Here is a 134,496-nt window from a genome sequence, read left to right as displayed (position 1 = left end):
TTATTTGGATAGTGTAGTCTCTGGTCCCTGGTGAAGTTAAATAATTTCACAAATGATCCTTATCTCTTCATCGCTTGTCAAATGCTTTCTTACCCTTCTCCCTTACCTGTTAAAATCCTTAGTGAATCTGTTTTATTTATAACACCTTCTACGATGTGTGTAAAAGTGTCTATAAGTGAAAGTTCACTACTTTTATTTATTTATTTATTTTTATTTCTTTTAAAAGATTTTATTTATTTATTTGACAGAGATAGAGAGAGCACAAGTAGGCAGAGAGGCAGGCAGAGGCAGAGGGAGAAGCAGACTCCCCGCCGAGCAGGGAGCCCGACGCGGGACTCGATCCCGGGACTCCAGGATCATGACCCGAGCCGAATGCAGTCGCTCAACCAACTGAGCCACCCAGACACCCGAAAGTTCACTACTTTTAAATAACATTTTTTCCAGTGCTGAGTCATGTGGATCAGCTGACAGTTTTGTTTTTTTAAAGATTTTATTTATTTATTTATTTATTTATTTATTTATTCATTTATTTGACAGAGAGAGACACAGCGAGCGAGGGAACACAAGCAGGGGGAGTGGGAGAGGGAGAAGCAGGCTTTCCTGCCGAGCAGGGAGCCCAACGCGGGGCTCGATCCCAGGACCCTGGGATCATGACCCGAGCAGAAGGCAGATGCCTAAGGACTGAGCCACCCAGGGCCCCCTCAGCTGACAGATTTAACACATAGTTACTTCCACAAAATGATTTAGTTGAGGTGAAAACATTCCTAACAATAGCCACCCTTTATAGAGCGCTCATCCTATGCCAGGCTCTGTGCTGCACACATCACATGCATTATTTTGTCCTCACACACCGATGAAGAAACAGAGGGTCGGGGAAGTTAAGTGCCCACCCGAAGCCACACGTGGCAAAGCCAGAATGTGAATCCCAGATTTATCTGATGCTAACCCCAATGGTTCAGTCATTTTTAGGATGTTGCATGCCGTTTTTATTCTACATAAATGATGGAAAGCCCTTTAATGTGATAGCTGTCTTGCTCCCTAATGTCCAAGTTTCCTGCGTTAACCACCCCTTTGGGAGGAACAATGGCCCAACCAAGAAGATGGGCAGATTCAGAGCTCCCTCTGGATTCTGAATCCGAGGTGTTCAGGAAGTCATAGCCCCCATCACAGACGCACAAGGGCTGCGACTGGCCGTGCTTAAGATCTGAAATGGGTCACAGAGCCAAGTCTGGACGGCTCCATGGGAGCCAAGGGACACAGCAGGAAGGCTAGTTGGGACCTGGGCCTCTTGGAGCTGAGCACAGGGAGGGACTGGCTCCAGCCACGAGGATGAGTGGAGACCCCAACACGCTGCACTTGAGACGCTGGCCACCCAGTCCCACAGAGAGGCCTCAAGGTGACCCTGAGCTGGGTCTGGGCAAGAGCCACTGAAGTCCAGAAAGCCCGCCTCAGAGATCTCTCTCCGAGGGGGCCCTCCATCAGGCCCCGCCGCAGCCGCCTTGCTCTGTCGGCATCCAGAAGCGCCCCCTGCAGGTCCTTCCCATATCCCCGCCCCAGGGATCAGAACGCAGTGTGATCCTCCTCATCTCCTGCATAACCTGGCTCTCTGGCCCTCCACGTGAGCACGGCTCCCCACGCCTTCCCCGTTGCCCACCTCCGGGCCTGTGCACTTGCTGTTTCTTTCTGTCCGCTAGAAAACCCTTTCTTCTGCTTTACCCCAGCTGAATTACTGTCTTCTTGGAAAAGCCTGTCTGGACCATCCCCTGTCCCTAAATTTGCCGTTCCTGCGAGTTCCCAAGTCCTGTCATTCCTACATCTCTCTGAGGGGTGCTGTAAGGATTACCGGACCCAACACCTCGGTCCTGGCAGAGAAGCTCAATACTTGCTAGAACTTTTTCATTTTAATTGTTATTGTCTTTAAAATTGTTACGGTTGAATTTGTGTCAGAGAGTCTTTTATTTCTCTTTGTTGCTCCTGGAACCTGGCGCACAGTAGAGGCTCAATAAATGTTGAAGGAATGAAGGGGGTAAGCAGGAGGAAGGGCTTTCTAAGGGGAAGCACAGCAATGAGGCGGCCCCAGGCCTGACCTCCAGGCATTTTCTATGGCAGCTCTCCGAGTTCTTACACCGGCAGCTTCGGGCTCCCTGCAGGGTTGTGTGTCCACCTGGGGAAGCTCTCAGTACCCGGTGATGTCAGGTTACCTGAGTGACATTCCTGAGGATGGCCCACAGCTTTGCCAACTGAATTCTACTCTTAACCAGATGGAGTCGTCTTTGGGAAGACTGCCCGTCTGTGGGAACTCCAAATTGGGTTTGGGCCACCCCCTGCACGTGCCTAGTCCCAACTCTGGCCTAATGCAATAACTGTATTTATTTATTTATTTTTTTAAATATATTTTTAAAGGATTTTATTTATTTATTTGAGAGAGAGGGAGAAGAGAGCAGGAGCAGAGGGGAGGGGCAGAGGGAGAAGCAGGCTCCCTGCAGGGAGCCCGATGCCGGACTTGATCCCAGGACCCTGGGATCATAACCTGAGCTGAAGGCAGATGCTTAACAGACTGAGCCACCCAGGTGCCCCAGTATAACTGTGTTTAATCAGTAAATTCAGGAGAAGCCTGTTTTGGTCAGTGAACATTGTAATATTCTCAGAAGAAGATTCCTAGCTTCTTGTCCAGTTTACTCCTGGGGCGGAACATGGCTGCATGCCAGCATCCACCCCATCTATCTTCACTCCTCTTGCATTTTTTTAAGGCCCCCTGAAACACCTCAACATGAGGGAGAGAGCACAGACTTTGGAGCAAGTGCCGTGGAGTGGACCCCTGGTGCCACTGGGCAATGCCAGTCCGTGTTGGGCTCGGCACAGACCTTATCTTATTGAAAACTTACCATAAACGTGGAGTTAATACAGCTGCAAACCCATTTTATAGCTGAGGAAACCAAGGGCTCAGGCGATTCGGCCAAATGTCACAGGATTTGGAGCTAGGCTTCTTCCTTCCATGAAATCTCACTTCCATAAAAACCTTCAGTTTTATCATCTGTACAAAGAGGGTAATTATGCTCATCTCACAAGGTACAAACAAGAATGTGCACGAGTGAACTTAAAAAAAATTTTTTTTAAGGTTAATAAAGTGCACCTTTCAATTATTAACATAAAAGACAAGGAGTTGACACCTGTTCTGTGGCACTTGCTTGTAGATTTGCCCCGGCCCAGCACTGTGCCCCACCCCAGCGTGAAGTCAACCTGAAGGGATGTTTTTGTCATTCCTTGGCCTGGGGAGGAGCCCTGATTCTGAGGCTGCAGAAACAGGATTGGGAGGCTCCAAGATAATGCTAGCAGCCCTTACATGTGTATATTCTTCAGAGTTTACAAAACACAGCCATAGATGGTATCTCCCTTCAATCTCATTTCATCTCCTGACACAGGAAATCTTACCCCCATTTCACAGAGGGGACAAGTAGCTAAGGCTGAGTGGGGATGCAGACCCCAGGCTTGTACTGCCATGTGCCTTTTCTAGATCAAGCAGCCGTTCACCATTGATCCCTAGCTCTGAAAGAGTGCCTTGCATCTGAGCACCTTGGTAAAATGCTGATTCCTTAGCTCCACCAAGTCTGGATGGATGGTCACTAGGTGTGGAGCCAACTCCAAAAATCTGTATTTTTATCCAGTTCATGTGGAGGTTGGGTCGCTGGTGCTCTGTGGATCACACTTTGAGAAGTGGCAGAAGAGGCTGCGAAATTCTTGGAAGTCTCCGGGCAGACACCAGTAAATCGCTGCTGGCAGTAAACATAACTGGGAGTGGATGTGGGAGGGGTGGACATGTGGGCTGGGGGTAGATCAGAGTAGGTGCGCACGTTGAAGTATCTCAAGAATGTTTGGGCCAAGTACCATGCCAGAATGTGTTCATTAATTTCCAAACATTGAAAAAATATATATATTCCACTTACGTGAAGTACCTAAAGTATTCAAACCCACGGAGAGAGAGTAGAGGGGTGGTTGCCCACGGCTGGAGAGGGGATGGGAGGCACAAAGTGAATGTACTTACTGCTACTGAACTATACACTTAAAAATGGGTGCAATAGGGGCGCCTGAGTGGCTCAGTCAGTTAAACATCTGCCTTCAGCTCAGATCATGATCCCAGGGTCCTGGGATCGAGCCCCACACCAGGTTCCTGCTCAGAGGGGAGCCTGCTTCTCCCTCTCCATCTGCCTGCCACGCTCTCTCTCTCTGTCAAATAAATAAATAAAATCTTTAAAAAATGGGTGAAATAGTAAATTTTATGTTATGTGTATATTTTATCACAATACATATACATATGAAAGGGAGCTTCTCTAAGCATGACCTAAAACCTGGGAACTATAAATTAAAAAAAAACAACTAGTGCATTGCCTACATAATAATCAAAATTTCTGCATGGAAAAATTACCATACACAAAATCGAAAGGCAAAGAACAAACTGGGAACATATTTGCAATACAAATGACAAAAGCATCCAAGTCCCTTATCTGCCGAGAAGAAAAAGACCAACAATGCAGGTGGGAAAAAAAAATTTACTTTTTAATTTAATCATTTGCTCTTTTGGCAAATATTTGTTTAACACATATGTGCCTGACACCATTCTAAGTGCCAGGAAGGTAGCAAAAAAAGAAATAAATGAATAAGCATAATATTAAGATGAAGCGAATCAATACCAGTTGGGGGAAGTGACAATAAACTAAACCAGGAAAGTGTATAATATGCTGGAAAGTAATGAGTGATACGGAGAACAGGAGGGCGGGCCTGGAGGGCGAGACAGCTGTGCCGAGGGCCATAGGTTAAGTGGTTCTCCGGAGCAGGGCTCACTGTGAAGGTGATATTTGAGCAAAGCCCCGAGGGGGAGAGAGATCTTCTCACGGTGATGAGTGAGGCCGAATGACCAGGAGAGACCCCAAAGGGTCAGGCCTGGGAGGCCGTGAGTGCAACAGAATGAGGTCGGGGAAGTCACAGCGTGCTGCACAGTTGTCTACAGACAGGTGAGCAGGTACAAAGGCTCTTAGTCTTCTTTACAGGAGATGGGGCCACTGGAAGGGAATGAGCAAAGGGACGACATAACCCAATTTTTAGGGTTGTTTTTTTTTAAAGGTTTTCATTTATTCATTTGAAAGGGTGTGAGTGAGTGAGAGAGAGAATGCGGGGGGGGGGTGTTCAGAGAGAGAGGGAGAAGCAGACTCCCGCTTTCCCACATGGGGCTCGATCCCAGGACCCTGGGATCACAACCTGAGCCGCAGGCAGATGCTTAACTGACTGAACCACCCAGGCGCCCCCCCAATTTTTAGGTTTAAAGAAGGACTTTGGCCACTGGATTACGAAAAGACTGAGAGGGACACAGCAGAGGTGGAGAAGTGGATTAGGGTAATCCAGGCAGGAGGTGCTGGTCACTGGGGCCAGAGCATCTGCCGGGGAGATAGTAAGTGGTTGGCTTTGGGATGCCTTTGAAGGGACAGCCAATGGAATTTATTAACAGATCGGCTGGGGGGCACATGAGAGAAAGAGAGGCATCGAGATGACTCCGTGTTTTGGGCTGGTGCAAAGCGGAAAGGTGAGCTGCTTTTCTTTGAATGGGGAGATGATGATAGTTGAAATGGGTTTTGGGGGAAGATCCGTTTGGATACGGCAGCATTAAGTTAGAAATGCCCCTAGGACATCCAAGTGCAGATTTGCGGAGGTAGCTGGCTACACAGGAGAGGTCAGGACCAGCTGGAGATAGAAACTGGGCAGTTAAGAGCCTATGGGTGGTATTGAAAACCAGGAGACCCGACACCATTGCCAAGGTGTAGAAGTGGTCCAAGGACTGAGGTCTGGGGCCGGTCAAGGTTGAGAAGTCAGGGAGATGGGGAGGAGCTGTGAGGTGGGAGGAAAATCAGGTGGAAACCAGGTGAGGAGGGGTATTAGGGTGGAGGAGTCATCACAGGATCAGTGGGGTCAGCTGCTGCTGTAGGGTCAAGAGGCAAGAGCCCTGAGGATTCCTGCTGGATGCAGCGAGGGTATGGATGACCTGGCAAGGAGCCTTGGGTGGGGGAAGAAGGCTGGCAAGAGAGAATGAGACAGAAGAAAGGAAAGCACTGACTATAGAGAACTGTTGAAAAGCTTTGTGGTAAAGGGCGGTGGTGGGGAGGGGAGCAGAAAAACGGGCAAGGACTTGATAGGTTCACAGAAAAAGAAATACACGTGGCTTCTAAAGATGGGGAAAGATGCTGTGCTTCATAATCAAATAAACCAAATGAAATAAACCGAGATGTCATTTTATACCTATTAGATTAGGAGAAGTTAAAAAGTTTATACTATATTGTTGGAAGGGCAGAGAAGCCAACCATCATCCCTTGTTTTAGGACTTCAAATTAGCACAGCCTTTCTGGTTGGCAAAAATGTACTTACGCTTCCACCCAGTAATTCTACTCCTTGGAATGTCCCAATGCATAAAGTCACACAGATATTCAGTGACCATGTACAGGTATATTCACATTGTTCTTTATAACATTTATAATAAAACCCTGGAAGAAATCCACATATCCATCAATGAGCCCCACTGTGCAGCATTAATGGAACACAAGCAGGTATATGTAGATGCGGCAGGATCGTGCTGGACCAGTAAACAAGGAAAGCAAGGGTATGTGATCTCCCATTTGTGACGAAAGGGGATACCTACATACATGCCTGTGCAAGTCTGAGAGACTTCTAGGAACATACACAAGAAAACAGGGGTGACCCTGGAAGGGTGGACCAGGGTTCAAAGGTGGAGACATATTTTACTTCCTATCCTTTTGCACTGTTTGAAATTTTTTTTTAAAGGGTTTATTTATTTATTTGACAAAGAGAGACACAGCGAGAGAGGGAACACAAGCAGGGGGAGTGGGAGAGAGAGAAGCAGGCTTCCCACAGAGCAGGGAGCCCAATGTGGGGCTCGATCCCAGGACCCTGGGATCATGACCCGAGCCGAAGGCAGACGCTAAATGACTGAGCCACCCAGGCGCCCCTGCACTGTTTGAAATTTTGCCCACGAACATGTACTGTGTTAAGAATTCACTTTAAAATAAGAACTTCTACAGTGGGGTCATATCATGTAGAGCTGGAGGGGACTTTCAGGTGATTTAGCCTGGTGGTTCCTACAGCCCAAGTCCACGGTTGGGCTGCGTTGGAATCACCTGGGGGCTGTGAAGACGCAGAGCTGATGTGCGGAGTCGCATCTCAGGGTCCCGTCTGGTGACGTGGATAATAGCTCCCGAGGCCATTCTGAAACACGGGCAGGAGAATGCGGTGGGCACTGTGCTCACCACAGGGTACAGTTCCCCGGAGACACTGAGGGCCTTACAAGTGTCAAATCCTGCTCTGGGGGCTGGTTATCAGTAAGAAGAGACCGTTGACAAAACAATATAACAGCTTGCATTAGCCATTTTACAGAAGATAACTAAAGCCCTTAACAGCCCTAGGAGGGCCGGCACTATTCCTATCCCCATTTTATAGATGAGAAAACAGAGGCATAGAAAAGTCACACGCTAATGAGTGGCTAAGCCAGCAGTCTAGCTCTTAAGGTTATAAACATGATGAAATGAGAAAAGAAAAGGATTCGGACAGAGTGGAAGAGCACAGCACGTCTGGTATGGTGGTCTGAGCAGACCTCCCTGCAACCCACTAGACAGGAGAAGCTCTGCGGGCTGAGAGACTTGCGGCAAACACGAGGCCATCTGATGAAGATGGCTGGGTGCACTCACGGGACAGGAAGAAGGCCAGTGTGATTGGCTGTACCGATTGACAAGGACAGACTAAGGGAATATCTGATCACCTTAAAGAAACATTTCTTTCCCGGTATGATTACTTTAGGTGGCAGTCCTGTTCTTTAGGAAATTCTTCCTTGGCCTGAGCTTTACTGATTTCCCCCAATAGCCATTTTCTCTTCTGTATTAAGAGAACCTCTATTTAAATTAAAAGAGAGAGAGAGAGAGAGAGAGAGAGAGAGAGAGAGAGAGAACCCCTAAGTTTTTAGTGGGCCAGGGCCACCTAGGCTAAAAACTACATTTCCCAGCTTCCCTTGCATAAAAATGAGGCCATCTAAGTTTCAGCCAAGGGATCAGAAGCAGAAGTGATGTGTGCATTTTCCCCTCCTCCAACCTGTCGCTTAGGCAGATTGTGAGCCAGGCGAGCCCTGTGGGTGGGAAGACAAGAGAAAAGGAGGCTGGATGCCTGAGTGGTACACAGCAGTCATATCAGCTCTGGAATGTCTCATGAGAGAAAAACCACCAGTGGTTCTCAACCCTGACTGAACATTAGACTCACCTGGAGGAGCTTTAAAAATGTATTCACTGGGGCGCCTGGGTGGCTCAGTCGTTAAGCGTCTGCCTTCAGCTCGGGTCATGATCTCAGGGTCCTGGGATCAAGCCCCGCAACGGGCTCCCTGCTCGGCGGGAAGCCTGCTTCTCCCTCTCCCACTCCCCCTGCTTGTGTTCCCTCTCTCGCTGTGTCTCCTTCTCTCAAATAAATAAATAAAATCTTTTTAAAAAAATATTTATTGCCTGTCCCCTCCTCCTCCATTTCTGATTTAATCGGTCTGAGGTATAGCTTGAGCATTAGATATTTTTTAAAAGTTCCCAGCCACGGTTGAGAACCAATGGTTTACGGCACCGTTGATTTGGGTTGGTGTTACACACACTTAAACCTGTATCCTAACTAGTCCTAGCTCGGATGGGTTTTGGCTCTTAAAAAGCTGTGCCCAGGGGACAGTCACATTGCTCTTGCTGGACAGTTCTTCAAATCTGAAGTCAGATGACACTCCTCTTCCTAATGTCATCTTGTTCCGCCCTTCATTGGGCTGAGGGCTGATCAGGAGGAGAGTCAGAAGCTGTAATGCTGAGATCTAATCTAGGAAGCAGGGGCTTTGGAGGAGGGGAGGGTTCCTGTGCACAGAGGGAGGAGAGAAGAGGTGGTAAGCAGAGAAGCTGAGAACTAGGCAGCTTGAGGGAAGGCCAGGGGTCCAGTCATTATTTCCGGGCAGGGTGAGCACAGGGTGGTTATTCAGCGTTAAGACTTGGCTGGTCAGCTGGTGGAGGGCCTTGTACGCCAAGCTCATGAATTGGACTTTTAAACCAAGGATGACCAGGAACCTTCAGAGGAGAGTAAGCAGGGAATAAATCGCATGGCCAGATTTGTGCTGTAAAATATTTTGTTGTTCCATCAGTGTGAAAATCGGAGGTGGGGTGGGCAACTGAGGTGCAGGGAAAGGTGATATATAGATGAATGCAACCTACCTGAGCCTGAAGTTTTACTAGATGCTGCACGTTGTCGATTGACTTTAAGCTTTAATTGTCCTAGAGTTCTGACTGAATGCCCTTGTACTGTTTCTAGGCTGGTCCTCCCCCAACCTGTGCTGGTCCAGATTTTAGGGATCTGGACGAGGATTATAGGTCCCTCTAGAACAGCCCCTTCCCCTCAGGAATTGCCCCGGAGATACTAGCAGAATGACTCATGGCCCTGCTGCCTTTTGTCTTGTTGGTGCCACCCAGAGTTCCAGCATGTTCTCTCAGCAATCTGGCTTGGGCTAGGCTACAGGAGGAAGGTTGAAGTATAGCTAAACCTCACACACACTTCACCGCAAGTATTAGTGTGCATATGGATCACTTGGGGGCTCCTGTTGAAATGTGGATTCTGGCCCAGCAAATCTGGGGTGGAACCTGAGATTCTATATTTCTGCTGATGTTTCCAGTCCAGCAGCCACACAAGGCCCCACACAAAGCCTGCTCTTCTCAGTCTTAACTGCACCTGGGAATCACCTGAGAGCTTTAACAGCTCCCAATACGTGGGCCCCACACCCAGTGGTTATGAGTTATAGGGCTGGAGTGTAGCCTGACTAATGGCATTTCTTTAGAGGACCCAGCTTTTTAAAACTTCTGTCAAGATCGAGAGGAGGTGCTTTAGAATCACCTGGGGTTTTTTTTTAATGTAGGTTCTAAGGTAACCATTAGAGTTTAGTAAGCGCTGCTGGAGATTGCTGCAGGTGAATAATACACTTGGAAGCTTCCCCCTAGGAACATGCCTGAGGGCAGGGATTCTGGAGAAAAGGTTGTGGGGGGAGGGGGCTGATTCTCAGAATTAGCAAGTGCCCATTGGACCCCAGTCTTCTATAGCAGCAGGGCAACAAGCAGTAAATCACTCTTAAAGAAATAATCCCTTTACTTGCCTTTCCCACTAAGGTTAATACATCGGTATGATTATTTCTGTAGAACAGACCCCAGAAGTAAAATTGCTGCATGAAGAAGAATTAGCTTTCAGATTAAGACAGACACCGACCGAAAAAGTCATTGAAATGCATCCCAGGTAAATCTTTTTGCCATCTAGTATTGGAGAAACGGGATCCGTTGTGGCTTTCATTGGTATTTCGCTGATGAGTAGGGAGGTTGAGTTCTTTTCATTCATTCATTCATGTAAACATATTTACGACTCACCTCTGATTTGCCTGATTATACCATGGGGGTAAATCTTTACACTTAGTAACCCACAGTTTCCTCCTCTATAAAATGGGGGCGGGGGGCGCCTGGGTGACTCAGTCGTTAAGCGTCTGCCTTCCGCTCAGGTCATCGAGCCCCACGTCGGGCTCCCTGCTCAGCGGGAAGCTTGCTTCTCCCTCTCCCACTCCCTCTGCTTGTGTTCCCTCTCTCGCTGTGTCTCCCTCTGTCAAATAAATAAAAATAAAATCTTAAAATGAATGAATAAATACATAAATAAAATGGGGGCGGTCACATCTCCCAAGGTCGTTGTGAGGCTTACGTGCGATTTCATGAATGTGCAGTGCGGGCTACAGAACTGGCTATGCAGCAGGCGGCCCAGAGCCCCGGGCGCAGCCGCTCAGCTGGGGGGCGGCGGGCAGCCGTCACCGACCGTCGGAGGACCCGCGGCTCCCGCCACCACCTCCGGCTCCCGCGCAGCCTCTCCCCCAGCGCACGCCTCCCCTCCCCACCGCGCTCGTGCCCAGCCCGCGCTCCCGCAGCGGCCCCACGAAGGGACCCCAAACCCGGAGCCCTCGCGGGGGGGGACGAGGAGCCCCAGCCTTCCCTCGGTGTCTCGTCGCCCCCACGTGGCCAGTGTGAGCACCTCCTCCTCCTCCTCCCCGGGCCGGTTCCGCCCCGACTTTTCCAGGCGCCGCTCCCGGCTGAGCGCGAGCCAGACGCCGGCCCCAGCCCAGAGAATGCCGGGCGCATCCACATAGCTTTGATCTCCAAACCCTCTGGCCACACTGCGCCCGGCTCCCCGCGGAGGCAATCGAGGGTAGACTCGCAGGCTGCCCTGTTGACCGGCAGCTTGGGGTCAAAGTCCTGGAAGAAAGCAGGAATTAGCAAACACTAGCCCCTCGCCAGGCCCCACAGGCAGCCCCAAACTCCTCAGGATAACAAAGGACGCTCCTTGGTTGCTTTAATAATAACCCCACTTTCACATGTGCATCACACGTTATCCCCACGTGATCAAATGCCAGCCTCTCTAGTCCTTGTCACATGCATATTCAGTATCTACATTACTGTGCAATGGTTTATCTTTCCTTCTTCACCTCCTGTTTCCTTCCTTTCTGCTCCTTGAGTACCCAACAGTAATAGCCAGCGGTTCTTTCGGTATGTTTCTCTCGGGGCTTATCATCATAGAATTGCATATATGCACGTATTTGTGTGACTCTAACCCATACTTGTGTCATTTGGTCCTCGCAATAAGTCTTGCCCAAATATGCCCATTTTGCAGTTCAGGAAACTGAGGTCATGATTTCATTTACCTATTTATTGAGTGCTTACTTCTTACCAGGTTGTTTTTTGGTTTGGTTTGTTTGTTTGTTTTTTTAGATTTTATTTATTTATTTGACAGAGAGGGAGAGAGAGAGAGTTAGCGAGAGAGGGAACACAAGCAGGGGGAGGGGGAGAGGGAGAAGCAGGCTTCCCGCGGAGCAGGGACCCCGATGTGAGGTCCAGGACCCGGGATCACTACCCCAGCTGAAGGCAGCTGCTTAACGACTGAGCCACCCAGGCGCCCCTACTTACCAGGTTCTGTGCTAAACATTGTATCTTTTACCTGAATCTTCACCACCTGTTATTTGCAGTTGAGGAAACTGAGCAAGGAAAATTGTAAACAAGTAAATAGTAATGTGGCCAACAGTGATGCCACAGCCGGGTGAGGTCTTGTCACCTGTCACTCCTCCAAATGCCTTCTGGATTGAAGGGAATTCAGCGAGGTGGAATTGTTATGCTAAGAAGGTGGTGGGATGATGAGGGCATTATTACAAGCTCCCTGCGGTGTTATTTTGATAATTGCGTTCCTTCCTCACATGCAAAACAGCAATGAAAAGATCTGAGTTGCGGAGGTCCTAGTAGAATTAAACGAGACCATGTTAAATTCTTCTAGACTATAGAGCGGGATACAAAGATGAGATCAATGAACATACTGTAAATGCTGTTTATTGGCTTCCTTTTTCTTGTCTTGTTAATATTACTAATCCCGAAAGGAGTGCATCCGATGGAAGAAGTCAAACAATACTGGAATGAAGTTAATTGAAGTGAATAATCTCCCCCCTCCCCCTCCCCCAACTCCAGTCTCCTGAAGTTAACCAGTGTGGCATTGGGTAGGGTGTGGATACTTCTACACTTTATGCCTTCAGAAGTACTTCATTTAGACAGATATAGAGGTTGTTGCATTTGGTAGCAGTTGTACTGTTCACACCCCTCTGCCACTTGCAGATTTGTCATTTATCTGCTTAAAAGACAGTTTATAATTCCACTTATGCTGCTAACTTGTCTGCATAATAGCCATAGTATGACTGTATCCTTACTTACGTAGCCATGACCCTGAGTGTTTCTTCAAATGGAGACAGAACATCCTTCCCCTGCATTACTTCTCAGTATCAGACCCTCTCCCTGCCTCTGGGGCAGGTGTGTGACCTTTCTGGAGAGTGAACATTTTCCCAGGGTCCTCCTGGAGGCCCCGAGCTCTGTGCCAGCAAACGACACCGTGTTTTCTCCTCTTTCCACCCACACTGTTGGTGCTGGCAGGACAGGAACTGATCCCAAAGTTGCCGTCACCCTGACAATGTTCTCTGGGTGCTCTTTAGAAGCTCGTGTTATTTCAGACAGAAGCAGATAGGGAGCCATGCACTGAAGCACCCCCTTTGGAGAAATCCTTCAGGACGCAACATCACAGCGCAGTGGCAGAGGGTCCTCCTCTGGGCTGTTGGGCCAGCACCGCGGTAATGGCGTCTTTCAGCTCCCACTGACCTGGCCCCGGGGCCTCTTACTCTTGCTGGATAGAGGCTTCCTGCCTGATGCTCTGTCTCCAGCTAATTCCCCCTCCAGTCAACCCTCTTCCTCACTTGCCGCAGTGATATGGGTGATCTTCGAATAGCCTGATGTCCTTTTTCAGCTCAGCCACTTTCAATGGCTTCCCATTTCCTCCAGGATAAAGCCCCAACTTTCTACCACAGAGTCCTGGGAAACTCGTCATTTTTCAAAGGGCACCTCTGTCCCCAAATCACACCCTCGTTCTTCTGGATTCTATCCAAGTTCTGGCATCCGAAATCGGGGAGCCAGCTTCTCCTTCACCTATGTTCAGTTAATTCTAGGGTCCTGGGCTTTCTGCCTCAAAAATGATCCTCAAATTCATCTATTCTCTCCACTCCCACTACTGAGAGCTCTCTTCCTCATTCCTCCCCTTGCCCACAAGCCTTCCCCTGGGCTGTTCCTGCTGCCTTCCCATCTTTTTAGTGCGCCCCAGCATGCAGAGGACCAGAGCAGGAAGCCACTCGGCTGCTCAGAAGAGGGGGTGCTCAAGGGAGGGCTTAGGGATGCCAAGACTGTTGGGAGCAGTCAGGCACGTACTGCCCCGTGTTTATTGTTTTAAGTCACTGTCCACTTGAATTTATAAGCAACCTATGACAAAAGCATTATGAGACGTAGTGTGGTTGAATTTTATCATATCTGGTATGTTCTTGTCAGTCACATGTGGATACATGCTTTGTTGTTCTCATATGTGTTGTCTGTTTGGAGGAGGGGAATACCTTTACAGGTGAAAGAATGTGTTTTGTTTTTTATCCCAGACCTCAACTATTTCTTGCGGGGGGGGGGGGGGGGGGGGGGGGGGGGGGGGGGGGGGGGGAGGTGAGAACGAGCCCCCTGGTGGCAGCTACTGCAGTTGCATGGGTAGAATCCGGAGAGGGAAGTCTCCTGAAGCAGGGCCTCCTAAATCTAGTTATGGAAAGAGCAAATGTCCCCAGAGGTGGACCAGAAAACATCCAGCATTTCTGCTTAGCCCTTGACTTCTCCAGGAGTAGGACCGAGTCACTACGGCCCGTGGTTAGGTTGGAAACTTGTTCGTCTCCCACTTTCTTGTAGAAATAGAATTGCTTTGGGCGCAAATGCATCCAGAGAAAAGTTATCTGTGAGAAACAATATGGAAAAAAGAAAACCACCCCCAACATCATAAATGTCTGCTTTTCAGTCTACTACTGGGAGGCAGGGGGCAGAGTAGGTAGCTGGTTTTCGAGGTTCTCACTGTCCTCCTGACCTCGGGAACCGGCACTCCCTTCAGTACTGGCGGAGCCCGGAATCTGGAAGATGTGCGTGTGCTTCCTCCTGGCGCCGTGTCAGTAGGTGTGCGTGGCTCTCCCACCGCAATCCGTCCCCTGCAGGCCCGGTTGGAGGTGGTGGATGCCTCGCCCTCCAGGGACAGCTGAGGAAGGAGCTAAAGGGGGCCCCATGGTGCGAAGTGTTCCAGCCTGTTGCTCCTCTCATTTAAATGGAAGCATAAGGTCCCCTTCCTTTAGGAACCTTCTAGGATGTGACACTTTCAGTTTTCGCATTAGGATTGTTCAAGCATCTTTTCCCCATTTTTGCTAAATAATTATTGCTGTCATGGGGACATTTCTTTCCCTTCTGATTTGGCCACCTCCTGAGGGCTGCAGCTGGGCCCAGCCACAGCGTACGTTCTCCGAATTCAACTCCACAGCCTTGTCACCAAGCACCAAGCTTTAGGCTAGATGCTGTTGGGATGACGAGAAGGTGCGCCCCTACCCTCTGGGGCCTTGGCTATTAAGAAGGCTGATCTGCACCAGAGGACTGGCTCATCTGCAGCCTGACAATGCTAAGTGCTGGAGGGAGAGGCAAGTGTGGGGGCAGGGGACTCAGAAAAGTGCCGGAAAAGCAACACCTTGAAGGGAGAGGTAGGGTGTGGCGTCAGGAGAAAGGGTTCTGGGTGAGGATGCAGCAGACTCTGTCCTGGCTATGCTGAGGACTTGCTAGGTCCCGCTGGCCCAGCCCCTGCACTTCCCATGCCTGCTTTCCTGCTGCTAGCCAGCAAAGGCACACGTAGAATTCAAATGAAAGAAGGCCTGGGGTGCCTGGGTGGCTCAGTCGCCCCAGGTTAAGCTTAAGTGGCTGACTCTTGGTTTCAGCTCAGGTGGTGATCTCAGGAGTTGTGGGATCGAGTCCCGCATTGGGGTCCAGGCTCAGTGGGGAGTCTGCTTGAGATTCTCTCTCTCCTTCTCCCTCTGCCCCCCCCACATTCTCTCTAAAATAAAATAAATCTTAAAAAAAAAAGGTCCAATTCTGTCATAAAAGAAATGTGCAAATCCTTAGACAGCTTGGTACAAGGGAGTAGGCAAAACCCTGACTGGAAACTGAAATACCTGCATTTGGGTCCTGGTTTTGCTCTGGCTTTGTGGTCCTGGGCACATCGTAGCATCCTTTCTGGGAGTCGAGTTTCACCAGAAAGAGAAGGGCAATAATGACGCCCGCCATGGCCAGCTCTCGGCGTTGTGAGGGAAAGGGTCTGCAGCTGGGCCTGAGTGGCGTGCTGGGAAGAGATCAATAGGACCCCTTCCCAGGGTGATGAGGAAAGGGGTAAGGGGTCCACGAGGCCGACCAAGAGATGAAGAAGAAAGGGGGAGATGGGCTGGCCACGAGCCAAGCAGAACCCCGGAAGGAAGACCACGTCCGAACTGCACTGTGCGGTAGAGAGCACAAATACCTGTGACGTGCTTTTCCAGCTTACGCACTGCTCATAACTTCGGGGGCATACATTACTTGTGTGTAAAATGTAAGTAATCACGCATTTTCCACCCTGACAGGTTGTGTCGGGTTGTTGAGTGCCTCGTCCGCCCAGCAGGTCCGAACCGCGCCTCCACAGGGTATGTGCCAGACACACTGTGACCAGCACAGCCGGCATTGCCCCAGCCCTGGGCTCTGCAAGGTCTCCTTTCAAGGCGGGGTCCTCCTTCTGTCCCCAGTCCCCGGCACGGAGTAGGCATCGGGCGAACGTCTCCTGGTTATGAGTCCGGTGACTTCTGAAAAAGACTTGGGTTTTGTCACGTCTTTGGGAAAGAACAGAGAAGACACACCTGCTTGGAATAGGTTAGCAAAAGTTTTCTTGAAAGTAGGGTTATGACCCTTCCTAGACCCGTGATCCCATTTTATAAATTTGAAAAACTACCATTTGGGGCTAATTCCCCCAAATAAGAGTCAACTATAAATAATTTCTTGAAGTTTTATTAAATCATTTAGACTTGAAAGAAGTCACAATACTTAACACACTTAAGTGCGTTCTGTACACCACCAACCCAAATGGATTGAGTTCAGAATTTTTATAAATAAAAAATAAACATATTTACAGTGAAAAATAAAAACATGTTAGCAAGTTAGATGATGAAACTGTTATCTAGAATCAGTTTTGCGGAAGTACCAACCTACAGGATTACACATAAAACATTTAAGATTTCATTAGGTTTAAAAAGTCCATAATTGAAGAAGTTAGTTGTAATATATGATTCATGTCTTACTACAGCTTTTTACTTCCCCAAACCAGAACTTTTGGCCAATTTACACAAAAAGCTTCATTTTCCCTTTATTGGAGGTAAAAGTACAAAAAAGCTCTTAAACTCTCCCTAGAACCATCTAAGGAATAAAGCTATTTAATGCTACAAATATCACTATAAAACTAGCTATGGACATAAACCATTATACAATTTGTGCTACTCATCCTCCAAAACGGTATGGATTCTTTCTGCATTTACACACCAGGACAAAAATGGAGTCAGCTGTTTTTGGAAATTAGTTTCAAAATCATCATCTTGTCTCTAGAAGGCATATTTCTAGAATATAGTTACCACATTGTAGGAACTCTCTTCTTTACTATAAAAATATTTCCCTTTTAATTCTCTCTTTATATTTTAGGGATTGTTTCTACCTCCCCAGGCAAAGGTGAGGGCTATCAAGCTTGGCCAGCCAGTTTCAAGAGACCACTGAAGAAAAAGGACCACACGTGATTTACGGATAGCCCTCTCCTGGAGTTTAGCAGTACAGAGTTGGCTCAAATTAGGTTATGCCCCCAAATCCAGTTTAAATATGACTTACAAAAAGTAGTCCCAAATAAAATTGAGCAAAGAACAAAATTTTCAAGTTCACAATTTTGGAGAGCCACATTCCTAAAAGGCTATTCTGTGTCACCTGCTAGGGGTGCAAATGTAAGTGAAGGCTAATTGCTTGGCAAAGGGCTCCGGGAGTTGCTGGAATGTCTTGAATGTTTTGTTCCCGATGAACTCAGGGAGCGAGACCTCTGTCTGAGTACTGTTTTTCCTGGAAGCTCCAAGTCTTCAAATACAGCATTTTCAATGATGGTGGTAGCTTCAGGCCGTTCCATGGCGGATGGAGAGAGCATGTCTTGAACCATCACATACTGAAATATAATAATCATTTTGAAATGAAGGGCCAGGTTTAGACCATGAAACAGTCCACTAAATCAGGAGTCAGAAAAGTTTTTCTGTAAATATATTAAGTTTGCGGGCCAGTTTCTGATGCAACTTCTCAACTTTGCCATTGAAGTACAAAAGCAGCCATAGACAGTAAGTAAATAAATGGGTATGGCTGTGTCCCGATAAAACTTTATTACAAAATTAGACAGCAGGCTGCATTTGGCCTATGGGACATAGTTTGCCAACCCCTGCTCCAAATAAACATAGACCATTTTGTGGTAATTGGTTGTTTTCTAACATATAATAAAGGGTCTTAAAGTCACATCCTTGAAACACAGACATAATCTGACTTTAAAAATGATTCCATTTTATAATTGCATGTGAATGTACAATTATCTCAATAAAAATTTCAATTAAAAATAATCATGCCAGAGATCAGTACCTAACCCCTTTTCTTGATTTTTTTTTTGAGCCCTTCTTAATGTAACATATATTCTTATAAGACACCCTGGAAACTGATTCATCAGTTTTACAAAATATATAACAAAGTAATTTTTAGTAAAACATATTTCATTTTATTTTATTTTATTTTATTTTATTTTATTTTATTTTTTAAGATTTTATTTATTTATTTGACAGAGAGAGACACAGCGAGAGAGGGAACACAAGCAGGGGGAATGGGAAAGGGAGAAGCAGGCCTTCCGCCGAGCAGGGAACCTGACACGGGGCTCGATCCCAGGACCCTGAGATCATGACCTGAGCCAAAGGCAGATGGTTAACGACTGAGCCACCCAGGCGCCCCAAACATATTTCATTTTAGCTTACTGTATCTCTATATTATACTTTAAAAAAAATATTTTCTTTTATTTTAAGTAGGCTCCACACCCAACGTGGGGCTTGAATTCACAACCCTGAGATCGAGAGTCGCACGCTCTATCGACTGAGCCAGCCTATAAAGTTCATTTTTTAATGCAGTCCTTCATTATAACTTATATTACTGACAGGTAAATTTAGATTTTTCCCTATTTGATAATTAAAAGACAGTCTAACTTACTTCAATTTAATTATTTAAGAAAATTCAAGATGTATCCATGTGTAAATTTTAAAATGATGTGTTTGTGGACCAAACATATTATGGAATAAAAATGACAAAAGTAACAAAAACAAACTTCCAAGGCTCATTACACACAATTTTTACCATCAGGACCAGCTTAGTTTTTCCTTCCTACTCTTCTGAGCAATTTTACTGTGTCACTCACTCTGAGTGCTTTAACTCCAATCAATGGAAATCAGTGACACCCCCTCCTTTTTAAAGAAAGAAGCCAGTTTTTAAGATCCCTCCCAAATTCACTAAAATAAAGAAATTAGTGGCAGTCACAGCAGTAGCTCTATTGCCCCGAGTGTGCCAGGAGTTCAGCCTTTCTGAAGGAGAAGGATGCTAGCACGTACAACAGGAAGTCACCCAGTGGGGACCACAGAACACCCGGCCAAAGACCCCACCAAGGACCCCGGGCCGAGTTCCCTTCCACCTGTGATTTTAACAAGTTGTGTGCTCTTGGGATCAGGTTCCTTTCCTCTCTACACCTCTGGCTTCCTCATCTGTAAAATGGGAAATTGGTGAATTAACTGTGAAGGCCCTTTAAGTTCTAAATTTGATTCTCAAGAAAATAAAAGATTAGAATTATACAAACCTCACGAGGATATTTCTGAGTAAATAGTGGTGGAAATTTGAGATTTCTTACGTCAGTTAAGATCTAAAAAGAAAGAAAAGTGTTACTTGCTTTTAAATGTTTTGATATATGGATCCATTTATTTAAATGTACTTTTTTTTTGATACTCTAATGAAGTGACGAAGAAGAAAGGCTGAATATTAAACAGATGGAAAACTTATCAACAGCTTTTCCTGACCTGATAATCTACACTGAAGTGCTTCATGAGCACAGATCTACGTGCCATCAAATTATCAAAATCTAGAAAACAATTCAGATATAATTATGCTTTTATTGTACATATTATACTGACACCTGGATTTTAACTGAGAATGGACTGATTTGTGTAAAAAATAACTCATTCATGAGTATACATTTGTGCCCTTAAGTGGGTAACTTTTTCTATTAGGATCTAGCCTCTTTGTATTTGATATGAAAGAGTATATTCTTTCTTCCTTTCTCTCTCTTTTTTTCATAATCTCTATGCCCAACCTGGGGCTCAAACTCATGATCCCAAGATCAAGAGTCACATGCTCTTCTGACTGAACCAGCCAGGCACCCCTCTTCTTCTTTTTCTTCTTTTTTGAGTGGAAAAAAAAAAAAAACCAACAAAAACAAAACCAAAAAAACCACTCAAGTCAATTGTGCTAATTACTGAGTATTATAACTAAGCTTTTGAAAGTTCATTAGGGAATTTTCATACACATTATCACTCTTTTTTTTATTTTATTTTTTAAAGATTTTATTTATTCATGAGCGACAGAGGGGGTTCGAGAGAGAGAGAGAGAGAGAGAGAGAGAGAGAGAGAAGAGGGAAAAGCAGACTCCCAAGGAGCAGGGAGCCCGATGCGGGACTCGATCCCAGGACCCTGGGATCATGACCTGAGCCGAAGGCAGACACTTAACCATCTGAGCCACCCAGGTCCCCTATTATCACTCTCTTTATGTTCCAGAAGAAAGAGACAATACTTAAGGCATATAAATACACATAACTGAGATTCTCAGAGATAAAATACTGAATCCTAAAAAGAATGAAATGTTATAAAAAGGAACAATCTTGGACATTAAAAACTGGATTGTCAAAATACAAAATTAGGAAATTGGAATAACAAATTAAGGAAATCTTGCAAAAAACAACACACAAAGAGACAAACCGATGGGAAATAGGAGAAAAAACAGGTTAGGCATTTATAGGATTAAGTCAGGAGGTTCAGAAAAAGAAAAGAGAAAAAGTGGAGAAGAATTTATCAAAAATTAACACAAGAAATTTGCTAGAACTGAGAGTCACATCTCCTAACTGAAGGCACCTACCAGTTTAAGTACAAAAAATGGGGGGGGGGGAGGATCAATGAAAGGACTAAATGTCCTAACAGCACTGATAAAGGGAGAGCCCTAGGAGCTTCCAAAAAGGGAAATAAAACAGTTCCAAAGATCTCATGTCAAAGAATGAGGCACCAGCATTTCAGCAGCCTGAGTGGGGGAGGGGCAGAGGGAGAGGGAGCAGACTTCCTGCTAAGCAGGGAGCCCCCCCATGAGAGGCTGGATCGCAGGACCCTCGGACCATGACCTGAGCCAAAAGCAGATGCTTAACCGACTGAGCCACCCAGGCGCCCCTCTATGTTTGGTTTTCTGAGTAACAGTCGAGCTGTTTCCACAGCGGCTGCACCATTGTACATTCCTACCAGCAGTGTACTGGGCTTCCAATTTTCTACATCCTTGCCAACACTTGTTATTTTCTGTTTTCTTTTGTTTATTACGGCTGTCCTAAACGCTATGAAGTCGTATCTCATTGTGGTTTTGATGTGTATTTCCCTAATGAATAATGATGTTGTGCTTACTGGCCATTTGTGTATCTTCTTTGGAGAAATGTCTATTCAAGTCCTTTGCTCATTTTTTAATTGGGTTGTTTGTCTTTTCGTTGAGTCATAATAGTTCTTTGTATGTTCTGGATTACTAGAGCTTTATCAGATATATGGTTCACAAATATTTTCTCCCATTCTGTAGGTTGTGTTTTTACTTTCTCGATAGGGTTCTTTGATATTCTTGTAACTATATAAATTTTGATGCCATATGATTCTGATTCTTTACATATATTGGACCTGTTTCATATCCTTCTAGAAGCTTTTAGAATGTTCTGCTATTTAGTCATTCAGGTTTTTTAATTTTCTTCCTTTTTTCCCATTTATTGTACAGAGTACTTGGTACGTCCTTTTGGTTAGAACAGCTGAGCCTTTTGGTTCTATGTGAGAACTACATCCTCTTCTACTATGGACAGGAGTCAACAGATAAGAAGTAAAATTGATATAGAAATGGTATGATAAGGGCATAAACTTTGAAAATATGGAGGTATGTACCTGGGACAACGGTTAGAAATGTTGAGGGTGACCACCTACGAACAATGGGGAAAAATGTGACTGGCCTCCTTTTAAAAGCCTTTCAGTAGTCTTCCTTAAAAACCATGGTCACGGTTTATTTTGAGAGGAAAAAAAACACTAATTATGCTTACTTGCCAGCTTTTAAGTGTATGAGTGTATGGTCACTTGCCCTCTAGAAAATTCTTTTCTGACCAACTATCCAACCGTGTCACTCCCTCTCCATCCCCATTACCCTGACGTCCCCCTCGCTTTGCACGTATTACAAATTTACTGAGTGCAGGATATTGTTACGATGAATTGACACAACAACAAGGAACAAACAAGAAATTTTTGAAGACTGAGCTTGAGATGGAAGCAAATAGTCTACAAATCCTCCCTGTAATGCTCACGTGAACTTTTCTACTTGCAGTGAACTGCTCTGCTGGCATTAAGGGTAACTTATTCTTCTTTTAAAATGCTTTCTTATGTAAATTTAAAAGTATTTTCTTTTTCCACCTTTTTCGAGTAGGGGGGAACTTACCCTGACTCTCTCCATCTGAGTGCCGAATGGGTACAGCAATTCAAACAGAATGAGGCCTAGAGAAAAGATGTCCACTTTATGAGAGTAGTTGTTTCCATGAATCTGAAATACCGATATAAAGAAGAAATCTTAGAAAAAAATGAACAGAGATCATAAAACTGGTAACCCGGCATTAGTGAATCCCAAAATTAACCTAGTCACTTCCTGGTTTAGAGGTAACTGTCCGAGTAAAAACATTAGCAAAGAGTTAATGATCTCTGCAGCTTCTTTTCTTTAACTCACTACAGCAAGAGTAATTAAACTACTCAGCATTACAGAAGGAAAGCCCAGGTACTGCTCAGAGATATGCATCAGTAAAAAAGGCCCCGCAGAAACCTGGAGCCTTGCAATGCTAAAAAAGTTTGTGGGAGCCAGTCAAAGCAGCTCAACTACCCCCGAGGTGAAGATTTTCAAAGCCAACACTATCTAAAGCAGATCTCTCATTTCTAATCATCTTAGACCTCACCCATTTTTATGAGAAAATCTTCATTACTCCAAACCACTAATCAACTGTGGTTAGCCCTCATTAACGCACTTAATTATGGACTACTTTGCATTCTTAGTTGTATTTTACATGTGTCTATTTCTTATTGTTCACCACTAGATTATAAAGTCCTGGAGGGAAGGAACTGCCTCTTTGGTGTTCCCATCATCCGGCACTGGGCTAAGTACAGAGAAGGCACTCAATAAAAACTTATTTGTTCAAATGAACAGATGAATTGCAGCCCAACTACTCTATTAAACAAAGCCTCATTCAAATTAAAAGTGACCTCCTGGGACTTAGCAGAACCCTTTTATTTGTGAAAATTACCCTAGGCACATATTTGGCAAATGTTAGAGAAGGGCATCACTTTGAAACCGCTCCATAGAGGAATTTCTTTTTTTTTTTCTTTAAGATTTTATTTATTTATTTGACAGAGAGAGACACAGCGAGAGAAGGAACACAAGCAGGGGGAGTGGGAGAGGGAGAAGCAGGTTTCCCGCAGAGCAGGGAGCCCTATGCGGGGCTAGATCCCAGGACCCCGGGATCATGACCTGAGTGGAAGGCAGCAGAAGGCAGACGCTTAACCAACTGAGCCACCCAGGTGTCCCAAAATGTATTTTAAAACAATGTCTTAGTACAGCTTCTGAAGCTCCGGTAAGACAATTCATACAAAGTATTCTGAGAGACTTTTAAAGGGACATTTTATAAAGTGACAATTTCTATATTCTTATATATATATACATATATATATAAGAATGTAGAAAAATACAGAAGAATAACAAGCAAATTATTAAGAGAATTATGGCTGTCCATTTTTAACTACATTTTCACTACTGTGTGCTGTCAAGGGCAAATTTTCCAGCTATCCTTGATTTCCAGTATCTTCAACAACAACATAGCATCACTTATGAACAAACATAGTTATCACTTATCACAGATCTCTCCCTTTTTCAGATAGCAACCCTTTCCTCCAACAAACACACGTGCGTGCACACACGTCAGCCGCAAGCTGTGATACAGTGAACACAGCAATGTGTGGGGTGGCCAAGACCACCTAGTGTTTATGTTTTCAGTGACATTCACATTCACTCATCCACCAAACGTTTCTGCACACCTGCTTTAATTGTAGCACCACTGCAGGTGTTGGGGATAAAGTAAAACAAGAGAAAAGCTAGGTCTCTCCTGATAGCTTATATTTTAGAGGGGAGGAAAAAACAATTTCAGAGAGTTAAAAATGCTGTGAAAAAAAATAAACAGTATAATGGGATCGATCCGGACTGGGAGTGGAGGGAGAGTCCTCTATTTCAAAGGGTGTTTGGGGGCGGGGTGTGGGTGTGGGGGTTGGGGGGAGGGGCTCCCCACCTTCTCTCCTAAGCACCCAGATAGGAGTCCTTTTATTTAGTCATTCCCATTTTGTTTTCATAATACTTAAAAGTGTGAAGGTATACTCCCAGCCTCTTGAATAATTCTGAAAAAAAATGCTAAAAGCATTTTAGTATTAATTATTTTTTATTATTTTTTTATTTTATTTTTTTAGTATTAATTCTGATACATGCCTATGTAGAAAAATTGGAAAATACAAAAAAGTCCAAAATATCTTTCAAAGCCCTCCACACAGAAGCAGTGGCTGCTGACATTTTCTGGCTCTTCCTTCTGACCTTTTTTCCTATGGATATAAGCATGTATTTACAGTATTTTCATATTTCATACAGTTTTAATTTCCCCTTTCACCAAGTGCTGGCCACATCGTTTGACTAGAATGATTGAATTATTCAGGCCAATGGATTTCTTTTCCTCCTTAAGCCAGTTTGGATACCTTTGCTTGTGAATGATCAACTATGTATAATAGTAGTCTCTTATAAATTAAAATCTCTGCTACATGTATCCTAGTTGCTAATTTCTAAAGTTATTTGTGGTTTTTCCCTTTAAGTAGATTTGCTAGAGAGGATATCTTTTTTATTTAAAACTCTAAAAATCTACCATCATGTTGTGACTTTATTGTTCCACTGTTACCAGTTCTGGTATCAGGTCTTATTCGTGTTCAATGTGTAGCTCCTTGGCCTTCCAGGCAGAATGTTGAATCATTTACACAGTAATGTGCTCATATAATGAAGGGCTTTCAAATAAAATAGAAGTTTGATAACTTCCTATGAATTTCCTTATTTTTCATTTCTTTGTTTTCTTAATGCTTTGCATTATTAGGGAGGGTGTTTTAAATTTCCAGCTATCCAAAACACAAGCAAAACAAACAAAAACCCAAAATCAAATCACTATCATCTTTTTTTACTGCATTGTGTTCACAGAAAGACATTTACAATGTCTGTTTTCAAATACACTCATGTTTCCTTGTGGTCTTAGAAATTTGAAATCAAAGTGTATCTCATTTTAATTAGTTCATCAATAAATGTTCAAATGCCAACTATATCTAAGGGCCAATATATATTTCATTTAGCTTCCCCCCCCTTTTTAAAAGATTTTATTTATTTGACAGAGAGAGAGAGAGACAGTGAGAGAGGGAACACAAGCAGGTGGAGTGGGAGAGGGAGAAGCAGGCTTCCTGTGGAGCAGGGAGCCGGCCACGGGGGGCTCGATGCCAGGACCCTGGGATCATGACCTGAGTCCAAGGCAACCCCTTAACGACTGAGCCATCCAGGCGCTCCAGGGCAAATAACTTTTAAGAAACTATCACTTACTGAGTTTTGATGCACTAACAAAGACGAATACCCACAATTACCTGAGGATACTATTTAATATTCTTCCCTTTCCAACTATCTGTGCAAGGTCAGAATTTCTTCATTTACTTTAGCCAAAATAACAGAACAACAGATTAAATGCAAAGGCAGATATGAGAATCTAGCTCTTTTTGTTATTGTTTTAAGTAGGCTCCATGCCCAGCGTGGAGCCCAATGTGGAGCCTGAACTCATGACCCTGAGATCAAGACCTGAGCTCAGAGTCAGATGCTTACCTGACTGAGCCAACCAGGCCCCCAGAGAATCTAGCTCTTTAAAATAAGATATTAAAGAGATTTGCAAAAATGTAAACAAATGTCACTCATCTCACTAATTTGTTTTTATTTTGCAGAATATTTATTTTTCATAAAAATACCTTTAAGATGTGATAGGCTTAATATTGCTATTTTTAATAAATAAAATTTTGGGATGCCTGGGTGGCTCAGTCGTTAAGTGTCTGCCTCAGCTCACGTTATGATCTCAGGGTCCTGGGATCAGGTCATGATCTCAAGGTCCTGGGATCGAGCCCCGGATCGGGATCGGGCTCCCTGCTCCGTGGGAAGCCTGCTTCTCCCTCCCCCACTCCCTCCTGCTTGTGTTCCCTCTCTCGCTGTCTCTCTCTCTGTCAATAAATAAGTAAGATCTTTAAAATAAATAAATAAAATTTTTATAAATTTCTCAATTTTATCCTCTAATACAGCAAATATTGATAGATAAAATCCCATAAGAAAAACTCTTGGGTTCTCAATCATGTTTACAAGTATAAACAGGTATTGAGACCAAAAAGTTTGAGAACCACTGATGTAGAAGCATATACAAGCTTGTGAGTATCATTAGCTGGGCTGGGCATGCTTCTCTGATGCTCCCAGGATGCCCTGTTCCAACCACTCTTCCAGGCTGTCCTGTTCACAGTGCTTTTCCTTTGGAGACCGAGCATCCCCACAAGGCAACATATTCCAGCCCATCTACCTCTCTTTCCTGCCATGGTACATTCTAGAAGTTGCTTGTGAATTACTGGAACGAGCAGCTCAATACAGGACATCTGGCTCTAGCTGGCTCTGAAACAAGTTTTTACAGAGTGTACAAAAGAAGGACTGGAGTTAAATTTGGGAAAGAGGCATCCAAAGTCTTCTTCTAAATTTTTGGTTGCTGTCAGGTTCTGGCTCAGGGGTGAGTGCATGTTTTATGCACTATGTTTTTCTTAATCCATCCCCAATTCAGGTTGTAGAAATTGTACCCTGACTGTGTTGCCTGGGTGCCAGTTTTCGTAATTTTCAGATTTTATCTTATTCTAAGAAGAATGTGGATGGAGATTCATGGGGCATATCTAGCTTGCAGCCATGCTAACTAAAAATCCATTGTTAATTCAGAAGGAAAAGAAAAAAACTTGCCTGCTCGGGGCTCATATACAGCTTGGTCCCCACTTGTCCTGTGTGTCTGGCATATGCTGGCATTGGGGTCAGAACCATCTGCTCTTCCTCATCCTGGTCCATTTCAGTCACCAATCCAAAGTCTCCAACCTTGACCACATCGTCCACTGTAAAGAATATGTTGGAAGGCTGCAAAAAATAAGACAGACAAAAGCATGATAGGTGTGCATGGAAGAGACTTTCTCTCCTCCGGAAGAGAAGTACAGGGAACTAGATATTCTCAGCATTAAACAGACTAATAAGAAAATAAAAGGAATCCTTCAAAGCTAAGCAAGTACTGTTAGAGTAAGGAAAAGGGTAGCAAAGGGAGTGAGCATTTATTGAACATCTATTTAAACTCTTAGAGAATCACAGTCTCGAGGGCCCAGTCCTCAATCTCAGTATTCTATATACTCTCCTTTGGCAAGCTTTTTATGTTTATGACTGAAGCCATGATAATAATAGGAGTAATGACAGGAAATGAATATAGAGCACTGGCAATGCGCCAGGAGTTGTTCTAAGCGGTTTACTACTATTAACTCATGTAATACTTACAACCCTATTAGTTCTCTTAGACCCTCATTTTACAGTTGGGAAAACTGAGGCCCAGAGAAGTTAAGTGCCCAAGGGTATCCACCTAGCAAGTGATAGAGCTGGATTCAAACCCAAGCGGTCTGGCTCCATAAGAAGAACACTTCTGGTTAACGGCCACAGGAGCAGCATTCAGTACAGTCCTTGCCCTAGGGTAGCTCATCGCTTCTCTCTGATGAATGAATGAAATAGACCCGTCTTTCGTTTGTGTCTGAGAGGGGGAAATAGGCTACCAAGGAGAATAAGAGCTCTTCACTACAACCTTGTGCTGCTCTTCTAATACTCGGATGCTCCCATGTACTCCTAGACCTCTGTCCCCAGTTCTAAACTCTCATATGTAACTGTTTATAGGACACATCCAACCAGATTTCTCATGGGCTCCTCAAACTTGCCTGTGTGAAATATATCATCTTTCCTTCAGCACCTACTCTAACTGTGGCTAACATAACCACTATTCGGAGCCCTTAAAATAAGGAAAAAGGAAGCCATTTAGCTCATGAAACTGAATTTCATCAGGTTTCAAATACTGCCAGACATAAAGCATTTTATTCCCGAACTCCAAAATACTATTCTACAATGTTGACTTTGAAGCATTTAAGTTATTGCATATACCAAAGTCTATAGTAATAACCTCCTGCTCTCCCACAGATGACCTTATCTGTGTTGTGAGAGACAACACAGACTGCGATGCCTTAAATTTCACATCTCCTCCTCTCCCCTACCTTCTGGTGTCAGCTGTTATTTACTAAACACCATAATAGACTTTTTGGGGGGCAGGGGGTTCTCCAGCATTTACCCCCTGTGCTTCCATCAGAAATACCTTGACTTGACTCTGGGGACTCCCTTTTCCCCAACTGTGCAGCAACCCCATGGTTCAGGTGGATGTTGTCCTGAGGTTACATCCAGAGGTTGTAGAAGTCTATCAGTACAATTCCATCCCCTGGCCAGGAGACTGATTTAGGGACGGATAGGTGTCCTTGGCTTAGCAATCAGAAGGAAACCCGGGACTCCTTATCAATATTGGGAGAAAGAGATGGTTTTCTCCCATGCTCTTTTCTCCCCATGCCTATCTATCCAACCACCTCTAAAGACTTATAACATGTAGCCCTGAGAATTGCTGTCAGCTATCCTGGGACAGTGAGGGAGAGCATGCCTGAAAATGGAAACAAGAAATGGTGATGGCGCAGGAGGCAGATTCCGGCTACATCACTTGATCCTAGATAAAGCTTTCCCTGAATCTTGGACACTTCAGTTACATGGGCCGATAAATTTCCTTTGGGCTGCAAACAAAAGACTATTCAAAATAAAATGACAGGAGCATATAGAATGTGTCAGGCATTGTGCTAAGGAAATAACAGGTGAACAAAACAGACAGGGAAACCATAGGATAAATAATACAAGTGTGATGAGAATTTAAATGAGAAATAACAGGCTCTGTGAGGACCCGATGTATTTAAGGAACTGCAAAAAGCCCAGTGTGAAGCCCAGCTAGGGGGAAGAGAAGAGACTGGAAGGAAGTCTGGAGAATCAGGGGCTGGAAAGTGCCAATGACAAAAACTGAGCAAGGAATAAAAGTGGGGGGGGGCAGAAGGTTTAATATGGAGCTCAGAGACTTGGATCAGAATGAACAGAATGCAGAGCTGTTTAAACTTGGAATAGAAATCTTGGAGGTAATTTTTCTGGCATCCTAGAAATCTTTTTTTTTTTTAAGATTTTTATTTATTTATTTGAGAGAGAGAGAATGAGAGAGAGAGAAAGCACATGAGATGGGGGGAGGGTCAGAGGGAGAAGCGGACTCCCTGCCGAGCAGGGAGCCCGATGTGGGACTCGATCCAGGGACTCCAGGATCATGACCTGAGCCGAAGGCAGTGGCTTAACCAACTAAGCCACCCAGGCGCCCCATCCTAGAAATCTTTAAGAACAATATATCCTTATAAAGGAATCAAACTTTTTGATTTCTAAAAAACTTAGGGGAAATTAATTTTATTCCTGGAATTTTTTTGGTACATAGACAAATACATAAAAAAAATCCTTAGACAATACTGTAGCATCTAGCAAACATTCACTAATATCTCACTAACATTATAGAATCAGGGGATAGTCATTATTAATGAAAACATAATTACACTGCCTTTCAACTTGGCATTTTGTGTGTATAGTAAGGGCTAAGTACAAAAAGAATGTGTATATCAGTTGTTTCTCACCAAATGATAAATGTTTACTATATTCAAATAGCCAGCATCCTCTCAAGTTAGTATCTGGCTTCCTGGAAGTTAGTTGTCTTCTCCTTTCCAACCAAAAGAAATCATCTCTGAACTTTTCCTTCGGTGCAGAATAATTCCTGATAGTCAGTTCGGGCCCACATCAAAATCACTGAAGCACAGTGATTATATACAAAGTATATCCAAATATATACAAATTATATACAAAGTATATATAACTTTGGATTATATCCAAAGTGACAATTACTTTGGAAAATAGGAACTAATTCTAATTCTTGTCCCCCTTATTCCAAACTCTTACAATATATTCAAGGACTAAAACAAGTACTGCTGATATGAGAAGAAAATAACTTGTCCAAGTAGTTACTTTGGTGCCTGAAACAAAAGGTTTTGGCTACACGAAACAAAACTGAAAATACTTCAAATCAGTAATTTAAGCCGCTTCCGTCAGAAAAGTACTGATATATTCACTATACATTTACTGATGATCACTATGAGCATATGAAATACAGCAGAAATTAGTCAAGTAAGAGTTCCATATACTTATTTCAGAAACACATACGTAGGATATATTGAGTATTTTAGTAAGAATCTTATATAATTTAGCATATCACATTGTCACAGTATTCAATATTGTATATACTGAAAACAGAATCAAAGGCTTTAAAGCTGCAAAAAATAACCTGGCTAACTATTTGCTTTCTTTCTCCATCCAGCTTCTCACGCCCTTCCCCAGAGCCTAAATCGTTCAGGAATCAATTCAGAGCTGGCTAATGAAGGAAACTATGTGTCTCCTTCCACTTGGGTCCCTTTCACCATGCTACTTGGAGCCCTTGAGAACTTATGTCAGGGTTACCCAAAGCCATAGGAAAAACAGGGTATATCTGCTCATGGTGGATTTGTCTTTTTTAGCCAGAGGACCGGGAATACTTTTTATGGTAAAATGAACATAAACACATCACAGAAGTGAAGACTTGCTCTGCCTGAAGTTTTCAAACCACGAGACTTCTTTCTGTAGCAGGTTCCTCGGGCTACTTCCCCAAGCCTCTGCTCCCCTCTCTGACTGATACCTTTCCTCTCCTTTGCTCTTCAGGGCACTTCAGTTAAAATCTGACAAATATCGAAAGTACTGCTGTCAATCACAGCAGGTCAGACCGAAACCCTTGGGTGAGGTTCCACGAATACAGACCTTGAGGTCCCTGTGCATGAGCCCTTTACTGTGCAGAAACTCTACGGCCTCTGCAATCTGCAGGAAGATGTGCAGACACACGCTTCTCTCTCTCTCCTCTATGGTGCATCGGCTGTTCATCCAGTCTTTGAGGTTTTCCTTTCTGCAGAGCTGCATCTGAATGTAAAGATATACCTTTGGGGAACTGGGCTGGAGTTTTTCTGCAGTGTTTTTAGTGAGATCTAAACTTAAAGTGGTCGGTCTTGGAGGAGAAACAGAGAAAGTAGGTTTAGAAGAAGATTTGTTACTGGAATGCTTGAAAGCAGTTAGTTTATTAGCACAATGGTTGCCAATATGCAGTCGCTTCGTTTTGAGCTCTTCTTTACTGGACGTGTTATCACAGCCAGAATCTTCAAATACTATAGAAGAGGATGTTTTCTCCCTTGACCTTTCAAAAAGAGAAGTTCCAGAAGGACAAAGTTCAAAGGAGTTCGCCTTATCATTGCCATCCATAGTACCATCTTCCACATCGCATTCCGTAAGACAACTGTCTTGGAGGTTGCATGCTGCATCCATGGACTCACTGGTATCTCCATGGTCCATTCCTGAAAATTCCAGCGGAGAGAACTGACTCTCAGATGAACTCGTCTGGCCACAGGAAATCCCTACTGAAAAAGACCTCCTTTGTGAAGAAGGAGCTATGATTTCAATATGTTCCTTTGTAGAGAAAGGATCCATTCTACGTATTTTAACCGACGGTGCATCCATTGGACTAGGAGAACTGAGTGGCCAGTCTGTGCTAAAAGTGGGAGAGATACAAAGGGAAGAGAGGGAATACGTGCTGATTAAATGATCTGAAGTACAGTTTTTATTTTAAAAGCTTCATCTATAAAAAAGCCAGTACCGAATGACAAACGACACACAGATGAAACAAAAACATGCTATTTGAGACAAAGAACGTTATATTCCATCCATTTCTTCTAAAAAATTTCAACTGGAAAGCTTAATTTTAGACTTGAAACAGTGACCTGCAATTGTCATGCCAGAGCAGCCAGGGCCTTTATGCAAAACACAAAGCACTGAGGGACCGCCACGGACAAGGCTGCTGAGTGGCCATGGTTCGTAAGCCCTTGTCCGAAATAGGGCAGCAGCTCACAGGGCCCTGCACGGTGGGGCCACCTCACTTGGTCCTTCTGTGGTTTGGCTATTGACTGTGTCTATAAGTGTCATCTTAACAGGTTACTTCACGTGGATCTAGGGCTGTGTTTGGTACTTTTAGGTAGGAATTTTACTGGTAAATGGTCTATATGCAGCCTGCTTCCTCTTTGTTCTCATTTACGCATTTTTAAAAGAGCCTTCCTTCCTATAGCAGAGCATACTTAATATGGGAATTATCTTCAGGTTGCCCAAGCTTAAGTATTTTTAACTGCAAATAGCTTTAAACTAGTTTAATAGTTTTAAAGGAATTGTAAACTGTTAACTACCAAGAAACTGAAAATCTAAAATAAAAAAGTGATGAACGCAGATAAAACCTCTTAAAAAGAAAAGCCACTGTGAATCCCTTAGCAATTTACAATTCATACAGCCCTATCTACAAATAATTTTTAAAATTCATATTCTAAAAAATAAACTTTTCTTTCTTTTTTTAAATAAACTTTTCAATAAGTGGCTAGAGAACATTCCAAAACATGATGACAGAGAACAGCATTTTTTTCCTAAAACAAACAAGCAAAACTCATCTCTAGTTATAGAAATGATATTTTATTCACATAAACAAAAAAACAGCCTAAAAGTACTAGATTTTAAGTCTATGTCTAACCAAGTTACCTTTCATCTTTCAGCCAAATTTCATCCATTTTTTCTTGCCACTTCTCTGGTGGTGCTTCCAACCAAGCATTGAAATATCTAACAATCCCTGGATGGTCAAGCTTGGCTAAGGCTTTAACTTCTCTCATTACCTTTTCCCGAGCCAACTCCCTAAAATACAGAGAAAAAGACAACACTGAAGGTTGCTTTTACCTGAAAAAGTAATCATATCTCTAGTAAGAAATAAAATAAAATTCTCTCTCGAATCCTAAATTAGAAACAGATGAGTTAGCCCTAGTGGCACAATTCTAAAAAGCCACATAGTAGGTTTTGTAGTTTAAAAAATACATGTATTTAGGGTTTTTTTTCCTTCTAAATATAAGTGCTATGAACACATTGCCTCATTCAAACAAAGCTTTCTTAGACGTCTAAAAATGAATGACTACAGATCGTTAAAGTTATAAAGACTGCTTAATGTTAAATCAATAGGAGGATGAATAGGTGTAAGTGACGTATTCGGAAAACAGCTCAGGATGGCAGCTCAGAAGGATGGAGAACGACCCTACTGGTACATATGTAATTGGCACATATTACCATCCAAAAAACCTGTATTAGCATGTTGGTTTGGTTAAAGCAAGCCTCAAATACCAACTATCACAGGCAATGAAGTTTAATTAGAAAAGCATCTGGATTTGATTTTCTGCTTTGGCAGCTTTTCTGGTGGATCTAATCTCACATTTCTAGGGATCCCACTAACTATTCTCTATACCACCTCCAAGTGCTTTTCCTTGAGCCTTTGTCAGGCCATTTTGTGTAGCTGGCCATCCCTCCCCTACACATATGTCTACTGAGTGACAGGCTACTCTTGAATACCCAGCACAAATGTCACCACCTCCAAAAAGCTTGCCTTCCTTGATTTCAGTTACATCTGCACTTTTTCATGAAAAGCTATTTAAATCTAAGCCACCAGGTCACAACCTTCCTTCCATTGTAGTTATCTGAGTATATACGCAAAAGCCGCAAAGAGTTATTGGTTCTTGGGAGCAGAAGCTTTGCTTAATTTTATAACCTATGTGGTGCCTTGCACATATATTTAAACTACTCAAATATTATATACCAAGGAAAAGAATTAGTCCCAAGGAAAAGAATTAGTACACAAATCCATCCCAATCTTGTGTCCCTAACTGTTGGACAGAATGTTTAACTACCAGTTACAAGGACAACAGAGCAATTGTACACATTTAATCAAGACTCAATAGGAGCTTACAGGCACCTCGGTGGCTCAGTCAGTTAAGCGTCTACCTAAGGCTCAGGTCACGATCAGGGTCCTGAGATCGAGTCCCGCATTGGGCTCCCTGTTTAGTGAGAAGTCTGCTTCTCTCTCTCTCCCTCTGCCCCTCCCCCCTGCTCCTGCGCTCTCTCTCTCTCTCTCACTCTTTCTCAAATAAATAAATAAAAAATCTTAAAAATAAAAGAATCAATAGGAGCTTGAGTCATGATCCCAGGGTCCTGGGATTGAGTCCCACATCGGGCTCCTTGCTCAGTGGGGAGCCTGCTTCTCCTTCTGCCTGCCACTCCCCCTGCATGTGCTTTCTCTCTCTCTGACAAGTAAATAAATAAAATATTAAAAAAAAATAAAATAGATGGAAAAGAAGGCATTACTCAAAGCCCATCATCTTAAGCATGACACTGTTCTGAGTTAGAAATGCTACTTCTAGGAATCTATCCTATGGAAACAGATGTGGTCAAAAATTTATATCAAAGATGGACACTGCAAAGTTGTTTTTAACTGCAACAAATATGAAACCCAAATGTTTAACAATAAGAAACAGTTAAACAAAATATTTCACATGTATCAACTGGACTAATATCCAGCCATAAAATACTTTGTTTATTTTGGCATTTATACTCTTAATAACATGGAAAATGCCAAGGATACAATAAAGGAAGCAACAGATTAAACTGTCTGTATTGCTAACTATGATACTAACTAGGTACATTTATGATCAGAAAAAAAGTCAAAGGAAATACCCAAAAATGGTAATAGTGAGCATTACTGGGAAGAGAAGACACAGATGATTTTTGTTTTACTACTTTTCCCTGTTTTCCACAATACATAGATTATTTTTAAAGGGTGATATCCACTGTGGAAAAGTCCTGAGTGTTTAAGAATCAAAAACAGGGGAAGATTTTTTTAAGTTGAGGCAAAGCAATCTAAATAGATCACCCCTTTTTGACAGCTGGTTATCTGGTGGCACTTGGAGGCTAAGATTCAGAAAGTCAGAAACTTTTCTATAGGATGGAGTATACCAAAAAGGACATATTGCTTATGAGATGAGCAATATGGCGCTAGTTGCAAGCCCACTAACAATGCCCTCCCTTACCTGTTGGGGAGGCGAATTCTCTTGATAGCATAATTGCAGTCATCTACTTTGTTTCTGGCTTCAAAGACGACTCCAAACCCACCACGACCCATGCACTGAACTGGTTCAAAATCTGTTAGATAGCTTAAAAAAAAAAAAAAAAAGGAAATTTAATAAGGCAATAGTTCAATCTTACTTTATGATGTATAAAAAGTACATAAACTCAGTAAGTCTCGGAGAACTTTATTAATAGAGATTATAGTTTAAATTTGACTACTAGCATTCTTTGTTCTTCTGTTTATATAAATGAAGCAAGCCCATTCTAATTTTTTCCTAGGAAATTTATAAAAAATAAAAAAGTTTCTGTTCAATTGGGAATTGCTTCCTTTTTTTTTTAAAAAGATTTTATTTATTTATTCATGAGAGACAAAGGGAGAGAGAGAGAGAGAGGAAGAGAGAGAGAGAGAGCAGAGGGAGAAGTAGGCTCCCAAAGCAGGGAGCCCGATGCGGGACTTGATCCCAGGACCCTGGGATCATGACCTGAGCCGAAGGCAGACGCTTAACCATCTGAGCCGCCCAGGTGCCCTGGGAATCGCTTCTTAATCACTTGTTCTTACAGTAACTGTACTACTGATCTAACCCGTCCAAAACTTTCCATCACCTACCAAAATATTCTATCCTTCGTTCTCTAAACTTTTGCCTCCTATGGCATTCTGCACTCAGAAAAACATAGCTTAGGGGCATCTGGGTGGCTCAGGCAGTTAAGCATCCTGCTCTTGGCTTTGGCTCAGGTCCTGATCTCAGGGTCCTGGGATCAAGCCCAAGTCAGGCTCCGCATTCAGTGGAGAGTCTGCTTGAGGATTCTCTCTCTCCTTCTCCCTCTGCCCATTCCCCCCACCCCCCCCCCCCTTCCACTCTTTCTCTTTCTCAAATAAATAAATCTTAAAAAAAGAAAAGAAAAAAAACCATAACTTAATCTTACGTCAGTGCCTATAAATTTTATGGAAAAAAATGTAATCAATCCTATTATTTATTTTTTTTTAGCCAGAAATCTTTCTAGGAGCCAAAGTTGTGTGAAATTGGCTGGGTTGCCTCATGAGTCAGTATGCTCATCACCAGAGAAATTCAGACAGAAGCTAACCCCGCATCTGTGACTTACAGGCTGACCTGCACATTGTAGCCTCATCTCCCTTATGCACCTGACTTCTTTGCTCTGCACTCTAGATTTCAGCTGACTTGCACCAGGCTCTCTCGCAACTTTGGGGCTTTTGCTTCTGCTATTTGCTCTACTGAGATGGCCTAATTATTTGTACTTAATGAAACTCTATTTTCCCTTCATTCTGCTCATCTCGCTACCACTGTGGAGCCTTCCTAGACCCCTGTCTTAAGTTCTCATAGCACTTTGCACATAGCTTTTTAAACTATTTAAACATAATCTCAATATTTTGCAGGTATCTGTATGCAGCTCACTCTCCCTACTGCCACTGCATTGTGGGGGCCTTGAATGCAGGAAAGCATTCTTGCTTCTTTTTGTATCTCCAGAGCTTGCGCTTACCTGGCAAATAGAAGGTCTAACAAATCTCCGTCAAATAATATATGAAAAAATAAATGAATGCATGCATGCTATGGAAGTTGTTCTTTCAGCCATATGGGGAAGAGATGAATTCGATTATCTTTACTGTCTCTCATAAGGCTAAGTTTATTACTTTATGATTTGCACACTCATATTAATTTAGTAGTTGGCTTAGCTGGTTAGAGCAGCATTGGAGTTGAGGAGAGGCAATCGATCCCAATCCTCCATGGGCCAATTACCTTCACAGAGAATGAAGAACAATAATCTGCAGCCCTAAAAATAGCCAGTCAAGGCGCTTTGGTACAGATCCATCTCCCCAACTACAAAGCTCATGAAATTCACATCCTATTCCTGCAGGGCCAATTGCCTTATTGTCCTGTATTAAAGAAAATGAATATGTCGTCTGAAAAGAGGGATAACATATATATGATTATAGACTCTGTAAAATTTAAGTATCATCTTGCCTAAGGTCCCAAATGACAAATGACAAAGTTGAGACTTGAATGCATGACTGAACCCAGGGCTCAGGTTCTTCACAATGCCTACAATATAGTAGGCATTCAGTAAGCATTAGGTATTATTATAGAGCCTCCCAGATTTGAAAAACAATCAGCTGTACTTGCCATACTGAATAAAGTGAAAGGAAAATTAAATCTAATTCAGTTTCAGAGTATTTTATTCCAGTTCTCTTCACAACAGCCTTAGAGATGTATGTTTATTCATTCCACCCTACTCTTCCCTGTCTTTACCTAACTCTTTCTTACTCACAATTTAAGGTTCAATGAAAATGTGACCTCATTTATGATGCCCTCTTGAATAATCACAACCAGTGACTGAGTCACTTATAGTTCATGGCTTTTTCCTTAGCTGTTTGTTTTGCCCAGTATTATCTTCCCTCATAGACGTTAAGCCCCTCCAGGATAGGCCTAGTCTTTTTATTTCTCCCAAAGCCAGAAATACTGTCCTGTGCTCGGTTGTTCAGAGTAAATGTTGAATGAACCATGAATGGCTTCGGTGGTGGATTACCTCCTGAGATTTGTCAGGTCTCTAGTTCTCTCCCTCTCTCTGCTAGCTCCCATATTAGTCAGCATCTTTATCAGAAGGGTACTAAAGCCTTTGCCATTTCTTAGTCACCTAGTAAATTCTGCTTTGGGAAACTTGTAGCTAAAACAAACTGATTACAGTCAATTCTCAATCTGTGATAATACAGTATGAATGCAGCTTAGATAAATTAGGTCTACACATTATCCATATATCACATATTTTTGCAGTAATTTTCAATCTTTTCTGTCATAAAACCATTACCCTAGATATTAAGCAGTAAGGTTCTGTATCTCTTCCTTGTTCCCATATCAACAAGTGTTAACTATGATATCAAAACAAATGGAAAATGTAGCAATAAATCATGTAATATGAAAAATGAACCACAGCACCACTTCCTGTACCACAGAGCATAAAAACCTGTATGCCTGACAGATGTTAACAGATTCTCTACTTTTATTTTACCTTCAAATTATTTGAATTGCCTACTTTTTAGGTGACTCACTTCCCTCTTCTACTTTTAAAATTACCTACTGGTATATTTCCCCTCATTTTTCTACTTCTTGTTCCAGACAGAATAAAGATGAAATAAATAATTGAAGATTAAGTTAACATATAGAGATTAATGTCATACTCTAACAACACAATAATAATTCGGTACTGGTAATGCCAAGCCCAGTACACAGCAGACCCTCGATAACAAAGTTGTCTGAATAAGAACTTTTTTTTTAAAGATTTTATTTATTTTTTTGACAGAGAGAGACACAGGGAGAGAGGGAACACAGGTAAAGGAAGTGGAAGAGGGAGAAGCAGGCTTCCTGCTGAGCAGGAAGCCCGATGCGGACTCGATCCCAGGACCCTGGGATTGACTGAGCCACCCAGGCGCCCCTGAATAAGAACTTAATTTTGAACTTCTGTAACACTATTTTTATCCTTCTTAGGGCACATACCACTTTGAATAAATTTAAGTTACTTGAGGGTTAAGTCTATATTTTATTTCCCTGGATATTGACACATTAAAGAAAAAGTTAAACAAGATCTTAGTTTAGAGGTCATTTCTTCCTTGATTCAAACAGTTGCCACCAGAAGCTGCAGCACACACATATATACTTTATATATGAAAAGACTCTTACCGTGATACATATCCAGAATTTTTAATGTCATTCCAGCTACTGTCCTTAGCTTCTCCACTGACAGAGTCATATTTACTTTCAGTTTGACACTGAGTTTCAGATTCCTTCCTTTGCTGATAAGGTGGGGGAAAAAAAATCACTGTCAAAGCTGAATTGAAGTTAGCTAACAATCTTAAGCTATAAAATAACATTTAAAAAGTAAGTAATATGGATAAAAAGAAAAGTATTCTAAGAACACAGAATACAGCATTTCCCTTGTCCATGGGAAGTGAGATGGGATGGGTGAAGGCCAGATGGGAACAAGTTGAGGAGTGAAGGGCTGGTAAGTCAGGAGAGACGAGAGGATGGGCGACAATGACTTCATGGTGAAACTTAAGTAAATGTCCCCTCAGCCCCCACCACATACACACTTTCTCCCAACACTCTGAAATACATTAAATTCTAAAAAATGTCTTACTCTGTGAGGATGGGGATGGAAAAGTCTACGCACAATAAAAGTTGTTGCTATGATACAAAACAGAATAGTTCCAACTATTTCTTTCCACCAGTGTAAGAGGAGAACAGGATCCTTTTTGCGAATGTTCTTGTTGTAACTTGGGTTCTCGAGAAATCGGACTGAGATCTGTGTGCTCCGTTTGCTCCTCTCCCTCTTGTAGTAAGGTAGATAATAACCATTATCTTCAAAAACAGACATTAAAAGATTTTTTTTTTAAAGATAAACCAATACAGGTCCACTTTTAATTGTTAAAAATTATCTATTTTCCTATCACTTCTATTACTAATTCCTTTTATTAAAGTTTCATCTCTAACACTTTTCTTTTTTTTTTTTTTAAGATTTTATTTATTTATTTGACAGAGAGAGACATAGCGAGAGAGGGAACACAAGCAGGGGGAGTGGGAGAGGGAGAAGCAGGCCTCCTGCAGAGCAGGGAGCCCGCGGGGCTCGATCCCAGGATCCTGGGGTCATGACCTGAGCCGAATGCAGACGCATAAGGACTGAGCCACCCAGGCGCCCCTTCTTTAACACTTTTCAATAGCCTCATTATCCTATTTTTTTCTTTTTTCCTACACAAACATATTTTCCTTTATTCCATAAGCATCACAGATTTTCTTTTTACTGAATAATAAGACTAGAAAAAAACCTTAAGGTTTTTTTAAGGTTTTAAGGTAATAAATAGGGCCACCCTATTTATTACCTCTTTATTTTTTTTAAAGATTTTATTTATTTATTTGACAGAAAGAGACACAGCGAGAGCAGGAACACAAGCAGCCAGAGTGGGAGAGGGAGAAGCAGGCTTCCCGTGGAGCAGGGAGCCCGATGTGGGGCTCGATCCCAGGACCCTGGGATCATGACCTGAGCCGAAGGCAGACGCTTAATGACTAAGCCACCCAGGCACCCCTTATTACCTCTTTAATAATCCAATTCTTTAAATGCAAGAAAGAATTAGACAGTACTCAATCTTCCTTCAAGGTTTTTAAGCTTTACTCTCATTTGGCATAAATAAAATACAAATTTTACCATAAATTATTCTTGGCAAACTCAGAAGAAAACATCTCCAACAGTCTCCTTGGTTCATTTCAAGCTGTCAAAATGAGGTTGTCCTGAAAGCAGCCTGCCTGTTTGGCTTCTATTTTGTACCATGTGGACCGACTATACAATTCTCTCTTACCTTGTATTTTGATTGGAATCAGATAAAGACTGTTGCTTCTAGGTCAGAGCCCTCTGTTTTTTTCAATTTAAATTTTACAATAACTTCCCAGTGCTAGCATCTAGGGTGAATGGTGAGGAGTCTGTTTTTGTCTAATGCAGATTTGACAATTTTTTTTATATCTAACTATTCAAAGTCCTTTCATATCTGAATACATCCTAACTTTAAATACCCAGGAATGGGGCGCCTGGGTGGCTCAGTTGGTTAGGCGACTGCCTTCAGCTCAAGTCATGATCCTAGAGTCCCGGGATCGAGTCCCGCATCGGGCTCCCTGCTCGGCGGGGAGTCTGTTTCTCCCTCTGACCCTCCCCTCTCTCATGTGCTCTCTCTCTCTCAAGTAAATAAATAAAATCTTTAAAAATAAATAAATAAATACATACATACCCAGGAATGTATTTCCTGTCAAATTTTACCTACTCTTGACTTTTGCACTAATTTCCCTTGTTGGAGGACAAAATTAAAATCCCCTCATTCTATAGCATTTTCATAACCTATTTTCTTCATTATACAGGCTGATATTATACAGATTATATTAAATAGGCTGATAACTAAATGAAAGCTAATTACAAGAATTAATGCTTACTGAACACTTACTATTTGCCAGACACAGTGCTAGTTAACACTATATGTGCATTATCTCATTTAGACCTCATAACAACCCAATAAATAAATATCAGGATTACTATCCTTGCTTTACAGATGAAGGAACCAAGATGCAGTGAAATTAGGTGTGCCCAACCTAGTATGTGGCAAAACTGAGATTTGAACTCTGGCAATCTAACTTTGGAACTTGCACCTTTGGCCACCATTCATACTATTCCTCCGAAGATATTTTCTACCTTCCAAAAACTACCTTTCATTTGAATTCTACTAATTAATTTCAAATTAATAAATAAACTAAAAGGAAAAATAAAACAGCATTTTCAATACAAGCTTCATCACACTTACCATATGGGTATTGCAAGATGGAAAGGGCGCCATTACTGTACTCTTCATGAGAAAATTTATCGTTACTAAGACATTTGTCAAATTCATCAGACCCTACCAAGACAGGAGTTCTGGAAGGAGAATCTAAAAGCAAATGGTAAAATCTTAACTGTTGAGACTTCAGTGACAATGCATGTACCTCATTAATTCAAAAAATAGATATTCAACCACAGTTCTGTTTAAATATGTTAAGTAAATGGCTTACGGTTCTTCCCCCTTGAAAAGCAGTCTTGTAAAGAAGATGAGTCGTTTAAACAAGTAATTAAAATAGGATGTGACATATGTGATAAAAAACACATACAAGCCATGGAAAGATAACTGAAGGAAGTAGGTGGCCTACTATTTGAATTCAACTCATTTAAATGTCTCAAAGAATATGATGTAATAACCAGATGTTTCATAAATATTCTTAAGAAATGTTTTTTATTAGAGAATAATAAAGGGAGAGAGAGAGAGAGAGAGCACATGAGCAAGCACAGGGGGATGGGCAGAGGGAGAGGGAGAGAGAGAATCTCAGGCAGGCTCCATGTCCAGCAAAGAGCCCAACGTGGGGCTTGATCCCACGACCCTGAGATCATGACCCAAGCCGAAATCAAGAGTTGGCCTTTCAATCAACTGAGCCACACAGGTGCCCCTGTTTCATAAATATTCTTAATATGTTAAGAGTTAAATGATACTTAGGTACAGTCAGTGAATGGTAAAGAGTGTATCTATGCTGTCTAGAGAAATATTTTATTAACACTGATTTCTTTAGGAGCAGCTGCTGTTTCAATGAAATCATGCTGTAAAAGATAATTATATTTTTCCTCAATAATATTACACCTCAATAATATTACAAAAGTTCATGATTCACTTACGAATTAAGGGTTTCCATTTGATTGTTGGCAAAGGCATAATTGCATACTCATTATTGACAGATTCCAAGGCCTTGGGACTTGTAGGAAACTTTTCTGAAATTCTGACTGATGACTGCAGATATAGCTGACCTCTGTACATTCCTGAGTCAAGGAGGACACTGTCAATTAGGTTTAGAATCAAGTACCAATGATTTTTTTCAAAAAGGTTCATTTTGATTTAATACAATTAGATTAATTTGTTATTTCTTCACGTGCTATGTAACTCTTTCCAAAGAAGAATCAAGCCTGAAGTGCTTGAATGCAACCTAAAGGTTATTTCACAAGAAATGGAAAGGAAAGTTATACATGAGTTATGCTGTTTCTCACTGAACAATAATTGTCAGTAATTACTGGAACACTTCCAGTAGGAAAGTTCAAAGAAAAAAAATCACTGCACACTTATAAAACTGACAGTTTAGATGAAGTAACTTCCTTTTTAAGGAAAACAAAACGCCTGTAATTCCACAGATACTGCTAACACGCCAGTTAAATACTATCATAATACATGTGTGACATGTTATTCTTCCAAATTCTTGCATTTCATTGAGATTGAGGGGTGGGTGGCACATTGATAGAGCTTAAAGAATTTTGAGTATTTGACCACCAACACTAGTGCAAATAATGAGACTCAAAAGTCTGCAAATTTTATTTTGTAAAGGCCTCCAATTGCCCAGAAGCACACAAGAATTTGGTTACTATTTTTCAGATAAGTTGTAAAGATACATAGAAAAAAATAAACATAACTTTAAGAGGCGGGCAAATTGACATAGATGCAAATACAAATGTAGAAAGTTTTAGAATCTGAGGATAATTTACAGAATGCTGTATGATGGCAACATTTCTAAGCCTTTCTAATAGGGTCTCAGAGGAAAAGAATATGCCGTAGTAATTGAAAGTTTCAGAATTGGATAAATGGAAAAAAACAGCAGGAATGGAAACCAAAGTATAAATCTTAAGGGCAATCTAAGCCAGGGAATGTTTTGAGGAATTAAAACTGCTATAGGCATACCGGAGGTAGAAAGGAACAACGTAGGAATAAAACTTAAATGTCAATATGCCCTATCGCTAGATACGAGACATCTACTCACCCAGGTAAACGCTGTTTTCTGTGGCTCCTCGAGCAGCTTCTACAATGTCTTCTTCATCTTCTAACACTTCATTGTTAGATGCATAACTTGTATCATCAAAAAGACTGATGGGAATGACTTTTCCATCCTTAACCAACCAAGCAGATGCAATGGGGGTACAAAACTAAACAAAAATAGAAAAGAAATTTTACATAATTTCAAGCAGTATTTATGTAAATCAACTCCTAAAATGACATTTAAAAATCACAAAAAAATTTTTCCAGCTTTACAAGTATAATTGACAAATAAAAATGTATATATTTACAGTATACAATGCCATATTTTGACACATATATACATTATGAAATGATTAGCACAATCAAGCACCTGGGTGGCTCAGTCAGTTAGGCGTCTGCCTTTGGCTCGGGTCATGATCCCAGGGTGCTGGGATCGAGCCCCGCATCAGGCTCCCTGCTCAGTGGGAGCCCTCCCCCTGCTTGTGCTCCCTTGCTCTCTCTCTCTCTGTCGACTAAATAAATAAAATCTTAAAAAAAAAGATCTACCCTCCTCATTTCACAATGTTTTACAAATAAAAATTATCATGTTGTACACCTCAAATATATATAGTTTTTGTTTACCAATTATACCTCAACAGACAAGAAAAAAATTTTTTTTTTAAAGATCTACCCTTGGGGCACCTAGGTGGCTCAGTTGGTTAAGCATCCATCTGACTCTTGATCTCAGCTTAGGTCTTGATCTCAGGGTTGTGAGTTCAAGCCCTGCATTGAGATCTACTCTCATCAAATTTCAAGTATACAATATAGTATTCTTAACTATAGTCACCACACTGTATATTACATCTCCAGAACTTATTCACCCTGCATAACTGAAATCTTGTACCCTTTGACCAACATTTCTCCATTTCTCCTATCCCCCAGCCCCTAGCAACAACCATTCCACTCTCTGTTCTGTGAGTTCAACTTTTTTAAAATTCCACATGTAAGTAAGACCATACACTTTTTCTTTCTGTGCCTGGTTTATTTCATTTAGCATAATGTCCTCTAGGTTCATCCATGTTTTAGCAAATGACAGCATTTCCCTCATTAAGGCTGGATAATATTCCACTGCGTACATATACACACCCCATTTTCTTTATCCATTCATTTACTGATGGACACTTAGGCTCCTTCTATATCTTGACTACTGTGAATAATGATGCACTGAACATGGCAGTGCAGATATCTCCTTGAGATACTGATTTCACTTCCTTTGACTATCTTCCCAGAAACAGGATGGCTGGATCATAGGGTAGTTCTCTTTTTAATTTTTGAAAGCACCTCCATACTGTTTTCCACAGTGGCTGCACCACTTCATATCCCCACCAGCAGGGCACAAAGATAACAAACATCCTCACCAGCACTTGTTTTCTGTGGTCTTTTTCAGAAGAGCCACTCTAGCAGGTGTGGAGCTACACATATCTTAAAACATAGAGAACAGGCTGAGAATCCAAAATGACAGTTATTTCCCTCAACCCAGTAAGTCTGGTCAAACTAGGAAAGGAAAAAATGTATTTATAAATGCTCAGTGGTTTCAGGTACCTGGTATTCCCATTCCAGATGTCCTCCCTTCTTGCTAAACGCCATAACCTTCCAGTCAGCAACTGAGACCTTTATCACTGTGTCCATCATGGTGGCTTCCTGTTCTTCCACATCTGAAATAATTTTAGAACCTTCTTTGCTCCCACTGGGCTTTAAGGTGCTTTCAATAAATCCGGCTCTAGTTTCCATGTCTGGAATATACCGAAGTTCAAAGTGGCCAACACTGAAATTCCACCTTAAATTTACAAAGGTTTGTTTTAGAAATTTACACTTAAGTAAAGGGACCAAATAATAAAGAACCATTCTAGATTCAAGAAGCAAACACTAAAATTTTGTGATGAGAAAAAGAACTCAACATAATTTTCTGGAAGTGCTCTGCTGGTTTATGCCACAAGAGGGCATCACTTTGTTCTGGGCCTTTAGAAACAATGGTTCTACGTTGTAAAACAACAATGGCTATGGGACAGATTTTCCCTCAAAAATTAACAAATGTTCACATTTCCAAATCAGAACGATTTTCTCCAGACACATCAAAGTTACCTTAAAATGAGGGTAGCAGCAGTCTGCTTTATTAAAGTCTGGGCACATTTCATTCAAGTGCAGAGAAATTAATACATCCCAGTAAATCAATGGTACACAGCAAGTTGAATGCATCAATTTTATATTTATATGAAAACATAGCCCTGAAAGGCAATGTGACCCAGCGTACCAAGGCTGAAGGTCATACCACCTCAGTTCCAATCTGAGATCTCTCCTGAGATCTGGCAAGTCATTGAACCTTTCCTGAGTTTCAGTGTCCTCACCCATAAAGTGGCAATAATAATGTTTCCTCTATAATCAATATATAGAAAAATCACTTAGCTATTGACAGTATAATGACTTGTTACTTAGATATAAAATGGCTTAATAATTCTGATGTCTATTAAAAAAATATACTTAAGGAACATGGATCTTAGACCCCAGACTCTTCCTATTCTGGTAACTCAAAATTCTGTTAAGTTGGACATCTGTTCCTATTGGTGGCTGGACACCCAGCAGGCACCCAAATACTTGAGACAAAATCCCATCAGGATAAAGAAGGTCAGGTTGCCAGCAGATGCAAAGCCCTATTCATAGTTCGGTGAACACAGAAATATTTTCTTAACTGAGTTTGAGAAAACAGGAAGGAAACTGAATGATATTGCATCAGATTAGACAAAATCTGAAAGTCTGGTTCATTTTTAAAAGATAAAGATGAGATCTCCAATGATTTTTACTACAGACAAGTTAAAATTTAAAAAAGGTTTTAAAAAAAAATCAAGCATGTGATTTAGGATCAGCACATGTCATCTAATCATCTTACTTTTTAATCACATATTTAAATGTGAAAATTACATAATTCTTTATTTGAAAAGGGAAACAAGGCGTTCGACCAAATAAATTATACTTTAACACTTTAAGAAAATAGACTAATTAAAACATATTTTAAAATTGGGGTTGTCAAACACACTGTGAAATTACTTACTAGAGAGAACTACAGAGTCAGAGATGCAAGTTGAATTAAAGCACATTAACTTTGTCTTAAGAGTGCTCTGCATTCAAAGAAATTTGATCAGTGAGGTTTGCTATAGTCACTGTATGGGCCTTCTCCCGGTTACCAACTCCAGAGCTTATGGTGGGAGTTTTCAATTTGGACTTTTTTGATAATCATGAGACCATTTTTAATTTAGGGCCTAAGTTTCTCTTAAAAGAGTTGTATGTTTTTAGGACAAGAAAATAGTTCAGGAAATCTCCATAAAGAAAAATCTGATAAATTGGGGTTTTGCTGAACTTGTAATTATCAACAGCAGCATTCTCTGAATACATACTTCTCATTGCCACTGCGAGGTCCGACAGCTCTAACCGTTTTCTGGGAGCGTTGCAAAAGCAGGATGTCTTCTTGTTCCATATCATCATTATCCCATTGGCGACAACCCAAAGCTGAACAGATGTACCTCACCTGAAAAGACAGACAGAAATTTTGTGAAGAATACAAGTTATAGGAGATCAGAGACATTAAAAGAATCAATATAATTTATACAAAATTGAGATTTCTAAGTATTAAGAAGCATCGGTTAAACTATCAACTCCTAAAATGAGTTACTTAGAACCATAAAGAAAACAATAAGTATTTCGTTCAGGGAATGAATTTAAGGATTTAGAAAATTTTAGTTTTATTTGGGGGGTTTCCATGGAATACATGAAAAGAAACAGATAACCAGTTGTGATCTCCTAGCAATAATATCATTAATAAAATTCCAGGTGAATTAAAAAAAATTAGCCTCAGAGTTTCCATTTGATGGAAGTATTAGGTTTTTAAAGACTTAAACTTTTCCTAATAGCTATAGTATTTAAAAGTGCCTCCTTCAAAGAGCCAAGATGTTCATCAACAGATGAATGGATAAAGAAGATGTGGTATATATATACAATGGAATATTATGCAGCCATCAAAAATGAAATCTTGCCACTTGCAGCAACATGGATGGCACTAGAGGGTATCATGCTGAGCGAAATAAGTCAACCAGAGAAAGACATGTATCATATGATCTCACTGATATGAGGAATTCTTAATCTCAGGAAACAAACTGAGGGTTGCTGGAGTGGTGGGGGGGTGGGAGGGATGGGGTGGCTGGGTGATAGACATTGGGGAGGGTATGTGCCATGGTGAGCGCTGTGAATTGTGTAAGACTGATGAATCACAGACCTGTACCTCTGAAACAAATAATACATTATATGTTAAAAAAAAAAGGAAGATAGTAGGAAGGAAAAATGAAGGGGGGGAAATCAGAGGGGGAGACAAACCATGAGAGACTATGGACTCTGAGAAACAAACTGAGGATTCTAGAGGGGAGGGGGTTGGGGGGATGGGTTAGCCCAGTGATGGGTATTAAGGAGGGCACATACTGAATGGAGCACTGGGTGTTATACCCAAACAATGAATCATGGAACACTACATCAAAAACTAATGATGTAATGTATGGTGACTAACATAACATAATAAAATAAAATTAAAAAAAAAGTGCCTCCTTCAAATCTTCATTAGAAAGAAAAAGGAGGACTCTTAGCATGGTCTGAACTAAAATCCTCACAGAGAGTAGCGCACCTGCTAGAATACCAGAATTTTGTAGCAGCACATCAAATCAGAGAACCGGACGATTGGGTTCAATCTCACTGTTTTACAGATGAGAATACTGAAGGCAACGGAGGATCTCCCTGCCTCCTCAGTACAATGTGGATGCGGGCGGTGGGGAAGGCAGAGAAGCACCCGCAAGAGCAAGAGGGGGCTATTGGCCTAACATTCAGATAAGGAATCATTAACATTTGAAAAACCCAAGAGTCAAAAGATCATTTTTCTACTCTTCCTTGTTTTATTCTTAACTCTCTATATAAAATATTCACATATAAAGGTTAAGGGATTAAAATAAAAGATTTTAAAAAAAATTTTATTTTATTTTATTGCCCTCTTTAATACCCATCACCAGGCTAACCCATCCCCCCACCCACCTCCCCTCAGCTCTACCTCAGTTTGTTTCTCAGAGTCCATAGTCTCTCATGGTTTGTCTCCCTCTCTGATTTCCCCCCCTTCATTTTTCCCTTCCTACTATCTTCTTTTTTTTTTTTTTTAACATATAATGTATTATTTGTTTTAGAGGTACAGGTCTGTGATTCAACAGTCTTACACAATTCACAGCGCTCACCATAGCACATACTCTCCCCAACGTCCATCACCCAGCCACCCCATCCCTCCCACCCCCCACCACTCCAGCAACCCTCAGTTTGTTTCCTGAGATTAAGAATTCCTCATATCGGGGCACCTGGGGGGCTCAGTCACGAAGTGTCTGCCTTCGGCTCAGGTCATGATCCCAGGGTCCTGGGATCAAGCCCCGCATCGGGCTCCCTGCTCAGCGGGAAGCCTGCTTCTCTCTCTCCCACACCCTCTGCTTGTGTTCCCTCTCTCACTCTGTCTCTCTCTGTCAAATAAATAAATAAAATCTTTAAAAAAAAAAAGAATTCCTCATATCAGGGGCATCTGGGTGGCTCAGTCATTAAGCATCTGCCTTCAGCTCAGGTCATGGTCCCAGGGTCCTGGGATTGAGACCCGCATTGGGCTCCCTGCTCGGCAGGAAGCCTGCTTCTCCCTCTCCCACTCCCCCCACTTGTGTTCCTGCTGTCGCTATCTCTCTCTCTGTCAAATAAGTAAATAAAATCTTAAAAAAAAAAAAGAATTCCTCATATCAGTGAGATCATATGATACATGTTTTCCTCATTTCACTTAGCATAATACCCTCTAGTTGCAAATGACAAGATTCGTCTTTTTTGATGGCTATAAAGAACTTATCAAACTCAACACCCAAAGAACAAATAATCCAATCAAGAGATGGGCAGAAGACATGAACAAACATTTTTCCAAAGAAGACATTCAAATGGCCAACAGACACACAAAAAAGTGCTCGACATTGCTTGGCAGGGAAATCCAAATCAAAACCTCAAAGAGATACCACCTCACACCCGTCAAAATGGCTAAAATTAACAAGTCAGGGAACGACAGATGTTGGCGGGGATGTGGAGAAAGGGGAACCCTCCTACACTGTTGGTGGGAATGCAGCTGGTGCAACCACTCTGGAAAACTGTATGAAGGTTCCTCAAAAAGCTGAAAATAGAGCTACCATACCAACCCAGCAATTACTGGGTATTGCACTACTGGGTATTTACCCCAAAGATACAAATGTAGTGATCCAAAGGGGTATGTGCACCCCAACGTTTATAGCAGCAATGTCCACAATAGCCAAACTATGGAAAGAGCCACTATGTCCATCACCAGATGAATGGATAAAATAAAAGATTTTTACCTTTCTACAAAGGATGTTTTTAATTAATTATTCCTAATAAGAGATTTATAGTATAAGACCCAATCTTAGGAGCCCATTATAGTTATATCCTAAAAACTAACATTACAGAAAATCTAGGTCTTAATAGTATAACTTTACCATCAGACAGACCTAAGTCAAATCTAACCTCAGACGTTTCTGAACTTTTTTAGAGTCTCAGTTTTCTCATCTGTAAAATGAGTACAACTTTCCTCTTGGATTACAGGATCAAACTAGATAAATAAATTAGTAGCAAGTATTCTTATCGGGATTATTATTAATATTTGGAGGAGTCCTCATCTGTCCGAATGGAAACAAAAATGTGTGATCTTTAGGAATACTGTGACAATTTCAAAATAATGTATGTAAAATGCAACTGACACACACTAGACCTTATTTATTAATTCTCTTCCTCCTGCTATTCCTGGCTCTGCTGTTCCTTCTGTTGTCTTGGATACATTTAGTTTTCTTAATAATATTTTGCCCTTTCTACTTCATAATTCTTTTATTAAAACAAATGATATCCTTGAGGGACAAATAATAATAAACCTCAACCAGTAATAGTATAACTTAATAAATTATTTCTTCCATCCCTATTTATTCTGACTTCTCCCCAAATAATTCAACATTTTCACTCACCTTTCCACTGTATGCACTGAGTCCATATGTCGTGAGAGACTTTCCTCCAACCAAAACAACATCATCTCCAAATTTATAAGAAGATTCAAGAAGTGATTCAACTGTAAAAGGAACTGTTTCCATGCTCTCACGGTCCCGGTCCCACTGGAAGAGGTCTCCATCCAGAGAAGGGATGATCATCTTATTCCCAAATACCTAAAACAAAAGCTAACTTTTAAAGGGATAATCACTTTAGTATCTAAGAGCTGGAGTCTTGAGCCTGACATTCTCCAGCCTCCTTCTGAACAGGATGTGAAATGGTGTAGTTCATCAACCAAAAAACAATTTAAAACAACTGACAGTCTCTTCTGGGGCCTACATATAATATTCTAGTATGGTTTTTCTGAAACACTGTTTGCTATGGGTGTCCCATAATGATAAGTGAGCTGCCAAAAGAAAGTTTTGTGATCAAGTGAGTTCAAGAAGAGGTTATTACAGGAGTTCTTATAGCAATTACTATGCTAATGTACAGGGGCACGTGGGTGGCTCAGTTGGTTAAGTGTCTGACTCTTGATTTCAGCTCAGGTCATGATCTCATGATCATGATCTCAGGTCATCTCACAAGATGAAGCCTCACATTAGGCTCTGCTCTGGGCATGGATTCCGCTGAAGATTCTCTCCCTCCCTCTCCTTCTGCCCCTCCCCTCCCAACCTCCCCCGTGCTCTATTAAAAAAAAATGCTAATGTGCAATATGATTTTCTAGTAAAGGGATAGTATACGCAGTATCTCCCAGACCTATTTTATCCAGGGCAATTACTGTCACAGGCTCAGATCCATGGAAGACAGGTTGATTCAAGCGGTATCCCATCCTTTACTTACTTTCTCAAATCTGCTATGCGCCACAAGCCTGGGAACAAAGTTTACTGATTTTAGGCTCAAAGTTGTCCTTCCTTCTTTTATCAATGTGTATTGAGGGCCTACTACGTGTGGGCATGAGTATGCTGCTTGGGAGAGACCAGAGAGCAGAGCAAAACCAAACCAAACCAAACCAAAATAACTGCCCTGTGGAGTTCAAACTCTGGTGTCGGGAGACAAACAACATAATGAATAATCACAGAATATGTGAAGTGATAAATTACCACAGGGAAAAAAGGAACACAATAAAGTGGGACTAGAAAACGTGTGTATGGGAGGGGAGGGGACTGCCAACAGGGAGCTCAGGGTAGGCCCTACTGAGAAAGTAACATCTGAGCAAAACCTGAACTTGGGGGAGTTAACCATGCTGATATCTGGGGAACAGCCTTTGCAAAGACCTTAAGGTGCAAGAATGCCCTTCACGTTGGAGGAAGCACAAGGAACACGAACAAGATATAAGAGGCAAGGGTGGAGGCATTCTCCATGCAAGAGATGATGATGGCTCCAATTAGGTTACAGCACTGGAAGTGTTGTAGGCAATCAGATTTGGGATATAACAGGAAGGCAAAGCCAACAGGATTTCATGGAGGACTCCCTGTATAGTATAAGCAAAAGAAAAGAGTTCAGGGTAACTCTAAAGTTTTTGGCCACGAACATCTTGTTTCTTGAGGAAGAGTTATTAGTGCATAGCTTTGTGACATTGACCTTTTGGTATTTAAAAATATATACATCTCGACTTACTTCAGCTAATGACACAACTGTTTTCCTGACCAGGCTCAAAACTTTGGAAAAAGGTAATATAAAGAAGTATGAGTTTAATAAACAACAAAAAAAAGGGGTGCCTGGGTGGCTCAGTCAAACGTCCGACTCTTGATTTTGGCTCAGGTCATGATCTCAGAGTTGTGAGATTGAGCCCCATGTCTGGCTCTGGCTCCGGGCTCAGCAGGGAGTCTGCTTGAGATTCTCTCCCTCACCCTCTGCCCCCTTCCCACCCCTATCAAAATAAATAAATAAATCTTAAAAAAAAAAGTCCAAACAAATGATCTTAACTTTTTTTTTTTTTAAAGATTTTATTTATTTATTTGACAGAGAGAGACACAGCGAGAGGGGGAACACAAGCAGGGGGAGCGGGAGAGGGAGAAGCTGGCTTCCCATGGAGCAGGGAGCCAGATGTGGGGCTCAATCCCAGGACCTTGGGGTCATGACCTGAACCAAAGGCAGATGCTTAATGACTGAGCCACCCACGCGGCCCGATCTTAACTTTTTTTATAGCAAAATTTCTCTATGTACTTCTTTGTTCCTCAAGTAGAATCCTATCTTTAAAGGGATATTTACCTGAAAACGCCCATATAGTCACTACAAGTGCTCACACAATCCTCCCTTCCCTCTAGCTTGGCCCCATACCTTGGAATTCTCAAGGGCTGGTAGAAAACCATTCTTCTCATCCACTTCTTTCATGTTCTAGTTCAAATCCCTATATCTCCTGCCTGAACTATCATAACAGCCTCTTTATAGTTCTAAACTGGCAATTTCCTCAATCTAAACTCTACGTATCTTCTAGATTAATCTCTGAGTCAGAGTTAAGCTTGTTATGACATTATTCAAAAATCTTCAACAGTTCTCGATTATCTTCTTATTAAAGACCCCAAATCCTAAATCTGACATTCAAAGTCCTCTAAACGTGACCTCAAACAACCTTTTCTTCTTTGTCTTCCACTTTTGGGTAGAAATCGGGCATCACCACTTACGCGTTACTATTATTGTTCAGTGATGTCATTGTCAATGTCACTTCTTCTCCCTGAAACATCCTCCAGTACCAACACTGCCCACTGAAATCCCATCTGGCCTTCAAGTTGGCCTCACTTATGCTTTTGCTTTGAAGTCCAAGAAAAAAATTTTTTTTTTTTAAAGATTTTATTTATTTGAGAGAGAGAATGAGATAGAGAGAGAGAGCATGAGACAGGGGAGGGTCAGAGGGAGAAGCAGAATCCCTGCTGAGCAGGGAGGCCAATGCGGGACTCGATCCCGGGACTCCAGGATCATGACCTGAGCCGAAGGCAGTCGCTTAACCAACTGAGCCACCCAGGCGCCCCGAAGTCCAAGAAAATTTTAGCAGTATAAGATTGCTGACAAAGATCTTCCCGTTCCTCAACACTGTACTTTACCTTTTGCTGTAACTATAAACTGAGATAGCATTACATTCTCAAAAACTGTTTACTGTACCTGTAAGAAATATTTACCACATACACTAATGTTTCTACATTTCTGTTTCTACAATGTTTATACAGTGGCTGTAAAAGCAATGCACCCAAACCTAGTGCCCAGCTTTTGTTTTCCAATTCTACTGCCCACTGAAGGAATCAAGGCTTCTCAGAGAAATGTCTAATTCCAGAGCTGGAGCAGGGGAGGGACAGGATGAGACTTTAACATCTTATTATTCTAGAGAGTAAGGATGTGCACAGAAAAGATAGAAGTACACCACTGAGCAAATCTGGAACAACTTAAGTACCAAAATAATTAAGTACTGAAGGGGGAAAAAATAATTCATGAGTCCATACTGATAATAAATAGATAAATAATACATGGGGGAGAAGGGAAGGCTCTTATTGCAATAAAATGCCAAGTGTCTACTAGTAAATACGAAGGGAGGGGTGAGGTTGGAAAAATTAAAATTTTGCAACCATCATAGTAAAGACTGTATCAAGCAAAAATCAGCAATGGTGTTAAATCGAGGAAGGTGGAAATTTTGACAAGGAATAGGGTATTTGCACGGTCTTAAAGGGTCTACCCATGGACTGCTTATTAGTTACAAGAAACTAAAAACAGAAACAAACAAAAAAACCCAGTAATTACATAGTGGAGAATTTAGATAATACCTTGACCAGATGATCAAAATTAACATCACCAGTGAGGGACAGATGTGACACCCTGAGAGAGGGCACTTCGCCTGTGCAGGATTCTAAGCCAAGAATGAACAACCTAGATCTAATCACCAGGAAACACTAGACAAGCGCACAGTGTAACTTCTTTTTTCTTTTTCTTTTTTTTGAGAGAGAGCAGGTGCACACGGGAATGTGTGCGCACACGTGGGGGGTGGGGAGGGGAATGGGCAGAGGGAGAGGGAGAGAGAGAATCTTAAGCAGACTCCACACCCAGCACTGAGCTTGTTGCAGGACTCAAACTCACGACCCTGATATCACGACCTGAACTGAAAGCAAGAGTTGGACACTTATCCCACTGAGTCACCCAGGTTCCCTGAAATGAAGAAATTTCTATTTTCTTAAATAAAAGGGCAGAGACCATATTCTTCAGAATGTCGATATCATAAAAGACATAGTCTGTGGGAAAATCTAGATTAAAAGAGTCTAACAAGACAAATAAATGTACTACCTGACCCTAAACCAGAGGGTGTACTGGAGGTAAAGGACACTATAAAAGATATCACGGCATCCTTTGCGGATATTGTGGGTTTGGTTCCAGACCACCTCAATAAAACAAGGCAAATGAATTTTTGGTTTCTCAGTGCCTGTAAAAGTTACGTTTGTGCTATCTTGTAGTCTGTCAAATGTGCACTAGCACTTGTCTACATTCTATTTGTATTTGTAGCATTCTGTCTACAAAATAATGTACATACCTGAATTAAAAAATATTTTATTGCTAAAAAAATGCTAACCATCATCTGAACTTTCAGCTAGTCACAATCACTGATCACAGATCACCTTAACAAATACAATGAAAAAGTATGAAATATTGTGAGAATTACCAGTGGTGACACAGAGACGTGAAATGAGCAAATGCTGTTGGAAAAATGGTGCCAACAGACTTGCTCGATGCAGGGTTGCCACAAACCCTCAATTTCTAAAAAAATGCAGTATCTGCAAAACCTGGTAAAATGAGGTATGCCTGTACGAGATCAACTGATAAAACTGCAATATGGATGGCAGATTAAAGTATCAATATAAATTTATAAAGTTGATAACTATGTAGTGATTATGTAAGAGACTATCTCTATTAGGAATACACACTGAAGCATCTGGAGTACAGGGCCATGATGGATGGATAGCTGATTTATCTCCAAGTGTTTTAGGAAAAAAAAAATGTGTAGGAGAGGTTGGGGGAAAGAAAAAGGAAGAGAGACAACTCAAATGATAAAGCAAACAAGGTTTGGGGTAGGTTAATCTTGGTATATAAAGATTGGTCTTTTTTTGGGGGGGGTGTATCATTTCTATTTGTGCAACTTTTTGTAGTTTGAAATTATTTCCAAGTAAGAGGTTGAAAAGAAAAGAAAAAGGCCTTACAGGAGCTCTGTAATTAAACTCAGAAGGCCATAGCACTAAAACAAAAGTTTGTCATAATTCTGGGAATTTATTTATTTATTTGTTTATTATGTTATGTTAGTCACCACACAGTACATCATTAGTTTTTGATATAGTGTTCCATGATTCATTGTTTGTGTATTAACACCCAGTGCTCCATGCAGTACGTGCCCTCCTTAATACCCATCACCAGGCTAACCCATCCCCTCACCCCCCTCCCCTCTAAAACCCTCTGTTTCCCGGAGTCCATAGTCTCTCATGGTTCATCTCCCCCTCCGATGTCCCCCCCTTCATTTTCCCCTCCCTTCCCCTGTGGTCCTCCATGCTGTTCCTTATGTTCCACAGATAAGTGAAACCATATGATAATTGACTTTTTCTAATTCTGGCTATTTAAAGATCACTATTATTCTTTATTGAAAAAACATTTGGGGGTTTTTAATAAACTCTCAAATGGCATCAGTATACCGCCTCTTATTTACCTTAGAGTTTTCACATCACTATCTTATTCTTTGCTTTCTTATTTTATTTTTTTAAATTAAAACTTTTCTTTTTATCTTTTGTAGAATGTCCAACTTGAAGCTGTCATTAAGAACAGAGTTAGGTCATTGGTAAACATACCCTACGAAAACAGTATGTAGCCAATATGATCTCCCATATTGAGTTACATATCAGTTAGAAAATCAAGTATTTACTGCTTTCTACCTTTCATATTATGTTAGGTATTCTTTATTTTATTCACTAAAACTGTAAATTCAAATTATGATAGAGTTAAAAAAACACGTATTTCAGCCGTCTGGTCATATCAACAGTAGTACTAGTTAAGTACAAACAAGGAAAGCAGGTGTGCCTCACTAAAAGAAAGAGGAAGAGGGGTCAGAAGGTCTGTAGTAAACAGACAACATTTATTTTGACTTGTTTCCTCTTCCATTAACCACCTCTTTTCTCCTAAAGTAGTAACAGGTCCTTAAGAAACACAATGACTCCTAAGTGCTGCAAAAACTCCCCAAAACTAAAAAACAAAATACTGTCAAACTAATATGGACTAAAATTCATCTCTGCTTTAAGATTAATCTATCTGCCTCCAAATGTAAAAGAAAACAAACTTTTCTACAATAAAAATAAGCTTTAGTGCTCGCTTCAGCAGCACAAATACTAAAAAAAAAAAAATTATACACGTACATACATACATATATGTGGTTTAAACAACCAAGAAGATTTGACATGATGGACTATATTGAGAAAAGCTGCCTTGTTTTAAAAATGAAATCTTCAACAGCATGAACTCAGTGAGAAAAGTGCAAAACCCAAAACAACAAAAAAGCATTATGATTCAATACTTAATCATCACGTTGTATTTCTACATTCTCATTTTAAAAGCTCACTTTGAAATAGCTGCTCTTCGCTAATTGGCTGCTTATGAGTCATCCCCACGACTGCTAACCTTGCACCAATCTTTGTGAAGTCTTTCAGGCAGCGTATGTGAAAGCAGATGGTGCTTTTCCTTGAGAACCACAAGAAATGCTATATGCATGCAGTTCAGGTAGTGAGATGACATCAGCCCTCACCAGAGCATTACCTCACCCTCCCAGCACAGGAATGAGTCACTCAGGGAGTCAGCTGCAAATCTCTTGGTAGAAAAAATGTAGGTTACGGTGATGCGATGCACTTCCACATTCCACTGATTCGTCTCTGTGAGCAGCTGTTTGTTCTGATTTGCTGCTCCGACTCTCAGACTGCGTGACTTGCTTCCTCTATCATTTTTTTAAAAATATAAATTGTTGTTATTTTATGCGTTTTTTTCTCCTCCATTTGTTTTTTCCTGTTCATAATTTTAAAATAAAAGGTTTTCACATTGGTTGGCAAACTCAGGGCCAAAGAGCCAATCAAGATCTTTATCCATGCAATCACAAAGCAGTCTGGTAAAATAATTCAATTTCTATTTCTGAACGAAACCTAAATGGCATAATGAATACCAGTGGCACATGTAATCAGGGAGGGCTATTTGAAATTAGAATGTGAAAATAAGAATTCTATTGCCAAGTGACAGAAGGAACTTCAACTGAGAAAATGAAGGATGTGCTACTACTAAAATGAATATAACCAGCAATAAAAACAAAAATTCTTCTAACTGTATAAGATACATTTTTTAAATTTGGTTCTTCCTTCTTTTTCTACGTACCCCCACCCCCACCATTGACACGTATACTTTTTGGGGTACATTCAACTTTATTTTAACTTATTCTGAACATTTTGAAACATATAATGTATAAAGAGACTAAGAAAACCCCATGAATCTATCATTCAGTTTCAACAATTATTAAATTTTGCCAATTGTTTCATCTGTCCTCCATCCACCCACGACATATATTTCTTTACTAGAATGTTTTAAAGTAAATCCCAGACACCATGCCATTTCACCTATAAATACTTCAGTATTCGTTGCCGAAAAGTAACTACCATGCTAATATCATCTAACAAAATTGAGAGTAATTCCTTAAAATCATCTAATATTTAAACCTCCCTGGGGCGCCTGGGTGGCTCAGTTGGTTAAGCGACTGCCTTCAGCTCAGGTCATGATCCCTGGGTCCTGGGATGGAGCCCCGCATCAGGCTCCCTGCTCGGCCAGAAGCCTGCTTCTCCCTCTCCCACTCCCCCTGCTTGTGTTCCCTCTCATGCTGTCTCTCTCTCTCTCTCTCTCTCTCTCTGTCAATTAAATAAATAAATAAAATCTTTAAAAAAAATAAAATAAACTTCCCTGATTGTCTCAAAGATATACAATTGGTTTGTTCCAACAAGGAATTCAAACTCCACATATTACATTTGATTCTTTTTTCCCCCATAGGAGCCCCTTTTTCATGCCCTGATTTGCTTGAGAAACCAGATTATTATTTATCCTATAGAATGTCCCACAGTCTGGCTTTTGCATGTCATTTAACTTGTTCCTTCATCCCCTGTGTTTTCTGAAAAGTGTGTGATTAAACCTGGAGCTTTGATCTGATGCAGGTTTGGTTTTCTTTTAAGACTACTTCATAGGTGGCGCTACATACGTCCTTTTACATTGAAGGCCAGTAAGCTACAGTTTACAAGCCAAACCTGACCCACTGCCTGTTTTTTTTTTTTTTTTTTTTTCGAGACTGTTGAATCGCAGACCTGTACCCATTGCCTGTTTTTACACGTAAAGCCTTCTAGGGCCACAGTCACACCCACTTATTTATGTATTGTCTATGACTGCTTTTCCCCACAACTACATAGACCATCTGGCCCACAAAGCCCAAGATATTTACTGTCTAGCCCTTTACAGAAAAAGTTTGCCAACCCCTGTGTTATGTCATATTTGTTACTATTAATTAGTAGATTTGGGGGAGTCAGCCTGATCTTTCCATTTTAAAGTGTTCCATCAATTTTTCACAACTGATGACCTATTATTTCAATAAAGGGAATAAAACAATGACTCTAATTCTATATTCTTCCTGCATTTATTAGTGAGAGTTTTTCTATAAACAAGAACTTTCCCTCCTGTAGCTTTGGAAGCTAGATTTGCATACACTGTTATTTTCTCAAGTAGTGACTTAAGACATTAAACCCTTTCAAATCCAAAGAGTTGCATCCAGTGTTTTCCCTAACCAAGAAAGAGGGAGAAAGAACACGCTGGCCCTGAGAGCTACAAAAGCCAAGTCCCAAGTACAAGCTAAGAAGCAATAAAGTTAAAAGGAGGGCAGGGAAGGGAGTTATAAAAAGCGTGTGGTAAGACTCAGACTTGTCAAGAGTACAGATAAGGAAAAATGAACACAGACTGTAAAGGAAAGGACAGAAAAAGCTATTCTAGAATATTCACTAAAGGGGCACACAATCTCTGTCTCACCTCAAGAACTCCAAGCATTTCTAGAATAACACAATAGTTGATGCTTCCAACGATGACCTCAAGGAATAAAAAGATAAAATTCACGAAGCCTGGGAAGATGTAAAATACAAGAAAAACATTCCATTGGAAGTGTTGGCTTTTTTATTATGTGGAAATCCCCTTTTCCCTGAACAATTACTTTCCTGGCCATGCTAGCTGTTTTGCTAACATGGGGACACAGCAGGCATCCAATGTATGAAATGGAGCCGTGTGCACAGGGAGATGAGCGCACCTCATCCTGTCTCATTCCTGGGTCCCTGACTCTGCATGCCACTTGCTATGTGACCTTGGACAAAAACTAACATTACAGCGTTTTACAAAACTCCCCACATTAACTTACTGTACTTGATCCTCAAATTGAGTCTCCATGGCTATTTTTTTTTAAAGATTTTATTTATTTATTTGAGAGAGACGGAAAGAGAGCTGGCACAAGTGGAGAGAAGGAGCAGAGGGAGAGGGAGAAGCAGACTCCCCGCTGAGTCTGGAGCCCAACACGGGGCTCAATCCCAGGACCGGGAGATCAGGACCTGAGCCAAAGTCAGACACCTAACTGACTGAGCCACCCAGGTGTCCTTCCACGGCTATTTTAAAAGATGTGTCTTTTGGTTCCCAGACTACTGATGTTTCTACCACTCTGGGGATCCATAGGCCTCCTGCTTTTCTCCACTCCTATACCTATTGCCCCAACTCCTCCACAGTCAAAACAGAAAGGGATTTTGACATTCTCTGGAATTAAATTAAGACCAAAGGAGGATTTAGGAGTGACTTAGGAACAGGTACAGAAAGGAAGAACAGGAGTGTGTTTACATATGATGAGTTCCGAGGGACTGGGAGCTCTCCAGGCAGAGATGTTAAGGAGGCATTTGCCTGTACAGGTCTGCTGCTCAGAGGAGAGGTCTGGGCTGAAGAGAAAAATTAGAATTGCTGCTGTCATAGGAACAGAGACACAATCCCCTTGAAAGAGAATAGGGTGAGAAGGCGACCTACACCCAAACTTCTAGAACTCTAACATTTAAAAATTCCAGGAGAGTTGATAAGTCAGAGAAAAAAGTGCTTCAACAGATTGTTTTTAGTAGAATTTTAGGAATTTTCCTATTTTCTTCCGGGTTTCCCCAACTGCTAGTTGGTGTTTATATATATAAGTACTTCCACAGTTAGCGATAACTGGCTTGTAATACAAATGCCTCACTGAGACAACCATTTGCTTTATCAGAGTCTCATGGAAAGTCTCAAAGCAAAAAAGAATGTCAAGAAATCCTTTCCATTTTGACTGTGGAGGAATCGCTCCCACTTAAAAATCCTTCATTGGTTTCCAATGGCTCAGGATAAAATCCAAAATGCTCAACACAGCTTACTAGGCCCTGTATCAGCTGGCCCCAGCCTCCCTCAGTAGGCTCGTCTCTCTTGCTCTCTCCCAGCCCTCACTCTTAGTGCCATCCTCTGATAGTTCCCACTGCAAGGCCTCCACAAAGACCACCGCCTCTCCCACAGCAGCCTTTCCCTGCCACTCTGCCCATCTCTTGCCTGGGCAGCTCCTTCTCCTCATGGGATCTCAGTTGTAAACATCGTCTCTTCTGAGAAGGCTTCTCTGGCCTCCTATCTAGGTAGGTCAGACCTCCTTGCTAAATCTCTTAGTTCAACCCTTCCATGTGGCCGTTTCCACAGCTCAACTATATTATTTACACTGTAATTATTCTCTATCTGTGTCCCCAGCTGGCTCCACATGATGCCACATGAGTTCCACCAGGGCAAGGATCTCATGTGTCTCGGGCACTGCTGTACCCCAGTGCACAGTCCTGCCGGACTCCCACCCCACTAAAGAGGAGTTCCGTTTGGGATGTGTTAAGTTCAGATACCTCTGACTCTCCCACTAGGGATGTTTAAGAGGCATTAAATGCTCACAATATGCTGAGCAGCAAGCTAAGTCTGCTCTATACATGTCTTTCAGCAATTATTCTGGATAAAGCACATTAAGAATTATAATTATTATTATAGAAAACACAAATACATGGGTAAGTACTGACGTATTTCAAAAAGCATGAAGCATTGTTGTTTAAGATAATGAAGTGAAGCCACTCTGGCCAGAACACAGGAGAGAGGAGGAGAGAGGATGAGGGACACGCCCAGAGCTCAAAGCCTGGCTAGCTCTTGTAGGATCCAGCAGGGAATGGTAAGCAAGTTGAACCTTATTTTATACGTAATAGGGAACCATTGGGGGGCTTTAGGCAGAGGAGGAACAGGTTGATGTATTCTTTTAACATCACTCAGATGGCAGCATGGACAGTGATGACCGCAGACAACAGAGGAAACAGGGGAGCAATCGGGAGGCCTGTGCAGTGGTCCAAGGGAGGTGGTAGGGGCTTGCATCACGAGGAGCAATGGTGCTGGAGAGAGTAAATGGATCCAAAGGGACTTGTTAATGGAGCAGCCTGGAAGACAAGGATATGAAAGGAACTCAAGGATGACTTGTAGGTTTCAGCTAAGCCACAGGGAAGACTGAGGTTGAGGTGGCAGATACTAATTTGATGTGACTTTTAGACCTTCCTCTATGTATAGATGTGAAGCCAGCCTTCAGCTCTACCAGCACAGACGTATATTTGGGGTGTCAACAGTGCACAGGTTCGGTTTAAATCCAAGAGCCCAGAGATCATAATTTATTAACCAGCATCCTTTTTAGGAACATAAAGGTTGTTTCTAAATTTTAAAATTATGAATAACACTATGATGCACATCTTTTGTATTTCAGATTCTTTCTTTACAAAAGACTGTCGGAAAAGGAACTCTTGGGAATTTTCCCCCAATGTATGGATTTTTTTAAAATTGTAATTCGAAATAATTTTAGGCTGACCGAAAAGTTGCAAAAATAGTGCAAATAGTTTCTATAAACATTTCATCTAGCTTCCCCTAATGTTACCATCTTGAAATTTAGAAATTGGAAGAATGCCATTAACTAAATTATAGACTGTATTCAAATTTCACAAGTATTCTCATTAATGTCCTTTTTCTGGTCCAGGATCCAGTCTAGGGTTACATATTGTATTATCCAATTTTTCTGTTTCCTTCAATCTGTGACAGTTCCTCAGTCTTGCTTTGTTGTTCAAAGCCTTAGACCTTAAGGCTTTTGAAGAGCACTAGTCAGGTATTTTGTAGAATGTCCCTAAATGTGATTTTGCCCAGTGGTTTTTCGTGATTAGATTGAGGTTATACATTTTTGGCAAGAAAACCACAGGAATGATGATGTGCTCTTCTCAGTGCATTATATCTGATAAGTCTTATTTTTGTTAATGTTAACCTTGATCACTTGGTTAAGGAGATGTCTGGGGTCTGCCAAGTTTCCCCACTGTACAATAACTATTTTTCCCTTGTAATGAATAAATATTTAGATGATGGGAGTTTTTTAAGACTATGCAAAAACAAAACAACAACAAAAAAAGCATGAAGCATCAGAAAGAGGGCAAGGGCTGAGTCCAAAGATCTAGGGTTGAGTCTTGGCTTTATTACATCAGACAGATCTCTGACACATTTTGAGCCCCAATTTTGTCATCTGAAAAACAGGGGCTAATAAGAATATTTAGTTTACGGGGCACCTGGGTGGCTCAGTAGGTTAAGTGTCTGACTCTTGATTTCGGCTCAGGTCAGGATTTCAGAGTCTTGGATCAAGCCTTGAGTTGGGCTCCATGCTGGGAGTGGAACTTGCTTAGGATCCCCACCCCCCCATTCATGTGCACTCTCTCTCTAAAACAAACAAAAAACATTAAAACATTTAAAAAGAATATTTTACAAGGTTATGTAAGGATTAAATAAGAATGGGTTTGGTATCACTTTACACACTCTAAAGTACTAATCAAACAAACGTTGTTCTGTATATGTAATGCTACTTTGAACCTCTAATGTAATTCATGTGTGTATGAATATATATGCTTATTAAAGAAAAATGTTTAAAAGAAAAATATAAACTCTTCATCTGAGTAGTTATAAATTCATTATGAACCTTCCTTTAATCTCTATAAGGTAACTTCAGAAAGTAACTATGGTTCATGAACACCAAATTTCAAAAATTGCAAAAAAGCTTTTAGAATTTAAATAGCTTCTCCAAAAGTAAATTCAAGGAGAAAGCAGAAAGCTGAACTATGCCATATCAATGATTTCTTTCCCAACCTGGATTTATAACACCCATTTAAAAACAAAGCCTCAAAGCCAAATAAAGATGAATTCAATGTAAGAATTAAATACATCAAACTGTTACCAGTCTTGATTTACCAGAAATCTCTACCAACCCTAAAATTCTCCTTTATCATGTAGAAGTTCTGTACTTTATTGATCACAAAGATGAACAATATTAAAGTTAACAGGCATAGTTTTGTATATTTTATTTCTTTAAAAATGATACACTGTGTATGGGACATAAAATGGTAACTTAAACAAAAACCAGTGACTAGATGATAAGATGCCAGAATTGACTATTAGTGATGTTAAGAGAAAAAAAATGTTCCAGCACTGTGCTAAGGAAAAACTTTTTTTATTTCCCTGAAAACCTTGAAATTACCATGATGGGGAGAATAAAGAAAGCTTTTTGCTGAAAATAAAGTGTTCCTGGGAATCATACCTCACAGACTAAGGAAGGGGGCCTGGTTAACAACTCCTTAGATGATCTAACATGAGGGATTATGAGATCTTTCAGTAGATCTGGGTATTAGAGAAGGCATCCCATGTGACCTGCTTAACAGGAAATGTAGACTTTTTTTAGTTTCTAATTTTTTATAAAGGAAATGCTGAAGAAAAAACAAATCCTGAAGCAATTTGGTTATTTACTGTCATCAAAGATTGTGATTTAACACCCGAGAGCAGTGAGATGCTAAGGAGATAATAACTATTTCATTCTTTCTTTCCTCAACCTATAATCAACCTATAGAACAAAATACCTCAAGGAAAACTATCAGACTAACTTTTAAGCGCACTTTTCACATTCATGATGAAAACATAGATTTTAGTAACTATTTCTCCCTTCATTTAGATCATTATACATTCATGAAGTAGATAATATGCATGCAAAGTCAATTTCCTAAAAAATAAGGTCAAATCAATTTCTCACTTGGCAACATGAATGCTAGAGTAAACCGTTTTAGTTCACAGCAACGCTTTCAGCCATGCTAAGGGATTAATAAAACAAAATTAAATCAAAGCACTGTTTCATTTCTTATAATTAAAAGAAAAGCAATTAACCTAAGCAATTATTTACATATTGCCTTGCTACGTGACTCAAATGACAGTGACTTTTCCAAATAAATCGCAATATTCAATGACAGATCCAGGCTCAAAATGTGCTGGTTTATGTACAAATGAAAAAATGCAAAATGACCAGACATCTTTCAGTGTAAATTACAGAATCTTTAAGAGAGATTATGGATCTTCTCTTAATAAAAGCACTACTCTGAGGGTCTACTGATGAACTCTTTGTAAACAAATCATGTTAACCATTAAGAGTATACCCTTTTCAAAGGATCCCCCCACCTATGAAGGCCCTTCTTAATGAATGGAGTCTGATGAGGGGTGAGGAGGAGGCTGGAAAGCTCTAGCATCATAGTTGTCTGTTTCTGCACCTGTCTGAAACAGAAAGGCGGTGTCCCTTGGGGAGAAACATGCCGAAAATAAAACAAAACCCCAAACTCTAACTATAGTCTTACAATAGAGTTGTTTGTTCTTTTTAAGAGGGGGGAGAAAAAGGCATTTTAACAGAAAACTGAAACAAAAAACAAATATGGTATCTCTAAATAAAGAAAAGGTACAGGTATTATCTAAGGACAACCTAGTTATATGTATACAATTATAACATGCATTCTAAATAAAGATAAGGAAGGTCTCTGTGTGTTTATAAATGTGCTCCAAAACACAAAAAGGTAGATAGTTCAAGGATATTATATCTACTTAGATTTGAAGGGATCCAAATGTCACCCAGAGACCCCAAAGAAAAACAATGCTAATATGTTACAAAACAAAATTTTAAGACAACCAATGAGAGATGCCTGGGTGGCTCATTCGGTTAAACGTCTGCCTTTGGCTCAGGTCATGATTCTGGGGTCCTCGTGAGCCCAAAGTCAGGCTCCTTGCTCAGTGGGGAGTCTGCTTTTCCCTCTGCCCCTCCTCCTGTTGGTGCGTGCACTCTAGCTCTCTCTCTCAAATAAATAAATAAAATCTTTAAAAAAAGAATAAGACAACCAATGAAGAATCACAGCCAAATCTCCTCAGCGCTTTTCCAAGATTTAATCTGCATATAAATTACCAGAGGAAAGCAAATCAGATTTCACCTCAGGTGGTCTTTTTGAAAATTAAAAACAAAATTCTTAGCTACTACTATGTAAGTATTAGGCTTAGAACCTAGGGCACATCTGTAACAGCTAATGGGGTGAACTTACACACACACACACACACACACACACACACACGGTTTTAGCTTGGTTTATCACTATTCTTTTGAGGAAGTTTGTAACTACCTAGTCAAGAGGAAAGAGTGGCAAATCAGATCTGTGTCCCAAGACACCTCAACCTTCCTACAGCATACCAGTGTAAATGTAATGTAAAACGCTTGTTTAATGGAACCATTAATCTCTCTTATCCTCTAGGAGTTTATTTTTTCATTGACATAATCAAAACACCACTAAAGCAACATAATATACTATTTTATATGCCTTTTGGTCAGAGACGGTTAAGGACAATATCAGAGCAGGCCAGGAGGCAATAACATATGCACCTAATAGTAATTTCTAATGAATTTGTGCTTTATTTTTTAAAGAATCTTTAAATGTAATTTTAAAAAATGGGGGGGAATTGCAAACTCCCTCTAGATAATTCATTTATATTTTTCATGTGTCTGACGGTACCTGATTCCTGAAGTTACAACAATCTTTAAGATTTAGTGCAATCCCATAATTTTACAGAGAAGGAAATTAAAGCTCTACTGAACTGAAGAATTTAGCCAGGCCATCTAGTCAGTTAATAGAAGAATCCTGACTAGAACTCAAGTCCCTGAATCCCAGCCCCTCCTCCACAATCCCACACATTGTAAGAAGTTCCTGTGTGGCTTTACTTTATTATTCCAGCAAAAGTACATGTGATTCGTCACCAATTGCTCTACCATTAATAACTTAAAATTTTTTTTTAAGATTTTATTTATTTGAGAGAGAAAGAGAGAGATAGCAAGAGCGCACAAGCAGGGGCGGGGGAGAGGGAGAGGGAGAAGCAGGCTCCCTGCTGAACCCGGGACTGGATCCCAGGACCCAGAGATCATGACCTGAGCCAAAGGCAGACGCCCGGTCGACTGAGCCACCCAGGCGTTCCAGTAACTTAAAAAATTTTATACAGTCAGGGTGCCTGGCTGGATCAGTCGGTAGAGGACGCAACTCTGGATCTCCAGGTCATGAGTTCAAGCCCCATTGGGGGGTAGAGATTACTTAATAAATAAAGGTTTAAAAAAATTATTACACAGTCTATCAAAGCCTCTTCATTAGATTAATAAGTAGCTTTACTAATTGCTCCACAGGAAATACATCTTCCCTAGCCTTCTAGGTTTTATCTGTTTCATCCTCATACCACTCCTGATGAAAGTGTGGAGAAAGCAACGTTCTAATACAGGATCCCCACAGAGACCCATGGATCTACCTACCGTCACTGGGTGGCTTCGGCTTTACTCCGTACCAAACGCTGGGCTTCAGGCAGAGAAAATTAACTATTTCTCACAAAAAGTTAGGTACCTTCATAAAATACTGTATCAGATGCATTTAAAAAGGTATTATAAGTCTATGCATCATATTCAGGGCATTTCAAATAGCAGTTTTTGATCCTCTTTCTGTGTTTTTTTTTTTTTTAAGATTTTATTTATTTATTTGAGAGAGAATGAGCAGGGAGGAGGCACAGAGGGAGAGAGAGAAGCAGACTCCCTGCTGAGCAGGGACCCCCAATGCAGGGCTCGATCCTAGCACCCTGGGATCATGACCTGAGCCAAAGGCAGACACTCAACCAACTGAGCCACCCACGTGTCCTTTCTGTGGCATTTTGTCCAACTTCTGAACACAATTTATAGATGTTGAGCAATGCACACCTTGCGGAGGAACAGATGACTCAAGTTCACAATACATTCCTTTTTATCTTACAAATATTCTTATCTTTCTATCACATACTAGCTCAGCAATTCTCAAACTGTGGTCTGTAGATGCTTTCAGAGGTGCAGAGAGTCAAAAAGTTTTGCTACTAAGGTGTTATTTGCTTTCTTACTGTGGTGATATTTGCAGAGGGTATAAAAGCAATGGTGACTAGGGGCGCCTGGGTGGCTCAGGTGGTTAAGCATCTGACTCCTGACTTCAGCTCAGTTCTTGATCTCAGGTCTTGAGTTCAAGCCCGGGAACTGGGCTCCACACTCTACTTAAAAAAAAAAGAAAAGAAAAGAAAAGAAAAAGCAATGGTGACTAAAACTGCTAGTGCCTTAGCACAAAAATTAAGAGAATCAAGCACCAAACTAGCAGTCATTGTATTCTTCACTGGCACACACTCGCAGCAAGAAGAAAAAGAAAAAAAGAAAAGAATAAGAGGAAAAGAGAAAAGTTCCACTCAAGAATGTTCTGACGAAGCAATAGAAAGCATTAATTTCATTCTTTTTGGGACCTGAGTACACATCTTTTTACTCTTCTAGCATAACTGCGGAGGAAGTATGCACCAGCACCTCTGCCACATACTGAATGAAACACAGCTTGAGGAAAAGCACTTGTGATCGAGTTGTGAACTGTCTGTTCATAGAGCTCTGTTTCTACTTAAAAAACTGAGGGGAAAAAGATGCTTATGAGACTTGGGTATCTGTCAGACATTTTCTCAAAAATACACAAAGTGAATCTCTCACCTCAAAGAAAACAACTAATCATATTTGTGGTAAAATTCAAGTTTTCAAGTGAAAATCAGATTTTGGAAAATCTCTCTCTACCAATGTGTGCTCAACAGTTTCCCAATACTTAAAGACTTTTCTGATGAGATCAGTGGCGATAATAGCAAATTTGTTTAAAATATTCTATCAAGAAACAGGTCAACATCTGGAAGATCTGTATAACTCATTGAATCAACATTTGTCAAATGATGTGAGAACATCATGCATGAGTAAAAGGCAAGACAGACAATATGGATGTTGACATAACAGAGTACAAAATGTTCACTGATATAGTTTCAGATTCTACAGTGCAACTAACCTTTAAGAACCTTCCACTTGTTTTGGTATAGTATCAAAAAAGAATGACCCAATCATCTGAAAAGACTTCTAAAATACATCTCCCTTTTCTAACTACATATATGTATGTGTCTGGATTTTCTTCTTCATATAGCTCAACCAAAACAACAATGCAACTCATCGAATGCAGAAGCAGATATGAAAACTGTTTTCTTCTATTAAACCAGAAATTAAAGAGATTTATAAAAATACAAAACAATGCCACCACTCTTCTCACTAAAATATTTTTAAACTAGAAAATATTCTTCATAAAAATATGTTTTTATGCTATCATCAATGGGTTCATTTTTTAAATGATCTAATAACAAGTCTTTAAAATTTCCTTTTTAATTTCTAACAGGGTTTAAGTCTAGATAGACACAACCCATGGAAAAAGTTCTTTGGAACTCTCCACAATTTTTAAGAATATAAAGGGTCATGGGACAATACAGTTTGAGACCTGCTATAGTAGATGAGCAGTCTGAGTTTGTAATGGGGAGGTGCACCCACGATGGGGAGATGGCCCCAGAGCAGGCAGAATGGAGTACAGTCAGACAAGCCTGGGTTCAATCCCAGCTTTATCATCTAGCTGGTCTATAATTTCAAGCAGATAACTTCTCAGAGCTTCAGTTTTCTCTTCTATAAAATGACACCAACACATCAACCTCGGGAAGATCTCTATGAGGCTTACACTGTGTGTAAAGTACATAAGGTGTGTATTACAACCCCGGAAACAGTGTTGTTTCAAGAAATGGTCTCAAGAACCTGGGGCAGCAGTAAAGTCTAGGAAATCTGTCATGTTATCTCAGATGGTCAGTATCTTTACATTTTCTATTTTTTTCCATAAAATAGAAAATGAAAATCTAGATAATGCAAAGAGGCCTCAGATTCTTCTCCTGCAATGGAAGGTGGCCAGTGAGCTTGTCATTTATTGTGTAAGGGTGACACAATGAAACTTTGCGAATATACTTGAGATTCAACATTTCACAAGTATTCTATCCAAAGGATCTAGAGTTTGCAGTGGGTTCAAGTATCAGCAAACTGTACCCTTTGATAAATAGTATGCACTCTGAAAGCTTAGTCAGGGCTTAGCCCACACAAATGTGGAGACTGGACAGTGCTGTTTCCCTAAGCACCGGCCTGGGTGCTTCAGGAAAGCATCCAGGCTGGGTTTACAGAAGAGCAGATAGGGCGCTGGTTGCATTATCCCCATCAGAAAATTCCATCACCACAAATCAGGTCATTCTTAAGCCCCTCATGTTAGGTTTTGTTTTTTTCAAATTTGATACCAGTTGGAAAGCTTTTTGTTTTGTTTTGTTTTTAAGTAGGCTCTACACCTAGCGTGGGGCTTGAACTCATGACCCTGCGATTAAGATCTGAGCTGAGATCAAGAGTTGGGACACTTGACTGATTGAGCCACCCAGGCGCCCCTAGAAAGCTTTCTGAAAGGGAACAATTGATGATGAGCAAAAAAAAAAAAAAAAAAAAAAAGAGCACCCGGAGGGATTGTCCCAGAGGAACAGACTGGTTAGATAGAAGGTTGAGGGTATTCTGGAAAACAGAGGTGACAGCTTCCATGTCAGCAGTCAAACTCAAAAGAGGGCCTTACTTTAAATGACTTAAACTAGAGAATAAAGCTCTAGAATAGGACAGAAACTTCATCTATCAGGGTCAAGACAAAAGGCGAGAAAAATGAACTTCTCTCATTTCACCTGCCCCCAACCTCAGCAAAGTAGGCAGTGTCCTTACTTATTGATAAGGACACTAAAGCTCTGAGGAGCTAAGTTGCTGCCCAAGTCTTGGAGTCATGTGTCACAGGAGTTTTTAGAAGTACCATCTCTCTTTTTGTTTTTGCAAATTATCAAATTTGTCTAAAATTACACACTAAGAAAATCTCATGCTTACAATTAGGATGTATGCTTGAGGGAAAATGCAGGGAATAATTTATGGGATTTTGCAGTATATATTTCAAACTATTAAGTTACTTATGTTTGTTTTTTTATTCCTAGGCACCTTGTGATAATAATAAGGGGGAAGAAATGATGATCATATTATAGCTCAGATAATGAGCTATATTGCATTGATACAGCAGATAGTATTCTCAGTTACTCATGTATATGATGAACTCATTTAATGTTCAAAACAATCCTAAGAAGTAGGTGACATTAGCCACCTTTTTTAAAGGAGGGGAACTGAGGAACAGAAAAGTTAAGCAGTTGCTGGAAGGGGACATAGTTCGTAAAAGGCAGACAGGCCGGGCGCCTGGGTGGCTCAGATGGTGAAGCATCTGCCTTCGGCTCAGGTCATGATCCCAGGGTCCTGGGATCGAGTCCCGCATCGGGCTCCCTGCTAGGTGGGGAGCCTGCTTCTCCCTCTGCCTCTGCCTCTCTCTCTCTGACTCTCATGAATAAATAAATAAAACATTAAAAAATAAAAAAGGCAGACAGGCCTCACACCTAGGCCATTGGGCCCTGAGCCCCCGCACTATAAGCAAACACATACTACTAGTATCAGCAATTGCTCATTATAGCTGTTTCCAATCAACATTTAATAGAAAATTCTTACCTCTGGTTTGCTGAGGCTGGATGAAACCAAGGAACCGGATCCCACGTCCAAATCCCACTGTTTTTTACCATGATTCTCAGGATCCAAGGCAGCAATTCGCCCATCTAAAGTGCTGATAATCACTAATGATCTATAAATTTAAAAATTAATAAGACAAAGTTAAAGAAGTATTTACGATATCGGGCACTTACTGCATACAATGGAAAGAAAACCAGGCCATCCCCAGACCTCTGTCTGCTGGGGGAGGGGGGCCCACCTCCTCAGAAGACTTGCAGTCTTGCTATCTCTGTCTAAAGCCCACCAAGACCATTGCAATTTGCCTTTTATCTGTTTACGTCACTTACGAAAAGGCCCAGACTCCTAGGTCACCCCCCATTCTCACACTGTAATCCCCACGTGGAATTCAACATTCCCAGTGCCGTCCCCTTCTTCCCTTCCCAAATCCCTGAAAGCCCTAACCCTGGAACAGTTTTCCCTGAATGTCTACTTGCCTTCTTGCTTGAGTAGAAACCTGGCTCTTCCTGAGACCATCTCTTCTGAAGCAAAGAGAATTCTTTGCTCCAAAACCCTTAACCACTGGGCCCCGTAACAGGGTGGGGGTGCTCCTTGCACCTCATTGCCGTTTCCCCGACTACTTTCCTTCTCTCCTCTTTAAAAATCCTCAGGATCAGACTGCTCCGCCCACTACCCCTCCTAGTAATTGTCTACTGACCCTGGGGTCACTAGCCTCACTGCTTGAGGATTTCAGCTCCTGGTTTAACTGTCACTATTAACACATTCTCTGGGTGTTCATTATCTGTTTACCCTGCCTCATCCACTGCCATGGTGAGACCCTAGCCCTTGGCATTACCAATCACCACAACTCCCCCGCCCCACTGAAATTTCAAGCATTCGAGCCCCTGCCACCAACCCCTTTCCGGCTCATTTCCTCTCCTTCCCTCACTCCCACTAATCTATGACCCCACCTGCGCATATAAGCCATTGATCCTGTCACTTTTACCCTAAGCTTCACCAACATTAGGCCCTCACTTTTTTCTTACTGAGTTTAAATCCCATAATCCTTCATTTTGAGTACTCCCTGGCCCCTCACACGTCACACGTGCCTAGCAGAACTCCAACCCTGGTTAAATCCAATGCTCTGCATTTTCTCACTCTCGCTTCTGTGCCGTTGAATGTGGCCAAAGAAAAACATAATCATGCTGACTGGACTCACTTTAATCATGATCACCAATGTGAAAAGGGCTATTAATGATGCTCCACCATCACGGCATACTTCCCTGGTCTATCTACTCACTCACTGGTCTAGGTTAAACTATGTTATTTCTTCTTTCTCCTCAACTTCCAGCACAAGCTCCTCCAAGCTCATTCATCTTGGGGATAATCAAAAGAAATCCCACCATCACGTCTCTCTTTATCACCACCTGGACCTGTGAATTCTACCTTCCTTCCTATTACTGCAGGTGAATTGTTCATGGTCCCATGCACTACCAACACTTCTGCTTAGACAACAGATCCCTCTCTGCCAGTCCTCACATTTCTCCTCTTGCTCTCACATCAATTACTCCCCCTCTACCAGAGCATTCCTCTCACCGTTCACACCTGCTATTATTTCCCCCAACCTAAAAACCAAACCAGTGACACAAAATGAGCCATTCTCCCCCCTCTAAGCTTCCAATCCACTCTGTGCCTGCCTCTGGAACAAAACTCCTTGAAAGAGTTCTTATACATTCTGTCTCCAAATCCTTTCCCCTTCTTCTGTCTTGAACTATTTCTAATCAAGATGTTGCCTCTGCCACTTCACTTGAAAGGTTCTTGTTGGGGTCATCGATGACCTTCATATTGAAATATCCTATGGTCAGGTCCCAGTTCACTTGATCTTCTAGCAGCACCTGACCAGTGACATCTCCTGCCCTTCATGAGACACACTCTTCATGTGGCTTCCAGGACACTGTACTATCCTGATTTTTTTTTTCCTTAGTTGTAGGCTACTGTTTCTCAGTTTCATTTTCTGGTTCTTCCTCATCTCTTCTATCTCTCAAAGTGTTCTCTATCTACATATACTTTTTTTTGATGGTCTCATCCAGTCTCATAGCTTAAAATACCATCTATATGCTGGCAACTCTCAAATTTGTATCTCTCCCTGAACCCTGGACTTATATACCTAACTGCCTACTAGACTTATATGGCAGAATGATTTCTCCAATTCCTCAAACACATCATGATTTTCCCTCAGGGCTTTTGCAACTACTGTTCCTTCTGCCTGGAACATATCCTCCCAAATATGTAACAGGCCCTCAATAAATATTTCTTGAATGAAAGAATGTGTTATACAGTTGTTCTGTGAATTTGTTAGGTATATTTGTCTGCTTCAAAGACCATGCAAATTCCAAGTACACATATTTATGTTCCACTTTGAGATTATAAAATACAACTTTTATCTTTTCAATTTCATTTGAAGTACAAGGCAATTTCACTTTGAAGTACACTTCAAAGTGAAGCTGTAAGTTGACCAAGACAAAGCAGTTCAATAAACTCATTTGAAACCTTTCAAAGAACTTAATTGTTTATCAAATGAATAAATTTATCAAGTGAATAAATACAATTGTTAATTTAGTTCCCGAACTATACACTAATTCTGATTTTGAATTTTTCAAATGGTAACTCTTAGTCTAATTTGTGAAAATAAAGATTTTTGACACATAACAAACTCTAGTAATTTTAGATAACTAACCAAAAGGAAAGGCACAACTCAACTCCCCTCCCCACACATTACCCTGCTTTCTAAAGAGATGTATCAGGAATTAGGGGAGAAGACAGATACTGTGAGGAAGAAAGTTATTTTATAATGAAGGGTATAAAAAATTCATACCTTAAATGTGCCAATTTACAAATAAAAGCAACAGAATCTAATTAAGTTAATGATTGAAGGTTCAGAGCCAAGTTAACTCTTTCCTAGTACCATTCTAGAAATGTCTAATTATTCTGTTCGGTAATCATTAACCACAAATAAATGGCTAAATGAAAATTACTCTAATTGGAACAAAACTCAGTATAAGCAAGCAGTGTTAACCCATGAAAAATCAAGTAGACCCCTGCAACACTTGAGATACTATTTTCTGTTTTTAATTCAGAATGAACGTTGTTTTTCACCCTAGATGTTCCACTTATAAAAAAAAACAACCTGTAATTTTTTGAGTATGTAGGTATTTGGGCTAGAGGTATGCAGAGAATGGTAAAACTCTAGGTCTCATCTTCAAAACAAAGAAAAACCCAACAATAAAACATGCATATTTGTCTTATGTGTATATAAAAACACATTTTAATAAGTCACTTGGAGTTTAATGTTTAACTATTCTTTCACTGACAATTTATCATATAGGGTGCATTTAACTGAGTCAAGGATTCCATTTTTTTAAACACGATAGTTTCAGATTTTGTACGATATCTAGCGAATAAGTGTAAATTTGAGTAATAATTAAAAGAAATACAAACATGTGGGCAGGGACAATTAAGTATATTATTCTCTTAACTGCTTTTGATACTTAATGTAATCTGGTTCTTAGATTTGAATGGGGTACCCTTAATTATTTTAACCCTCTTAATGGGAATAACAGTAAATCCCCTACAACTCTGTCAGGCATTTAAAAAAACAAAACAAAACAAAACAAAACAACCCTTCACTTTCTCATCTGCTACAAGCTAGCCATAATATTCACTGTGGGCTCCTTCCCAAGCATGTTTCTGAAAGGAAGTACCCCTTCTGCTGTGGCTGAAATTGAGCAGCACTACAGGGCATAAAAGAGATGTTACAATTTAGACTATTATGTCTAATCACATTCTAAGAGAGAGATGCTCATGGACATACTATTGATTGAGAAAAGCATCAAGCAGATAGATAATGCTAAATGCAGGGATAAACAGAGGACAGCAATAAGTGTTTAGAACAAACACCAATCAGAGATGAAAAATGAATCCCCCCTCCCCAAATAGGGAGAATATAAGGCCATTTTATCTCCCCACAATCCATTCGCTCTATTTTCAGGTTTCTATGAACAAGATGAAAAGCCCTTTACTTATTCAAGAATTGAAGGGACTGCAGAGGCAGCATTTCCAGTGGAAAGAACTGGAGCATTTTTTTTTTTTCTTTTTAAGAACTGGAGCTCTGAAGTCAGATCTATGTTCACATCCCCATGACTCTGCACTTGTTCTGCTCACAGCTTCATTCCACTTGCTTTCTCACAGGTAAGACATGACTACTTCCCTGGGTCAGCATAACTCAAACTTGTCTGATCATAAAAATTATCTGGGGTGCTTGTTAAAAGCCAGTAAACATTCATGGGTCCCATCCCCAGACGGGGCTTGGGAGCTAGAGCTTGACAATACCCCAGTTGAGTCTTGCAATAAGACCAGCTTGGGAAATACTGACTTAGTTCAAAGGGCTGTTTCCTTAGAGTAAAAAAATAATCCATTACCTGGACGAAGAAGGCCTATTGGCCAACTCGGCCAATAAATTCTTTGGAAACTTCTATCTCTCACTTACACCTTGCTCTAGTTTACAAAGGCATTTGTTTGGATGATTCAACAGCAAGCACTGTTCTCTTACCCATGACCCAATTCTTCGAAGCTATTCTCAAGAAGGTTTTCAACAATCTCCTCCTGCCAGATCTATTGTCATCAAGTCTGTCCTGCAGCAGCGCTGAAAAAGTGGCCGGCTCCTTATTCTGGACCTTCTCCTTTCCCCAGGCTCTACAGGGCCATTTCCCTTCACCCCATAATTCCTCGTGCTCTCAATCTCCAGGAAGCAGGCCATGGAGTTCTGGCTTCAGCCAATGCCCACAGCTTTGACTTTACCTGTAACATGACAGCTCCCAAACCTAATCGGTGTTTACAGTCCACTGTCTCTCTCCTCGCTCTAGTTCTACATTTTCAGCAGGGCACACTTGTTACCCCCACAGTGTGTTAAGATAAATCTCCTCTCCCACATCCTTTTCCATCTACCCTGTCACTTAACATTTGCATCAGACAAGTCTATCTTCTCCTTCACGCTCTACATTTAGACAACAGTCAGCTACTACTGATTCTATTTCCGAAGATTTGAATCTTTTCCTTCTTCTTCATTACCACTGCCCTTGTCCTAGAACCAATTCTCACTTCTCATCAGAACACCTTCAAAAGCCTTTCTGACATATTTTCCTGCCTCAGGTCTCTGTCCCCTCTGCAGTTCCAACAGTTTTGTTTCTATAATAGAGATGTGATAAACTTCTGAAGCTTCCTGTGCTCACAGAATAAAGGCTACACTGCTTCGTATAGCACACAGAGCCTTTCATAATCAGGCATAATCCCCCACCCCACTGCCACACAAACACACATACACACACACACGTTTCTTAACTTTTCAACAAAGTTCCATTTAATTTATTCTTTATCTCACATCTTAAATTATTTCATTTGCCCCATAAACATTATTTCTAATGAACTCCCCCATTTTTAGAGGAAATATTTCATACCAATCAAAATACTGAAGATTTCTGAAAAGACATAGCTAAGATTACTATATTAAGTTTGATACAATTCTAGTTCAAAGTCAGGAAACTTGACTGTTTAATTAGCCTTCTCCTCACTGGATATCCGATTCCATTCAGTTCTTTAAAAATACTGACAATCTCATGGATCCCCATTTTTACCTTTGCAGATCCATAGATGTCCAGGAGCCCTGGCTTGGGAATCACTGCTCTGGGCTCTGCAGCCTAGACCCGCCTTGACACTTGACATTCAAGGACTCACTCACTTGATACTTCCATTGTCTTTACTCTCAAACTACTCCTATGTCACTCACTATCCATTCTAGTGTAGTTAATTCTTTAACACAATGATCTCCCTGTCAGACTTGGGGCTCAAGGGCTAGCTCAGCTGCCCATTTATCTACTCGTGAAATGCAATAAATGTTTGTTGAATGAAACACCTTAGTAGGGCAGACACTATGGTACATATAAAACAAAAACAAGACAGAAGCTGAGAAAGATGTGAAAATATGTGACTTGCCTCAGTCATGCACTAAGTAAGAGGTTTTGGACAGAAGCATGAATTCAGGTTTTTAAACTCAATCATTCTGTTAACGGTACGTTTTCATTAAGTAGCAACTACTATATTACTACAATATGCAGCTTTTATTCATTCCAGAAATCTCATCAAGATGCCATTTATCCTGTTACTGCTCTGATTTGCCCTCAACTGAGCAGAAATAACCTTATGCCAATGAAGATCCTATTTTAAAAAACTGTTTGCTCTCACTTAAGTCACCCAGAATACCTGCCTATTTACAATTAAGTTTATCAGAGTCTGAGAAGTAGATGCTGAATTCTTTCATACAATAATTCTTTTTTTTATTTTACAAGAGTTTTATTGATATCTAATTGATATTTAATAAACTGCACATATTTAGAGTGCACAATTTGATACGTTTTGACATATATATGTATGCCAATGAAACCATCACCACAATCAGTATACCCATCACCACAAAAATTTCCCTATACCCCTTTGTAATCACTCCCACCTACCCTGGCCCTCCTGCCCCTAGCAACCACTGCTATGCCTTCTGTCACTATAGATTAGCTTGAACTTTTTCTCTTTTTAAGTAAATTAATAAACTTTATTTTTAGAGCAGTTTTATACACAAAAATTGTGCAGAAAATTCAGTTTCCATCTACCTCTTCTACTCCACACCCCCATTCTCCCCTATTATTAACATTTCACATTAGTGTAGCACATTTGTTACAATTGATGAACTGATATTGATAACATTATTATTAACTAAAACCCTAGTTTACATTAGGGTTCATTCTTTGTGTTGTGTAGTTCTCTTGGTTTTGACAAATGTGTAACGTCATCCACCATTACAGTATCATACAGAATGGTTTCACTGCCCTAAGAATCCTCTGTTCTCTACCTATTCATCCCTCCCTTCCTCTCCCCAGTGTTTGGCAACTACTGATCTTTTTACTGTTCTCTCTACAGTTTTGCTTTTTTTGTGTTTGTCATAGAGTTGGCATCATACATTCTGTAGACTGGCTTTTTTTACTTGGCAGTGTGAATTTAAGTTACTCCATGACCTTCTGTGGCTTGATTAGCTTTCACTTTCTAGACCTTTATATGAATGCAGTAATGCAGTATGTAGTCTTTTTTCATACAATAATTCTAAAGGAGGCTTACTACTTGTAGAAATTTCCGATGTGAAAGAGAAGCAGGTGACAGGGAACACTGTATCGAGTAAATAGTTTCTACATTAACAACTGCTTATTTTTAAATTGCACATTTTCTTTCTTTGGGGGAAGGGGGGGAGAGGAAAAAACTACACAATTAAAAATGTGATTTGGTTAAATCCGCCTTTTTTTTTTTTAAGATTATTTATTTATTTCTTTGACAGAGAGAGACACAGCGAGAGAGGGAACACAAGCAGGGGGGAGTGGGAGAGGGAGAAGCAGGCTTCCTGCCGAGCAGGGAGCCCGGATGCGGGGCTCGATCCCAGAACCCTGGGATCATGACCTGAGCTGAAGGCAGACGCCTAATGACTGAGCCACCCAGGCGCCCCTTAAATCTGCTTTTTGATGTAGCCAAGAATCCTCCACCTAAACACATGCTCTTATTCAAGAAAGCATATGTTCTTGTTAATAAACAAACTAGTACTAACTGGACTATACTTCTTAGTCCTCACCTACTAAGTAAATCTTCAAATCAAACTTCCTTTATTTAAACACATCACAAGACTAGCCCTGCCCCAAATCAAAACAAACATGTCAAAAATTACCAATTATATTTTATAACTTTGACATATCAGCTACACCTTAAAGAAATACCATTTACGTTTTCAATGTTATAGACATAAGTGACATATATCCTTTATCAGATTAAAACATTTTTGGACACACTTTTTCTACTTTGTTCTAGGAAACATTTTTAATCAAAATGGTCATTTACAAACAGAACAGGGTGAAAAAATAAAAAATAAAATTAATTTCCCCCCTCACATTTAGTTCTGTAACTTACAAGTTCTCCTCTTTGTATTTTAAAATATTTTGTAGTAAAAATGTTCAGGAACTTCTCTTACAAACAGAGGAAAAAATCAGATGGAGTTCTCAGGCAGTATTTAGGAAATGAGGAGGCATGTTGGAGCTACAGCTCACAGCAGCTGATGAAGACCCAGTCCCTTTCTGCAAAATGCCTAGGTGTGTAAAGGCTTCGGAGTTCAAATAAAGAACAGTTTCCTCAATTCTCTCACATAGCATATCTAGAGCCCAGGTGTCAATTAAACTAAAAAAGACAATCGTAGACAGGAAGGATAATTCATTACTTGCTTAAAGTATGTTTATTTTGGCGTACAACTTGCCTTGAAAGTTATGCATAAATTCTTCTTTAAATATGATTTCTAGTTAACTTTAAAAGTCTGGTGTCAGAAAAGTGAGCAGTGTTGGGACCAGATGACTGAGTTCCCTTTCAACACTGTATGTGGAGATTCTATTATTCAATAGGTATATTAACGGGGAAAAAAAAAGCTTAATTATGAATCTGAAAATCTGAGGATGACCAGATTCTGTACCACGATCCACATCCAATCAGTCTGTGAAAGGATAGACAGGAGAGAGAAATAAAAAATGAAATCATCTCACATTTGCAAAATATTTTCATGTTATCTCATTAAATACAAAGAATTCAGTTTACAGATGACAAATTAAAGAAGCACCACAGATTAACATCAAATTTAGTAATACTGTTGTTAGCGGGGAATCAGAGGCAGGAGACGAAGGCAGAAATATGCTACAAATTAGTGTGACAGTTAAGATAAAATTAGTTCTTTACAACTCTTGAGGTCATTAGAGGCTGTCACTATGAAGATGCCCATCCCATCCCCAAAACCCCAAGTAACACTTAGCAATTTGCCCGCTTGCGTTGGGAGTCAGGAGACTGGTAACTCATAACTATGCCAATGTGCACAAAATCTAGCAGTGAGGCGAGATTGCAACTTTCTTCCCAGCTTTCCTCAGCGAGCATCCCATTTAAATTTCAACTAAATGTAATGTTTAACAGAAGCACTAACAAGGCTGCTATCAGAAAAACAAGTTTATTTCAGCTACTTTTTAAAGAAAAAACGTTTATTCACTCATTCACGTGTTTTTGAGATGTAGAGTAAGCAGTTAGGATAAAACCAATGAAAACTCCATCAAGGGAAGAAAAATGAACCAGAGTCTCATATTGCTTCCTGGGCATCAAAAGACAACATGCAAAAATAGCGACCTTAATTTCCCATCTCCCTCTTTTTTAACACAGTTGTGCAAGTACCATAGCTCTTCATAGCTGTTTGTGATAAACGCTTGGTTAATTCAAATCTGTTCCCCTAATCTCCTTTAAACAAACAGGATATTGGTCTGTTATTATGGAACACTGATATTCTCTGGTTTTTCACTTTTTTAAAGAGCACTTAGGAAGAAGTTTTATAAACTTTGCATATTGATCTTCTGTTGACTCAATCAATTTACTTATCCAAGGCTTCTCAAACTTTCCACACTATCTCAAGCTACCAGGCACACCCCTAAACACGGGTCTATCTCTTCCTAGAGAATTCTGTTAGCCAAAGATCACTTACTCTCTGCCAGGCCCAACTCTTCTATTTTCACTCTCCTTGTTTCTGAGAAGGAAGTGGTCCTCCTGTTTGCCAAGGAGATCCTCTCCAACTACCTCCACTCCCTCCTCTATTCCTTTCTTTTTCAACCTGTTTATACAGGCTCCTTCCTCTGAATGTATAAACTTGCCTGCTGTCAGGTGTCAGTCAGGCCAAACAGTGCCCGAAGGAGGGAGTGGGGCTTTAAAAGGATGAATCCTTACCATCTTGCAATCTGAGCACTCTCTGCTGCTTGACTTAAATTCTTTACGTGTGCTCACCAACAAATCCCTCCTCATTGTTCTCAGCCCTCACCCTACACCTCCATCCCAGACAGCTGGATTTCTGTCTCCTATGCTGGCTCATCTTCTCTAAAATATAAGGCATTTGTTGAGGTCTTCTTCTGAGCCTCCTCTTTCTCACACCTTCACCTCTTTATCCTGAACTCACTCCAACTACAATCATTTCTACCTGCCTCCGAAATCTCTCCCTCTGGATGGCCTGGCTGCACCTCCAAGTCACCATGTCCAACAACAAGCCCTTTACCTTTTCTTCCCTGCTCTCCTCAATTTCCCCACTTTCCCATGTGTGTTTCCATCTTCTGACCATCCCATCTCAATCTGTGGACAGGGGTACCAGAGGAGGAGGAATCAGTTCATTTGCCAGGAACCAAGATTCTGCCTCAAAGCTCTCAAATCTCTTCCCTCTGTTCTATACCCACTTAACAACAAACTGTAATCAGACCTGGCATTCAAGATACCCTATACAACACTTCTCAAACAATAACTCTCAAACTGTCACATGCACAGGAATCATCTGGTAATCCTGTCAAAATGCATATACTCTGGGGCGCCTGGGTGGCTCAGTCGTTAAGCGTCTGCCTTTGGCTCAGGTCATGATCCCAGGGTCCTGGGATCGAGCCCCACATCGGGCGCCCTGCTCCGCGGGAAGCCTGCTTCTCCCTCTCACACTCCCCCTGCTTGTGTTCCTGCTCTTGCTCTCTGTCAAATAAATAAATAAATAAAGTCTTTAAAAAAAAATGCATATACTCCTTCAGTGGATCTGGGTGGTGCCAGATTCTGATTTCTAACATGTCCCAGGTGATGACGATGGTACTAGTGTTAGACTCAACATATACAATCTGGTCCCAACCTATCGTTCTAGCCTCATCTTCCACAACTCCCTGCCCAGCACACGTGTGCATGTCTGCATCTCCCTCATACACACAGACAGACAGACACACACACACAGGTATACAAACAAAAATGTTCCCTAAACATACTTTCCAGCTTCTGTGCCTCTTGCTGTTTTCTCCAGTCCAGTGTCTGCTCATCATGATCCTACTCACATTTCACAAACCAACTCATTCGGCCACAGCCTTCTCTTATCTTTTTACCGACTTCACCCCCATACCCCCAACCACTGAACACCATAAAAACCTTGGGACAGTCAGGACACTTCATGTGCACTGCTTCTCTGTAATGTCATTATGGGTCTCTTCATTCAATCCTCACTGCTAGGCAACACCCTCCTCCTGGAAGACAGGGACTAGCTGCCTAACCTTTGTTAACCCCAGGGCATCCTGTGGGTTGTAAGTGCCAATAAATACCTGCGGTGGTGGATCTGTACTCTAAGAAAAATGAAACATCTCACTTTACTTCAAGTAACACTTTGAGCAGGTGCTTCAGAAACTTAAGATAAGCAAAAACACTCTTCCAGGAAAATTAATCCATCAGCAAAATCTATGAAAATATTGTCAAACATGTGCTAAAGGGAAAAAAATCTATATATAAACATTCATACAGTGCCTAGAAAATTTTAGTACTTATCCAGTTTTAGTAGTCTGCAAGTATATAGATCAAGGTTCTGATATTTAACTGAAAATTAAATCTAACTAGTTAGGATCTAGTAATTGCTACATTATAAGCTTACAATACTTTCTAATCCAGATTCTAGCCCTCTCTGGTTTAATTTGCCTAATGCTCGGGACATTACTTTCTCCCCAGTTGTGCTGAGATCAGCTGCCTGCAAAATACTTTACCACTAAAATACCTTACATTTGTGTCCGGGTTTTGAAAAGTGTTTAAAAACCTGTACCTTGCAGTAACATTTTTAAGGAGGCTAAGCAAATCAACCAAGACAACCCTATTTTAAATGTTTACCTATCTTAAGCCCTCTAAATATCAAAGAACTGCCAAAATGCAAGACCTACCCACAGCTCTTAAACTTTAGTGTGTTCAAGACCTGCCTGGAGTGCTTGTTAAACTTGCAGATTCCAGGTTCTTGCCCCAGGAAAGTCTGATTCAGTACAACTGGGGTAGGGCCTAAAAACTGTACAGTTAACCAGCATCCCCAGGTGATTGTGATGCAGATGTTCTGCAGATCTCAGTTCGAGAAATATTGACCTCACCTCTGGTGCAGGGGCCACTGCAGGGTTGTGTTGAAAGGGAAATGTAGAAATGTCATTGTAAAGTTCTTTTCCCAAACAGCTGTCAACCCAGCAGGGATACGGGATGACTCATGGAAGAAAAAGGGGAGGGAGTCCTTGCAGCGCGAAAAAAGTTCGAAAACAAAAAAAGAGGGAAAGTAACGTTTCTTTCCCACCTTTGCGCTCCATTCTCTGAGCATCCCCCCGACACCTTCGAAGATGCTGCTTTTGCCTGCGAGTAAGGACCGGAGAAAAGGCCGGTCGCTGGCCCGGGGGAGGGGAGCACGGCCCCGCGCTCGCTCCCGGGTCACCAGTTGTCCATCCTCTGAGAGAGACCACAGCCGAGGGGGAACCCCGGACCCCCGATCGTCCGCGGCACACGTGCCGTAAACAAGTGGCCTCCGGGGTCGCCCGCCCCGGCGCTCAGCCTGCGCCCCTCACCTGCCGCGCGGCCGTAGTTCGGCCTCGTCGTCGGGTTCCGGGTCCCGCGGCTCCTGCTCCGTAGCGGCCGCCGGCACAGCTTCGGCGTCCTCCACCGTCACTTCGGCCGTAACCACGGCCCCTGCCGCCGGCACCCGCGCTGCAGAAGTGGGAGCGGCCGCTGCGCCCAGGCCGAACGCCGCCTCCGCCTTCGGCGCGGGGAGGTCCGGGGCGCGCCCCGCGGCCACCGTGCCTGGAGCCAGTCCCAGCAGCAGCAGCAGCAGCGCCCGTGCGAGCCGCCCCGGGCGGGTGGCGCGCTCCATCAGCGTCCTGCCCCGCGTGCGGGCATGGAGGTGTAGACGCCGACGCCTGCCTCTCCCGCTGCTGGAAGCGCCCGACCAGGACGAGGACGCGCTAGGCACCCAGCCGCCGCCCCGACGGTCTGGACAGCCGAGCGGAGCACCACCGGCCACGTCTTAGCCCGGCCTCCGCCACCGCCACCTCAGTGACAGCCTCCCTCAGTCATCGCCCATTGAACAAACTTTCCGCGCGTCTCCCCCCTGATTGGCTGCGCCACCGTCACTCAGGAGACCCAGGCTGGTCCTCTTGGAGAAGGTGGGCTTTCGGATGTCAACATCACGCCTGCCAATCAAATCATAGTGCCCTCTCCCGAGGCCCGGCCCTCTTCCGGACGCGGTTACCAATGAAAATCGCCTCTCCCCGCAATCCTCTCACCTGATTGGTAGGCGCCGCAGTACCGGAATACATTTTCCCGGAGCAGATTGGCCATCGCTGCGATTGCCCTCGCCCCTCAAAAAAAAAATGAGGCGCTAGAGAAGAGTTGGAAGATCATTGGTAGAAGTGGATGCCCCTCCAAAGGTGTGAGGTAACTTCTTCTTGATTGGTTGGAAGCAGCACTTAATACGTGGCCGATTCTGACTGTGGAAGTGGATGGTCCCAAGTGAAAGCAAGAGTGCGAGGCGAGTCCCTGGTGGCGGGGAGGCGGCCGACCTTAAAGGAGCTGCCACTGTGGTTCTTCTAAAGCCTGCTGTCTTTGGAAAGGCAAAAGCGAAGCAGGAAAAATAAGTGACGGTACAGGAGGTGTGGTCCCCCGAAGTGGAAGGGACAGGGCGGGCTCAGGAGAGTATCCTGCTTGTGGCCACGCTGGTGCTGAAATTACAGCCGCTAGAGATGCCGGTGACCTCCAGAGGATCCAGTCTACCTGACACGCCCCCTTCCTCGTTATAAAGGAGAAGGAGCCCAGGCCCAGTGCATTGCCCTCTCTTGTCTAAAGTCACACACCTAGCCCTTACGGCTCCCGGACTTTATCCAAGCCTTCCGAACCCTGGTCTGGCATGCTTTGTACCTCACTATAGGGCTATGATGAAAAAAAGATAAAACTGCAAAAGGCCAAACTGCAGAAAATTTGAATGTTCAACTAAATGAACTTTTCATACAACAGTTAAAGAGACCCTGAAAATTTTTGAGCAGATGAATGAAATGGTAAAATGCGTCCATCGGCAGTGTATTCAAAAGAATAACACCAGAGATGAGGAAGCTAGCTGGGAGGCTATTGCCTCATCAAAACTGAAGACTTTTTTCTAATTTCCCTCCAAAAGCAAAACAAACAAAAAGCCCCACTTCTTCCTCCACCTGCTGACCACATTTTCCTGCTCTTCAGTACAGCAAAACTCTCCAGTGTTCTAAACTCCTTGTCTTCAATTCCTCTTCTCTCCCTCTCAAACACACTACAGTCGGGCTTTCAAGCTCACAGTTCCACCAGAACTGCTCTCACTGAGGCCACTGTTGCTAAAAAGACAATTGTGTCTTCATCTTATCAGCTATATTTAACCCAGTAACTCAGTCTTCCCTGCCAAAACACTTTTCACTGGTTTTCCTGCCCCATAGGCCAGGTCATAACCCTCATTGGGCATCATTTTAACTGAATCACCTTAAAGGCCTTATCTCCAAATACAGTTACATTCAGAGGTACTCAGGGGGTAAGGACTTCATAGGAATTTGGAAATGGGGGAGGGTACACAATTCAGCCCCTAACATCCAGATATCTTCACTTCTTTCAAGGCTCTGTTACCTTCCCAGTGAAGCCTCTCCTGACCCCCTTTTTAAAATTGAAACATCTCCCACAGATCACTTCCTAAACTCCTCCCCTGCTTTATTTCTCTCCTTAGACTTTAAAATACTGTAATACATGTATCTGTTTTGTTTATTGTCTGTCTCCTTCTACTCCTATATAAGTTCTAATGAGGATTTGCTCATTGATATATTCCTAAATAGAGCCTAAAACAAAGCAAGGTGTTTAGTATTTGATAAATATTTGTTGAATGAATGAATGAATTCATTCAACAGGACAGAATGGAAAGAGACAAATGGAAAGGGAGATTGTAGTTGCTGTAGATCCAAGGGGTTGATTAAGGAAGCAAGATCCCAGAGTATCCGGGAAAGCAGAGGCATGCCGTCCATGTTGAAAGTTGAAGTACTCCTAAAGAATAACTTACTTTGAAAGTAAAAATAGGTGAGAGAGTTCAAACTAGCTGATCATGATTTACTCAATAAAACAAAAAATAAGATTTCCTGCCAAAGTGATATTTAGTAGATAATATAAGAAAGGTGTAAAAAAAATTAACAGGAGCTGAAAAATGATTGTTGACTATTTGTAATGGCCCATTTGAAATTAGCTAGTGTGTATAGGTTAGTGAACCTAGTCTTCATGTTTTTTTAACTTTTTCAAAAAATGATCATGGCATGAACTGTAATCTGAGCTAATGAATTAGGAGTCTGCTTGCCACCTGCAATTGATGTGGAAGTTTTGTTTATTCATTTATTCATTACCATTTAGCAAGTACCATGGGAATATGGTTGTGAACAAAACAGGCATCGTCCCTGCCCTTCTGAAGCTTAACATTTCTCTAGTTAAGGAGACCGACACTACTTCATTTATTTTTTTTAAGATTTTTTATTTATTAATTTGAGAGAGAGAGAGAATGAGAGATAGAGAGCACGAGAGGGAAGAGGGTCAGAGGGAGAAGCAGACTCCCTGATGCGGGACTCCATCCGGGGACTCCAGGATCATGACCTGAGCCGAAGGCAGTCGCTTAACCAACTTAGCCACCCAGACGCCCCCAACACTACTTTAATAATCACACATATACTTATATTATGAAAACAAAGTAAATGCCATGAGGAAAAGGCACAGACAGAAGAGCGCAGTGGTGGAAAATGCCAATAAGGACAGTCACGGTATATATTCAGAAAAAAACATGTGAATATTTCCATTTTGGAAAAAGAAGAGTCATAATCATGAGTCAGGGTCAGCTGACTGGGAAAATAACTTGAAGGGGGGAAGAGAGAAACTGCCAGTTTGTGGACAGCATGGAGAGTCATGGTAGCTGCATGGGAACCCTGGACTATGAGTGTGAGTTCCTCAGGGAAGTGTAAGAGTAGCTGGAACCAGGCAGGATAGCTGATCAATGAACCTGAACCAGGAAAAGAAGCTGATGCTTAGGTATCTGAGCCAGGGTTGCCAAGTTTAGAATTCAAATTCTAAAACTGAGCATGGTCTAGAAGGTGAGCAAAAGAGATCAGTGATTTCAAATCATAGGCTCAGTCTATTAGCAGAGAAAGTCTGTACCTGGTGCTGCCTAAATTTGCCCTCTGTCAAGAGCTTTCCTCAAAGCCCCAGTAAGGGACTTCTGCTTACCTTTCACAGGCCAAGAGCATGTCAAATAGTCATCCAGAGCTAAAAAGGAAGCATACTGCCACTCTGAACAAAACTAGGGTTCTGCTGGTGAGGATGAAGGAGAGAATTTGTAATCCACACTATTGCAGTTTAACACGTGTACCTATAGAAAGTGCCTGCTTGGATAAGTTTCAACAGATGTATACACCAGCCAAGGTAACAGGACATTCCCACCATGCCTGAGAGCCTCCTTGTATCTCCTCATAGGTCCTTCTTGCACCCCAGGGCCCGGGTAATCACTGATCTGTCTTCTGTCATGATACATTTTCTAGAATTTTTAATGTAATTGTACGGTATATACTCTTCGTGTCTGGTTTCTTTCACTCATATAATGTTTTAAAATTCATCCATGTTCTTACATGTAGCAACACTTTCTTCATTTTTATTGCTGAGTCAAATTCCATTGCCTGTTGGTATACATTGGAATATTTCCAGTTTGGGGCTACTGAAGATAAACCTGCTATGAACCTGCATATGCAAGTCTCTATGTAGGTGTAGATTTTTATTTCTCTTGTGTAAATCCCTAGAAGTGGAATTATTGGCTCATGTGGTTGATGTATGTTAAATTTATATGAATCTGCCAAACAGTATTTGTGTTCTGCCTAGATCAGTCAGTCCCCATGTGAAGGGTGTGAGAGTATAAATTTCTGTTGTTTTAAGCCATTGCATTTGGGGACGGTTTCTTACATGGCATTACTATGGCAATAGTCAACTGATACAGCACTGTATATTTCACTGTGTGGCAAACTCTGTTGGGTGCCCACCCATATAAATTCTTCCCTTTGTAAATGCTTTGACTTGCAATTTCACTAAAAAAGATGTAAATGTCCAATAAGCCAAACCATGTTCCAAAGTGGTTTCATTTTACACCCCTACCAGTGTTCTGGTAGAACATATGAGAGTTCTAGTTGTTTCATATCCTCAACAACATTTGATATTGTTAGTCTTTTAATTTTTGTTTTTCTAGTGAGTATGCAGTGGTATTTCTTTGTGGTTTTGGTTTGCATTTCATGATGACTAATGATTTTGAGATTCCTTTGATGTGCTTGTGTAACATTTATACATATACGGAACTCATACCCTTCACCTGGGGGGTTGGTCTAGCAAGAACACGTCTTTTTTTTTTTTTTTTTTTGAGAGAGAGAAGAGGGGCAAAGGGAGAGAGAATCTTTTTTTAAGATTTTATTTATTTATTTATTTATTCATTCATTCATTCATTTAGAGAGAGAGCAAGAAGGAGGAGGGGCAGAGAAAGAGGGTGAGAGAGTCTCAAGCAGGCTGTACACTCAGCACAGAGCCTGACGTGGGGCTCAATCCCATGATCCTGAGATCAGGACCTGAGCCAAAAGCAAGAATTGGACACTTAACCAACTGAGCCACCCAGGAACCCACAGAACACATCTTTCTTAAGGCAATGGCAGAAACAGAAGAAAGATAAGTGGAAATTTACAGGGCCTATTAAAACCTGGAGTCAGAACGGCAGTGCTGTCACTTCCAATCATATTCCATTGGCTAAGTGAGCGTATGACCAGGCCCAACATCAACGAAGCAGGAAAATGTGCCTTGCCACTAGTGAGAGAAACTGCTAAGTCACATGACGAAGGACGTGGGCATAGGATTTCAGAGAGCAAAAATCCAATCTAGCACAAGTGCTATGAGAGGAATCAATTATATCTGTGCCTGAGTCTAGCATGAACAATTTGCCTCAAAGCAGTATACACAATGAGATCGCTCCGTGTCTATTAGAACAGCTCTTTGGAAAAAAAAGGAACAAGTGCTATTGAGGATGTGGAGCAGTTGGAACTCTCATACATTGTTGGTCCGAATGCAAAACGGAAAAACTCTTTTGAAAACACTTTGGCCACTTCTTAGACAATTAGACGTACACTCACCATATGACCTCACGATCCCATTCCTAGGGTTTTACCCAAGAGAAATGAAAACTTATGTTTCCACAAAGACCTATATATGAATGTTTATAGCAGCTTTTCTCTTAATTGCCCAAACTGGAAACACTGATGTCTATCAACTAGTGAATGAATAAACAAATGGATGTATAGCCACGTGATGGAATACTGATTAGTGATAAAGAAGAGCACCACACATACATATTTCAAATCCCTGCTTTTATATGTCTGCTAACATCCCTGTGGCCAAAGTATGCCACACAACCAAGTCCAAAGTGAAAGGGCAGGGAAGCGGAGCCATCACAGCAAGAGGCCATGGCTATAGTGGGGATGTGTATTGCTACCACAGGGGAGAGATTTGTGACCAGACTTTAGTCCGCCACACCCATGATGAGTATTTGTTCCCTTATCTGAGTGACTGAGTCTAAAGAAATGCCTTGAGGCTTCACCAGGGTAGTAACTGATAATTATCAACTTCTGAATTTACACAGTTGGGTGTCATCCTGGACAGATATAGATGATCCTTTCTGGTCCCCGTGGAGATCTCTCTAACAGTGAGATCTGCAGGCATGTATGCATAAATGCATGAACAAATCCCTACGTATATACCCACACATGTGCTATGTGTGTGTGTGTGTACGTGTCCAGTTATATGTGGTCTTCCTCCAAAAGAGGTTGAGTCTCAGAGATCTTCAGAGGCTAAACTCTTAAGTAGAAAAAGGATTTTTCCTAACTGCTCTATAAATTGCAAAGAATCCTATTTCATAATGATATCAAGATTTACATTATCAGTGCCTTTTCTTCAATTTTACCTTTTCATGATCAAACCCCTGTGGGCTGCCAAGAACAGGAAAGCAGTGAGCATTCCCTTAAATGCATGAAGACCCTTGCACTGGAAAATTCTTACTCAAGGGCTTCATTGCTTTTATCTTCTATCTGAAGGAAAGGGCGGGGGTAGTTTTATATGTAATTCTTCCAATTTAAGGCAAAATAGAGACTTTTAATCAGCACTAATTTTGGAATGCCAAGTAACTTGCTGTGTGCTCTGGGACAATCTGCTTCTTCCTGAATCTCACAGTGTCTGCTGTGGTCATTTGTCCCAGGCACCCTTCTGTCACTTGCACCAGGGACTTTCTTGGGTCACTTACACCAGGGACTCTCTTTGGTCACTTGGCTCTATTTTTCTATAATGTTATGCCTCTTTTTTCTATAGAGAATATTTATACAAATTTACATATAAAAAAAAATCTAGGGACACCTGGGTAGCTCAGTCGGTTAAATGTCTGCCTTTGGCTCAGGTCACGATCCCAGGATTCTGGGATCAAGCCCCGCGTTGGGCTTCCTGCTGAATGGGGTGCCTGCTTCTACCTCTCCCTCTGCCACTCCCCCTGCTTGTGCTCTCTCTCTGTCTCTCTCTCTCAAATAAATAAAAAAATCTTAAAAAAAATCTAAGCAGTCAGGTAGCAATGAGTAAACACAAATACAAAGTATCACTTTGTATCACTAATCATAGATGAAATCATTTCTCTCCTAGGGCCACCAATATATTCTTTATGGTCAGCAAGTACAGAATAAAATATTTTTAATTTTGTGTTTTTATTTGGATGATAATTTTTTTAAGATTTATTTTATTTCTTTTAGAGGGCGGGAGGGACAGAGGGAGACAGGCAGTCTCACGACCCTGAGATCATGACCTGAGCTGAAACCAAAAGTTGTATGCTTAACCGACCATGCCACCCAGGTGCCCCTGGATGATAATTTCTTTAATAAAAATTAAATATAATTATTGGCTCATCTGGCTAAACCTCTTCGACATTCAGGCTTAAGCTTGCATTTGTGTTTATTGAATTGGCACCAAGTAATACTACTTTGATTTTCATAAGCAACAGAGAAAAAATAAGCTGCATATTTATATATGAAAGATTCATTCCTGTCAAAAAACAAAAGACAGGGGCGCCTGGGTGGCTCAGATGGTTAAGTGTCTGCCTTCGGCTCAGGTCATGATCCCAGGGTCCTGGGATCGAGTCCCACATCGGGCTCCCTGCTTCTTGGGAGCCTGCTTCTCCCTCTGCCTCTCTCTCTCTCTCTGTCTCTCATGAATAAATAAATAAAATCTTAAAAAAAAAACCAAAAGACATGGTGTCCTCTGAGAGCAAGTGTTCTACATGGTTCAAATAAAGAAAAGTGGTGGGAGAATCAAATCCTCACACCACACAAAATTTTATAAGGGGGCCAGACTGAGGACTGTATCTTAGCTGTCAGTATTTGAACAACTGCTTCCAGCTCTGATGTAAGAGCTGGTTTTAGACCAAATCTCTCACTGAGAATGACGGTAAATTAGATTTTTTTTTAAAAAACAAAACTTTGAAGGTATCAGAGAGCAACCAAGGCATCTAGGATTCATAGGGCTAAGAATAAGAAAGAAAGAAAATATAATGAGATCAGGGTAACATTCTGCATCATTCCCTGCCTAAGACATTTGCTGAATTATAAGCAAAAAAGTGCAGGGACTAGAACCCAAGCAGAGAGATGCCTCTCAGGGAGCTTTGAGGAGTCTCAGGGCTACCTGAACAAAATGAGGAGTTCAAGGCTAGAAAGAGAGCCAGGATTGGAAGGGCTCCCATCCCAGAGAAAAGAGAATTATTGAAAAGTGAGCTGATATTCCAACTCCTTTTCCCACCAAGGCATTTGCTGATTCCTTAGCCATGCACCATGCAGGTAAGAGATCAAGCCCAATTAGAAAGAGGCAGATAACAGGCTGATGAGTGAAACAGTCTCATTGGGCTTGAGAGTCAAAAAGTGGAAGTGAAGGCCCAGCAAGGAGCTGGAGCTCTGAAAAACACCTCCAGTTGAGACTCTAGATACACAACAAAGGGAAATAAGGATAAAGTGGAAATAAATTTGCCTTTAAAAAAGTGTCAAAATATTGTATTCCCTAATTGGATTAGGGTGACCTGCCCCTACTCTTTCTGCCAGAAGAAAGTTAAATTATCTCTGGAGAAGGAAAGCATTATATAGAGCTTCTACAATTATTCATACACAGTGTTTAGCATTTAAACAAAAATCTACAAGTTATGTCAACAAATAGAACCAAGTGACAGAAAATCAGAAGAAAAACACAGAAATAGATCAGATCCACAGGAAATTGAGATGTTGAAGATATCAGACACAGGCTATAAAATAATTATGATTAATATCCTAAGTCCATTTGCTTCCTCCATGTCATTTCATGGTTTGATAAATAGTTCATTTCTTTTTTAGCACTGACTAATATTCCATTGTCTGGATGGACCCCAGTTTATTTATCTGTTCACCCACGGCAGGACATCTTGGTAGCTTCCCGGTTTTGGCAATCATGAATACAGCTGCTGTTAACACCCATGTGCAAGTTCTTGTGTGGACATAAGTTTTGAATTCCATTGGGTAAAAGGTAAGAGTTTATTTAGTTTTGTAAGAAACCAGGAAACCATCTTCCTAAGAGGCTATACCATTTCCGTTTCCACAATGATCTAGAGTTTCTGTTGTTCCACATCCTTGCCAGAATTTGATATTGTCAGTGTTTTGGACTTTAGCTGCTGTAATAGATGTGTAGTGGTATCTTGTTTTAATTTGCATTTCCCTAATGACACATAATTTGAGCATGTTTTTATATGCTTATTTGCTCTCTCTATATAGCAAATAGGTGTTTGTTCAGGTCTTTTGCCTATTTTTTTTATTGAGTTGTTCTTTATTTTCATTGTTGAGTTTTAGGAGTCCTTTGTATATTTTGAATAATAGTCCTTTATCAGATACGTCTTTTGCAAATATTTTCTCCCAGTCAGTGGTAAAGTCAACTTTAAGGTAAGAAAGATTACTAGAAATACAGGGGGACATTTTATAATCATAAATGGGTCAGTTGCTCTCTCTCTCTCTCAACATGGCAGCCCCAGCAAAAAAGAAGAATAAGAAGGGGAAGACTATCTCCCTAACAGACTTTCTGGTTGAGAATGGGGTACTGGTGGGGGAAACACCTAAGTCCCTGAACCAGTCATCTGGGCTGATGAAACAGATAACCTGGAAGGAGATGTTTCAGCCACTTAGCACAGTACTGATGACCATGTGTATAGGACTCCTCTAGTTGACCATTCTATCCTGCCACTGCTCCATGGGCTGCTCAAGAACCCAATATTGAGAAGACCTATCTTCCCAAATTGTCACCCTCACTGCTTTTCTAGGGAACGTGCCCTGCGCTGTGACAGAAGACTCTGTTAAGGAATTCTTTGGATGATTAAATATCAGTGCAGTACATTTACCATGTGAACCCAGCAACCCAGAGAGGATGAAAGATTTGGGTTATGCTAAGTTTGAGGACCTGAGTTGGAATTCCTTGCTCAGTGCCCTGAGCCTCAAATGAGGAGTCTCTAGGCAACAGTAGAATCTGAGTGGACCTTGCTGCTCAAACACAGGATAAAAGCAGGAATGATCATTCTTCTGGTGGAGATAAAAATCAGGATTCTGACAAAACAGATGCATACTGGAGGGCCCATCTTGAGACAGAGAGCTTTGATGACTACCTGCCAAGAAGAGGCGATGATAGCTTTGGAGACAAGTGTGAGATTGTTATGATTCTGGCCAATATCATAATGGGCACTGGGATGTGGTACCATGATGGCCCACAACAGGATATGGATTGATACGGGGGCTGGGATCACTGTGATGACTGAAGCAGCAGAGACTATGACAGAGGTTATGATTCTAGGATAGGCAGAGGCAGAAGAGCATTTGGTAGTGGGTACCATCAGGATGATGTCTATAGAGGAGGAAGGGACCACTATGAAGACAGATATGACAGAAGAGATGATTGGTCATGGAGCTCCAGAGATGATTACTCTCAGGATGATTAGAGGCATGATGTTAGAGGTGCCCCCAACAAACCGAGTCTAAAGCCTTGGAGTACTTCCAAGGAGGATGGTTCCTCTGCTAGCACATCACAGCCCATTCGAGGAGCCTGTCTATGGAAAGGCAAAGCCTGATGACACAGGTGCTAGAGAAGGAGAAGTAGAAGAGTAGCTACAGAAGGGACAGGGGAAAGAAGGAACAGAAGAGTGTCAGCGGGATGAAGCAAAACTAGAATGTCAGCCTTGGGAGAGATTCCAAGCTGGCAAAGTTAAGAAACTCAAGAAAGGGAACAGTTGAAGACAGGAAGTGAGTCATCACAGGCTGGGACCTCAGCCCCATTGGGCAGAAGTGCACCAAAGAGAGAGCATGAGAAGTCTCTAGAAAATGAAACACTCAGTTAAGAGGAAGACTGTCACTCTCCAACTTTTAAACCTCCCAAACCTGAACAGCATCTAAAGGTAATGCCAGCCCCTCTACCAAAGCAGAATGCTTGGGTGCAGCGAAGTTCTAGCCCTCCTGTTGGATCTCAGAGCTCAGACACAGAGCAGCATCCCCCTACAAGGGGTGGGGTAGTTCCTGCTCAACCATCTGAGAAAGGACCAGCAGGGAAAGATGAAAATTCAGTGTGGGATGAATGTACAAAAGGTCAAAGTGGGAACTCCAGCTATAGTTCAGGGGATGAGGGAAGAAAGACCACTGGAAGGATTCACATAGAAAGATGATAAAAGAGGTCAAGTCCCCTGATCTGCACCTGAGACCAAGAACCTGAAGAAGACCTGGCCTCCAAGTTCAGTTCCCAGTTCGGTTCTGCAAGTAGGCATGCTGCTGTCTCCACTGATAGTGGAGATGGCACCGAGGGAGAAGATTACATGGAATAGATCTCTACATCCTGTGCTTCCTCCTGGTTTCTCACCACCCTGGAACATTCAAGAGCAAATCAAAACTCTATCCAGAAAAGATAAATTAAAACTCACTGTCTCCTGGGGAGAAAAAAAAAAAAAAGAAAGGGGATCAATCTACTAGGATGATTTACTAGTTCTGGGACTAGGGATTTTCTGGAACTTGTTTTAAAACAGAAAGTCCTATGCACACTGGGATATGCTTGCCACCTTTTATAGTGGCAAAAGACCAGGGAGCTTGGGTGTCAAACTAAGCCGAAGTCTTCCTTGCAGTCTCTGGTTTGCTGCATCTCCTACCCTTCCACCAACACAGCTTCAACTCTGCTCACAGGCACAGGAGGTGCCTGCCTGCCGCTTCCCCTCTGCAGCCACATGGCCAGTACATCTACCATCCCGGTAGTCAGACTCCATCTTTCTCAAGGATTTTGTATTCAGAAGAGGGAGAAAGTACAGCCTTTTACTGCTCAAAAAAACAAAACAAAACAAAACAAAAACCAGAAAGTGTGAAGGAAACAAATATATAGATACATATTTCTATATCTCTGTCTCTATTATCTCTGGAAGAAGAAAACTGGTCACAGGGTTGCCTCTGGGAAAACAAACAGAGTGGCCAAGGCACAAGGGTGAGAGGATAGGAGGGAGAATTTTTCCTTTTTTAGCTTATTTATTTATTTATTCACATACGATTCACCTGTTTGAAGTGTACAATTCAATGGTTTCTAATATATTGACAGATTTGTGCAACCAGGAGTGAGACTTTTAAATATAAAAAAGTCTTTTGTATCTTTTGGATCAGGAACCATGATAGTATATCAATAACTACAATTGAAATTAGTTAATTAATAAAAACAAAAAAGTTGCTATTTCCCTTGTGGTCTGTCATATAATCTGTAAGGAGCACATAAACTGACTTCAGTGTTTTCTCCTTGTTTCATATAGTCATTCAATTTTCTTTTTTTTTTTAAAGATTTTATTTATTTATTTGAGAGAGAGAGAGAGGGAGGGAGGGAGAGAAAGCACCAATAGGGGTGAAGGGAGAGGGAGAAGCAGACTCCCCGCTGAGGAGTGAACCTGATGTGGGACTCCATCCCAGAACCCCAGTTTCATGACCAGAGCCGAAGGCAGACTCTTAACTGACTGAGCCAGCCAGGCACCCCATTCATTCAATTTTCAACACATATTTTAAATTCCTAGGCTGTGGCCAACCCCATAGGCACTGAGATTGCATACTCAGAAAGAATTCTTGTCCTCAGGAGCATATAATGTTCATTTTATATGTTCCTAGCAAAATTGGTATCCCTATGGAGGAGCAGCTGATCTATATCTCCTTTTGCATTCTGCAGCCCTCAGTGGTTGGGGACACACATTTGGTGCTTATGGGATACATGCAATGAAAAATAAAATAGAATGCAAGGCATACCCCAAACAAAAGGACTCCTCAATGTTTTAATGAAAACATTGGTTGGGTAACTTTTGTTGCCAGCAATCAGAGAATGGAGGGAAGCTCCTCTAAAGACTGGGTTCCAGGTTTACCCCTCTTATGTCTCCAGGGATCTGCCTCTTACAGAGCATTGATTTCAGAATAGCACTCAACATTTTCAGGTACTTGTCACCAAGCATGGATAGCACCATGTACAGTGAGTGATCATACATTTGGTCTCATAACTCCCTCCAACTTGGCACAAGTTAGAGCATTTTCAAAAAGGTGTTTATGTTCATCTTCAGTGTTCTTTCTTAACTCACTCTAATTTGCTACTGTGAATCTATGTTACCTGTGGGGTTTCTTGTTGTTGTTTGTTTTTGTTTTTGTTTTTCTAGAGAGAGAGAGGCCAGGTGAGGGGCAGAGGGAAAGGGAGAGAGAGAGAGAGAGAGAGAATCTCAAGTAGCTCCACCCCCAGCACAGAGCCCAATTCAGGGCTTGATCTCACAACCCTGAGATCATGACCTGAGCCGAAATTAAATATCGGACACTTAACCAACTGAGCCACTCAGGCGCCCCTACCTGTATATTTTTTAAGTTAAAAATAAGTTAAAACTTAAGGCCTCTACAAGAACCTTCCTTGACTCCTCCTTCACCTCCCCATGGTAGTTTTGGTTCCTTTAGTTTCCGTGAAACCTATACTCACCTCTAGCACAGCACTTACTATAAGGCATTTCAATCACCTGTTTAATTACCTAGGTCCCCTTTAGACTGTGATTTCCTCAGGGCAGGTGCTGTGCCTTTCATAAGTGGATCTCTAGGGTTTTGCATGGAGACTAGTGCACAGAGGCTTTCATCTTTCTACCTCCCCTAACTGTCCTGCTTTTCACACCCAACTCAGTCAACAACCAACACCACACCTAGTCTCAAAGAGCCCAAAGAAGACTTCTTCTCTTCAATCGGCTGACATGTCTAAGCCCTGAGAACCCATTTGCAATGAATATGAGAAAATGAGGATTCGAGACAGACTTGATGGGCACACCCATCTTAGGAATGCTAGAAGTTAAGGCAGCAACTCAGGCATGTGATTTTGGTGAGAGCTATATTCATTCATATGTTCATACATATGGAATGAAAGGTAAAGAAAGGGAAGGGGATGGTGAGTTACGGACTGGAACTAGATCTTGAGACAAGATATAAATTTGGAGCTGGAAAGGCCAGGAAGGCATGAATCTCTGCTTTAGAAGACAAATTGATGGAGGACAGACAGAGCATCATACAAACACTGAACTTAGACAAAATTCAATTAGGTATACTTGGCAGAAAGGAAGGGAGGAAGAGAGAAGGTACAAAAGGGGGAAGCGTAGAAAAAAAGATACAAGAGAAATAATCATTTAAATAATACAGGTTTTTTTTAAAGGATTTTTTTTTACTTATTTGAGGGGGGGGGGGGGAGTGCCGGGGGAGGGGGGTGGAGTGGGGGCAGGGGGAGAGGGAGAGAAATCCTAAAGCAGATTCCCCACTGAGCCCAGAGACCAACACAAGGCTCCATCCCAGGACCCTGGAGATCATGACCTGAGCCAAAATCAAGAGTCGGACACTTAACCAACTGAGCCACCCAAGTGCCCCAATAATACAGGTTTTTAATTTTTTTAATGTACAGGTGATCCTACACAACATTTCACACAGTGTTGTTCCCGAAGAGTTTGAGAAGGAAGAAGTGACATCTACTTTACCTTTAGTGTACAGGGATTCAGTTTTGACCACTTGGATTATCAGGAGAGCTTAAAAAAAAAAATACAGGTGCCTGGATCCTACCCTCAGAAAAGTCTGATGTAATTAATTGGTCAGAGGTGCAGCCTGGGCTTTAGCTTAAGAGCTCCCAAGTGATTTTTTTTTTCCAATTTTAAGAAAAATTATGGTAAAATACACATAAAATTTACCATCTTAACCATTTTTAAGGCTATAGTTCAGTGGTATTAAATATATTCATAATGTTGCACAATCATCACCACCATCCACCTCCAGAACTCTTTTCATCTGTAAAACTAAAACTCTATACCCATGAAACAACAACTCCCACCCCTCACCCCAGCCCCAGGAAACCATCCTTGTATTTTCTGTCTCTATGATTTTTTTCTAAGTACCTCATATAAGTGGAATCATATAGTAGTTGTCTTTTTTTGTCTGGCTTATTTCAATTAACATAATATCCTCAAGGTTCATCCATGTTGTTAGCATGTGTCAGAATTCCCTTTTTTCTTGAGGCTGAATAATGCTCCATTGTATGTATATAACATATTTTGCTTATCTATTCATCTGTCATTAGACGCTTGGGTTGCTTTCACATTTTAGCTATTGTGAATAATGCTTCTATGAACATGGGTGCACAATTATCTCTTTGAGACCCTGCTTTCAGTTCTTTTGTATATATAGCCAGAAGTGGAATTGCTGGATCATATGGTAATTCTACTTTAATTTTTGGAGGAAGCTCCATACTGTTTTCCATAACGACTGCAGCAATTTACATTTCCCTTAATAGTACATAAGGGTTCTAATTTCTCCCCATCCTTGTCAACACTTGTTATTTTTTGGGTTTTTGGTAGTAGCCATACTAATGGGCATGAGATGATATCCTATTGTAGTTTTGGTTTGCATTTCTCTAATGATAGTCATGTCAAGCATCTTTTGATGTGCTTATTGGGCATTCATATATTGTTTTAGGAAAAATATCTATTTAAGTCCTTTGTTCATTTTTGAATTCAGTTGTTTGTTTTTGGCTGTTGAATCTTAGAAGGTCTCTATATATTCTGGATATTAATCCTATATCAGATAGGGAATTTACCTATATTTTCTCCCATCCTGTGGGTTGTCTTTTTATTCTGTTGATGGTATTTTTTGATGCATACATTTTAAAAAATTATCATGAAGTCCAATTTGTTTATCTTTTCTTTAGTTGCCTGCACCTTTGAGGTCCTATCCAAGAAATCTCATTGCTAAACTGAACATCATGAAGCTTCTGCCGTATGTTTTTTTCTAAGAGTTCTATAGTTTTAGGTCTTACATCTAGGTCTTTGATCCATTGTGAGTTAAATGTTGTAGGTGGTGTTAGGTAAGTGTCCAACTTCATTCTTTTGCATGTGGATATCGTTTTCCCAGCACCATTTGCTGAAAAGGCTGTCCTTTCCCTATTGAGTGGTCCTGGCACCCTTGCCAGAAACCATTTAACCATATATGTGAGAGCTTATTTCTGGGCTGCCTATTCTATTCCATTGGTCTATATGTCTGTCTTTATTCTAGTACCACATTGTTTTTGATTACTGTAGCTTTGTAGTAAGTTTTGAAATCAAGAAGTATGAGTAATCCAGCTTTGGACTTCTTTTTCAAGATTGTCTTGGCCCTTCACGGTTGCTTGAGATTCCATATGAATTTTAGGATGGATCTTTCTACTTCTGCACAAAATGTCACTGGAATTTTGATAGAGATTACATTGAATTTGTGGATCACTTTGGGTAGTATTGACATCTTAACATTTTAAGTCTTCCAGCCCATGAACATGGATGTGTTTCTATCTGTGTCGTCTTTACTTTCTTTCAGTAATGTTTTATAGTTTTTTATACAACTTTTTAACCTCCTTACTTAATTCCTAAATATTGTATTCTTTTTATGCTATTGTAAGTGGAACTTTTTTTTAAGATTTTATTTACTGGGGCGCCTGGGTGGCTCAGTTGGTTGAACGCCTGCCTTCACAGGAAGTCTGCTTCTCCCTCCCCCACTCTCCCTGCTTGTGTTCCCTCTCTCGCTGTGTCTCTCTCTGTCAAATAAATAAATAAAATCTTTTTTATTTATCTAGAGGGAGAGAGAGCACAAGCAGGGGGAATGGCAGGCAGAAGGAGAGGGAGAAGCCGACTCCCACTGAACAGGAAGCCTGAAACGGGGCTCCATCCCAGGACCTGGGGCTCATGACCAAAGGCAGGTGCTCAACCAACTGAGCCACCCAGGTGCCCCATAAGTGGAACTTTTTTATTAATTTTCTTTTCAGATGGTTTATTGTGAGTATATAGAAATGTAACAGATTTTTGTGTATTGACTTTATATCTTGCTACTTTGATTCATTTAGTTCTAACAAGTGTGTGTGTGTGTATAATCTTAAGGGTTTTCTACATATAAGATCATATCATCTGCAAACAGAGATCATTTTACTTCCTCCTCAAGTGATTTTACTGTGCAGCCAGGGTTGAGAATCTCTGTGGTTGGTCTTGATTCCTAATCACTGCTCTTAGTTGGGACTTCATGCTGTGTTGAGTGTGATTCTAGTATTTAAAGACATGTATTTGTCACTCAAAATGACCCCCGCCCATTCAAGCCTATAGTTTCATCTGGTGTTTGCCAGAGGAAAAAGTAACCTGTTCCAGTGTTGACTATATCTGACTTATTAAGAGTTTATACATCTGTATTCTCTTCTTTGTGGTATTTAAAGGGTTTCAAATGTGATTTTTTAAAAAGCTGCCCATTACCCCCTCCTCTTACCCTTCAAAGGTACCACTTTTATTATTTCCTTATGAATTCTTCTGAGCTTTGTTATGCAAATTCAGCTAATGCAAATGTTTATTATTTTCCCACTTTTAAAACATACCATGCTCTATTTTGCACATTTAAAAAATTATTTATTTATTTTAGAGAGTTAGAGAGAGAGTACAAGCAGGGGTAGAGGGAGAGGGAGAAGCAGACTCCCTGCTGAGCCGGGAACCTGATGTGGAGCTTGATCCAAGGACCCTGGGATCATGACCTGAGCCAAAGGCAGACACTTAACTGAATGAGCCACCCAGGTGCCCCTGAATCTTTTTTTTTTTAAGATTTATTTATTCATTTTCTAGAGAAAGGAAGAGAGAGCAGGTGGGAGGAGGAGCAGAGGGACAGGGAGAGAGAGACTCCCCGCCAAGCGTGGAGCTATATGTGGGGCTTGATCCCAGGACCCCCGAGATCATGACCTGAGTCAGATGCTTAGCGGACTGAGCCACCCAGGCACCCCTGCATCTTTACTTTATTTTATTTTATTTTATTTTATTTTTTTCATCTTTATTTTAAATTTAAGAATAGTTTGGTATTCTAGCACCCACATCTTTAAATATCAACTTTCACTTAAAGGAACTAGGCATTCTTGGAAAAACAACTCATTCCAGATTTGAGCAAGGTATGTGCAAGACGACTTTAGAATAACTTGTTCTGTAAGAAAATAAGATAGCTCTCAAAGACCAGTAGAGGATGCAGAGGCTACCTCTGGTAAAAGATGGAACAAGAAGAACATCAACAAGATTGAAAATCATCAAATGTATCAAATCCATAATTGCAAAATATATTCCAAAAATATGTCACTGTTGGAGAATTTTAGAGAACCTTAGTTTAAAGCTGCAAAAAGTGGGAGAGTGAATCAAGCATTTCAGTACAAACTATACCATTTTAGTACAAACTATACCACTTTAGTGCAAACATGACAAGGGAGGCTTCTCTTTATAGAAGTATTCTACTAACGAAGAAGTAATGATAGAATTCAAACTCTGCCATTTTGTACCTGTGATGAATTAATGGATGTAGAGCCTAGAGCCAAGGCAATGATATCACAATAGATAAACATCCAGATGTAATATGCCACCTGATAAAAGTACACAGGACTACTTATCAAGTCATCCTGCTACCAAAGAAATGTTAAAAATGAAATTAATTGGGTCAAACCTATAGATATAACTACAGATATAACTATAATACATAACTGCATTGTAATTATTGTAGTATATTGTATAATATACAATAACTACAATATAATATAACTCCTATAGATATAACTACAAACCTATAGATATAACTTATAGATATAACCTCCAGTTGGGGAAAGACAAGGGACAGAGGAATATTTCAAATAACTCCACAGGGATACAATAAGCAAAATCCCGACTATGGGAAACAACAAATAAATTACAAGGGGTAAAAAGAGATGGAGGGGATCCTGTAGATGAAACGAGATTTAAGAGATATCAACCAGTTGCAATGTATGCAACTATGGAGAAAAGAGTTAACTCAGCAGGCCTGAGAATGCTACCCTTACAAAGGCCTGCTTACAAGGATGGCCCTTGACTGGCATCTGGGGAGGATTAGACTGGGAAGGGTTCTCACCATTCCCTAACTAAGAAGCATGGCTCACTGTGCATAAACTATAAAAACAATGTAATCTGTGCTAAATACCTGCTTTCCTACTGGGACTCTGGACTTTTGGTATATGCTAGGCACTGGGTGCCTATATGATCAGCCCTAAGTAAAAAACCATGGGCACAGAGTCTCTAGTGAGTTTCCCGGGTAGACAACATTTCACGTGTTGTCATAATTTGATGCTAGAGGAATGAAATGCATCGTGTGGGACTCCTTTGGGAAAGGAGTTTTGGAAGCTTCCTTCTTATTTCCTCTGGACTTCATTCACTCCATGTGCCTTTTCCCTTTGCTGATTTTGCTTTGTGTCCTCCCTTTGTAATAAATCATAGCTATGAGTATGACCATATGCTGAGTCCTATGAGTCCTTCTAATGAATCACCAAACCCAGGAGTGGTCTTGGGGACCCTAGACATCATACCTTATTTGGATCTTGATAAAACATACAAGCAAGCAAAAAAATGAGGGGGGGATGAGAAATCAGGGAAATTTGAACTCAGTGTAATGATACTGAGGAATTAGTTTTTAGATGCGGTAATAGTATCATAGTTCTGTTCAAGAGATGTGCACATATGTTGAAATATTTGTGGGTGGAATAATATGAAGTCTGAGATTTGCTTCAAAATAATCTGGAAGGAAGGATTGGAAGTGGGTACAGGTTGTATAGACGGAAAACGATTGGCCATGAGTTAAAGCCTGTTGAAACTGGAACATGTGTCTCTGGGGCTTCATTGTGCTATTTTGTCTACCTTTGTATATGTTTGAAATTTTGTGCAATAAAAACTTTTCTAAAAAATATATTTTGGAGTTTTTTAAATTTCAACTCAAAGATAGCTTCCTTGTTTTTGTTTTTGTTTTTTTTTTCCACTGATGCAGAATATTCCCACTATATAGGGTGGTCTCAGTTCTGTGTGATTTGCCTTGCCACACTGTCTTTAGGACCTGACCCTCATGTCATGCGCAAGTGCTCTGAGAACTGCTTCTCAGCTGAGCTCATAGAGGCCTGTCCCAAATCCCCCAAACATAACCATTAACCTGAAAGAGCTGTAGTGTCGGCCATTCCATACCAGGTGAAAAATGCAGTGATTCTTAGAAGGCATCCTACTTGAGGCAACGCGAACAAAGGCAAGCAGTGCAGTAGAGATTGATTGTTGTTCCCACAGGAGACCCAGAGGTTAGAAGTGTCCAGAAGTATCAAGAGTCTGGAGTGGTGCAAACGTGAGTCTGCAGCGCTATCCTGGTAGTGTCTCCAGGTCTTTGAGAAACTAGAGGAGGGGAATTGTATGGCCAGAAGTTAACAGGTCTGTCTTTCCAGGGTCTCCAGATTCCATGGTTTGTGCTACCTTAGGGTAACTGATCCCAAGGTTTTGGAAGAATATATCGGTCAGGATTCTTCTGTGGCAAGCCACAGAAACCAACTCTAACCACTTTAGGAGACATTCTTAAAAGGTATATTGTTGTTGGAAGGATGTTGGATACTGGATAGCTCACAGAATTAAAGGAAAAGTTGAGCAACCAAGTCTCTGAGAGTACAGGAACTGCAGCAGCTTTGGGGGAATCTAGAAAGCTGTCCCATGGATAATCTCTTAGAGATAAGTCATCAGGACAGAACCACCTCTATCATTGTTTTTTCCTGGAGTCACACTGTCAAAAGTTTGCTGTCCTAGAGAGAGGGATCTTTGACCTAGTTTGGTCAGAATGGATTATGAGTCCATTCTCAGCTAGAGAAGGGCAGTGCCCCCCTGGTCAAAAGACCTCTCAGGAGAGCATTCAGTGGGTGGGAGAGGGGTGCGTTCCTATAAGGAAATCAGAGGTCCTCTATCAGCTCATGGGGGATGGATCCTGGGCAAACAAAATGACAAATGTGTAGTACTGAGGAGAGGAAGAACTCTGGGGTGGGGCCTTAGCATGGCCAACTGTGGAGCTGGAGTTCCAGGAAGATTGGGTGGGCTTTAGCAGGTCAATTTCTTGGGCTATAATCTGGGCCCTTGATTTTCTCTTCATTGGTGTAGCCTAAGAAGCAAGGGCTGCGCTAGAGAAATAGATGACGTATGACTGTCCTGCCCTTTCCTGTTCAACAGAGGTTTTAAAACCCTCTGGACATTAAAAAATAGAGTAAAGGGGCACCTGGGTGGCTCAGTGGATTAAGCGTCTGCCTTAGGCTCAGGTCATGATCTCAGGGTCCTGGGATGGAGCCTCATGTCGGGCTCCCTGCTCAGTGGGGAGCCTGCTTCTCCCTCTCCCTCCCCCAGGCTCGTGCTCGCTCTCAAATAAATAAATAGAATATTTTTTTAAAAATACAGTGCAAATTATTAAAAGAGAAGAAAGAACATGAAAGAGTCCTGAACAGGAGCTCAAGGCAAGAGTTCTGCTGTGTGCTGTTGACAAAGACGGTTCCATCCATTGGCCCAGTTAGCCAGCATTGTGTTCAGTCCCTTCCCAGTTCCCCTGTACCACCAACTCTTGCAAATCCCACTGCTTGAGAGGCTTGCATTGCCCTCTGAGGGCTGTCACACCGTGATGCTGAATTGTGAAAATAGAGAATGTAGCAGTCCTGGTCACAAAACCAGAGCATATACATAAACTCAGGAAAGTGGACTTAGAGAAGTTAAGGTTATTGAACAGTGAGGTGATTTATCCAAGAAGCTGTGGAATTTCCTTCCTAGGATATCTTAACTACACAATAAAATAAATTTCTAGCTAAATACCAATTTCAAGATGGTGTTCTGGGTGCCTTCAGTTCTAAGGCTTTTTATTCTCTCAAGAGCCAAAATGTAAACATAGAAAATATAATGTGCCTTTCAATTATAATTTTGATGCCTCTTTGGGCATGATGCACAATTCCTGGCTTCCACATTCTGAAGCTTGGTTGCTTAGATTTGGAGAACAAGTGGCTGTTATCTTTACTCATCAGTTTTCAGAAAGATCTAGAACCTTTGGCACAGTGGTTATGAGAGGCCCAGGAGACAGCGTTAATAAATTCTAATCTTGCTTTACCCACAGTCACACTGAGTCACTCTGGCAAGCTCCTGACTTCTTTCTTAGGAAGCTCCATCTCTTTCTCCTCTTCTTCCCTACCCATTCTCTTCCTATCACTTGTACATTTCTTTTGATCCAGCCAAGGCACTATTGGTATCAGGGACATTATTTAATTCTTGGTTATCTTTGAATGTGCACAGCAGGAAAAATAACCACTTACCCTCCCTGCCTCCTTTTTATGGTTATACAATAATTCACATTTTCTTTAAAATTAATGCAGTCAGCCATAGATCTCGCTGGTAAAAAGGGTTTGAATCAGTGCTGATCCAGAACTAGAAAAATAATTCCATGTTCACACTCTTCTTCATGAATCAGTTGGTGCCTTTTCCCTGGGTATAATAGAAACAACACTGGTAGTCAGAAAATGAACAAGTCAAGGGATAATCTTGACAGTCCCTTCCGACCCAGAGGTCATTTGGCTGTCCATTTTCATCTCTTTTCGTGGCTAACCCTTGCATGTTTCCTTGGCGACATCCTGTCTAGCCTCCTGTAGCTCAGTGGGTGACGCCGTCCCCAGCCGGGGTGCAGGCCCTCTGGCTAACTGCCGTCTCTTCAGCACCTGTGTTCAACCAGACAGATGGTAGGCTCTGGATAAACACTGGTTAAGGGACAAGTGAATAAATGAATGACTTGAAGGAGCAGTGTTTGCCTGGACTTGTTCTCCAGCTGTGACCACAGGGACCTCTGCCCTCCTCTGAGTGCTGAGTTTGGAGAACCTCGAGGGAAAGGAGTTGCAAAGGAAAGGCCAGCGTCATCCCACACCTCATCCTTCCTCCGACCACTGTGTGGATTCTGACGTGACTGGCTGTCAGCCGGCCAAGTAGGCCCCTCTCTTCTGCCGTAGGAACACAGGCTTCCTCTCCGGCTGCACTTTAAGGTAAAAAGATATTCCCATACTCACCCTTTGCCAACGCTCTGTAGCTTCCTCCTTTTGCTTTGAAAGCAGCTTCCCGGCAGGACCTGAATTCCAGAAGTAGGTAGTGTGTGCTTATAATAAACTCTTCCTGTTGGCTTGATGATTGTGTTTTCAGTAGGGTGGCAATCGCCTGATCCCTGAGTCCAGCCCCAGCTTCACTCAGAGAGGCCAATAGTGACTCTGATCTGTATCTGCTTTTCTTAAGGCAGATGTGACTGTGGCCTGGCCGCTAATGGGTGGGGTCTGGAGAAACCATGCCTTTCTTTACCAGTTTATTCTGGGCGAACTAGCAGGACCTGGCAAAGCCAGACTGTAAGGTGGAAGAGTGTGCCTTTGGCCACCTCCCTGATGACCATCTCCCTCTTTGCTAAAGTAGGGCGGAAAATTGTTGGTTAATAGAAAACTTCAATCTTCGTTCTGAAAAGAAGGCAGAAAGAAGGGCAGTTTTTAGACATAGCTCTGGCCTCCCACATTCCTCAGAATTGTTTTAAGTTTAAAGGCCAAGCACACCATGAACTTGAATGTGTAACAGGTAGCCATAAGCAGCTCAGCTTAGCTCAGCAGGGAGGAGCAGAGACAACTCCCAACTAAGAGTTCCTGGAGCATGGCAGAGCGAGAATGTTCTCTCTGAAAGGAAACTTTTGAACTGTAGTACCGTAGTACCAACATGGTACCATTCTGCACAGGCATTTGGGTGTATTTCTCTGCCTGTGCAGATACCAGAGACTCCTTTTTTTTTGTTTTGCTTTGCTGTGTGGCTAAAGGAGGAAACAATAATTGGTCCTCTGCATACCAAAGCATGCAAAAAACCAAAACCATGAAGAGGGAAACGTTCAGAAAAATCCTTTCAATATAAACCCCAGCTCTTTTTTTGTCCTTATTTTATTTGTTTATTTATTTATTTAACATATAATGTATTATTTGTTTCAAGGGTATAGGTCTGTGATTCATCAGTCTTACACAATTCACAGCGCTCACCATAGCACATACCCTCCCCAATGTCCATCACCCAGCCCCCCATCCCTCCCACCCCCCTCCACTCCAGCAACCCTCAGTTTGTTTCCTGAGATTACGAGTCTCTTATGGTTTGTCTCCCTCTCTGGTTTCATCTTGTTTCATTTCTCCCTCCCTTCCCCTATGATCCTCTGCCTTGTTTCTCAAATTCCACATGTCAGTGAGATCATATGATACTTGTCTTTCTCTGATTGACTTATTTTGCTTAGCATAATACCCTCTGGTTCCACCCACGTCATTGCAAATGGCAAGATATCATTCCTTTTGATGGCTGCATAATATTCCATTGTATATCTATATATACCACATCTTCTTTATCCATTCATCTGTTGATGGACATCTAGGCTCTTCTCATAGTTTGGCTATCATGGACGTTGCTGCTATAAACACTGGGGTGCAGGTGCCCCTTCGGATCCCTACATTTGTATCTTTGGGGTAAATACCCAGTAGTGCAATTGCTGGGTTGTAGGGTAGCTCTATTTTCAACTTTTTGACGCTTGCATTCCCACCAACAGTGTAGGACGGTTCCCCTTTCTCCACATCCCCGCCAACATCTGTCATTTTCTGACTTGTTAATTTTAGCCATTCTGACTGGTGTGAGGTGGTACCTCATTGAGGTTTTGATTTGTATTTCCCTGATGCTGAGCGATGTTGAGCACTTTTTCATGTGTCTGTTGACCAGTTGGATGTCTTCTTTGGAAAAATGTCTGTTCATGTCTTCTGCCCATTTCTTGATTGGGTTATTTGTTCTTTGGGTGTTGAGTTTGGTAAATCCTTTATAGATTTTGGATACTAGCCCTTTATCTGATATGTCATTTGCAAATATCTTCTCCCATTCTGTTGTAAACCCCAGCTCTTACAACTAGTTCTTAGTTCAGACTAAGTTTCTCAGAGGTATAAGGGCCTCAAAGAATCTAATAGTTCTCCATATTTCTTATTTAAATCTAGAAGGCCCTTTACAAACACGCCCTAGGACAGGACTTGTGGGCATAGGCCTTTATTGTCACCATAACCCAACAAAGCCTTCTTTAGTGAATGAAAGGTGGGTTAGGTCTTGATGGGTTCCAGGAATGGTGAGTTTGGCTACAGAAGCCCATCACTGACCTGGAGGGGGTTATGCTGAGTGAAATAAGTCAATCAGAGAAAGACATGTATCACATGACCTCACTGATATGAGGAATTCTTAATCTCAGGAAACAAACTGAGTGTTACTGGAGTGGTTGGGGGTGGGAGGGATGGGGTGGCTGGGTGATAGACATTGGGGAGGGTATGTGCTACGGTGAGCGCTGTGAATTGTGCAAGACTGTTGAATCACAGATCTGTACTTCTGAAACAAATAACGCAACATATTTTAAGAAAAAAGGAAAAGAAGAAGATAACAGGAGAGGAAGAAAAGGGGAGTATGTCAGAGGGGGAGACGAACCATGAGAGATGATGGACTCTGAAAAACAAACTGAGGGTTCTAGAGGGTAGGGGGGTGGGGGGATGGGTTAGCCTGGTGATGGGTATTGAGGAGGGCACGTTCTGCATGGAGCACTGGGTGTTATGAACAAACAATCATGGAACACTGCATCAAAAACTAATGATGTAATGTATGGTGATTAACATAACAATAAAAAAAATTAAAAAAAAAAAAAAGAAGCCCATCACTGCACAGAAACGTGTGGGAAACATGCCTAGAGAGGAGAGGGCTAGATTGCAAAGAAAAGAACCTTTCACATCAGACTAAGGGATTTGTTCTGTAAGCAAAACGAGCAGAACGCTGGGGAATAATAGGAAAAACATCTTTAAAAGAAGATCGCTTTACAGTTATTTCATGTGTCCTATGAAACACTAATCCCAAACAATGCTTCTTGAAAATGGGGACAAAGAAGTTTAGGAAACCCAATCCACTCTAGGCCTGAAATCTCCTGGATATTCATGAAGCACATTTGTTTTAAAGTTTCTGAGAAGTCACAAGAAACTGACTTGACTCTACTTAACCCAGGCGGAGAATGTATTGCTGAGAACCTGGTTCCATTTTTCTAGCCAATCTCACAACAATGAATTTGTAAGTAGCTTCTTAGTACCAGGCAAATATAACTCACATGTCGAAACCCCACTAGCAAGTGACCTCAGAGTAAAGTTCCACTGATGGTTATGTTACAGGCCTCAACACTCGGTGCTTCTAACACAAAGTCTTATGCAAATATTCCTGGGACACTCATAGGTATAATCCCAATGCCCCCTAGGCTTGGCTAGTTTGTAGTCCTAGGTAAGTTTCTTTTCCTCTCTGGTTTGAAGAATGGAAGGGCTAGAGGGACAGTGCCCTGCCTTGCTCAGACCCTCCCCCTGCTCACGAGGTCCTGCTCTGCTGCCCACTCACTGCCTACCCACATTCATGGGGACCCTCTACATGACTCTTCATCATGTTTGCCTCCCCTCTGACCAGCATGAAAACTCTTTCAGTGGGGTTGCTCCTAGGAGAGCTGCAGGGCCTCTGTGTCATGCTCTTCCCCTTAATGCCACACTTCTCCTCTCACAGCATAAAACCCACCAGCATGCTGGATGTGTGTGATGGGGAAAACCGGACCTGGTGGAAAAGTCACCTCCTGTATTAGCCAGGGTTCTCCAGAGAAACAGAACCAATAGGATGTGAGTATGTAGAGACAGAGAGAGTGAGAGAGAGAGACATGTATTAAGGAACTGGCTCATATGATTGTAGGGGCTGGCCAGTCTGGAGTTTCTAGGGCAGGCCGGCAGGTGGGAGACTCAGGGAAGAGTTGATGTTGCAGTCACATGACAGTTTAGAGATAGATTTCCTTCTTCCTGGGGAGACCTCACTCAGTCTTTTCTCTTAAGGCCCTCAACTGATTGGATGAGGCCCACCCACATTATGAAGGATGATCTACTTTATTCAAAGTCTATTGCTTCAAATATTAATCTCATCTAAAATCTATCTCCCCATGATATCTAGACTGGTGTTTGACAAAAAAGTGAGTACAATGGTGTAGTCACGTTGACACATGAAATTAACCATCACACCCTGGTGTGCTGTGGAGTTGGGCCCACTCTGCCAGGCTCCTGGGTCACTTCGGACAGCGCAGTGACTTTCCTCTCAGGCTGCTTGTTCCTCTTTGCAATCTGGGTCCACACTGCAGTCATGGTGGTGTGTCAGGTGGCTAGAGCCCTTCTCTTAAGTGCATCAAACCAGCTTTTTTTGCATGGCATTTTGTAGTTTGGTCTAAAGTCCCTCTTCCAAAGAGTTTCTTCATTCTTCAAACACTAAAAGCTTTAAGTTCAGTTATCTAAACACTAAATAGAATGACAGCGTGGAACTGGAAAGTGAGTTGCTAGCTACCAGACAACAGCAGGAAGGCAACCACACCATCCAATACCTTGACGTAAGGAGCATGAAGGAGATTTGCAGATGTCAGTGTGTCATGGGGAAGGATGGGTTGTACATGGTCAGGGAATCTGTGTCATGTTCTGTGGGTCCAGATGAGGGCAGAAGATATTTGTAACCATAGTGATTTGGTTAGGCCTGCCAAGACTCTCAGCCTCAGATTCATTAAGACTATTTTTTTTTTGCAATTTTATGGTTTCATCTACTAAATATCCTCTAAATTTCACTTCTCTCCTCTCTTCCCATTCTGAAATCTTACCCTTGCCATTTTTTTTTTATCTTTCCTCTTTAGAGATGCCAATGCTAGAACTTTTGGAATCCAGGCCTCTGTCACTAAATAGTACCTGGTGCCTAGTCATCCAAATGGATTTTGATACTATTTGTTCATTAGACACAATAAACTAGCTCGGGCATCATAGTTCATTGTGAAATGTTAACTTTTCTAATTCTGGCTACTAACAACATATAAGTGGGGTTTGGGGGGGTGGGGGCACTTAAGTCTTGTCAAAAATCAAAAGCTTTATCTAATCCAAACTGGCCTCATTATGGACTATAGAAGCCATGGCAACATGAATGCCAGAAAGGTGAAGGGAGAATGCACATACACTTTGGGAAGTGAAGAGCACTGTTCACCACCATAGCTCCACTTCAGTCTTTGTAGTTGGGATGTATCCAGCTTTGAATGAAAAAGCAAATGTAGCCAAAGCCAGAAAATATTTTTGAGAAAGTAGCCTAGATAAGACCCTGTATTGATGTCTATATCTTGTAACACATAACACCACATGTTCTTTTTTTTTAATAAAGAATTTTATTTATTTATTTGACAGAGAGAGACAAAGCAAGAGAAGGAACACAGCAGGGGGAGTGGGAGAGGGAGAAGCAGGCTTCCTGCTGAGCAGGGAGCCCGATGTGGGGCTCGATCCCAGGACCCTGGGATCATGACCTGAGCCGAAGGCAGACGCTTAACGACTGAGCCACCCAGGCGCCCCACACCACATGTTCTTGAATGCCATTATGTTTAAAATTTTTTGTTATAGCATGGGTCTATCTTGGAGCTAAACCAAGGGATTAGCTGCTGTAAAATACAGTAGACCACATTAAGCCCCAAAACATGGAGCCCAAAGTATCGTCATAATGAAAATTGTTCTAATCCAAGTGTAAAATTGCATGTACAATGCATATTCTTAGGAATATGACCAGTCTGAAAGCATTTGTACCCATGAGGGAACAGTATGTCATCAATATCCAAATCACTGCTGAGGCCACTTCATGGACATACGTAATGTGGTGGGTATTGTGTTAAGTATCTAAGCAGGAGACTTTAAGAAAAGGGTGTAGTCCAATTTGCAACTCTCTTGTCTTGGACTATACTTCCCATGGTAACGTGGAAATTTTAGTATTTAGTACCATTCTGATTTTCATGGTCTTCTCTCTAACTAAACAGTGAGTCCTTAGAATAGTAACATAGCTCTGTGGATTGCTTGAGACCCTTAGCAGGGCTAAGAGAGGGGTTATTAGCATCCAACCTCAGTGAGACCAGTGCAAATGCTCAGCACTGTGGCCAAAGCACAAAGCACAAAGTGTTTTTCTTTTCCCAGGTTAGTAGTTTTCCGACTTTACTGCATATTAGATTTTTAAAGTCCTGATGTTCAGGCTGTACCCCAGACCAACAAAATCAGAATCCCTGGGAGTGGGAAGCAGGCATCAGTGATGTTTAAATCTCTCCCAGTGATTCCAATGTACAGCCAAGTTTGAGAACCAGTATCTGGCCAGTACTTCTCAAGCTTTAATATTCGTAAAAATTACCTGGGGATTTTGTTAAAATGCAGATTCTCATTAAATAGGAATAAGGTGTGAGATTCTGCATTTCTAAAAGTTCCCAAGTGGTGCTGATGCTCTTGGTCTACAGCTCACTGGATTAACAAGGTCCCAGAAAATCTGGGTAGGATACTAAGATTTCCACTGGGGGTATGTCCCTCCTTATCTGTTCCAGCCTCTTCTAATGTGCCTTCCTGCACTGTAGAAGCAAGAAACCTAGAAACCTCATTTGCCATTGTATCTAGAGCTCTGAATCTGATTCTCACCCCACCAATCGCAAACACTCAGGTGATACTTGAATTCAGAACTCAGTGGGGAAGGTGGCAGGATAAGAGGTCCCATCTTGCTCTGTGGATTGTAGCAAAAGTTCTAGAGCTGGGGTGGGGTGGCAGCTTCCCAGTGCAGCAGAGCCCCTTGTGGCCCATTTCCTCAGTGTGGATCTGGGAATTGTTCCCGAATGCTTAATCTTCCAGATTCTGTGTCTTCAAGCCTTCCCACAACGCTGTAAATTTTTAAATATTCTGAATTAGATCTTTTCTGCATAAACTAGCTAGGATAGTTCTGTTCTTTGAAACTAAACCTTGGCCAATACACCAAGTGTTTAGAATAAGAGATAGCAAGTTAGTAACATTGAATGGACCAAGGGTAACATCTAGAATACAAAACAACAACAACAACAACAACAAAACCAACAACAACAAAAAACCCAAAAGAAAAAAAGCTGGGGTCAAAACAGACGCAGCTTACAAGGAGACAAGTGGTAGAGCCAAAAAGTTCTCATGGACATTCTTGATGGCATCCAGCATTCTTTTAAGGACACGGAACTTTCCTATATGTGAAAGTCCCCCATGTTCTGTTTTGTTTTGTTTTCTAGTAGTCAAAGCCAAAGGCCTTTGAACTGGCATCCAACCCCTAAGAACTACTAGAATTATTAAATGTTTATTTGGAGGATTTTGAAAGAATGCCTTTCTAGAAGTTTTGGGGCACTCAGAGCTGACACTGAAAGAAGAGTTGAGAGGTTAAGAAAGGAAGCTCCCTTGTTTTCCTAGGAGCCTATATGAATGGGAGTCTCCTGAGTTTGGGGTCAAGCTGTACCTGGTGGCCAAGCTACCAGGTACAGCTTTTGTACCAAATTGCGTCCTAACCTTAGGGACTAAGGAATCATTGCAAAGTTTCTGAAAACCCACACAATCACTAAGTCTTTGGCTGTAGACTGAATAAACAATGTCACACACAGATATATGACAATCTAATAAATATAGAAATGACATGATAAATAAAATACAGATATATTTAAAATCATTGGAGAATTTACAATAGATTTTTATTTTTATTTTTTTTAAAGATTTTATTTATTTATTTATTTATTTGAGAGAGAGCGAGCACATGAGAGGCGGGAGGGTCAGAGGAAGAAGCAGACTCCCTGCTGAGCAGGGAGCCCAATGCGGGACTCGATCCAGGGACTCCAGGATCATGACCCGAGCCGAAGTCAGTCGCTTAACCAACTGAGCCACCCAGGCGCCCTACAGTAGATTTTTAATTATGAGTTTTGTTAGGTCAACAAATATTAGAAAAACAACTACTAGCTAATAGAGGTTTACAAGATGTTTTCTTACATAAGTGAAAAAGAGAGCACTCATACTCAAAGATTGGGTTTCATTGCCCAGTCCTTAATGAAGTAGAGATTGGATGTTCCAGCTGTGATACAGGCATAATAGGAGGGTTTGTTCACAGCTGGGCAAACAGAGGAGAAAGGCCAAAGGGTCTGAACAAAGGTACAATGTCATGGCCCAGCTGCCTGCACTTCACGTAGAGATTCTTGGTCTCCTGGATGCTCTGGGTTTTGTTTTTCTTAAGAAGACCGCATTCTGTCCGTGATTCACTATCAAGGTGGGAGGGAAATCCCACTTGGAAACAGTCTGTGATAGCAGCATAAAGGTGAAAGAACGCAGAAAATTCTGGACCAGAATAGTTATTCACTCATTCAATAATCTTGACTATCAACTATATGCCAGGTAAAGTACATCTAGGGATGTTTGATACCAGCCCTACCCTCAGGAAGCTCACAGTTGAGTGATGGAGACATGCGAACATATGGGCAACCAAATACAATGGTAAAAGTAGCAGGATGGGGTGTTTTCAGTTGGGACCATGCTGAAAGTGATGGTGGTCTATAAACACAGAGAAAGATTCAGTCCTTTATCCTTCATTTTATACAAACTTCATCTGAGACCAATTCAAGAGTAAACAAGGGAAAACTTATCTTTATAGACATCTATGTGTTCCCTCAGAGCCTAAGTGTGGCCCCACTGAGGTTGGAAAAGAGAACCACACTGGCTGACAATGCCTTGTGATGAAGCCAGACCAGGTTGAGGTGCCCCCCCAGGCTCACCTGCCCTGCCCCACTGCTGCCATTCTCAGGTGGCCCCATTCTCAGGCACTGTCACTGGCATAGCTATGAGTCATTGTCACGCGATGTTTGTCTCTGCTCCCACCCTGGTCTTGCCAGATCAAACATACTGGCCATGGAGGCAATTAGCCATGGAGCCCTGAGCCTTGTTGACCTTGAAAACTTGGCACAGTCAGTGAGGCATATCCATTATTGATTTACAGGCTGTGTACCACATAACTGGCTGGGCTTCATGCTGGGGCCCCTGTCCCTATTCCTCTGCCCCATTGTCCCTCTTTGTTCCCAGCAGTGCTTATCCAGGTGACAGCTTTCTTGGCGCAGGTGATCTACTTTTGCACAATCCTCCTAACTTATTGTAAACATTTATTTGATGGCTGCTCTTAGCCATACTTAGCCATGCTTAATCAAATGCTCCTCACAGCAGAATGCAGAGCTGGGCATGCAGAGGTGGCTTAGTCAGTTAAGCATCTGAATCAGGTTATAGTCTCGGGGTGGTGAGATGAAGCCCCGCGTTGGGCTCTGGGCTGGGTGTGGAGCCTGCTTGGGATTTTTTTCTCTCTCTCCTCTCCCTCTGCCCTTGCTACCTGCTCTCTCTCTGAAAAGTAAGTAAATAAATAAATGGCATATTCAGTTTAATAAAATAAACATTAAAAAAATGCAGAGGTGTGTAATTCACATGCTCCTTGGCCTCAGAGGGGTGGAGGCTGCGGTATTGCTGAAGACTGATGATGTGTAGTTGCGTGTTTTCATTAGCATTGGCCTACACCGTGGGGTGTGGGAAGCCAGGGTGAGAGTCTGGGTCAGGAGCTCTTCTTGGTTGTGGTCCTCTTTCCTTGTACTGTACCTCTGTGCCTCAGATGGTGGCAAGGGGGTTCTTCCCAGTCGGACACTGTGAGTTTGATTCAAACAGCGGGTGCCTCCTTGAATGGTTTCTCCATTTCCCCTCCAGCTCCCCTCACCATCCAGCCCTCCCACAGTAGTTAGGATGGTCTTTTTACAACACAAACTGGATCATGTCCTTCTTCCTGTTAAGACTCTCCAATGATTTCCCTTTACCAAGAACAAAATCCAAACTCCTTCCCAAGGCCCACAAGACCATGCCTGAACTGGCCCCTGCCTACCCTGACAATCTCGCCTCTTACTCCCCTTCCGTTTTCACTCTGCTCCAGCCACACTGAGAAGGGTTTGGCTGCACCAACGCTTTACATTTCTTCCTGTCTCAGGGCCTTGGCCCAGTGTCTGTAATGCTTTTCCCCAGGACTTTAAAGATTTTATTTATTTATTTATTTGAGAGAGAGAGCGCGTGTGCACAAGCAGGGGAGGGGCAGAGGCAGAGGGAGAAGCAGGCTCCCTGCTGAGCAAGGAGCCCAGTGTGGGGCTCTATCCCAGGAGCAGAAGCTTAACCAACTGATCCACCCAGGCGTCCCTCCCTAGGACTTTAGGTAGCAGTCTCCTTCTCTTTATTCAGGGCTCAGCGCAAATGCCGCTTCCTCAGAGTGGCCTTCTGACCTTGCTGCATTTACCTAGGCTTTGCTGTCTCAGATTTGCTTGTGGACACTGTCCCAAGGATTCAAAGTGTAGCTTTAGGTCTACCGAACAGCTAGACATGGTGCTCTGGTGGGCAGGCCACCCTGTATGACTTTATAAAGGAGGATTTAATAGGAAAACACCTTGCAGTAAGCATACACACACAACCTAAAAGCAAATGTGCCGTAGAACTGAACACTTAATAGCCTGAATATTAATAAGCTGAACAATTAATAAGCCTGAACACTTAATATGGCTCTGGTCTGCAGCCCTTTGCTCATATCTGTCATATGAACCTGGATAAATATTTGATAAACCGTTGGACCAAGTTTAACTGAGTACATCATTGGATCACACTCAAAAGCCCAGGGCCAGAAAATCTGGGGAAACTGGGCTGTTCCAGGAATTCTTCACAGCAGGAAACAGAGAAAGACTTCATAATCTAAATATAGCTGGTTACCATTGCCTCCAGTGACCAAATTGATCCTTCAATAGAGAGGATGGTCTGCCACCTCGTGGTAGCTCTTAGCATTGCTCCCTGGTAAACCACCATGAATTCCTGTGTAGGCTCAATGTATTGGGTGTAACATAGAAGGTAAGATCTGGGAGAGTCCCTATGTTATGACTGTACTTCTAACCAGGAAAATAGAGAAACCTGACAAAGAATTCAAAATTTTTTTCGTTTCTTTTTTTAAATTTATGTTTTTATTTAGGAAAATTTGTTTCAGTATAGTTGACACACAATGTTATGTTAGTTTCAGGTGTACAACATACTGATTCAACTTCTATGTTATGCTATGCTCACCGCAAGAGTAGTTAATTGTCATTCCACAATTAGAAGCCTGTATCACCTACACTCCCCTTCACCCATTTTGCCCATCTCTTTACCGTCCCCCCCCCCAAATATTTTTAAATGATTTGTGAATTATTTAATATGAGGCCTCTCATAACAGGGTAAGGAAAAAGAAAAACACCTATGGAATACTTATGTGAACTGGACATTCTATATAGATCACTTCTCTTCACAACAATCTTGTAATATGGCTAGTCTTATATCTTTTACAGATCGTGAAATGGATACTCGGACATTAAGACAATTCTCCGAGATTAAACAAGAAAATAAAGGGGACAGCACAATTCTTTCTGACTCCAGAGCATGACTTCAGGCTGCTACACTGCATTTTGCCAAACATTTAACAGGTCACCTTTTAAAAAATTAACATTGCTGTATAGTTTACATACATTATAATTGTATGTTTTTAACATTTTATGTTGAAGTATTTATGTATTTACAGCAAGTTGCAAACATTTTACATCTTCTACAACTATGGTAAAATTTCAAAATGAGAACATTGATATTTATCACATGTGTAAATTCATGTAACCATTACTGCACTCAAGAGACAAAAACTGTTTCAGCACCACAAAGACCCCCCCTTATAGTCACACTGTTTGGTGCTGGTCTCAGCCTATCGACAGCGATGCTATCAGCTAGAAATGCCCGAATTGCCTGTACTGTGAGCCCCACAGACATTTCCCCTTTTGGAGCCAATGGTGAGGCTGGACTGGCCCTTGTGGTTTTTATTATGATGGCAAACACACCTCATCAACAACCATCAAGGAACTTTGAAAAAACAAGGTTTACTACTCAAGTCCTGGAGGGTACCCTGCGTGTCCCGGGCCACACAGTGAGGTTGTGGGTAGAGAGAAACAAAGAGAGCGTGAACCTGGGGCTCTGCCTTTATTGGGGTTGAGGGTGGGGTGCCTGGGATTTCTCAAGTTCACCCTTTGGGGAGTGAAAATGTGGGAGGGAAAAGCAGGGTCAGTCAGATGGTCAGCTATCTAGGTCAGCCAGCACTTTCTAAAAGGGGAACCTCACGGGTGGGGCATTTTGGTTCTTTATCTAGTTGTGTGGTTGGCAGTGTGTTTATTCCAGATGAATGACTTTGAAGTGGAAAAGCTCAATGGCGGGCACTTACAGTACAGTCAAAAAAGCTGATTGTCAGACATTGACACTACGCACACCCACACCTCTCCCCTCCACTATTCCTAAACCCTGGCCACGGTTCATCTGTTCTCCAGCTCTATAATGTCATTTCACAATATTATTTAATTGGAATCAGGGAGTATGTGACCTTCTGAAACTGGCTTTTCTTCCCTCAATATTAAGCCCTGAGGTCCATTCATGTTGTTGTGTGTATCAATAGCTCATTCTTTTATATTGATGAGTCTAGTTCCATGGAATGGCTGTATAATTTGTTTCACCACTCACTCATTGAAGGACATTTTAGTTGCTTCCAGTTTTTATTAGAAATAAGGCTTTTGTGAACATTCACGCATAGGCTTTTGTGTGGACATAAGTTTCCATTTTTCTGGCCAGGAGTGCAATTGCAGGGTCATAATTATATTTGCATGTTTAGTTTTTTTAACTAAAGTAGTTTGCCAAACTACTTTCCAGAGTGGTATTATACTATTTTACATTCTCACCAGCAGCGTAACAGAAATCCATTTTCTCCACATCCTTGCCAGCATTTGGTATTGCCACCCATTTTTATTTTAGCTGTTTTAATAGGTATAAAGTGGTATCTCAATGTGGTCTTAATTTGCATTTCCCCAATGGCTAGTGATGTAAATCTTTTTGTGTGCTTCTGTGCCTTCAGTATATCCTCTTCAGTTAAATGACTTTTCATGTCTTCGGCCTGTTTTCTAATTGGATTGTTTGGTTTTCTTTCTTTTCTTTTCTTTTTTGGATTGTTTAGTTTTCTTTTCTTTTCTTTTTTTTTTTTGCTGATAATTTTTGAGCATTCTTTATATATCCTAGATATGTGCCCTTTTTCCAGATTGGTGATTTGCAAATATTCTCTTGTAGTCTGTAGCTTGTCTTTTCATCCTTTTCATCATTAACAGCATCCTTCACAGAGCAAAAGTTATTCATTTTGATGGAGATCAATTTATCGATTTTTCTTTTGTAGATCGTATTTGTGGTGTCATATTTAAGAACTCTTCACCAAGTCCTAGGTCCTGAAAATGTGCTCCTATGTAATAGTGGGACTGTGATATAACAGGGAATATACTTTGGTCTTTATCCATTGGTACACAACTCCTAAAACCCTTGCAATTTCCTAAGTGATAAAGAGCAATTAGAGCATCTTTTGTTACAGTATTTAGTTTTTGTTCCCAGCTCCTGAAATAGCTGGAGAATATAAAGATGAAAGGAATATTTTGTGTTATTCTTTACAATCCCCTTTCGTCCACACCTGAGGTCAGGTTAATAAGGTGACTTTTAGAAAGCCCCTAAAAATTGGGGGGACCTAAGGAGGTGGGGAAAGAAGCTGGTTCCTAGGGAAGCCAATCATGTGATTAGAGAGTTGGAACTTTGAGCCCCACTCCCACCTCAGGGGAGAGGAGAAGGGATGGAGACTGAGTTTACTCACCAATGGCCAGTGATTTAATGAATCACGCTTATGTAATGAAAACTCCATAAAAATCCCTAAAATAAGGGGTTTGGAGAACTTCCAGGTTGGTAAACAGGTGCAGGTGCTGGGAGAGTGGTGCCCCTGGAGAGGGCATCAAAGCTCCGAGCACTCTCCCACATACCTTGCCCTATGCATCTCTCCTATCTGGCTGTTCCTAAATTGTATCCTTTTATAATAAACTGATAATCTAGTTAGTAAACTGTTTTTCATGAGTTCTGTGAGCTGTTCTAGCGTATTATTGAACCCAAAGAAGGGGTTGTGGGAACCTCCAACTGATAGCCAGTTAGTAGGAAGCCCAGGTGATAGCCTGGGACTTGAGATTGGCCTTGAAGTGGGGGCTGTCTTGTGGGACCATGCCCTTCACTTGTGGAGTCTGTGCTTACTCCAGGTAGACCGTGTCAGAACTGAATTGTATTATAGGACACCCAGTTGGTGTCTGCATATAGTCAGAGAACTGGTAAGGGTGGGGAAATACCCACACATCTGGTGTCAAAAGTAAAGTATTGAGAGTAGTAGTAGAGCAGAGAGCAGAAAGGAAATTTCCTTTTGATCTTCTGAAAAATTGTAGTTGTATATTTTACATTTAAATCTATGACCCATTGTGAATTAATTTTTTGTATAAAGTATGAGGGTTAGATGGAGGGTTTTTTTGTTTTTGATTCTGTCTTTGTTGTAGTTGTTGTTTGTTTGCTTAGGGTTATTTGTGGTAGGCTGAATAGTGGCCCCTCAAGGAGGCACATATCCTAATAACTGGAACCTGTGATATTACCTTATATGGCAGGAGGGATTTTGTAGATGTGATTAAGTTAAGGTTCTTGAGAGGGGGTGATTATCCTGATTATCCATGTGGGCCAGGTGTATCCACAAGGCTTCTAACAAAAGGGAAGCAGGAGGGTGCCTGGGTGGCTCAGATGGTTAAGTGTCTGCCTTCAGCTCAGGTCATGATCCCAGGGTCCTGGGATCGAGTCCCACATCGGGCTCCCTGCTCCTTGGGGACCTGCTTCTCTGTCTCTCATGAATAAATAAATAAAATCTTAAAAAAAAAAAACCAATAAAAAAAAAAAAAAAAGGGAAGCAGGAGATCAGAGTGAGCAGTAGGAGACGTGAGCATGGACCAAGATGTTGGAGTGATGTAGGAAGGAATCATAAGCCAAGTTACACAGGCACTCTTTACCAGTGAGTACAAAGACAGGACAAAATATTAGTTCTTCTAACTCAATTCTTTTTTTCTTTCCATTACATCATATAGTTGTGTATGATGTTCCATGTTAATCATATACATTATATATGTTAAATCATATTTTGGTAAACTGTAAGCAATTATACAGTTTCTGGGGTGTACTGAAATTTTAACGTGCTGATTTTTGTCCATTTGTCAACCACCCATTCATCCATTCACCCATCCAATAACCACATACTGAATGTCTGTCTGGTGCCAGCTTAAAGCCCTGAGGCTAGGGACCTAAGAAAGGTAGGCTCCAGGCTCTGAATCAGAGAGCTTGCCCTCTAGTGGGCAAAAGTAGGCATAGGCATATACTGTGTATCAGCGTGAAAAGTAGTGATGTGCTAAGTTTATTCAGTAAGTGAGCCTGGGCTGGGTCTTAGAAGATGAGGTAGGGGTTAGTCAGATGACAGTGAAGGCTGGGGGGATGGCAGGGTTGTGGGGAGGACACCACAGGCAGAAGCACCAGCTCTTGCAGAGGCATGGAGGCATGACAGAACATGGTGCATTGGGGAAACCTTGCTGGCTGGCTATGATTGGTGCTTGGTCACTGAAGGTGCTAGAGAGGGAGGAGAACCCTGAAGGAAAAGGCAGGGGTCCACTCATAGAAAGCCCCTGAATATCTCGTTAGGAAGTTTGGAACTTATCCTGAACACAGTGAGGGGCCATTGTAAAATTTAGGCAGGGACAACATGATCAGATTTGGTTTTTTAAAAATTGCTCTGATGGTTGTGGAAAGGAGTTGAAACTGGGGAAAGGTAGAGAAGTTATGACATTGCTGTGGTAATCTAGAAATGACAAATGCCTGAACTGGGGCAGGACTGTCAGACATAAAGACAGGGTCTGGGTCTGATGGTTACAAGGGAGGTAAGACATGTAGGTAGAAAGTGATTAGTTGGATATAGTGAAAGAAGGGACTGTTCCTAAAACCCTGGCTTGGAATTTGTTTATTCATTCCTTGCAATGGTTCTTGTTTGTTGGTTGCCTAAATATATCATCTACAGGGAAATAGTGACATTTCCCATGATCTGGTGTTGATTAGGATAGTATTTCAGTAGAAGAGCATTGTAAATCAACTTTCCCTTGTTGTGTGTAAAATATCTAGAGTGGAAATTGCCTACAAAAATATTTTAATTCCAGACTTTTTTTCCCTTTACCAAATTGCTCATTCACAGACTGTGTCCCTGACATTAGCAGAGAGTGGTTGTGTAAAGAGTAGATGACAACTCATTTTAATATTGTATTGATTGTTTAATGTATTTATAACTCCACTTGTTTCCAGAAGGAATTTGGAACAGTCTAGTTTGAACCGCAAATACAATAAGGGTGAACACAATAGATACAAAGCAAAAGATTGATAGTCTTGATACTCCCATGTACAAGTGGCCATGTCCCTTTTCAACTTCCTAGTGTCCATTTCTTTCTCCCACCCAGGAACAGTACCCTACTTTTTATTCCACCCCTCCTTCCCATAGTCCTTGGGCCAAGGTGACTCTAGCTTCTAAAGAATTTGAAGCTCAGACTAAACAAAGCCCTCCCCACCTCCCACATCTGCCCCTATTGGTTCTGAGTGGGCATATTCCCTAAATTGGTCGAATTAAAATAAAACTGTGGGCTTTTGCTTAGAGGGTAGGAATATCCGGAGACACTGTTGGTCACAACCGCGGGGTGTGAGAGTGCTACTGGCACCTAGTGAACAAAGGCCAGGGATGCTGCTGTTCCTTACAACAACGAATTGTGTGGTTCAAAATGTCCATAGTGCTGAGTCTGAGAAATCCTGTGCCAATTCCCTGGAGCATGAGAGAGATAGCATCCGTGGGAGCCTTGACGTTGGCATTGCAGGGAAAATTTTGTGCTTCGGTGGAAAACTCTGCATTGTCTAGACTGTAGAGGACACTCCTCCAGGTTATCTGATTCTATAAAAGCTATTTTGCAGGTCTGTAAACTATGGATAACGAACAGCAATTCAAAGTCATTCTTGTCGATTGTCTGCTTGTCTGTAGTCATTCTTCTCTATAGTCATGGAAAGTAAGCTCTGTCTAGCAGGAGTTCATTTGATGTCCCTGTTCCACCGTGGAATAAGTTCATTTTGCCCCCACTGGCATGTTCAGTTCAATGTCCCAACTCCATATAAATTTGTGATTTTTTTGGTTTACTTTTCCTTTAAACTGGTTTTAACACCTCACCAGTTTCTCCTTCATGATAGTAAACAATGTATTCATTTTTAACCTGTTTAAGAGTCATACTTTACCTTTTTTTTGAAGAGTTCTCTTTTAATAGCATCATCCACCTTTGAGGAGTTAAGGGAATGAAAGCACTTCCATCAGAAGATGCTCTGGTCTCAACAATGGAGGCAGGAACCTGGACTCCTATGGGAGCTTCAGAACAACAGGTGTTTGTCTGTGTGGTCCACTGCTGTATTCCTGGTGCCTCGAGCAGGCCCCAGCATGTAGTAAATGCTCCATAAATGGCTTGTCCACAACCGAATGGACACCTTCTGCTTAGGCTGAGTATATTGAGAAGAAGAGGGGAGAGAGAATGCATGTTCTCTGTGGGAACAAAGAACGGGAGATTTCTTTAAGAGGAGGGGAAAATTGATAATAGGAAGACATTTGTGTTAAATTTTGTAGGGTGCTAGCAAATTTGGGACCCCTTACATTGCTGGTGGCTGTTTTATTTGGTGCATATTGCATGATCCAGTCTAGGCAGTTGAGCATAATTTCAAAGAACAGGTGGTGATTTCTCTCAGCAGATAGTGTGGCTTTGGGGTAAGTGTATTTATTTCAAAGCCTTCTTGGGGTAAAAATTAAAGGCATTCATAAAATACGTAAGGTGCAGCACTGCCTATATTTTTGGTCCCAGGTGAATATATAAGGGGACAATACACGTAACCTCAAACATACTAGGGATGATAGGAAATGTACAAAAAGGAGGAAGCACTTACTTAAATCTATCAGCTGTGTTCCATTACTGAAAAGTGAAAGGTTTGAGCTTCTGAGAAGTCTGATTATAGCTTTTGTTGTCTAATAGCAGGAATTTCTGTTAACCAGAAGTACACAAAATTTCTTGGGATCTGAGCTCTAAGGGAAGTTGTTACAGATGGTTCTGGAACATGCAAAAATTAACCTAGACAAAGACCTTATACCCTTGGGGCACCTGGGTGGCTCAGTCGTTAAGCGTTAAGCGTCTGCCTTCGGCTCAGGTCATGACCCCAGGGTCCTGGGATTGAGCCCCGCATTGCATCGGGCTCCCTGTTCAGCGGAAGCCTGCTTCTCCCTCTCCCACTCCCCCTGCTGTATTCCTTCTCTCACTGTGTCTCTCTGTCAAATAAATAAATAAAATCTTAAAAAAAAAAAAGACCTTATACCCTTCACAAAAATTAACTCAAAATGGACCATAGACCTAAATGTAAAATGCAAAACTATAAAACTAGGAGATAACATAGGAGAAAATCTGGAGGGCTGTGGCTTTGGCAATGATTCTTTTTTTTTTTTTTTAAAGATTTTATTCTGTTTTATTTATTTTTAGAGGGAGATGAGTGAGAGAGAGCATGAGAGGGGGGTGGGTGAGAGGGAGAAGCAGACTCCCTGATGAGCAGGGAGTCTGATGCGGGACTCGATCCAGGGACTCCAGGATCGTGACCTGAGCCGAAGGCAGTCGCTTAACCAACTGAGCCACTCAGGCACCCCTTTGGCAATGATTCTTTAAATGCAACACCGCGAGCATGATCCATGAAAGAAAGAATCGATAAGCTGGATTTCATTAAAATTAAAATGTTCTGTTCTGTGAAAGGCAGTGTCAAGAGAATTAGGAGATAAGCCACAGACTGGGAAAACATATTTGCAAAAGACATATCAGATAAAGGACTGTTGTATAAACATACAAAGAACCCTTAAAACTCAACAATAAGAACACAAAAAATTTGATTAAAAAATGGGCCAAATACCTTAATAGACACCTCACCAAAGAAGATCTACAGATGGAAAATAAGCATATGAAGATATTCCACATCATATGTCAACAGGGAAATGCAAATTGAAACAACCTTGAGATACCACTACACACTGATTAGAATGGTCTGAATCCAGAACACTGACAACACCAAATGCTAGGGAGGACATGGAGCAACAAGAAATTATCATTCATTGTTGATGGGAATGCAAAATAGTACAGCCACTTTGGAAGACAGTTTGGCAGTTTCTTACAAAATTAAACCTCCTCTTTTCATATGATCCAGTAACTATACTCCTTAGTATACCCAAAGGAGCTGAAAACATGTCCACACAAGAACCTGCACACTGTTTATTGCAGCTTTATTCATAATTGTCAAAATCTGGAAGCAAACAAGATGTCCTTCAATAGATGAATGGATAAATAAACTGTGGTACATCCAGACAATGGAATAGTATTCAGTGTTAAAAAAAGTGAGCTGTCACACCATGAAAAGACATGGAGGAAACTTAAATGCATACTAGTAAGTGAAAGAAGCCAATCTGAAAAGGCTACATAGTATATGATTCCAACCATCCGACATTCTGAAAGAGGCAAACCTATGGAGACAGTAAAAAGATCAGTGGTTTCCAGGGATTAAGGGGGAGGGAGGGATGAACAGGCAGAGCACAGAGGATTTTTAGGACAGTGAAACTACTCTGTATGATACTTCAGTGGTGGATACATGTTATTATACTTTTGTGGAAATCCATAGAATGTCAAACACCAAGGGCCACTCATAATGCAAGCTGTGGACTCTGGGTGATATGTCAATGTAGGTTCACCAACAGTAACGAATGTATCACTCTGGTGAGGGATGTTTGAGAATGGGGAAAGCTATGCATATGTGGGGGTTGTGAATATACATGAAATCTCTGTACCTTCTGCTCAGTTTTGCTATGAATGTAAAACTGTTTTAAGAAGTAAAGTCTATTAAAATATTATAATCAAAACATCTGAGTTATAAGGCCAATAAATATTTAGATAAAAAATTGAAGAGTCTGGACTTAACCAACTTTAACCAATTTAAGAAAAACATGCTGAGAATGTTAGCAACTTGTTTTGCTTTTATTTTCTCTGTAATAATAAAGAGCTGCTCTTTTCCTGCAGCTCCTTTTCCCATTAGTAGAACTTTATGTCAGGCCACTTAAATGGTACTCAAGATGTATCCTGCTTCTCTAGTGGAGGGAACAAATGTAGCTGACCTCAGGTCTGTTCCTCTTGTGCTTGCACCTTGCCCATGTTTGGTGACACCAGGCCCAGCAGCCTCTACCAGAAGTCCCTCCTCTCTAAGCTCTGGCTGAGTCTTGAGTCAGGGAACTCAGCAAAGAAACAGTTAGTGTAAAAGACGTCAGGAATGCTTTGTGGAGCATCCGATGCCTGCAGTGCGCTTCATACTTAGCCAACAGCTCCAGAGTTACAGGAAAAACACTTGAGATGGAATTATTTTGGTCTGTTGTTTTATCATTGTTTCTTAGCAAAATTATTTCTTAAACTCTTAAAACAGCTTATAAGCTAAAAACGAGGGGAATTATTCTGTACCATGCCTGAGGTGGAGTAGGGGTGAAGGTGGGGAGTTGGAGGATGAGGGGAAGGAGGAGCCAAGGGCTGGTTCCCTATATTCATTCATTCTGTAAATTCAGGCATCCGTTAGTGAAGAAAGGCAAGTTTTCTGTTTCTTTCTAGAAAGGGGAAATACAGGCAATAAACAAACATTACTTAACAGGATGATGTTCCAGAAGAATAGGATGATATGATGGGCGTGAGGTGGGGACTGGGGGGCTGAGGATTGGGGCAGGGGTATTTTATTAAAGTGAGCAGGGAAGATCACTGAGCAGGCAGAGAACTGAATGAGGTGAGGAAGCCAGTTTCGAGGGACCCTGGCTAAAAGGTGTGGTCCAGTCTTAGAAAGGGCCCCTCTGCTTTCTCTGAAGAACTCATTTATATACTGAAGTGGCAAAACAGGTTATTTTCTTCCTTTCTTGCCTCCTTCTTGATGTGAGACAGAAATCCATCCCTTCTTTGGGGCTCGGTACCTGGTAAATCAGACTGATGCTGCTCAAGGGTTCACAGAGACAAATTCTTGGCGTATATTGAGACTGCCATTCTGAGCTAAGGAATAGGAGAAGTGCCTTGGGCTTCAAAGGGGGAGGGCAATTCACAGGCAGTAAGGGAGCAGATGATGCGTAATTAGATGTTTGCTCTGCTATACAGATGTCAGATAAAATTTATCATTGGTAATAACTCTTATTCTAGGAAAGACACCCAATTTAGATACTTCTAGGCAGTTGAGGGAGGAGCAAAAGTTTCTCCTGAGTCCTCAGGGTCTGGATTGCTTTCAGCTCAAAATAGTCCACCTGACAAAGTGGCACATTTTGGGGACACCTATTCTGAATCCCTTCATTAGTCATCAAGGATTGCCAGGTCTCTGTGGACATACTTGTATGTGCGGGGCCAGGCTCCATCGTGGGGATGGTAAGCCATCCAAAACTGTCTGGTGCAGAACAACGTCTAAGGCCGGGAGTTCTAAACTTGTAGTCCTGGGCCTTCAGCTCTAATGGTAAGATTTCAGCGTGTAACAGCACTCCAACTGTCTAGGGTTAACTTGCTTCATGCTTATGCACTCCTTGCTTGCTAACCTAAGTCCCTAGGTCTATAGCAGAACCAGCCTACCTTCCTTAGATTTGCAGGCCACTGGCCTTGAGGAATGAAGGCCCAGAAGATAAGGCCTGACTACATTCGAAAACAGATGCCACTGACGCCATCAAGTCTGTTTATGGTCACGTCCACATACGACTAGCTGCCTGGGCACCGGCTTCTCTGCACGCAGCCCCCTTCCCTTTTTCAATGCCTTCCCCTTTAAAACTCTCTGGCTTTGCCTGATGAGGAAGATGGTCTTTGAGACGTTAGTCTACCATCTTTCCAGGTTGCCGGCATCCAGAATAAAGTAACCTTTCTTTTCCCACCATCACTTGTCTCTCGAATGTTGATTTTCCAGCGGGGAGCAGCTGAACCTGAGTTCAGAACCCGGTTTCTGTCCAATAACAAGCCCGCCAAACCGCATGTGCGTTTCGCTGGGGAGTGTCTACAGAAGTCACTCTCAAAAGAGGGCGACGTCTCCAGAAGAGCGACTGGCCTAAGGACTCGTCCACGGCCATGTTCTTACTTCTGGAAAAAAACGACGGGTTCAGCTCTACCACCCCCTTCTCGCTTGAGAGGGCAGACAAAAGGATCCGGGGAACCCACCCAAAGGTAGCCTGAACACCCCGGCTAGCCGTCACAATCAGGTTCGGTTCTTGGCTCAGTCCTCACGGTCCACCGCGCCCAAGCCCGCCGCGGCCTATTGCGCGCCAGTCGCTCAGCATTGTGGGACTGGTAGTCCCGGCTGGTGCGTAGGTTAAGACTGCCGGAGCCACCGAACTACATTTCCCAGCAAGGACCCCCACAGTTGCCGGCGCGGGCCGTATGCGTCAGCCACCAGACTTCCGGACAAGCCGGGGGCGGGACCGTGGCGGAGGCTGGAGCTTGGCGTCGGGATGCAGCGCCCCGGGCCCTTCAGCACCCTCTACGGGCGGGTCCTGGCCCCGCTGCCCGGGCGGGCCGGGGGCGCGGCCTCTGGCGGAGGCGGGAACAGCTGGGGCGTCCTGGGTTCCCACGTGCAGCCTCCCGGGCGCGCGCAGTCCGGGACCCGCGCCGGCGTCGGTAGCACAGGTACCTACGGCGGGGACGCCAACAGCGCCTGCCCGGCCCCCTCCACGATGTCCAAGGCGGAGGAGGCCAAGAAGCTGGCGGGACGCGCGGCCGTGGAGAACCACGTGAGGGTGAGCAGCTCCGGGCGTGGGGCTCCCGTGCTCTGCGTGATGGGCTCGTGTTGCGTGTTCCGGGTACTGCCGGAGCCGGGGCGGGGGCTGCGTGAGAGGGGAGAGGGTGTACACTGTACCCGGGTTTAGATCCCCCCTTTTCCGTGCTCCTTAAAGGTCTTTTACATGTGGGATCGACTGGGGGGCGAGATTCCTAAAAGTTGAGCTTTCTAAAGACTCCTTGTCCGGCCGGGTAACAGTTTGCAAAGTGGAGTGTGGTGGTATCTCATGTGTTTGGAGTGGCGCTGGAAGGGACTTGCCATGCTGCTGGCTTCCTTATTAACAAGTAGAAAATGGTGAGCTCTGGAGCTGCCAAGAGATCTTCACTATGCTGGGAAGCCGGTGGAGAGCTGGTTTGAAAATTGCTTTGAAATTTCACTCCAAGGAGGTTCTTGGCTTGGCGCGTGTACGGTCCTGAGTGTACTCGCTAGTGAAAGAGAGCGAAAGAGGGTTTTAAAACCTCTTGCCTTTGACAGGGCTGGGTGGACAGTGGGATTCTGGAGGAATCTATTTAAGGTTGGGGCGCAGAGATCAGGTTTAGCTGTTACCGGTGAGGTCGTGGCCCCAGTTGTTAAGTGACGGGTGTGGTGCTGTTTAGTGGAGTCTCTTAACCTGAGTGGATTTGCTGTCATCAATCAAGTTAATTACCTTAATTATGGTACTTCCGTCGAGCCAAGTGGAGTATCTCTGCCCTTTGGTGGAGTTTCCTTGACTTTGTTGGCCTTTTGTCTCTCTTTTCTGTTTCTTAGAAAGTGGTTTCTGATTCCCTTTCTCCTCGTGATAGTTCTTTACATTTGTTAATGCTTCCATGTACAGAGTACTTTGCTACGATGGTGTTTGATCCTCGAATAGCTTGGCTAAGTGGGAGGGACCAGTGTGGTAATCTGTGGATCAGCATGTTCTGTAGATCTTCCAGAACCCAAACTGGGTGACCCCTGTTCCAGTGCCCTTTCACCGGTTCCATAGCTGCTCTGTTCTGGTGTAGTTTGTTCCAGTCTGGTTAGCAATGGAGTTTCCTATGGGAATTCACAGAGACAACGCAGAATGTGTAGTCCGGCTCTACTTTTAGGATTCAGTGCCTCAGCTACAAAATTGGGATGGTAAGCTGAAATTTTAAAATGCCTGTATAAAGTGAATAATTAATAGATGAGTAAATGAAATCTGTACAATTAGAGAAGCCCCATATCTTAGTATTCTTATTAACCTATTAATATTTGGTGGCATAAGTCTTTCTGACTTTCATCTTACAATGCATTTGCTTCCATAAAAATCTTCAAGCCCCCACCTCTGGCTGGAGCTACAAAACACTGAACTCCAGCTACATTATTCTGTGAAATTACCAGGTGATCATAGGGAGATCTTCATTGGCCTTTTGGGGGCAACTCACCCCAATCTCAGTTGCACCTGCTTTCCCTACCAAACTTCTTCCTGAGATGCTAACATTACCTGATTTTGTTTTTTCTACTCTTAAACGTTGATTTATTCATTTCATTCATTTACCAGATATTTGATGGCCTAATACGTGTCAGGCAGTTGGTATGGTGGCCAGAAATGTGGCTACAGGGAGAAGGAAAGTCAGGTCCTGGATACTTTGCAAACAGGATAATTAATTCAAACCTATACATTTATTGAACATAGTCATGTGTCTAATTGTCAAGGCTTAGCTAGCTGCCCTCTCCAGGGCGTTATCCTTTGCACCGTCTAAGCCATGTGTCATCTAGCGCTTTGTGTCTTGAAATTCTTTACTCACTTGTCTAAGTTTACGGAGATGGTCACGTGCAAGGTTCTGTTGGTTCCACCTTTGGAATGTTGTTAGACCTGACCCTTCCCTTTGACTTACCATCTTTCCCAGTTGAGGCTCTCCGCATGGCCAGAGGTTTGCAGTTGCCCTTATCTTGTCCCCTCTGCCAACCTTCCAAGTGCTGCATTATCATCTTCTGTATCTCTCATCTGTTTGTCACAGTGGCCCTCAGGTGGCCTCATCCTAATGTTCACATTCCATATCTGAAGTATCTGTTGCAAGCCAGGTACTGGGCCAGATGGAGAGGATACACAGATGAGAGGCTGTGGTTCTTCTCCTGAAGCCCACAGTCTTGTGTCCTTCTGGAATCCTTTCTTCTCCATGTACCAGAACATTGGAAAATATATAGTGGCATATAGTGTGCATTTTAATATCATTACACTCTACTTAGAACGCTCTTTCTTGTCCTCTGACCTTGCTGGTTCAAATCGTATGTGTCCTTTAGGGTTTGGTTCAAAGATCCTTTTCTCCTTTCAGTTTTTCCTTAGTCTCCTCTAAGTTGGGCGAGATCTCTTTGATTTTGTAGCACTTTATACCTCTTAGGTGCTTTATGGTGTCTTACATTCTAGTCATCTATATGTTTCTCTCTCCTATCCCCCTAAAGAGTAAGCTCCTAGTGGATAGTTAACCTTATCTTCACTCAGTGTTGGTCACAGTGGGGCCTGCCTGGTAAATGTTTGCTGAGTTGTGTGGAGTGTAGACAGGAATACGGAGGTTGTAAGTTATTGGTGGCCCTTTGCTTAGACTCTCTGGACTGTAGGGTTTCCAGTTGCCTAGCCCATTGGTGTTCTGTTGTGGTGATGACTTCCACATCTGGATGGATAGAAAACTTGGCGAGTTTGCTGCTGAATCCTTTGGGTAGCCACTCTGAACTTAGATCTGCCTGTTTCTGGGAGTATAGCCACCCGGGATAGGTTACCATTCAGGGCCGTGTTCTCCTGAAGGTCTGTCGCTTCCTTTGTTCTCTTTGTTTTTAGACAGACTTAGCTTGAAGAAGTTGGTGAGTAGTGACTCCAGTTGGTCAGCAGAAGTATTTCCAAGTAAACCTACTCAACACAGTGAGTGAAGTTCCGATGTTGCATATATGACATGTGATTTAGTATTGCCCATCAGAAGGGGCCTGCTTCTCCAGCAGAGTTTGCCTGGCAGCTGTCTGCTATTGGGTCACCTCAGAGGCAGCCTTCCGCTATCTCTGTTTTGCTTTGGCTAGGACACTGATTCCTGGGCCAGTCATTTGATTCCAAGGTAGGAGGACCACGTGGTTGAAGAGCTTTGGGCCTGGCAGGTCCCTGCCATTTCCTGGCCTCCTCCAGGAATCAAGGGAAGAGCCTTTCATAGAGCTTGTCTGACTCACCAGAGTTATCTGAGTGCCACCTGCCTGCTGGGAGCCTGTGGGTGACATGAGTGTATGGTAATGAGGATTCTGGCAGAGGACGGTAGAGCTAGAGCTATGGGCTTCAGGTCAGGTGTGAGAGTCAGGTTGAGCCTACCTAGGCATTAGTAAATTAAGTACTTTTCTCATTACTTGAAGATTTTTACATATTCACATATTTAGCTATTTTGTACATTTTGACATACCATTCACTTGTCTGGAAGACCTTGCTGTTAAGGTTTGCCTAGGTAGCTAAATGACTACTGGATGCATTGCCTTCTTGAGGACATCACTGAAGGTGGAATTCTTAGCTAGAACAAGGTCTGCTCTGAGGCCCCTTGATCTGTTTGATGACTTGGGAACTATGAGCTAGTCAAAGTGATTTCCATCAGCTTTCACACAGAGGCTGATGGGTAAAACCCTCTAGGTAGGGGAGGCCCAGCTAGAAGTGCTTTAGTTGCTGGGGTATTAGCATTTGATTTCTTTTTTGTAGCTCCCTCTGCTTGTTGGTCATTCTTTCTAATTTTTTATAGTTTGAGATTTAGTCTTGCTTTGAGAAGGACTATACCAGATATGGGCCGAGGGGCTAGCATTGGGTATTCCTGTGGCCTTTGTCCTGTGTGAAGTGAGGGATGTTGGCTATAGCTCTCAGTTTGTCCTGAGTTGCCCCCAGGACTTTTCTTTCTCCTACAAAATATTAAAGAACAAAATTCAACTGAGTAAATCTTCAAAATCTGTTGGCTTTATTCAGTGATTCATGAATCAGGCAACATCCAGCCTAGCACACAGAAGGGCGCTCTAAGGAGCTATACAAAATGAAAGACTTTTATAGCCAGAAGGGACAGGAACTAAGAAGTACTAGGCATGAAAGCAGGTTGATTATTACAAGGTCACTTTCCTTATAGGGGATGGTAGGGGTCTCCCAGGCACATTACCTAGCTAGTGTTGATCAGACAATTCCTGATTGACTGGCTTAAGATTCCATTTTGGGGGGAGCCGAAACTGTAATTAAGTCCAGTCTTGGTTTGGTGACCTGGGGCTTAGCATAAGAACTCCATTTGGGGCCTTTTTTTTTTTTTTTTTTTTTTTTTTTTTTTTGAGTAAAGTGTTCAAAGTTTATTAAGTGAAGATACAGAAAAAGCTCTCAAGAGTGAGGGGGGTCCCAACAGGGTTGCCCTTTTTTTTGTTGTTGTTTTGTTTTTTTTTTTTTAACACTCCCTGCTTCCTATCAGGCAAAAGATTTGGCTTACTTAGAATGTGCAGTTTAAGCTGGCTTTACAAAAATGGTCTGTAGGTGAGTGCTGAAAGATTTCTGGCCCACCCAGGGACAGTCAGAAAGGAAAAGGCCCACGAAAAACACAGAGCCTACTTACACCCCAGGAGTGAAAAGCAGAGTTTTCTAGCTTCAGTGGCTTTTCACGTAAGCTTAGTATCTAGAAGGCAGGGGACTGACCACAGGCACCTTCAGGCTGGTGGCATAACAGGGAACATCAAGCCCA

At 41.8% G+C, this 134,496-nt stretch overlaps 2 protein-coding genes and 1 pseudogene across 2 annotated transcripts in view; 2 read left to right on the top strand and 1 right to left on the bottom strand.

Moving 5' to 3' along the window:
- Positions 1 to 16,519: 16,519 nt before the first annotated feature.
- On the bottom strand, positions 16,520 to 84,683 carry EIF2AK3 (eukaryotic translation initiation factor 2 alpha kinase 3). The gene is made up of 17 exons (XM_025868227.2): positions 84,127 to 84,683; positions 71,603 to 71,732; positions 50,682 to 50,876; positions 47,004 to 47,134; positions 45,157 to 45,391; positions 43,580 to 43,742; positions 42,453 to 42,593; positions 41,557 to 41,679; positions 39,357 to 39,577; positions 38,900 to 39,012; positions 35,174 to 35,296; positions 32,811 to 32,960; positions 31,005 to 31,782; positions 26,985 to 27,152; positions 22,341 to 22,442; positions 19,429 to 19,491; positions 16,520 to 17,721 (listed from the first exon to the last, which is right to left on the bottom strand). The coding sequence occupies exons 1-17, from the start codon at positions 84,426 to 84,428 to the stop codon at positions 17,521 to 17,523; spliced, it is 3,339 nt and encodes a 1,112-aa protein (XP_025724012.1). The 5' UTR covers positions 84,429 to 84,683; the 3' UTR covers positions 16,520 to 17,520.
- Positions 84,684 to 93,685: 9,002 nt separating this feature from the next.
- On the top strand, positions 93,686 to 95,525 carry LOC112820645 (eukaryotic translation initiation factor 4B pseudogene; annotated as a pseudogene).
- Positions 95,526 to 129,461: 33,936 nt separating this feature from the next.
- Positions 129,462 to 134,496, top strand: part of RPIA (ribose 5-phosphate isomerase A) — a 30,786-nt gene continuing 25,751 nt past the window's right edge. The window contains exon 1 of the mRNA XM_025868226.2: positions 129,462 to 129,785. Within this exon, the coding sequence (XP_025724011.1) occupies positions 129,501 to 129,785 (285 nt within the window). The 5' untranslated portion in view covers positions 129,462 to 129,500. The remainder of the gene's footprint in view (positions 129,786 to 134,496) is intronic.

The sequence above is a fragment of the Callorhinus ursinus genome, unplaced genomic scaffold (assembly GCF_003265705.2).
Source record: "Callorhinus ursinus isolate GAN/ISIS: 27379988/994484 unplaced genomic scaffold, GSC_fseal_2.0 scaffold10, whole genome shotgun sequence".
NCBI lineage: Eukaryota > Metazoa > Chordata > Mammalia > Carnivora > Otariidae > Callorhinus > Callorhinus ursinus.
Note: the sequence above shows the minus strand (reverse complement) of the source record. Positions and strands in the feature narration are given on the sequence as shown.

Excerpts from the sequence above, each read along its gene's own strand:
- EIF2AK3 (XM_025868227.2), bottom strand. The coding sequence starts at position 84,428 with ATGGAGCGCGCCACCCGCCCGGGGCGGCTCGCACGGGCGCTGCTGCTG. Across the intron at positions 39,013-39,356 it reads TCCATCCCCATCCTCACAGA|CAAAGGAAGGAATCTGAAAC; the intron begins GTAAGACATTTT and ends CCACCTTATCAG. Across the intron at positions 19,492-22,340 it reads CTCAGATGGAGAGAGTCAGG|ATCTTAACTGACGTAAGAAA; the intron begins GTAAGTTCCCCC and ends CTTTCTTTTTAG.